This window comes from Alligator mississippiensis, chromosome 12, assembly GCF_030867095.1.
Source record: "Alligator mississippiensis isolate rAllMis1 chromosome 12, rAllMis1, whole genome shotgun sequence".
Lineage (NCBI taxonomy): Eukaryota > Metazoa > Chordata > Crocodylia > Alligatoridae > Alligator > Alligator mississippiensis.
The window spans coordinates 58267200-58378479 of record NC_081835.1 but is presented as its reverse complement, the minus strand read 5'-3'; the positions used below and the strand labels follow the sequence as shown (position 1 = coordinate 58378479).

Here is a 111280-nt window from a genome sequence, read left to right as displayed (position 1 = left end):
TATCACTGATGAGCCCGTGTCAGCATGGGGGGCACTTCCTGGGTGCAAGGCTGCAGTGAAAGCTGTTTCGGTTCCATTTCAGGTTTTTGAACAGAAGAAATAAAAGCACAGACGACATTGTTTTCCTCTCTGTGGCTATAACTCTGGGAGGAGTTTAGGAAATGGTTACTGGGAGCTCTTTAAATCAAGGCACTAACATTTTATAGGGAGGTACAAAATTATGGGCCCCATTGAGCAAGAATAAAAATGTCAACAGCACCTAAGCGACTTAGGAGCCTAAGGTGACATAGGGCCTGGTTTTTAAAGGTATTTAGGTGCCAGAAGTTGCAGATTGGAAACCCTACCAAGTGTCGCTCTGCATCTTTACGGGCCTGAAGACATTTGCAAATCTTGCCCTTAGGCACTCAGGAACCTATGTTTCGCTCAGTCAGAGGAATTTAGGTTGTCGTGAAATTTTCATCCCACATCTGCCTCTCCTGACTATCTATGCCGCACTCACTGACTCTCACAGTGCTTTTTCCAGGATGCCCTGGACTTGGGGAGGAGGTGGGGGTATCTCGATCTATTCTTTCCGCAAGTAAGCTGCACTGGGACAAGGGGAGGAGCTGGCTGCTGCATCCACTGGAACATCTCCCATTTCAAAACCACAACTTAAAAAAAACCCCAAAAAGTAATTTGGAGGCAGGAAAAAGAAATCCCTCCCCTTTCTGCCTGAACGTCCAAAGGATGCTGTTAGATTCTGACCACAGTTTGAGCACAAAGTGCCAGAGCACACAAATACCTTGTGTACGCCCATGTGAAAATGTTGCAGGTGCAGTTTAAGAGGAGCCTCTGGGGAAAAAAATTGATGGCTCTGAAAAGGTTAAAAAGGAGGGGGCAGGAGCAACCTCCCCCTTCTCAGGGCACAACTGTTCTACAGCCCCATTGCCCTTTATTTTCAGAAAACAGACAACTTCTCTCTCCGTGGTTGAAATGCCAGGCTTCAGATGCGACACATGTCTATTTATCAGGAGAAAAGCCGAATATTTCCGCTATCACAAGATTATTGCCGGTGCTGGGATTTTTCCCTAACCTCCAGCTACAATCCTGAGCCAACACTCTGGAAGTGGAACGGCATGCGCAATCTACTCCCCCACTCTCAGGGCAGGGTCTCCCCCTCGCCCCCCACCCCTTCTCCCCATAAACAATTTTGCATGTATTTAAACCACCCTCCTCTGGTTTGCAACCGCTTCTGCCTCCACCGTCCCCGCCAAAGAAATTACGAAAATCCGTCATTTATCTCCTTTTCCTTGCACCTCCATCTATCAGGGTTTCAAAGGCAGTCTTCTCGAATGTAGAGTGGAGCAGGAGATGGGGAGCTTTAATGGGAATCTGCTCCTGACTGTGCAAACCCACACAGAGAGCGAGGACAGGAGAGACTGCATTTGCATACATATTAAACGAGAGCAGTAAAAAATGCAGACGTGCAAACCATTTGGACATGGCTCGCCTCGGCAATGTGCCCTGCCAGGGAATCAATCTTCTGGTTTCTTAAAGGGGAAACCTGCTACTGAACGAAAGGCAAAGCAAGAAAGGCTCCTGATTGAGAACATCTTCGATCTTCCAGGGATGCTCCATCCCCCTGCCTTCGCCCGGGGCCATTCGTGCAAAGGTTGCCTCCTGGGAAGCAGCCAAACCTGGAGCTCCCAGCTCCAAGCTCCTCCTTGTGCCAGGGCAGGACAGCATGTTAGCCCTCTGCATGGCCACCACCCACTCCCAATGAGAGAGGAGGTCATGCAATTAGGAGGAGCCTGTATTCTAGTCCCACTGCTACCACTAGTTTGCCGTATGACTTCAGGCAACTCACCCTGTCTCCACGCACCTTGGTCAAGCTCACAAGGATAAGCAAAGTGGCAGGATTCGTATTTCTCTAGCTGAAGCTTACCGGAGAAATAAATCCCACCCAGACACTTAAGAATCGCAGCTCACTTCATACCCCACCAAAAATAACTTTTCCAGTGTGCACAGAAAGCAAACTTGACTCCCTGCTCTGGCTGAGACTGCAACCTAAGTTACTGGAGAATGCCATAAACTGAGGCATTGAGATATATGATAAGAAGGATCATGAATATGGTCTTTTTCCCAAGCCACCAGGAGCCTTTCAACTGGTTTCAGACATGCAAAGGTTAATTATTCAAAGTGGAAGATAAAGGCAGTCTGAAGACCAGGTCTAGTTAGAACAAAGCATCATGCTGGCCAAAATATAAGGTTGATACATGAGCAGACACTTCAGGGTGTTATCAGCAAGGGCTACTTTTTCATTATTCCCCCAAATCTGAGTTCTTTGTAATCCTCCTCTGGGAACATTTGAGAGACTCCTGTCTATCCCTGAAGGCCCTAACACAATCCTAGGAACATAGGATTGGAAGGACCTCTTGGGTCATTAGGTCTAGTCTCCTCCTATCGTTGGCAAGGTCATCACATCTCATTCAGAAACTGATTTTCAAACTTCTTAGCTTTTCAGCCCCTACTACGGCTTTTGGAAAGCTGTTCTAGAAACTCACTCAGAACTAAAAACCTTCTACCAATTACCAGCCAAAACCCATGGCCAGTTCTAATTTCCAGCTTATTCACATCTGATGTATATCCATTTGTTCTTTTGCCAACATTGTCCTTTATATTTAAGTTTCCTGGTTTCTGTAGAGGGTGCATTGATCAATTAGGAACTGAATGAGACCTCCTCCTTTGTCCTCTCTTGTGCCCAAAGTTCACCAGGTTATCCTATAACAGGAATGTTGGTCCCTCTTCTACCAGATCCTAAGAATCCTCACTGATCTTTCCACTCCAATTTTGATTCCAGCTAGATTCCTCCCCTCTCTGCTGCCCATACCTGGTCACAGCCACGATCCTTCGCTCAAGGAGGAGGTGGGTCTTCTGTCTGAGCCAAACAAAACCATCCTTCTGTTACCTGGCCATGGGGCCAGTAACGGAAAGACCCCACTTCAGCGGGCTGAGCAAGATGTCACCTCCAAAAATGGAACTGAGGTTGTGAGAGACTCAGACTAGGTGCGAAGGAGGACTTGCACGCTTCCCAAGAGCTTGCATATGCATTCAGGTTCTCCTGCCTTGCCTCCCTCAAGCCCATTCAGACTGCTACTGCTAAGGTCAACTCAGCACAATGCTCTGACCCCATCCACTGTCATCTGAGTCCCTCCAGTGCTTCTCCCTCGCCTCCACACCAAACAACAGGTTCTTGTCCTTCCTTTGTAATATAGCTACTTAGCTACCTATCAAAATGCTGAGCACCACATCTCCTTTGCATCAGCCTTTACATCCCAATCAGCCTTTCCCTTAAACTCCTCAGTGCTTTCTCCCATGCTACTCATCACACCTGCCTGATAATATGCAAACAACAACTATCTCATCATCTTCCCACTCGCCTTAGGACTCCTTTCTGCCGTGGTGGAGACTAAACCCAGTCTGCTGGTTGCAGTTAAGCAGGAAAAGCATCATAGCAATTCCGCTTCCCCCTCTTCCTTATCATACTCCTTGTGTTGAACCTTAGCAAAAAACAAAACACACCGCAGTACAGGTAATGAACCAAATTTGGCCAATTCTTCACCAGATTTCCTGGCTTGCAGGTTGGATTCCCCATTCCCCTTTTTCTGTTCATGCTTTGATCCTATAAACACATCTGGGTAGAGATTGTTTCTTTTCTTTGTTTGTATGGTGCCCAGAACAATGAGCCCAAGTCCCCACTGGGAGCGACCATATTTATTATTGTTAATTATGTCCTGATTAACCCTTTATAATGACACTTGTTCAAAGGGCATTTGGTGAGGATTCACAAGAAACAACACACAGAATTACAGGCAGAAACAGAACAGGTCCTGGCCACAAGAAGCACCCAGATGAATGCAGGAGCAGGAGGGAAGAGAAGACAGTTTAACAAGAAAAATACAGAAAACTGCCAGAGGTCAGATTTTTAGCAAGTAAAGTGTAAACACATTAGAGACTGTGTTGATATAAGATCGCACCCAAGGAGATTAATTAGTTAATCATCCATGCATGGGAGCAAAGAAATGTCTAGACTATCACCACTGGGACCAAAACCTCTTTTCTTGGTTAAAAGAGGTTCGTTTTTAACCTAACTTGGACTAACACAACCGTTAAAGCACCAGCACAGTCTAGTTTTTCTCCGCGATTAATCTGATTTCTCCAAGCTTTCAGACTTGACCAAAATAAAAGGTCAACTACTTTATTTGTCAATTTTGTGTAGACAAGAGGCATCAGAAAAATGGAAAGTCTTTTACTGAAACATTCATCTATTAAGTTTCCAAAAGATGCAGCCATAACACAGTCAATAGCAGCAGTCTCCAGGAAGGTAGCCAAAGATTCCTTGATAGCAACTCTACCCTGGTGCTCGAGTCATGGATATCAAACTCGTCCTGCAAAGAGGCCTGAATGGTCTTTTTAAACATGGGTTGTGGGACCTTATGCTGCAAGAAAGGTCCCAATGAGTCGGGGGATGTTAAATCTAAGGCAGAATATGCAGCAACTAAAATTGAGGAGGAATTTGACCATTGGGCTTCAATGGCAATGGAGGTAAAGTGTCATCCCCATGCTGAAAAGTTAACAACCCTTTGAGAGGAACGCAGGTAGTTTGGATTCACTAGTGTGACTGGCGGGGGGACAGCTAGGGCAGAAGCCCCAGGCACCACCTTTGTGCTGGGGGCATGGAGGGCACAAAAATAGACACTGCTGTCGCAGAGGCTCACTGCACCACCACCATCAACGCTGCCTGGTCTGGTGCTGCCCCGTGTGTCATGGATGCCCCAGATGTGGAGCTGTCCTGCTACACTTCTGTTTGGACCTCGCGGGAGCTTCTGCTTCCAAATTTTAGTTCACAATTGCATAGGATTTTTTCTCGTGCAACACAACTATGAGTGCTTATTGTTCCTAAATAGTGAAAGTCTAAATGAATGATTCTCAACCGGAGTCCCAAATCACACTAAGGTGCTGTGAGATCTTTTCAAGAGTGATGGGGGTGAGGTGCCACGCAATATGAGCACTGCTAGGTGTACAAACACCTCCACATGCGTCACAAGAAAAAACACCAAGACTTCAAAGAGGAATCCATAATGTCAAAAACATACTGACCTGTTGGGGGTCCTTCCGAGTTCTTTGCATCAGAAGAATTTCTTTATTATTTTTCTGTAGTCAAACAGTGAGTGAGAGATAAGAGAGGGCATTTCCCACTTCTGTCAGTGAGGGCAGTGGCACTAGCAAATTGCTTATACATGTTCAGACAACCTGTGAAGGACTGGTCGGCTAAGCTCAGGTCTTCTCACGCAGTGCGATATCATGCTGCCATTTTATATTAGCTTTTGAAATGGGGTGCTGTTCCATTCAGAAAGGTTACACAGTGGTGCCTGAAGTCGAAAAAGGTTGAGAACCACTGGTCTAGACTCTGCAGAAGCTGTATCTGTTGAGGAGACTTGACCCTAAAGGCCAAGCCTCCTGCATGAGTCCTGCCAGGTCAGAGGTCTTTCCTGTACTGCAGTCTCAACCACAGAGCTCAGCACCTACTACCTGTGTCTACTCTTGACCAGCAGTTCTCAACCTTTTTTTGTACCAGGACCCATTTGTGAACATCAGAGGCCTCCCCCAACCCAGTGCCCCTCACTCCCAACCCACTGCCCCCAGTGTGTGGGCCATGGGAAGCCCCAAGCAGCCCCTTGCAGGTCGGACCTCTGCCAGTCCGCAAGGGAAAAGCCAGTTTCCCATATTTTTCTCCTTTAAAAGAGAATCCATTTTAAAAGGTTGTTGATCCTTTTTTTAAATTTAAAGTTTGCAACCCTTCCATATATTCTTGCAACCCACTTTTGGGTCATAACCCACAGGTTGAGAAATGCCGCTCTAGACTTTCATGCCACTGGCTCCCACCACTGGGTGCCCTAACGTAGACAGCCATCAGTATTTCAACTACCTCAACATACTGGTCTGCTTATAGGAAAGCAGTCTACTTAGACAACACAGTCGTAAAGACACCCGCAAAGTCCCAGCTAGCTGGACAATCCTCACCCACTGGCAGCATGAGTAAGGGAGAAATGTCTAGTCGAATGGTTTTCAACCTTTTTAGCCTCACTGCACCCCTCTTTTGGCTCAAATGCATCCCTCAGAAAATGCCAGCTCTTATTTTTCACTACAGAAAAATAATAGAGAAATTCTTGTGTGGCAAAGATCTCAGAAAGACCACAGCAGGTCAGGATGTTTTTGACACTATGAATAAATTCCTGTTTGTAATTCCTGGGTTTATTTTGTGAATCATGAGTGCACACCTACCGGTGCTAATGTCATGCGGTACCCCGCAGCAGGGTGTCAGGGCACCCGGGTTGAGAATCACTGGGCTAATTGCAGGCAGGGCACAAAAGGCAAGGTCTAGCAGGGAGTGGAAGGACTTGCCCATGGATGTTGCCAGCTGGGCCAAGGATCCTCCTCACAGTACAGCAGCCACACAAAGCAAGTGAAGCCATGCTGCAGCAACCACTCTACTCAGGGGAAGCAGAGCTCCAGCTCCAGCAGCATTTTAGAGAAATGCTGCATCTCTGCAATCTGACCCTCAAGTGGCGAGTTGGCCCAGCCACTGCCCACCTTCCTTACAATTTGTTTCCCTCCCACTCCAAGTGGGGCATCAGCTCCTAACCCACACTGGGCTTAGGCATTCAGCAGCCAAGCAAGTCCCGCAGCCCGGTAATTTGCATTACAGTGAGAACCTAAGGCTTAAGGAAGAAGACGGGGTTGGGAGGCACCAGAGACGAGGAGTTACGGGAACTCAGGCTGTTCTCGCATCCGACATGGCAATTGCTCAATGTTCGCATCAGGCGAAAGCCGCTCAGCAGCCGGCTGCCCTACCTCCCACAGCCTGTCTCTGCATTACACACATTCCAGGCAAACCTCAGAGCACAGCAGCCCCGGAAAGGGAGAACGGCAAGAGGCTGCAGCACCCAGGCCAATGAACTCAGAAACTGTAACCCCTTCAGAGCCACAGCCTACCTGCTGCATGTGAACACCAGCTGCCACCCTCTGCTAAGAGCAGTGCAGGGGGGTACCCAAAGCCCATGGGACATGTGTACTTTCACGCCTTATGCTAGTGCAGCACACTGGGGACAACTGTTCTGCCTACATTTTTGCAATCCCACTGCCTCCAGCAGAGTGGCACGGGCACAACTGGGGGCAGAATCAGCCGATGGACTCCGCATCTTGCCCTCCTTATCCCAAACCACTGTGGGCACAATCCTCTTCCAAGCAAAGTTACTCCTATAAATGGGGCCTGAGACTTGCCCGCAGAGAGGGGGAGGGCAGAGATGTTGGGTCAGAAGTAGCACATCACCCCTTAGCCTGTTACCGCAAGTTCCTCCAAAAAGCACAGCAGATTAAAGTTGCCCAGAGCTGCCCTATGCAGATACCAGTGGCTGTGGGGAGCCCAGAGGTGGGGCTGTCCAGGTCTGAGAGGAAAAAGGTATCGTCCTCCACACTGGAGATCAGAGGCTCAGAAGATGCCGAGGGCTTGCCTGTGTGGTTGTTCTACCACAAAGCAAACCTTCCCCTCCATGTCTAAGAAAACTTCGCTTTCCCTGGCTCCTTAGCAGGGAGGGGGCAATTGGGCCAGAGGAAAATACCTCCAGATTGATAAAAGATGGGGAAGGTGGTTGGGATGGAAATAAAGTTCATAGTTTCATAGTTGGTAGGGTTGAAAGGGATCTAAACAGATCATCTAGTCTGACCCCCTGCCATGGGCAGGAAAGGATGCTGGGGTCAAATGACCCCAGCTAGGTGGGTGTCCAGCCTCCTTTTGAAGACCCCCAGGGTAGGGGCGAGCACCACTTCCTTGGAAGTTGGTTCCAGCTCCTAGCCGCCCTGACAGTGAAGTAGCGCCTCCTGATATCTAGCCTGAATCTACTCTCAGTCAACTTATGGCTGTTGTTCCTTGTTACCCCCTTGTTCACAGCAGACGAAAGGCCTTCAAGCAAGAACTGTTGGAAGCAACACCCAAATTTGTCATGGTTTAAAAAAAAAAAATCCCTCTTGTAGCTTGTTGCGTCTCAGCTCCTCCTCCTGATCCCTGCACTGCTGAGCTGGGGAACTTTGGAAGGATATTTGCTTTCCACAGATGGGTCCCCCAAGAATCCCAATTATCCTGCAGCAACTGTAGCGGGTGAAATCTGCCACCAGGCAGCTGGGCAGGACAAGAGCCACGTTCCACACAAATGCCCTACGCAAGGTGCTGGATGGGGCTCACATAGGGTATAGCCCACAAAGTAGATCTCTGCACACATCTCTGCCTGCCTTTGAGTGGCTGCTAATTTTATAGCAACATGTTATTACTGTAGACAAGAGAGAGAAAGAGACTCAGTAAAAGTTAGGAATGAGCAAGGAAATACTAAAATAGGCCCCAATTCACACCACAAATCGTAGCTACGTCATGTTTAAACACACAAGTCTCATGGTTTAACTTTTCTTTTTGAAGTGTGAAGCCACTTGTTACTGGTTAAGTAAGCTTGGGAGAGTAGTAGATAGATATACTAGCCGGTAGGGCTAGGATTCAGAGACCTCGACAAATTGGTGGATTGGACCAAAAGAAATATCATGAGGCTCAAAAAGGACAAGCGCAGAGTCCTGCACTTAGGACAGAACAATCCCAAGTACCAGTAGAGGCTGGGGACCCACTGGCTACGCAGCAGCGCTGCAGAAAAGGACCTGAGGGTTACAGGGCACAATAAGCTGAATGTGAGCCAGCAGTGTGCCCTTCTTGCCAAGAAAGCAAACGGCAGACTGGGTTGCATTGGTAGGAGCATTGCCAGCAGATCGAGGGATGCGATTATTCCCCTCTATTTGGCATTAGTGAGGCCACATCTGGAGCAGTGTGTCCAGTTTTAAGCCCCCAACTACACAAAGGATGTGGACAAATTGGACAGAGTCCAGTGGAGGGCAACGAGAATGGTTCAGGGCTGGGGGACAGGACTGAAGAAGACAGACTGAGGGAACTAGAGAAGGGAAGGCTGAGGGGGGATTTGATAGCAGCCTTCAACTCCCTGCAGGGTGGAAACAAAGAGGATGGAGCTGGACTGCTCTCGGTGGTGGCAGATGACAGAACAAGGAGCAATGGGCTCAAGCTGCAGCAAGGGAAGTTTAGGGCAGATATGAGGAGAAACTTTCTCACTAGAAGGACAGTAAAGCACTGGAACAGGTTTCCCAGAGAGGTGGTGGACTCTCCATCCTTGAGGGTTTTTAAGACCCAGCTAGACAAAGATCCAGTTGGGGCTGGTCCTGCTTTGAGCAGGGGGTTGGACTAGGTGTGAGCTCCTGGCGTCCCTTCCAACCCGCATTTTCTATGATTCTAAGTCTATGATTCTAAGTGTGGTTTACTGCAGCTTAGCTTCAATCTGTTCCTAATTAACAAAATAAAATCAGTGAATCAGGTTTACATCAGTTTAAAACCGTCCATCCACACAGCCCTTTGCACTGGTTTAACAAGATCATTTTAAGCCACACCTTTAGTTAAGTCCATGCCACTATCCTTTTACATGCCCTGAAACTCCTTGTTACTTCAATGTTCTTTCCAAGTTTCTAAGGGCTCAAATAGTTCCAACATTTTTCAGGCCTTACTGAGAAGAATTAGGTGGGAAATTTGTCTATAAAATAAGATTGATGATGAGCATCAGGATTTGGACCCTCTGACAATCAGCACCCAATCCTCAAATTTATTCTGTGCGAAACAAATGGGACCGTTATCCTGGTTTCCTCCAACCATGATACACAACCTGAGAACTGAGAATGCATTTTGTAATACGCTTCAGCTGTGAGCAAATCCCTAAGATAAAATTATGATATCAGTGGCACAGGTGTAAATCTAAGTGCAATTCCAGCAATTTAAATGGAATTATTCCAGACTTACACAGAGTTGCACTAACGTGTGATTTTAAATTTAGTTGGTTAAACTGGTATAAAAGGCTACTAGAAAAATCACTACAAACTTGACTTATGGACTTTACTTTGTTAAGGAGGAACCAGTTCAAGCCAAACTGTATAAGCTACTCTAAAAGTGAAATAAGGGTGTCACCACACTCGAAATAAACCTCACTTAAACTGTCTTATCTTAAATTGAATAGCATTACTCTAAACTGAAATGAGGTGCTATTGACACACAGATTCATTTTAATTATTTTGGTTAAACCAGCATAGTTCATCCATTGATTCTCCTATCAGTTTAAGTCAGATTTAAAACAAATTGAGACAACCCACACAAAAAGATATCCAGGCTTAATCAGATCAGTATAAAAATCACACTTCTACCTATGTCTACAGACCAGGCTTGATGAGCCCCTTTTGAAACAGAAACCATTTCCACACAGGGGTTTACAGCAGGTAAAGAAAAGCCATTTAACTAAACTGATGGCAGTCTAGGGTTTTTTCTTATTATATAAGGAATATAGTTATAAAAATGATATAATGTGTGTGTGAATAAAAATTGGTATATGTAACATATGTTATATATAATGTATAGTGATGTATTATAGGGGTGGCCAATCTGTGGCCCAGGTACCACAAGTAGCATGGGCACTTGTGGGCAGCCTCTGTGTGCGGCACGCAGCAGATCAGGGAGGGGACAAGTAGCACAGCAGCAACTTGGGCAGGAAGCAGAAAGCAGAGCAGGCAGGGAGCACAGGGGTGGAAACAGAAAATGGAGCAGCACATCAGGCAGGGTAAGGGGATTGGAGTGGCACCTGGGGAGGGTGCAGGGCTACTTTCTGGCATGCCTGCCAAAAGGTTGGGCTCCACTGATCTAGTATGTATTATATTAATATTCTGCATGTAAAGAAGCTATTTATATATCATTGTTATTATTAACATCTCACATTACTATATAATATAGTATAGATTAATATATATATTAATAAATGTTATTGACATATATTCTTCAAGCATATCTAGAAGTCAAGACTTATTGTGTACATGTGTACTTATTCTTATATTACAAATAATAGCTTTGTAAAGAAGAAACTAAAGAAAATATATATTATCAACATTTATACTGCTGCAGTGCCTAGGGATCAGGATTTCTTTGTGCTAGATGCTGTATATCCAACTACATACAACTTAAAGCCATCCTTCCGGCTGGTATAAGCCAGCATAGTTTTGCAAAGAATCTGGTAGAAAACAGCTGAATGTAAATAGTGACATTTGACAGCTACTACTCCAGATTAAACTTTCCCTCTGGGGCAGCTCCATAAAAGCCACTGGGGACTGCATTCAGGTATAAACTCAAATAGACATACATGACATTATCAGTGTGGGCCCCAGTGAAACATATTCATAACCTAAGACTACAGTCCATATGAAGTCAGCATTTGCACTGGACTTTAAAGCCAGTCAATATAATTGGATACCCTGCAAGAGGCTCAAGCCCAGGTCAGAAAGCTAGCTGCTGGGATTCAAGGTGATACAATGGTAGTACAGTCAGAAGGGACAAACAATTAATTCAGACAGAGAATCAGGTTACTCCAAGAAAACATTTCAAGACAGAGTAAGGAGAAAAGGCAAGGTTGGTGGCCCATGCTGTTCTCCTTTGGCCCTTCACCTGCACCTATACTAGATTTGGTACCCATTTTCCAGTCATCCTGTAGTTGCCTGCCTGCCTGTCTGCCTATTAATCTGTCTATTGGTTACCTCTAAGTCCCCCCTTTACCATAGCCTCTCAGTGCTTCACAGTATCCTCACAACAAGCCCACGTGGTAGGGAAGTGCTGCTACCTCCATGGTGCAGGCGGGCAGCTGTGAGCTGCAGTCACTGTATGTACCTGACCTTAGACCACCTAGGTCAGGTGCTGCCACCAGCATCACTACTGCAACACAGAGCTCAGCATGTGGAGAAGAGCAAATGCTTGGGTAGCTATTCTACTCTGAGCTGATAGCAGTGCTACAGCTAGCTAGCTTAAAGGTAGTGCAGCTATTGCTACGCTTACTAGAATATTAAAAGTATTTTTACAGTGGAAACTTTTCAAGTCAGGTATATCCATGCTGGCTGCAGGCAGTGCCAAAAAGCCAACTTTCCAGTACCTGTCCAAATAGTGAAAGCTTAGATAATCCTATGACAGTGAAATAGAGATATTTAAACTGTGATCAAGAGTGGCATTGTCACAAGCTGTTGGGTCCTTCTATTCATTTTCAGTAATTAAACCCTATTTTAAAATGCTATAAATAAAGAATAGATTCATAAAAGACTGCAAGCATTTGTCCCAGGTATGTTATTACTTGATCATGAATAGGATAGGAGATGCTCTAAGGAACTGTGAATAGGTAGGATAGGATCCAGGAGACACTTTCTATTAACACATGGCCCATCCAATGGAAAAGTTGAAGCAGCTGGCTCAGACATACCACTGCCTACATAACTCATTGCTTGACTATACCACAGCTGGAAAAGGGCCCGAGTACATGATCAGGGTCCGCTTTTCAAAAGAGCTCAGGAGGCTGGATACACATTGGGTGCTAAGTTCTTTTGAAAATCTGGTCTCAAAGCACTTCACCTCTACATTACTTCATCCAGATATATATCCACAAAAGTTGAAGGACTCTTTGAGTGGTGATGAATTCAGCCTACAGAAACACCAATTTCCATTTATGTTAAGGTGCAGACCCTAAAAAAGGCATTTAGGCACTTAAACAATAGTTAGGTGTCTAAATACAAGTATGGACAGAAAAAGATTATACCAGTTTCATTCAGGTTTAAAGTGGCAGAAGTTTAGCTCCACTTTTAACTGCTATAGGAATGGACAGATGAAACTTATCTTGATTCTGTTGATGTGTGCTCCTGAACGTCAAATTTCCCACATGTCCGCTCTTTAAAATACTATATTATTGCATCTGATCATAGATCCAGGTCCTCAAAGGTAGTCTAAGTCCCTCTGCACCGCACTGTCACCAGACAGGTGTTTTAAAGCTGGATATCCTTAAAGGCCTCTTTATACACAGAGCAGTGGAAGAGGGACTTTGCATAAATGAAAATCAGGCCCTGTATGTTTATACTATGTCAGTACAAAGATCTGGAATAGTTATTCCTGGCTACATTTATACATCCTGCTCATTGCAATCAATACAACTAATTCCTTGGACTCCTGATGGCTGCGCTAAGAGGTAATTGCACCAGAAGGCTCCTCTCATTTGGTGAAGGGAGATGTAGCACAACGTGCTGCTGCTGTCATTTGCACTGATCTTGTTAATTTTACACTACACCCTCCTGAACCACTCCTGGCGAGGGGAAGGCTTCCTTAGTGTGACTCAGTCGTCTGTTTGGAGCAGATGGAAATTAAAAGACACAAAACGCTGCAGCTGGGATGAGGGGGAAGCAAGCCAAGGAAAAGGGAGGGTGTTTATACGTAAACAAGACGAACCTGCGAGTTGCACATGGCTTTGACCCTGGGCCACAAAAATAGCCCCAGCTGGCCTCCAAACCGAGCCACACTTTGCAAAAATGGCTGTCTACCCTGAGCTAAGTTGGGGTTGCAATGGAACTTGCCAGGAACGATGCAGTTTTGCAAATACCAGAAAAGTGTCCCTCTCACACAGACACAAACTAGATGCAGAAGGGATTACTCATGAGCCATTCCTCACCCTCAGGGAGCTGGAAGGCCCTGTTGCTGAGGTTCAAACTTAATAGTTACATATCTTTGGGTTTTATACTGCTGCTCATCACTGCAGAACACAAGCATCTTCCAGAGAACATTAAAATTCCTTAGCAGATTTAATGGAGTCTCTGGCACGTCTCTTTTTTGGGGAGGGTCAAGCATCTACTTGGTTTTGTTTTCTAGGTTTGATTAGTTATGTTGGTTGCTTGCTGAAGGTTTCATGGAAGTGTTTGGAGCAACAAACATGCTGGAATGGCTTTGGGAGAGAAAGGGATTGCGGCATCTCCAAAGGACGAGCAGACGTCGGGTCTGCCTGATCCTGCCTGGGAGAGTGCTCCATATTCTGTCTCAAGGCCTGTCTATACTGCAGAGCCCTTCCACTGCAGCTGTGATGGCAGAGCTCTCTTGTGAAGACACCACATGCTGACAGAAGGGTTTTTTGCCCACCAGCATGGCTACAGCACCTCCCCATATTTTGTACCAGCTGGAGCCTGTATGTTGGCTTCACACGTGGGAGGTCCTACTCCTGGAGGAAAGGACAAGATTGCCTAGCAGACTGGAGATGATATAAGGCAGCTTTGAAAAGCAATGCTACCTGGTCATGCAGGCTTCCCGCCCAAACAGGACCGCACAGGTTTCTACTGTTTTGACAGAAGAGAGTTGTGCGCCTGGACTGGAAGGTGAAGACAGCATCCCAGCTTGTTCTCCAAAGCATTTCCATTTTGCATCCCACATCACTTCTGTCTCTCCTGGGTTCAGCTTGAGCCTGGTCTTTCCTGTACTGTGCTACAGTGGTGGTGGTTGCATCAGCTGAAAATGAGGCATAGACTGAGTGTCACCCACATACCATTAGCAACTGAGCCCACTGCAGCTCCCTCTCTCTCCGAGGAGCCTGGCACCCAGCTGCCTCCTACAACTGTGGGACTGCCAACGCCCTGGCCCAGTGAGCAGCCACAGTAGAGTAAAGTGGGCTTTTTCCAATTTGGAGAGTTTTTGAAGCATTAGGGACCTGCTGGGGAGCTCTGAAGAGAGGCCCTGATGCACTTCTTAGCTCCCTTTGTGCTTCTTGGGAAAGAATGCGTTACGGTAGCGCCTAGGGGTATGTCTACACTGTAGCCGCAGGGCTACAAGTCATGCTACCAAGGAAATGAGCCCCTCCGGTCATTCCTGCTCCACTTGTCAACACCAGAAATGGGGGGGAGGGGGTGAGGACAGCCTGGGAGCACCCCCAGAATCGTATGAAAGAGCATGCTCAGGGGCATGGCTTGGGGCGCCCCAAGCCATCCTTATGGCGTCGTTTCCAGGATTGATGCCCATGAAGCAGGAGTGCGTGGGCAGGGCTTATTGCTTCAGCAGCAAGACTGAGTGCTGTGCCAGCAGGGCGTAGACACACTCTTAGAGGTCCCAGCCAAGACTGTGGCTTCACAGTGCTAGACACACGCAGAATAATAAAAGCTACTTCTTGACCTTAAGAAGCGAGAGACTCAATACCTAGTCACACCTACGGTGATGCCAGCTGTTGTTAACAAGGCTTTGCACTTGTGTTGCTCTTTTCACCTGAAGATCTCACAGTGCTTTAGGAAATGTTCAGTCAGTCTTGCTGCGTGCTCTGCCATCCCTCCTTGCAGGAGTCATGAAGTCAAGAAACCTGGATTGAACTCACACTCTGACCACCCAGCAGATCAGGATGGGCCTTTTGCCCATCAAGTTTGCAATCTCGGGGATCTCCAAGAACGCCGTCAGGCCTGCAGCACAAGGAGCTACACTTCATGTCCCCAACCTGGACTCATCCCAGAACACGAGAGGAGATGAAACCGTACCCCACTCCCTCAGCCCCAAAGTTTGCCCCAGTGTCAGGGGACAGCAGGCAGACGCAAGCTTTGTGCAGACGAGTGACATGGATTCAGGTAACATGTGGCACAGTCACAGCTACTCTATTAATTTAAGTTAATTTCCTGCAGTTCTGTCTTAGTTTTCCAACAGATTCAGGACTTAAAGGTTAAAGCGTAACCTTGTCTCAGTGGCTTGCTATTCGCTCCATGCAAATGTCTACCTACAGCCTGGTAATTATATGCATTTCCAAAGAGCCAATCAGCTGTCAGCCTGACAGATACTGATCTTCCCGTTTTATTTTTAGCTCTGTGCTTCCCCCTCTAGATGCAAAAAAAAATTCTGTTTGTTCCATCTTTGCTGCAGCCTCGTTTTTCCCCAGCACACCAGCGAGCTCTTATCTCGCCCAGGCTGAAGCAGGGAGCAGTGCAGAGCGGCAGACTGCAAAGCAGCACTGGGCTCCTGTTGGGAGTCCTTCACGCTCCCCATGCAAGGTGAAAAGCTGTGGCGTCCGGCTCCTCTCATGGAAAAGGGGGGCAATTTTCCATCTCCAGCTGAGGGGCTGTTTAAATGGGAAACTCAAGGTGGGGGGGGGAACCACAGGAGCAACATACTTTCCTCAGGACTTCTGATGCCTTCGGCACACATACTTTCTAAACTCTCTGCAAACCTTACAGAGAACAGGGCCAGATCCTGAGCTCATGTAAATAAGCACAGATCAATGCACTTTGGTGAAGCTACTGTGGTTTGCACCAGCTCAGGTGCCAGCCCAGGATTTTTTCTTGCATAGAGAGATGAGGACAGGATTCTCACCCAAACTACCCAGGAGAAAGAGGTAGAGAATAGAGTCCTGATAGGACTTCAACGATGCACAAATCAGCAACAGCATCTGACAAATGCCTACCAAGGCAACGATCCCTTACTTATGCAGATGAACACCCACCCAGGTGAGTAGCTCCACCAACATCCAGGGGAAAGTGTCTGGGAACCAGTGTTCACCAGTGGGAGAAGGGGTAGTTTAATCAAACCCAGCTGGTGGACACAGTCCTCAGTTGCATCCCCTACATCTAGAAGGTGTGCACAATATCCCTTCCTCTTCCAGACAAGGTTGAACCCATCTACACATGCAAGACATTCAGGAATAAGGCAGTGTGTGAATTAAAAGGGGAATAGCTGTTCCAGAATAACTCCCCGAGTGGACAGTTTTATTAGAGAATAGATGTGAGACTGTGCATTAGTAATCCACAACTCAAGGAGATGACGCTAATTTAAAAGGAGCTTGTGCTATTACAGAATAAGAGAGTACACCATTCCCAAATGGCTCTTCCAGACTAACAGCCACTGCTGAAGCAATGGCAATGGGGCAACACTAAGCTCCTGCATTGGCCACTGGGTGAGGTCCCAAATGAACAGAAATGAAAACTCAAGGCACAAACAGTTATTCCAACAGAAAGGAAGGCGTTGGGTAATTCTAATAGGAACAAAGAGGAGACTTGGGAAGGAGAATGCCAGGTAACGATAATCCTTTGCCCTTTCATTTAAGGCATTTAATTAATTCTCACAACAGCCCCAGGTCATTAAGCACTGTTATCTGCATTCTGCCCCTGGGTAGATGGAGGCATGGGGCAGTAAAATGCCTTATCCAACCCCTACTATGGAGGATGCTGGTTCCCATTCCCCAGCACCAACCCACATGCTCTCCTTACTTAGCTCTGAGGGTTTCCAAGTGACACAAAGATGAAGAGCATGACTCCCAGCCTCATGTGACTAAGCTGGAGAAACCAGCACTCAGCTCTCCAGGCCAGATGGAGTCCCAGTGGGAAGATGAAGAACAAAGTTCCTAGTGACACAAGGGAGCAGGAGCACAGGGTGGTGTAATCCGACAGCAGAAGGAAGGAATGATTTCTGGATCTTGTTAGAAAAGGAAAACAATTTATTCAGACTATAAGCACCTTGGGGCAGGGACCATCTTGTCACTACCTGCATGTACATGACCTAGTACGATAAAGTCCCGATCCTTGACTAGGACCTCCAGGCATGACTATCAGCTACCACCACATTTCTTACCAGTAGACTACAGGAATGTTTTATGGAAAATGGAAGAGACTCTTCACCATACAGTCAACTACTAGCTTCACAGACATGACTGCATGGAGCACAAGATGCTGTTAAATTAATAATATGATGTTTCCTACATATGTCAGGAGTCATCAGTGGAAAACGAACCTGAGACTATTGCTACCAAAAGCACAGACCTATACCACTTGAGCTCAAAGAGAAAAATCTGTTAGCTGGAAGCAGTAGCAATCTCCTAATGCTTATCCAAAGTGGGCAAGCACATTAATTGCACTGTACTTGCAAAGAAGGAAACTAAGGGACAGAGGTGACCAAAGTGACATATAAAGTAAATGACAAAGCCAGAAAGAGAACCCATTTCTCTTAGATTTGAGGCCATGTGCTATGCACCAAACATCAACTCCAGCAAGCCTTTTGTATAAAAAAAGTTCACATATGTTCAGTTCTGCTAACCTGGTTTGGCTCACTACAGACACAGGGGTTACTCACGTTGGTTAGGGTCAAACTCTCTGCTAGAAGAAAGAGATTTAGCTTAACGGAAGCCACTATTGTGCACAAGCAAAGAATTTGATCCTCGGCTTGGATTTAACCCTTGAGTTTAGTTAGAAGTACCAAAATAAGTCTAGACATCTCCAGCTAATTGTCTTCTGGTCTCCACTATCTTTCTGCATGCATCTCTACTTGTCTGTCTGCAATGGATACTTGCAAGAGAGCAGAGTTAAGGTTAAGATTATCATTCAATCCTCAAGTGAAGATTTGCCCTGCATTGGTTTCCATTTTTTTAATAAAGAAAAGCAGCAGCATAGATACTGTGGGAGAACAAAATGTCATTTGTGAGAGTATCCTAAAATGGCCGATCATAATTAGCTCCAACATCTACAAGCAAAGAATTACCCTTCATGCCCTGCATTTATATCGATTATCCTTCCCACATGTGTTACAGGATTTAAGTGAAGGATTTAGCCTTCATCCAGCACTTCCCCATCTTTCTAGGTACATGACACCTCTTCTGGGTTTACAGCATAATTTCTGGTTGGCTTATAACCTCTCCCCCAGTGCAAGCCCAGCTCTTCAAACAGAAACTCCACGGAGCTCATGACTTATCAGTGGAGCTACATGATTTGGGGTCGCAACTCCTAGTTAGGAAACAGTGCTCTAAAGAGTCCCATACATTCATGATGATCTCTGTAACCACCTCATGAAAAACTCCCCTTCCTCATAGTTTGTAATAATCAAATAAAGTGGAATATGCCAATGAAAGGTGTCCAGTAATTTTCAGACATTTTAACAGGTTGTTTTAAACACCCATTAGTAAAAATGGATTTAAAGCAGAGGCTGGAGGCCCCAACTGATTGGAGGTGCCATTTCCCTGGTAACCACATTTACACACCGTAACTCATAAACCCTACCTTGAAGAGCTTTTGATCTAAAAGCCTGCATCAATGCCCCTGAAAAATCAATGGGCATCTTTCCATTAATTCCAGTAGGTACTTGGTGAGGCCTCAGATGGACAGCAAAGTGATTGGGGGGAGGGGGGGGGGGAGAGAGAGAGAGAATTAGCACTGTCCCCATTGTACAAATGGGAAAATTGAGGCACAAAGATTTGGCTAATGGCCCTCGGGGAGCCACAGCGTAACTGGGAATTAAACAGAGAACTCCCAGTGCCAGTCTGGAACCTCCACCAAAAGACCGTTCTCCCTCTCGTCCAAGAGAAACTAGGAAAATCCAAAGGGGAATTACATGAAAAGCAGGAAATTGCAGGATCAAACCCTTAGTATTTGCTTAGTCTGTGAAACTATGCACATGCTTACAGATATATGTTTTTTTTCCACCCGTTTAAAAACAATGCCTGGAGAGCACAAAGGCGACAAGCACTGTCAGATTTCTAATTTTCAAATGGAAGCTGCAAAGACAGCTTCCATTATTGCCAGGCAAATTCAGACAAATGAATCTGAGGTTAGAGATTGGAAAAGGACTAAAAGGTCCAACTACTCCCTCCATTCCCCTGGCTTTTATAGAAGATCTTATATTCTTAAGTGCTTTGTACAGTTCAGTTTTAAATGATTCAAGCAATGGAGTTTCCATCATTTTGCTTGCAGGACTACACCTTGCTGTTTGGATGCTTTGCCCAATATCCTCTCTCTCTCTCTCCCTATGTTCAGGTTTATGTCGTTATTTAAAACTTTTATAACACCCCAACAATTCCTCTCCCTCCCTAGGGCTTACAACCTCCCAATCCTGCACATGGTTATACTGCTCTCCACTAGGCATCATTTAACCAAACTATATACATTTGGACCTGAATGTTGCGATCTGACCCCTTCCATCCATGGGAATCAGATGGCCCCTTATCTCTCTCAACTTTTCTTCCTAAATATATCCCCCCAGAATCTCTCTCATTATGAATCTCTCTATCTCTAAACCCCTTCCCATCAGGTTTATATTTGAAGGTCACTGCAGTGCCCAGTGTGCTGGGTGCTGCAATCTACTATTACCAGCACCATATAGAGTAAGGAGTTCTGTCCCCACTGCTGTGTTATAGGTGGTCCCTATATATATTGCTCCCCCTAGAAGTCAAATGACAGTTCCTGCTCACATCAAATGTAATGAGAATTATTATTGGTTTTATCATCACAGCAGACTTCAAAGGAATTGTAGAGCCAGACCCCAGCAAAGTCACTCAGACCAAGGTGTGAACACCATCAATTCATGTCTATTTTGCCAGCCACTCTAACTCCTGTCTCTTTGGCTACGCTATTTTGCAACTGTGATTTCCCTCTATACCTCGTGGACTGCAGTTCTACATTTTTCCAGGTTACACCTCATGTGGTTATTTCCCTCTCCAGATTCCTCACCTCTCCAAGGCCTTTTGTATTTTTCTGTCCTCCCTGGTGTTTGCAAATCATAGCGTCTTTATGCATTTAATTAACGCATTAGTCACAATCTGGAAAAAAAGGGATAAACAAAGATATTGGGTCAGATCCTCCACTGGCATCGCCTGACTGAACACAATGCAACCATAATGATTGGCACCAGCAGAGGACCTGGCCCATGAAATACAACTGTGCCTACAATCAGTCCCTTTGACAACCTTTTGTCCCCCACCCACAACCCAATACACATGTGCATTTATCGAGACCTTTCATTTAGAGCCAGTTTTCAAGCACATAATTCTCCAGCCTAAGTCTGCTTGCTTCTCTAGTAAGATACCATGACACTGTGTAAATTGCTTCAGTAAAGTTCTGATATACAGTATTATGACCACCATGTTCCCTTTGGCTACTGATTTCATCCAAAAAGCTATCAAGTTTGTCTAGCATGACTTGCTCCTTTTAAACCTGCACTGTTAACTGCTTATGGGCATTTCTCCCTCCAGGGCATCAATTTTAGAAAAGCACTTACACACATGTTTAACTTCAGACGCATACTTGAGGGCCCATGGCCTTACAGATCTCTCTCTCTCTCAATATTTATTCTATTGTTTGACCAAGTACCCAAGTTACAGTACCAGATGGTATCTGCCAGGATTGCATTGTTTCTCTTTCAGGAAGATCAATGCCATATTTCGCTTTTTCCCTCCTCCCTGGACCTCTCATCCCAGCTGCCTACATTTCATGACTTCTTGGGAACAACTACCCAAGGCCCAGTTAGTCACTTGTTAATTCTTTTATGACATGGGTCGCGCATCACACACGCCTGCTGACATTCAGAGTCTGCTATAAGCTGCTTGAATTCAATGGAAGTCTTTCCATCAACTGCAACAGCCACTGGAGCAGGTCCAATATTGCATTTGTCCCCCTTATGAGTTGCTTTTTTTATTTTTGAGTCAGTGATTATATCTGACAAGGTCTCCGAATTGTCTATGCTGGTTTTATTCTTTATTTATTTATCTTTGCTAGAGCCCAATTTAAAATAAAATAAAGCAGCTCAGTAACTTTGCCACTTCACCATCATTGCTGATTTCAGCTCCCTCATTTATTAATGGGCCTATTTTTGCTCTTTTTTCCCCTGATATATTTGCAAAAGCCCTTCTTATTCCTCTTAACCCCTTTGGCTAGCATTAACAAGCAAAAACTCAGTAATATTTGATATTATGTGTGTATAAATAAAAGCAGGAAAGGATCCATTCACTCCTGTAACAGCTACTAAAGTGGGCCCAGGGCTCTGAAACAGCAGCTTTACTGCATATGTTAAATGTCTCCATTACTTTATTAATGCATACAACATTGGGATTTTATTGGATATTTAGAGTTATTTACCTTATAAAGTAACATGGTCTTCACAATGCAAGCCGCCACAGAAAGGAGGCTTTTACAGCTTCCCTAAAAAGGGAAGCTCCGCTAAAAGATGAGCAAATGTGCCACTGGTTAATGATACTGGGCTGAGGGTAAGAGAGGCAGCACAACTGAACATTGCTTCATGGAAGGACACTAGTATGGGCCAAGTCTGCTATGTCCAAGTTGTCCAGGCCAGGATCATCAGAACAGCTCAAGAAAATAGAGCAGCACCCTTCTCATGAGATGCCTCGTGGGCTACAAGCTGCCTTCAGTTGCTCTCTTGCACCCAAAATCCAGAGCTGGCACAGCAGGCCACAGCTCCAGCTCCCCATGCTTGCTGTTTGCACTGAAAGATATGGAAAAAATCGCAAGAGTTTTGCTAATTGTTCCTCATAATTACTGGAGAAAGCTTGCGTTAGGAACCATTTATCTGCCAAAATCCTACCCATAGTTATTTAATTTTTTTTTTAAGGTTTTTAATGTAGCGTTGGTGAATAGCACCTGCTCGCCGGCTCTGAAGGCTGAACCCTTCTTTAGGCAGAAGAATAGTCCCACTGCTCCATTAGATCCTCAGCTGATGTAAACAGGCTCACAATGGATACAGGGGAGGACCCGGGGGGTACACTGAGGCACTTGCACCCCTTTTCTATTCCTGCTCTGCCCAAAGCTTAACACCAACTGCTCCACAGAGGCAGCAGCATTTCTAGCCAAGCAGTGCAGAGAAAGTCCATTGACTTCACGGCCCATTATAATCTAAACTCTTAACTCCACAGGTTTTACCAACCCGCTCCTGTTGAATGGTCTTGATGTTCCACCAATCAAGCTATACTTTGTTCAGCAATTCTGCTCTCTGTTAGCTGTTCCTGGTAATGAAGCTCCTATTTCATAACCCCGTAATTAAGTTATGTTTGTTTTTGCTTCGATCTTAAATGGAACGATACAACCCTAGGCCCCTAGCACATCAGTAAAGCTTCTAGTTTAATTGGAGAAAAATATGAATGGTTTTCTATGCAATGATGCACCTCACCACCTGCAGCCCCTGTTCAAAATTCCAGTTCCACCCCTGAATAAATAGAGGTTGATTTACATCGGCAGAGGATTTTTTTCCCCCATGGCCCCATGCCAACCTGGCAGGACATCCCCCGGAAACAAAAGGATAGCTCAGTTTCTGCAGCCAGTCTGGTCCTTCTCATTCTTTGCCAATGCTGCTTCCAAGTGTAACCCATTGTGAAAGCAATGTCTTGATGGTCTGCTTGTTGAGACCATCAAGACATTGCTTGAGAACAAGACGGAGTCATAGAAAACTTGTTGCTCCCAATCCCCTGATAGTAAACACATCAGAATTGTGAGCAAACTCCAGGTACTAGGAAGTCCAACAACAAGAAGGGAAAGCTTACCCATTCCACATTTAAGTCACACCCTGAAAGAGTCGCCCATCCAGAGAGCCAGCCCTGGTCATCTTCACAGCACATTAATGACCTCTGGGCTGGACAGAGGAGGTCACCAAGGATGGATGCTGGAGGCTCCAGTCTCTAGATCCCCATCTGCTCAGCTCTCCCAGTCCACGCTGGCCTTCACACATCCCTAAGCTTGGCACCACACAGATGGCACTGCTACCTGCCTGAAAAATGCATTCAGCTGAGTCTACTTTGTTTTTAACGTAACAAGAGAAAATTTACTGCGTAGGCTAAGACCTGTCATATTTCAGCCCAGAAGGAGTTGGAGCTTAGAGCATTTGGAAATAGGGATTTAGCTTAAACAACATGTCAGCTGCGGTTTCTATAGCACTGCTACCCCACTTGGGTCATAAAACTATTCTGGACTAAATTCTGCTGCCCAACATGGCTGACATCAGCTCCTGGCAGCGCAGAGCAACTTTCTTCCTCCTCTGCTGAAGAATGCTCTTGTACAATACACGCCCTCGTGCTACCAAGAAGGGCTGGAGAGAAAAAACAGTTTGAGAGAGAATGGCCATTGTTACCTCTGTGTGAGCCTGGATTGGATGTGCATGGCCAAAATCCCCCCTCAGCTTCCTAGGGTCATCGCCCAGGCAGGCCGAGAGCTGGCCCACCCAGGATACACCAGCAAGAGAAGCAAGGGACGCTCAACAGGAAGGCACGAGAGCTCTCGGTGGCCAGGCGCACGGCCCTGCCAAAGCTTCCCCAAGAAGCGTTGGAACCGGGGGGCTGCTGTGTGGGGCCAGGATAGATGCATCGGAGTCAGCGAGCAAGAAAGGCTACTTCAGACACCGCCCTGTCCCTGCGTGCAATGGGCAGGCAGAGAGGAGTATCGTCTAGTGGTTAGACAGCAACAGAGATAGGAGTCGGGGCTCACAGGGTAAAATCCTGCCCTGGTTCTCAGCACCCTCCACTCCAGCCTGAATCCTACTCCCTGCTCTGCCACGTGCATTCCCTCCCCTTCCCCACAACCCCTACATGCACCCTTGGGCGACAGCTTCCCACCTGCAGAATGAGGATGGCACAAACCTGCCTCCTTTGGCTGTGAACTCAGCCCAAGCAAGCTCCTTACATCAGCCTGCCCTTGTGTCAGCACTTGAGCCCCTGCAATCCAAGCGCATGGAGTGCAAACTACTGACTTGCTATGACCCAGAGAGGGGCAGCTGGACCTAGTGAGGCTGGGCAGGTCCAGTCACCAAACAAGCCCAGTGCCGTCAGTCACTTAATGAGCTTCACAGACATGGCAGCTCCTTAGGGTGCTACCTGACATCAAAGGATGCAAGATTTGCCCCCAATTTGGCAGGACCAAATTCTCCCCTGGACCGTGCAGGACTTGCCACTGGGCTGGAAAGGAGGCAGCTTGCATTTCTCCTATTCAGGGGCTGTGGAGGCTGATGAGGCTTCCCACATGAAGGTTGTCTTAACTCACATTGCTGTTAAATGGCTCTTTCCAAGTGTGACGGTCATACTCAATGCCCATTCTCCCCAAGGCACCTGCTCTGCCTCCTCTCACCCATCTTGGCCTGGTCCCTGCTGTGAATGGGTAGAGGTATTGCGCAAGACTGGGAGTGGGGGACCTTCAGTCTCCTGGCCTGTTCTTTTGTACCAGCCAGGCTCTTTATATAAAGAGGCCACAAGACACTTTGGACCTGGGCCCTGGGCCCAGGTACCACTGCCTCTTTGCCTACATTACCTCCCCACGGCAGCTCCCCCTTTTTAAACACGAAACACTATGCCTGGGTGCGGGTTGGGATCCTACACTATTAACAGGGTGCCACGAGCTCAGCGCTTAGGCAACGGCTGGGAAGCAGAAATGACATCTGCTCCCATCCACCCCGTTGCTGTGAGTGAGACTTCTTGCGTGCAGCAGGCAATGACAAATGCAGGAGGAAACAGAGAGCGTGCGAGCAGGCTCCCCTTGTGAAGTCTGTCCTGTGCTGTCTAATAACACAAGGTGTCATTGTACACCCAAATCAGTGCCTAGAGCTTTATTTATAACAACTAAAACACAAGACGCGGCTGGGCAGGGGGGGGCCGAGGGGGAAGAAGATGCATGAGACAGACAGGAGGGGGCAGAGAGGCAGGCTGTCTAAACCTTCCTATTTAGGAGGAGTTGCCCTGAGATTTCTGAGCAGGGCTGAGGAGAGAGATGTGCAGAGAGACAAGAGGGAGAGAAGAGGCGGCAAGAACTCCATTGATCGCTCCCTGTCTGCAGCCCGGATGTTTATTCAGCGCTCCCCCCACACCCCACGACAGAACAACGGAAAAGCTTTCCCTGTAAATCCCCTAAAGCCGGCGAGCTGGGGGGACAGGAAGGTTCAGCTCCCAGTGGGGTTGGCTGGATTTGGCTCCCTTTGTTTTTTTGGCATGTGGCTCTCTTCCTTTCCTCCCATCCGTTGCAGGCAGACCCGTACAGCCCAGCCATCGGCTTCTGCTGGCTGTGTTTTGTGTCACAGATGAAGACGTGTTTTTTAAAAACTGCATTGCAAAAACCCTGGAGCCTGGAGGGATGTGTTCAGGCTAGGTGCAAGACAGCTGGACAAGCCCTGAAGCCTCTCATCAGGCAAAGCTGCCCTGGGATACTCGTACAGCCCAATTCGGGGAGATGCCGAGTGTCTTGCAACTCCTGTTGAACTTTATGGGACTTACTGGTCAGCATTTGTACAGCCAACCCCTTACTTAGTCCTCAGGTAGCACTTAAGCTCCAGGTAGGAATTTCCATGAGTTAAGGCCAAGCAAACCCCTTGGTTTTGAGTCACCAAAAATGTGCAGTAGCCATTTCTAATGATAAATGCTTATTGCCCCTTTTGTACCCAGGGTACGCTTTAGCCTAGCACGCTTTCCTTTTAAGTCAGTGGCAAAACACCCTGGATGTCAAGGGAAGCAGGACCACACTCTTCACAAATAAAACCTTTCTGAAATGCTGAAGTTCATTCGAAATCAGCAAAGCAAAGCACCCCTTTCCATATTCCTTAGATCAGGGGTGTCAAAGATCCAGCCCAGGGACCTCTATGATCCAGCCCATGGTGCTGATCCAGGGCAAGCACTACACATGGCACCCATGTGGGGCAGGTCTGGGACGCAGTCTGCACAAGGCGCCTGCACCAGGCCAGTCCAGGGCAAGCACTACTCCTCGTGCCCATGTGGGGCCAGCCCAGGTTGAGTACTGTATGCAGCATCTGCGTGGGGCTGGTGTAGGACAAGCACTGGATCTGGCATGCAAGGCCAGTCTGTGGGCTCAGTCCAGCCTGTGGACCAGCCCCATGCCATTCCTCTGGCCTGCATGGCCTAAAACATTTGCTCTTTAGGAAAGGAACTGAGTCCTATCTGTTTATACAAGCAACTCCCCCCCCCCGAGCCTGACTGGGGACCCAGCACTCTCCCATAACCTAAATAGGACAAAAAGCTTTGTTTTGCTCCCCAAAAGAGCATACCTGTAGGTTTAAATTTTCAGTGTTGTGCAAGAAATGTGCAACTAAAATCTGTGAAATAAGCATGCAGGGAATCAGACACTCCTGCTGTATTTAAACAACCGTGCATTCAAATCTGCCTGTGCATTTATCCACGCTCTGGTGTACACAGCTACAAAACAAATGCTTTGGTTGTCTTATATCCCATCCTTGTCACCACAACTCTCATTGTGCTTCCATAGACAGAACTAGGTAGGCACTCAGAGCATGGTCTAATGCTCGGGAGCTATGGGTCAGGCCCTGGAGACTGAATGATTTTTCTTCGATCTCTAATAAAAAAAGTTAAGCGTCTGAGAAAGAGCACAGGGTCTCTCTCTTCTAACAGATGTTCCAGGGACAACATGCCTCATTTCTACATATGGAAAAAATGGACTATGACATCAGAGCTCCCCAGCCATTTCTACCACGCTTGCCTTTTACACTATGCAAAGGTATCGAGGATAGTGAGTGGCACAGTAAGGCTGTCCGGCTGTCATAGGCAATGCAACTAAATGTATGCATGGCATGGATCATAGTGAGAATGGGAAGCACCCCTTGCTCACCCATATTCACTGTACACGTCCTAAGCCCTGAAGCAGCTTCTAGGTCTTTACCCAGAATAGAAAAAAAAAGGGTGGTGGAAATCTGTGGCTTATCATCATGCCCTTACCAACAATGAGGGGCTCATCTGCACATCTGTGGCAGAATTGGAAGGGTGCACACCAGCTGCTGTCTCCTGTGGGAAGGCTTTATGGAACCATGATCTGGTGGTGGACAAAGATCTTCCTGTGAACAGATTTCTGTGGGTCAGATCCAAGGCAGTAGGTCAGTGTAGCTCCAGGGAACTCATTGCAGGACTGATTTACAGAGGACCTGCCCCAGCTTTGCTCTTTTAAGGCCCTCCCCTGAAGCCCGTGATGGATCTCCAAGGCTGCAGTCTACCATCTTAGGCCCTGCTTGCTGTTTTATCACTTACACCAGTGACCAGGGCAGACAGAAGAGGATGCTTCTCTCCCAATTTTTATTCATACAGCTACACTAAAGGAGCGGGGCCCCAAATCTTTCATCTTTCTTTCTGCAACAGTCAGAGCTGCCTAAGAGCCATCTCTCACTCCCCCCAAGGACGTGGCGTGAATACCCCACCCCGCTCCACCCTACACTAGTACTAGCTGAGAATTTTTATTGTGGGTGTAATTTTTCATTAGAAAACGCTAATTGATCAAACCCAAAACTTTTTGTAGGAACAGAGAAATTTCAATGATTTTTTTGTTGCAAGGGTCTCCCGAGCTCAGGATGGATCTTCTGAGTTAAGTCATAATAAGAGGGGAACACGCACCCATGGTACTACCCAGAATAACCCAGTCATTGGAGCCCTCATCAGAGAGATGGAAACACACAGATGTAAGTCCCCAAGTTGGGCAAAGAAAGGATTCGTGCTTGGGTCTCCCACGTGCCAGATATCTGCCATAATCACTGGACTACTGGTTGTTCTGGAATTGGGGAAGGAAGGGGAAGAGATTCTTTTCTCATTAAAAGTTTTTAATTTTGAAAGGTTTTATGCTTATGCAGAATGGGAATTTTTATACATACACACACCCCTTACAAGTTTCTTGCAACCATTCCCCACCCAGCTCTATGTTAGGTCCTACTACTGTTTTCTTACAGATTTCACCCAAACCTCTTCCTGTCTGTGACAACTAGTTTTTCCACTCAATTTGCCTTTCTTGAAAGGACTTGGCTGTCACACCTAAGAAGGTGTGGATTTTATGACTGAGAAACACTGGGTTTTCAGCTTTTTATTATGCAACAGAAAGAAGTACTGTACTGCAGCCATCACACTCTTACTAGTTTGAAATGGGGGACTGTTACTAAAATACCAGGGGAGAGGGCAATTGGGTGCCAAGTCCACACACAACTGCTTTCCAGGTTGTGATTTTATAGCGGGGAGGGGGGGAAAAGAAGCACTACCTATGTTCATTAAAGGTCACTGTTTGATCCGTCAGGGCTCTGGAGGCAAGTAGGTTGTGGTAGAGCATGACCTCAAGGAGCTGCATTAATTACCCTGGTGTTAAACACAACTTTGCAATTGGTGAACATAGGGACAAGTCATGTTTAATGCCATGTCACCTGGTCACAGATAGACGTACTACACAGGGTTGTTACAACCTCTTGACCCAAGTTGTTCCTTTCTGTGCTAGGATTTCACTTTTTTGTGTGTGAAACCTTAGCCTCAGACAGACTGGGGCTCTTTTAAACGCTAGGGCTGAAGAAAGAGGTTTGTGTAGAAACCCTGGAGAAGGCAGCCCTTTGCTCAAGACAGCATGTCCAACTGGATGCTAGACCTATACCCATAAGCCAGCATGAAGAATGCAAGGGACTGAATTGCTACACTGCAGATGTCATTTGAAATTAGCATCCTGGCAGTCCTCCTGCAGGACACAGCTGCTATATTCCAGCATGGGCAGAGGCCACAAAAGGGCATGGGGAAGGTTAAGAGATAGGCAGGGCCCTCCGTGCAGAGCAGCAGCTACACCCTGTGTTCTTGATCCATCCACACCCTTATGCACAAGCAGGGAGGTGGCAGATGAGCAGGATGGAGCCCAGTGTAGAAAAGAACATGCATGTGTGGAAGATGACTAGATGCTCTTCTCAGTCTTCACTTCTGCCACATGGTAAGAGCAGTTGGGGCAAGACAGCAGGTCTCAAGCCCCCCTGCACTGCTTACCTGGCTTCAGCTAGTACAAGACACACACACAACAATATTCCACCTCTTCAGGACCATGCCTAACTGGGTCCCCGGTGCTGAACACGTCCAGTAATTGTCCCTGATCCACAGACAGGCCCTACAGTGGTATGGAAGCTTCTCACTGGAAGCACAAGTGTCTCCATGAATGTCTCTTCAAAGTCTTCTTCTGTTAAATCAGCCCAGGGAATCTCGCACTTAAGATGCATCAGTTTCTATCAGGTTCCTTTCTTTGCACCACCTTTTGCTTTAAAGAGCAAAAAATACAAAAAAGCAAATAAGTGTCTGACTTGGAGACCAAAGAGGATTTAAAAGCAGGGGGGAAATCCAAGTTGCATCTCTGGGATACACCCGAGTGTCTTGGAAATGTATGCACACGTTCAGCTTTATACCCTTTGCCTCCAGGAAGCAACATGGGAACAACAGCAGGACATGGAACTGAAGCAAGTAAAAATAGCCCTAAATTTAACTCAAATCACCATAGTCTTCCCTGCAGCTGGAATATTCTCTTACTGGAAGTGACAGCTGCTTGGATTTTTTTATTTTTTTGGGAGAAGGGGAAGCAAATGGGAGAGTTTTTAAATCACAAATTTATTTTCCCCTTCCTCCCCACTGAAAAATGAATACTTAGAAGCTCTTCAACCATGAAAGGAAATTGCAAAAAAAAACAAACAAAAAAAAAAAAACCCCCAAACAAAATTAAAATGCAAAAAAAAGGAAATATATTGGGGAAAGACTTTCATGAAGGCTTTCTTTTCAACACAAAAATAAAATGTCAAGCAAACCAATTTCATGGGAATAATTTTAACTAACTCCAGTCAGAAGCCAGTCCTGTAGCAATGATACATGCACTTAATTCACAATGAAGTTGGTGAGAAGGGCTGGAGAGGGACAGTCAAGTTTATTCATCTGATGGCCCTCCTGATGCAGGTACCTTTCAGCATTAGAGTCCAAGTCAGGGATTGGTCTGGATTTCCAGGCCAGCCCACTGCAAAATCCAGACCTAAATGCAAGTTCCAATTTTGAGCATTTAGCATATGGAAATCAGGAGACACATTGAGATGATGGGAAGCTCACTTGGTTCCTGACAGATGGAAGAGCTGTCCCTATAACCCATGGTCTGCAGTAGTGCATTTATCGTGTGAACGCTGTGGCAAGATACAAGCAGTGGGAGGACTGTAAAGAACAAGCAGCCCGATTCTCTGACACGCTGGGAGCTCGAGTCAGTCGCACCAGTGCTGAGTGAGCATGAAAGCAAATTGCTACTGTTTGTTCCCGATTCTGTGCGGATGTAAACAGCAGCACAAGTTGGTGGGCAACCAAGAATCAGGACCATAGCTTCTACTTCTTTCCTTTGTCTGCCTGTGTCAGAAGTGAGTCAATTTTGAGTTGTCCCACCTGGTCTTTAAGTCCGGAGGGCCCACGTATGGTCAATAGCCAACAGTCCATTTTGGGAATGGCAGAGATGCAACACCTGAAGGCTGAATCAATGAGCAGTGGCTACTTCATAGATCACAGCAACCTTGCTTCCTCTTCTAGAGACATCACCAAAACCCTTACAGTACAATGTGCTCACGGTGAGCTGAAACCACCTGGAAAGCCGCCTGCTCCAGCCAGACCTCTGCCTGGGTGTATGAAAGAGTTAATGCAGCAAGAAGGGAAGGTGGCCCAGGTGTATGAACCAAGCAGCTCCCAACTAACTTGCAGGGACTTGTAAAAGAGGAGCTGCATCCGCCCTTTCCTGTCTTGCTTTAATCTGCCTGGGGAGAAGGCAGAAAAGGGAACAAGGAAGAGTAAACACAGCTTTTCCAGCTAGAAGGCCTGGCAATGAAAGTCCTGATCATGCGACTCAAAAATCTCCTGGCTCAAGGTGCACACAGGAAGGACTAGAAAAGCGACTGGAAACCAGTCGTGATTCCTGCTCACCTGGTGCCTACAGGACAGGCTGGTCTCCACTGCAAGGAATGAGACAGACGGTGGCGCCTGGAATCCCAGGCCCAGAATCCATGCGCTCAGTGATGCCAGAATGAGCAGGCTTCGTTGTCTGCTAGGGAGCTAGGAGTCACCAGGTCCCAGGTGGCGAGCAGTGAAAGAGTCAGAGAACGGGCCTGTGCCCTACCTACCCCATTCCCAGAGGATGGAAAACTTACCTACCTCATGGGGAAGCTGGAGGATTAATGAGAGCTTCTAAAGAACACAGAGCCTCAGGAGAAAGGTGCAAGAACCTCTTATATTGCCAGAGCATCCAGAGGGTCCAAAGCAGATCAGGCCCATGCACACACAGCCCTTGACAAACCTCAGGAAGTGGGAGGGTGTGTAAATGCATGCAGTGTGACTGCTGATGTAGACCCCAGCAGCATGTCTCTCTGGGATGTTCACTGCATATGACTGACCCTAAACTGCCATACTGCATCAAACCAGAGGTCCATCTAGCCCATGATCCCATCTTCAACCATGGCAAGTAACAGATGCTTTCAAGGAAGCACATAAAGAAACAAGGTAGGTGTAAGGCGATCCATCCTCTATCATCCTGTCCCCTGCTACCACTACACAAGGAGTATGCAGCTATATCACTGCTATAGTAACAACTCCCAGTTTATGCCTGGTAGGTCTCCCATTCAGCGTACAAGCTACAAACAGACACTGCATTTGCCCCTAGAGAAAAAGAAAAATGATCCTAGGACACAGTGCAATTATTCAGGCATCCATGTCCATTGTCCCAAGACAAACCCTAAAAAGGCCCATGGGATAAGAAGTGCTAAGAGCTTGTTCCATGATATTGGGAAGTGCACCTGCATGGTTGTCGCAGGATTGCGTCATTGAGTCAATGGCAGAAAAGTGGCAGTGCATTCAGCCACTCACTAAACCCTCATTGGAAGGGTGATATGTGTAGATGCCAATCTTGGGACTTTTCACTTCCAGCACAACCACAAACACAACTTGTCCTGGGACAAATGCCATGTCTATTCCTATCCACAGGGTGACAGTCAGTGCTACGCAGCCTTTCATCAGTCCCTCAGCCTGGTGTGCTAGGACTGCAATGAATTCATTCAAACATGCACATGGTAGCCTCTTCACCTGGAGAGGAGGAGGGAAAGCAGTATAGGCATGCCATCAATTATCCCTGCTTTTGTTTTTACTGGCTTTACCAACAATTCCACTCACTTGGAGAGAATCATTTTTTAATCAAAGAGTAAAAGTCATTCATTTTCCCACTGAAAGGCCAAGCACTTTGTGTTACCTGGGGTGGTGACTCTTCAGGACAGTTATGCAAGGCTGCTGGACTCTTACATTTTGTGCAGTGCTGGACGTGGGTGACGCAAACAGACAGCTCAGTGGAATCAAGACCTCGCCTCCAGATTCTTACCAGGATTTGGGAACAACCAAAGGAGGAGCCACCACTAACCAAGGGGCTTTTTTGTGAATTCCAGTGTCCATTGGCTCAAAACTCTGGGACTTGTGAGAAGTGCTGGGGCTTACCACTACACCTGGATGCAGCCACTATGTATAAAACTCTCTGCAAGCAAAGTCAAAATAGGGTAAAATAAGAAACCTGCCTAAGAACTGGCTCCAGTAACCCTCCCAGCTGGCTAGTCTCCTGAATATTTTGTCAGGGTGGATCAGCCTGGAAGGAAGCCTGAATCTAGGGCAAGAAGCAGGCTGTACATGAAGATGGCAGAGCAAGTGGAGAGAGAAGAAAGATGTAACCAACTCAATGTAGAACATAACACTTGTGTTACTGAAGCCTTGTGACACATTCCCAGGCAATCTATGTATTCAGCCCCCCAACCCAGCTCTGCTTCCCACAAGGTTGCCACTTAGTGTTCTTGGTCTGAATGGAAGAGTATGTGCAAAAGCCTTCATTTTCCTGCACTATCCAGGCAAACCCTAGGCTCAGAAGTGGATAACTATTCATCTCTGCTTCCTTTCAAGAGAACAGGAAGAGCAGGCAAAGCCACACACAGCAAGCATGCTGCATCACCATGCTTCATAAGGGATGCACACACTCTTGGGCATCAGAGAGAGGAACCAAACCTGTCTCTGGAAGCTTTATCCCCACCAGGCTGGAGATAATAGCAATTCCATACCAGACCCAGTACATTACTCCAGCCAGCCCTCAATTCCCACCAAGGTACCATCTATAGTGGGGGCACCTTCAAAGCAGCTCAGAAGATCAGATCTCTGGTTGGCCTTGATATTCTTCACCAGCCTGTTATGAAGTGCTGAGATTTCTATAACAGGCACATATGAGAAAATTGGTAGTCGCCCAACAGCCAAGGCACTGCGCAATCTCCTGATACTACTGGGATTTGTAGCTGTTCCTAAACAATCTGACCAGAAATCCCTTTATCTGTGTCCAGCCAGGCAGCTCTCAAGTTAGGGCTCCCTGCCACCACCCATCCTCAAACAGCCCCCAGGCTGGAAGCTGGGAGATCTGGGTGCCAGCTTTGCCAGATCTCCATCTGCTGGAGACTCCCTATGCCACAGCTTATCCTCATTTGGGGAGTTAAAGGAAGTTTTTCCTTCCTTGGCTCTTACCCCTTGGAGACGTTGGCCCATTTACTAGCACCCTTCTTGTGCCCCAGTCCCTAATCCATCACAGGTGTAACTTATTGTTTGTGCATTTTTGGAGAGCTCACACCAGCACAAATATTTCCTTATCTCCTAGGAGTTTGGGGAGGACTCAAGAAGCTAATGTTTGAAAGGTCTTAAGAAATTCTGGGTACAGTTTTGAAAGGCTGCCGCTCATACCCCTTATTCCAACTGTATTTTGGGGGAGCCACCGCAGCAGGCACAAGTGACAGGTTTTACCATGTAATCATGCAACTATGTCCCCAAATCAACCAGCCAGCTCAGTCCTATCATTCGCACCCAAAAGCTGCTAGTAAAAGCTCATCGGCAACTGGTTAAGGGTGCCAAGCTACCAATGAAACCGGGAGTAGACTGAGACCTGCTTACCAACAGAGCCAATAATGCACCAGACAGAGCTGTGTGCTATCCTAACTTTTTAGTCTGTTGTAAATAAAGGATGTTTAAAGTCATAGTTAAAAAAAAGGAAAAAGAATCCCAGAGAAATGGAAATAGAGAAGACATGGTGGGATAAAGCCAGTGAAGATGGGAATGGTCAGAGTCACGTGATATTTAAATGCCGTTTAGGTCTCAAGATTTCCAGAGGAAGGAAGTCTAACAAGTGTCACCTTCATCCCTGCAATTTTCTCATCTATTTTTTTATATGATTTTTTTTTTTTTTTATAAGCCTGTTCAGAGGATAACCTGTTGGGGGCAACCCTGGTACCCAGTACGCACTGGGTTTTCCTTCTCACGCTCTCTCTCGCTCTCCTCCTTTCTTTGTCTCCTGCTCTGTCACTCAGACGCACACAATCTCCCTGTCAAGTTCCTGGATGATCCAGAGGGACATGTGTCGGAGGCTGCTGATGCTGCCAGCTCCACCATCCAACTGCTCTTCCTGGGCCCCCAGGAGCTGCCGTAACCATAGAAACAAGAGCCAATCAGAACACTCAGCCACAACAGGGGGCGGGGATAGAACATTAAGACACACATGCACACACAGGTAGGGGCAGGCACGAGAACTCCTTGCTCCACCAGAGTAGAGAATTGGGGTGAGGATGGGGATCGAGCCGGGAGGAGAAAGGGGATTGAGATTTTGTAGCTAACTCTGGTGTGCAAGCCCCCGAGCCTGTAGCTGCCAGTTAGGTCAATAGGCAATTCATTTCCAAGCCGATTCCTTGCTTGCCAGTAGCGCAGCTGACAGTGCGTTTTACAGCATGCAAGGAGCTCAGCGAGGTAATTGGAAGGATTGTGTTGCAAAGCTTTGTCTTGCACTGCCCTGAGTTTTATCCGCAGAGTAGATGGGCACTCAGGGCTCCTGTTGTCCTAAGCGGCGATCAGTCGTTAATCCTTCAATTATTGCACAACCTGAACACAACCGTCCAAATCCTATCCCCAGATGTGCTATGGGGTGTGTATGTTGATGCAACTGGAGGCTGCACACAGGGATCCAAAGGCAAAACTTGGGCTGGTACAGTTGATGGTCTCACCCAGATCTTACACTAGTTTTATGCAGCTGCCATCACTTCGGTTACACCTGAAATCAGATCGCTCAAGTAGGAATCAAGCCCTGACCAGAATTTTCAGCTCTGGATGTCTTAAGTTAAATGCCTGCCTCCATGTAGGCTCTTTCATGTAACACACCTGATTTTCAGAGTTAATAGGAACCACAGATGGTTAACGACTATCAAAAGAGACCGTTTCTATTTCAGTTGCTTACTTTAAACATGGATTTAGGGGTCTAACTGTAGGCACCAGGTTTGAAAACGCTATCCCTAATGTGCAAGTGGGAGCACTGGAAGTGTCACAGGAGGCCTGAATTGGGATGGCACATACCACTGGGGTGTCTGCATATCTTCAGATGGAGGCTGGTAGTGGGTATATTGGTTGTCATCTTTATTAGTAGCAAACAGGCCCCTCATTTTAAGGTTCCTGAACTAAGGCTTCTGCCACCCCGAATTTCAAATTGTACATCTTCCTTTTACTCGTTCCAAGCAAACGCTGTCTAGAACGCCAGAGCCCACCCGCAGAGCCATCTTCATGAGACACCATTGCCCCAGAGAGCACCAGGGCTGGAGTCTGATGGGGCGGTTTCTTAGATATACGACAGGGGTTCAGCCCACCTGTGGAAACCCAAAAGAGCTGCCAATGGATCCCCCTTTGAAGAGCCCGAAGGAGATAGCTGTGGACTTCATAAGAAGGCAGGACACCCTTCCCCATATTCTGCGCCTTGAGCACATTCCCCCTCACAAAGGGCAGCAGTGATACGGGCAATCTAGAATCGCTTTTCTGTCCGGTCTTTTCAGGTAGGTCCATGAAAGAAAAAGCTGCAATTGATATTGCCAAGACTTCAAAGCATTTACTGTTATCACTCCCCCCTCCCAATCCCCCTTCCCAGCTTGCCAGGACTATTCCCCGCTCCACCCACAGAATTCAGTTTGGGTCTCCTTACCACCGAGTTTCTAATCTCCTTTCAGTGCAGTAAATATCCCCATACCATCCTTGACTTCTTCCCTCCCCCTTCATGGTAGAGGCTACTCCCTGCCTACCTTTATCGTCTTGAGGATAACTAGGATTTTCAAAGAAGTCCCAGGGAGTTAGGTACCCACCTCAGGGGATTTCAATGGAATTTAGGCCCCTGTTTTCCTAATGCTCCAGGTATTCCTGGAGCTGCATAAGGATTCATTATAAACACCCAATTAACACAGAGATGACAAACACACACCCAACTCTAATCAAACATAAGACAAAGCAGCAACACAGCTGTGGTATGTATGGAAGGGACCCATTTGCACCAGGCTTGTGCACACAGGCAGATAATTCCATATCAGAAGGAGTCGTCTTTCAGGAGGATCTTTTGATGGACCTAGGCAGGCTTAAGAAGTCTTCTCTCGCTCTAGGACAGAGAGGCCAGTCTGCACCCTGGTCCGTGCCAAATCCCAAGTGACAAGACTGGCACCTCAGGCACAGAACGGAGGCTGGAGGACGGGCCCTGGCCAGCTCCCCAGGTAACACCGCAGCACCAGGCTGTTGTCAGGCCAGCAGGACACTCCGTGATCTTCCCTTCTTTCCAAAGTTTATAAATGCAGCAAGTCAGGAAAGGAAAGAGGCAACTGGCAGGACCCCTAACAGTACCATTATGCAGTCACATACCCATGACCAGGACCCCAGCTGGGCTACCCTCAGTTATTCTCTGTAACCCTGTTGAGTCCAAAGGGGCTGTGGAGGTTTAACAGAGTGCACAACACAACCCCCGAGGAAAGTGCAGGTGTCTGTGAAGGCTGAATGTGGCCCTTGGCAGCCGGGGTAGAATTCTACCCCAAATTTCAAGCTATGGATTTCCATGTACTCACATACTCGGACGGACACCTTACATGTGCAAGTAATCATGCTGGACAAGCCAGCGTCCTTGAGTTCCACTACAGCATGAAATATAGTTTCCCCTTCGCATGGAGCTGCTCTGACACCAGTCCAGAGCGTTACAAAGCAGCCTGCAGCTGTTGCCTTCAACACCCACTGAACAGAGAGGAGTCGAGACTAAATGCAAGGCATTGAGAATGCTACGGGTCCTGAAGGGAGGGGGCAGGAAAAGGAAATACCAAGATGGTGGAGCTGTTTGATTCACTCTTGTTGGCTGCTTCATCACTCTATCCAGGAATGCAAGGCTCTCCTTTTGCCAGCACACCAAATATGGCCCTAATGCCCTATGGTTGCTCCAGGGCTCTTTGCCAAGCTCCTGATAAACAGGCAAATGCTGCTAAAGGTTTCCTCTGGCCCAAGTTGCTCAGATTTCAGGGAGCTCACATGAAATAGGGGAGGTTGTTTGGTCCATACATCTCAGTCTCCATCCCATCGATTACAGTAGCGCCTAGGAACAAACAACGAACAGGGCCCCTTGGTGCCAGGTGCTGGGCAAACAGTGCTAGGTGGGCCCTGTCCCAAAGATCTTATGATGGAGTTGACAAGACAGAGTGGGGACAGGCATGATGTAAATCTGCCCCAGAAGTCACTGAAGGGAAAGAACAAAGGATTTCCAGGTTCTCTCCAGTGGGTTTTCCCAATATGATCTGTAATGGTTTTCCCCTCCTTTCCCCCAGCCCATCCTCAGCTGAGTCATCAATGGCAGGTGACACAAGCACAGAGAGCTGCCCAAAGAACACAACCAAACCTCAGCAAGTTTGGAACTTCTTACCAACATTGAGAAATAAGGCTGGAGACCCCAGTAACCATGCCACATAGCCTGCAAGCCAGCAGTCTTCATGCTGCTGAGCTCAGCCAGCATACAGCCTGCTCTCATGCCAAGGAGACAGCCAACCATCCATCCACTATGGCACAGAACTGTAGTCAAGACTTTCAGATGGGCCAGGCAACACCAGGCTTGCCATGAGATACAGGGAGCCTCAGATGAGTGGGCTATGTTACAAGAACCAGAGAACAGCTGCCAACTATGTAGAGGCCTCTGAGACCAGGCCCTGCTATACGTAGGCACTACACCGACTACAGCAGGAGAGTCCTAGCCGCTGGATAAAGAGAAAAATTAGGAGGGAAAACAAAGGGAGGCAGAGAGATGAAGCAATTCATTTGAGATCACCCAGCACAGCCAGGAACAGAACTCAGCTGTCCAGATCACTGGGCAAGTCACTTAATCTCTGGGCCTCAATTTCCTTACCTGTACAACTGCAAGCATAGAGTAACATCACTACCCAAGTCCACAGAGGCCCACAGTGGTACAGAAGTGTGACTTGTTGACCTTGCCTACAGAAGCAGGCACCAAAACCATTGGTTTTTCTCAACTGATGGGTAGGGTGGCCATCATAGAGGACAGTCTGGTTGTCCTTTGTCCTCTCTCGATATGAAACCCAATGACTTTATGTCCTCAATTTTTTTCTTGAGAACAACAGAGGGCATAAAGGCACTGGGTTTCGTATCAATAGAGAACAGAGGAGCAGAAAACCGGAATGTCCTCTATGATGGCCACCCTACTGATGGGACAGAAGTAGGTGTTGAGGCAGAAGAGTTGAAGCATCATCCTCTCCCTGCAACACCTCCCCCCATCACCGCCCACCTCCGTTCAGATCCTGCCCAATGGGACTCCTTTGTTTCTCAGCACTGGAGGCAACTTCTGACCTGTCACCTCTCACTGAGGGACCCAGGGCCAGGTGCACGCTCCCTGCCTACCCCAAGTCCTCAGTGTGAGAAGGGAGCTCACAAAGAAGTTTAAGCCACCTAATTAAGAAAAAAACCCCAAGTCTCTCTCCTCTTCAACGCCAATAAATAAATTCATGCAACTGCTAAGTCCCCCCACCCCCTTCTTAGTTCCATAAATACTCTGAAAAACCCAATGCACAAACAAGACGAGGCCTTCAAATGAAGAGGCGCAGCCTGAGAATCTCCACCACGCTCCTATTTTTGGCTGCAACATGGTTAGGCTAGAACAAGCAGGCTTCAGCTGTTCTCCTCGTCCGCAGCCCACAGCCTGGCCAGTCAGAGTCTAACCCCTGGCTCCAGCCTTCAATGACTTCATTGTTCCAGGCTGGGAGCTCAGCTGCAACAGCCATGGCTGCCCGTCTGGCTCCCTGACATCCGGCTGGGTATGAGGGCTGAGAGCAAACCTGGGGCTGCCGATGTGTCGAGTTATGGGGGTGGGGAACGCAGGGGGCTGCAGAGGGTGAAGGAGCCGACTGGATTAAAGTGCCTGGCAACCCAGACATAAGTCAGCAAGTGAGAGAGGATTGTGTAATGTGGAGGCAGAGCTTGGGTTGTGTTCTCATCCCCACGGCGGGAGCTAGGAGCTTACTCAGAGTGAAGTACACATGGCACAGATTATCTGCCTCGCTTTATTTTTTCCTTAAAAAATAAGATCCTTCTTCCCCCTCTGGGAAAGGCGGGGGCGTGAAATCACCTACTTTTAGATGATTTCTTCTGCTCGCAACCCATCATTCAGGTATCCCAGATCCCTTTGGCTCCCACTTTTCTCTGCCATCTAGAATTCAGGGTGCTAAAGTTGCATTTCTTTCAAACTGGGGGCAATGCAGGAGGAAGAACTACAAGATCAGGACACCCAACGATCATTCAGGCAGATACATGCAGAGCACAGGCTGCGCTGTGTGGCTGAGGAATCATTCAACAACGTGCTGCGACAGCCAGGACACCATTCACTAGAAGCCACATTTTCAAAGGAGACCAGCTCCCATTTAGGCATCACAAATTAGGGCAAGGTTTCAAGTCTCTTGGCACCCCTGGAGTGTGCAGCCTGCTGAGACTTTCGGCTGGGACTGCCCAGAGGGTCTAGCACCTGCTTTGGGGTCTAGATTTTTCAAGAGATCTGCTCAAAATTTAAGCACTTAAATGGCAAACTAGGTTTTTAAAAGGCAATTGGGTGCCAATTTTTTTCTTAATATAGCTGTTCTCTGGCCAGTTTCAGGAGTTCTTCCCAAAAGATACAAATTCTAGTTAAGGGCTAGAAAAAAAAAATCCATCACTTGTGCAGCATAAAAGCAAAGTTTTTGGTAAGCTTCAAATAAAACCCAAGAAAATAATAAAAAGAAAAGGTCCAAATGATGGTCCAAGTTTCTCCTAAGCAGCCCTTCACTATCAGGCAAGAACAGGTGATGAACCATTGGCACCAGTGGCAAGACGCTCCATTTAGCACTTTGCAATGGGCAGGCGGAAGAGTGAGAGGAAGGGGCTGCATCCCCACCGTTTCCAATTTCAGTTCCTGGCAACACAACATCTGTACTCACAAGTAACACAAGTGCACAGCTGCAGAAAGCCCCACCAAGGCCCTACACTAGAAAAGTCTTTCCAGTGAAGCTGTCAGGGGAAGAGATCTTTTACTGATCTCATTGCATCAGTATGGAGTGTATCTTATTTCCCTTTTCTGCATGGCATTTTCAGGCTAGGGTAAAATTGCATCCACATAAGGAGTGGTTTTCTGGTTAACTATACCAAGACAGCTAAAACAACAGGACTTTCTAAAGCACAGAAGCCCTCAAGAACTGATTTAGGGACCACCTTCAGTTTTTAAGTGCATGAACCCCAGGCGATAGGCTGGACTGACTGCTACTCACCCACTGATCGGGATTCCCCAAGGCAACAGTCATTCATTATGCTGCAGGCCGCTCGCAGAACTGAGTGCCAGAAGGCCTGCGCCATATTCCCTTCTTTGCATTAACTCTCTGAAACCTTTGGCAAGTCCTTTCTCTCTCTGAACCTTGGTTTTCCCCTGTCTTTGAAACAGATTGTGATACTTGCCTATCCCCATAAAGCATTTTGCGACCTATGAATGAACAAAGCCAAAAACTACTACTTCGAACCATCCTCCGTTCAGATTCCAGACTTCACCTGCCGCACACAGAGCACCTCATACATGACAGAGTCACCTAGGATTTACTGGAAATAAGCTTTTTTTCTTTTTCCAGCCAGTGGGTGTGGCTCATTAGTGATGTCCTCTCACTTTTGTCTGGGTGGTTTGTTTCCTGTTCCCCAGGGGGTTGGATTTTGCATTTATTAGTGCAGTATTGCCTTAGTCTCTCCGGATTACTTTACAGTTTGCCTTCTACCTTCCTTGACTTGCTTCCTTGTGAACTTTGGTGTTGTTTGCAGGTTTGCTTGCTGCTGCATTTGCACTCAAGTAACCAGCAGCAAAGCCATGAAGAATCCCCTTAGGATGCATAGAGGTGCTTGGGTATTTTCTTGGGTCAAAAAATGCCTCTGAGATGGGCCTAAAACTCTTGGAATTGCCCACATTTCAGGAAACGTTCTGCCACTTGAAACCAATAGCTGCTTTGCCATTTAAAGCCGAGCAGATGGTGTGGATGTACTACATGGACCACCAGGACCCCAAGGTCTCTCCAGGCTACTTCCTCAGACTCTCAGTGCTCTCTGACAAGTTAGCAAATCCTCCTGCCATGAGCTTCAAGAATTTTGCCAATGACTAAAACACAGACCTTAGTTTAACTCCTAAGGCCAAAATTTGGAACAGTAGTCTAAATGTGCAGAGTGCCATCACGTGTACTGTTTTCCAGATAGTTTTAAGGGCAAAGCCTCAAAGTTTTCCTGAATAATTTTGGATGCCTTATGACAGCAAGAATGTTCCTTCCTGAAAAGCCCGTTCTGGCTAACTCCTTCCTGGGCAATTTGGTGAGGGAGTCTTCTGTGAATAAAGCAGGATTGAAGCACTCACCATGGATTTTCTTAAAATGATTAATCCTGCAGTCTGAGACTAGCACTATCTAGGACGGATAGCCCATTCTTCAGAGCAGATCATCCGAAGAGACCCTTGTGCAAATCTCTTGTGTCTGGACAACCAGACCTAAGGCCAGCATCTGGTCTGGTAACTCCACAAGAGGACAAACACCTCTGCATTACTCCCTTTTAAAAAGGACATATGCAGCCTTTCAGCCGTTGTACTTTGCAGCATTGCAGTCTATCTTCAGTGCGTGTAAAGTCTCGATGGTATCCACAGAGAATGTCTGTATTCACTAAGTGTTACATCTTTTCTTTATTCCTTTCCAGGCAGTTTTCAGTGTAAGCTTGCGCTTGGTTTTTAAACTTGTTTCCCTGCAATGGAAGCACAGAAGCTGGAGAAGGAAAACCTATAAAGTATCCAGTCTCCCTTTAGCATCCTGGCCTACACAGATTTATTCCTTAAAGAATGCTTTCCGGTGCTCTGTCCAGCCCAGCGTCCGTTGCTTCTAGCCAAGGGGTTCTGACATTTCCCGCAGTGAAAAAAAGCTATAATTTAAAGATGCTCCCTAAGTTAGAGGAAGTTGGTAATTGGGAGATGATCCCTCAGTTAAGTAATTGTTAGCTAAAGCCAAGCCAAATGTCTGTGGAGGTTGCCTACTGCTCTTCTATTAAAGTTTATTGTTTTATTCTTCCCACTCACATATGCCTGTGCTTACTGAACCCAGCGATCACTACCTTTCCTTTGTGTCCATTAGATCTTCCCTTTGCAAGTCCTTCCAGACTGGCAGTCTAAATCTATCCTCTTTTCTGCATATGGTCATTCCTATATTTAACCTTTGTCACTACTCCTGCCCATTTCTCTCCCTTCTTAGCATTTACGCCCAATAGCAATAGATGGCTAATCTGCATATCAACCTTCAGCCCAGACAGTTGCTGTCATGCTATTCAAAAACCTTTGCTATTAAGACACGAAGGCACCTGCCTTGCTTCAAAAGACTGCCACAACTGTGAGGACTAGCTGTGATATAGGCACCTCCACCTAGAGAGAGGGTGTCCTAGACAAACTACAAAATTATGGGTGGCCACTACTTAAGTCTTCCCTTGAAGTCCCTATTCTTCAGTTTAATACAATCATGTTTTGTTGTTTGTTCAGACGTTACAGATATCCTATTCCCATAAAACCAATGTCCTGAGGCTCACCTAATCCCTAGGTTGATGCAGACACTGTCAGCTGGTTGTCTAATTTACTTGCCCTGTCCTACCCTACACAGGGACTAGAATCAATGTCAGACCATCCTAAAGTTATTATTTGATTAGCCTATTTGATCTTGCAGTGCCTGACTCAATGCCCACTGAAGTCAAAGGAAGTCTTTCCATTGATCTCAACAGGCACTGAACCAAGCCTTCGTTTTGCAAAGCTCTATACAGCCATCCAGTCTTTACCACCGGTGATAACAGCAGAGGCCACCATTAGATAATTAAAGGGCACATTACTTGTTTTAATAGGATATCAGTGTATGCCTTTTGTATCAAATCTGAACTTCCTCTTGCTTTGTATTTCCTCTCTGAGGATGGATAATAAGTTCCTTTAAAAAAAAAACCAACAAAAAACTTTATACTTCTATCACGTCTATCCAAGGATCTCAAAACACTTTACAGACATTAGGTAGAAACGTTTTGCCAGGGCTTTACAAGGGGAGGAAAATGGAGACCCATGGAGATTAAACGTGGTTGTACTCTGAAAAGTCACAGGGCCCAATTTTGATCTTAGACTGGCATAAGTTAGGAGAAACTACACTAAGCCAATAGAGTATGAAAGAAATCAGTGCAAGTGAGAACAAAAGTCTGGGTCATTATGTGCAAGTTGCACCTTATTTCAAGAGATCTGAACCTCAGAGGCTGCTGATTTTAAGTGACAAAATTAGTTGTTGCTTTTTGCTTTCAGGCTCCCAGAGTCAACACAGCTGAGGGAGTGCCAAGATGAATCTGCTCCATTTTGTGCAAGATCAACTGAATTGTTTACTAGGCTCCAGTCCATTTTAGGTATACAAACCCACTGAAGGCAATGGAGATGCACAGCTCTGTCTGAAGACCTAATCTGGCCTCCGTTATTTGCTACCAACCGTGCATACAGAAAAGTGCCTGCTCTGACTCTCCTAGCCTGATTTTGCAAGACTGTCTGTCAGCTCTAAAATAGCAAAAATTAAAACAACTTTCCCATGCAAACTGTGCACATTTGATACAAAAATTCATCAAGAGACAATACAGGTGTGAACTAGCCCCTCATACACAGTGCAGTTCAGACACTATAACTTACCTGTGTGGAATAAGTCTTGGAGCAATTTGCTCCAAGGTTACACAGTGAGTCACTAGAAATGAAAAACAGAATCCAGATCTCCTCGAAGTCCTGTACTTTAAGTACAAACCACCTCCACTTCAACACTCAACCTCCGTGTTTCTCTTTATTAGCTTCAATAGATTCTGCTTTAAGCTATGTACATTGCTGTAGCAATATACAGATGTTCACCTCTAACTCTCCTGGTGGAAAGTGGTGCTGCCTGCTGCAGAAACACCATGAAAAGCAACACTCCAGTGCTCTCAGGGTCCTTTCTCCCTAGCAGAAGCATTGATTCTTCCACTTAGCAGAAAAGAAAAAAAAAATCAAGCTTCTAAGCATGTATCATAATTATGTCCCTTCTGAATGCATGCAAAATCATCAAGGGGGTTTGTTCATGATTTTGGTTAAGAAAGCAATGGAAATGCCTCAAACCTACAATATGTATCTCAAAAAAAATGAAAGAAAAGTTGATTTAAAGGCTTATTTGGTGGGTTTGACTTCAGAATTACTCACTCATCACTTACTTTGAAAAGAAAAACTTAAAATATTTCCACATGCCAACATTCAAAGGAAGCTGCACGCATCTTGCTGAAAGGTAGAAAACAGTTTAGGTTTCTGGCTTTAGCATCTGGGCTCCTAGTCTAATTGGATCCAAAGCAAAATGCGCTCAAATGCAGTGAGTCAAGCTCCCAGTGGATGTTTGCCCGTGTCACAGCATCCCTGCAGAGCTCCCTAGAGTCAGCGGTCTCAACTCAGGTGACATCCAGGTCTGCCCCGAGAATGCTGTAGGTCAGGAAAGAGATTTCTAGCAAATCCTTTGATTTCCCAAGCAAGCCATACAGTGCAGGTGACGGAGAAAGCCCTTGCCCTTGAAAGTCTCCTCAAATGTTTCAATGCCTTCTTCCTCCCATTCGTAACAAATGACAATGCCTGGCTTGGTTTAGCTTGCCATTTCTGCTCTTCAAGTCCTTGGTTTAGCCAATAACCCTGCCGCTGCCCAAAAAGGCAGCTGAATTTTAGCAATGATCCGGTGCACAGATCTTTAGCACTGATTCTCAGGGGCAGCTGCTGAGCAATGAGTACTTTTGAACAGCTCAGCCTCCAGGTTTCCCCAAGGTCACGCAAGGGAGTCTGTTGGAGAGCTCCAAACTGAATCCCAGTCTCCTGACTCCCAGCTCAGTGCCTTCCCCACCTGACCAATTGCTCCACTAGATTTCCATTCAGCGTGTCTTTGCTTAAGAAAACGAGCCTTTGATGCCACTCCTTCCCCACCTGAACCACTGCCGCCCAAAGCATCTCATTCTGCAGTGCACCAAGAGGAATGAATGTATGGGCCACTCTTGATCTGACCATAGATGATGCACACATACATACACGCTTGTGTTTTTATACAATGAAGAGGAGGGTCATCAGCAAGACTGTGGTAGTTCCTTGATCCTATACCTCCCAGCTTTGGTAAAAATTATAGCGCCTGAGGGATGAGTCCACTTAGACCACCGGCAGAATGCCCCTAAGTGAGCTTCTGCTAATGGAGCAACAGCAGAGGAGAGTTCTTGACCCATCATTTTTTCAACACATCCTTTATCCTAGGGATTTGGTGGCAAACACAAGGAGATGGCTTCACCAGTAAAGCTTTCCCTAGTGCTGGGGGAAGTTTCCACCAGCTATTTCTGGCCAGCAGATAATCTAGCACTACAACTAGAAAAAAAAGTGTGGTATCAGTGGGAGGGGGAGAGCCACTGAGCTGTGGGAAGGCAGCAGAAGGATATGGCCTCCTCATTTAAAGCTCTGCCTTCCCGTTTCACCCTAGCAGAGAGTGAAATCCCCTTTCCAAGAAGCAAAACTGAAGCAAAGCTAAACAAACCCAGTACATTTGGCTGAACCTTGTTTCTCTGGAGCGGCAGGAATAGCAAACAGTTGAGTTCACAGCAACAGCACCAGAAGTGGCTGGGCGTGTGGTTTACATCCAGAAAAGAGATTTTATAGAAATGGCTCTTTAAATATTTGCTCCCTACGTGCTCCCGAGGCACATCTGCTGCAGTTGCTCAGCGCTCTGTACAGTCAGCTCCAGAGCCCGTTTACTGGAACAGAGCACGCGGCAGGAGACTGAATCCTCTCCTCCTCCCCAGCGCACCAGGGTGACTTCAGAGAAGGAAGCAGCATGGCCCTGACGTGACTGAGGACAGTTTGGCTTGAAGAATCTGTACAGTTTTGTGCTTCAAAGTCACCAATTAAGCCACATTTCCAGAGACAAGAGATCCACTGAGAAAGCAACTTTCACACTCAAACTGAGCAGCAGAATCCAGTTAACACCCCGCCTTCTCTCCCCCCGACACATACACCTTTACATTCATTTTGTCAGTTGAACAAAGAGGATATAGAAGAAGCATGGAAGCCCAGAGGCCTTCCTGTTTGCCGTCTCTTTCCTGAATCATGTTTTCAAAAGTGTCAAACCCATTCGCCTCCCTGACACTCCTGCTCACTTTAGCTACTTTGTAAAATCCTTTGGATTACAACCCATTACTTGTGGTGACATGGGGGTCAATGGGAGCTGGGCCAGAAGAGAAGGTAAGCCCCAAGCGTTTTTCCTCTGGTCCCCATAAAGCCCATCTTCTCCCTTTCAAAGCTGCAGATGGGCCACTTCACATCCACATTTTTTTTTTTTTGATTGTTGTTGGACCCATTGTACGAAGCACAACACATGTAAAGTAGTCCCTCTCTTGAAGATCTTGTACTTTAAGGAGACAAGAGAGCCAAAGCGCAGAAGAAAGCATCCTGCCCATTTAACAGATGGCCCAGGCAAAGAGACTCTCCTAAAGAAGCCACTAGGAGAATAAGGAATCAAACCCAAATTTCCTGAGTCTGAAGCCTATGTTTTAACCCAAGGTTATCCTGCATCTCACCTGTAGAAGAAATTAATGTGATGTGCAATAAAAGATCAGGTCTCTGTCTTAACTTGTGTAATTCCCTGAGCCCTCTGACTTCAGTGACATTATTGGATTGTTTTGCATTTCCACTAGCATCAGGGTAGGTTGGTCCAGACCCGGGATCTCCCTGCAGCATCAGGAGATGCTTGGTTTAGCAAGAACCCAAACTCAACGGTTATCAATGAGCTCGAAAAGGGAGCTTGGCTAGCTTTGGGAGTCTGTCCCATCAACGTTGAACTATCCAGAATAGACCACAACCTTCATGAGCCAGCAAAGCGAGGAGGAATGGGGAGACAGCCTGGTGTGCTCTGTGCCAAAGGAATTCAGCCATAGGCACCCCAGAAGCACACGCATTTGAGCTCCCCTCCACACCTCAGAGCAGGAGTAAAAATTACCCTTTCTGCTCATAGATGTGGCTTGTCATGGTCCCCAGCCACAGGGCTATATATGCCCCTTGTTCCACAAAACCTACCCTTGCAAGGAGGTAACACGCAGCTCGCCTCACTCACCAGACCTGCCATCCAGCCTCGTCCTTGGGGACCAAACTCTCAATGCACTGGACTCAATGGGAGTCTTTCCTGGGAAAGGCTCCCCAGAGCCATCAAGTCCAGTGTTCTGCACACACTAGGAGTCATTTCCACAAAGCTTCCCCTAAATCATCACTTCGCACACAGTCGCCGCTGCAAAACCTCAGCTGCGATCTAGAAAATAGCCAGGGACACCCTACAACGTGCTATAGATAGAAGTGGTGCCCGGACACTGAAACAACAGCTGGCTAATACATGCTCACAGGATCTTAGGAAGAGGACCACAGCTCCACACTACTGCTGCAAAATCCCCTACAGCGCTTGCCAACTGCAAATTTAACAGTTGGCATGACTCTGCTGAGGAGAACAAGATCTTCTAGCCAGGAGTCTCTGGGTTTTCTAAGACCCAGCAGGAGCATTAGCACATCTCCCCCACACCCCCAGGCCCTGGCTGTGGCTAAGGCGCCAGTGCCTCGGAGGATGGCGAAACCCCCTCTCACACACCACTTCCCCAAGCCTGTAGGATTTGTTGGGGCGGGGGGGAATCCCTACAAGTAACCAGCAAAACCCCCAAAGTGTGTGATCACTACACTGACCAAACAAGCTTTAAATCAGGGTCTATGGGATACCCACTTGGACGGTCAAAGGAAAAAATCAGTCAAACTTTCTTTTCTAGAAAGTCAGGGAGCCGAGGAGAGGAAGAGGGGCTGCGCGCTGCGTGCTGGCCACCTGTTACGTGACACATTTATCCCCGTCCTGTCAACAAACCTAGCTGGACACAGAAACTAAGCATGTTAGTACAGCCCTGCACATATTCGTTCCTAGCTGCATTTCACCCTAACCGCGATGATGAATGGATGCTCATGTCATGCCTACATGAGACTTCACCAGGGGGGCTGGCTAGGAGAGGTGCCAGGAAAAGCCAGAAGGTAAAGCCCTGTTCTAAAGAAAGGCACCCCCAGCCAGCACATGGGAGTGCAGGTGCCAGGCTTTCTCTGCAGACAGGTTTTAAAAGGAAAGCTGATCCCTCGGGGAGACAGAGGCTTAGCTGCCTTTGCCAAGCACAGTCTTTGGTGCCGTGCTTTGGGGCTTGGTCAACGGTGCTCCGCACGGGGCAGCGCTGCCTGCCGCCGGCTCGGCTGTTGCAATCACTCTGGGCGAGGTCAGCCTGTCACCACCACAGCGGCTGTTCAGCTGCAGGCTTTTTCCTGTTGGCCTTGCAGGGGGTGGGGGCAGCTCCCTTCCCTCCAGGCAGCAGAACACCATCTGCAGCATAACTTCCAGCAGCGGTACAGCCGCTCCGGGGGAGCCATCCCGAGGGAAGGGGAGGCAAGGGCAAAGGCTGGCCTAAATGACGAGCACGAGGGAGACATGTGGGAAGTCCACTGTAGGGAAAGCAGGTCAGACTCTGCTTCCTTATACACCAGGGGAAGGCCACCGAGACCCGTGGACTAGCGCTTGAACTAGTGTAGCCAAAAACAGGATTTGGCCAAGTGTTTGCTATGTGCCCTCCTGCTCCCTGCCACCACTACTTCCTAGCAGTCCAGGGAAAGGGACGTCACCCCATGGCTAAAGTAAGGAATCCCTCCACTCCCCTCCATAAAACAGGGATGAGCCCAGCCCATGGAAGGGAGGCAAGGTGCAGTGCAGCGAGAGATGGGTTGAAAAGCGTTGCATGGGAAAGGGCAGGAGCCCAAGAGCAGTCAGACCCCTCGCCTGCATTTGTAGAGCAGGCTGGAGAGGCCGCAGGGCAGACCCAATCCCCCCTTCCCACCCACTCTCCCGGGAAGGATGGCAAAGGGGAAAATGTAAATGTCCCCCCAAGAGCAAGAGCAGAGGCAAACACAGTTAGGAGGAAGCCGATATGCATTATTCTGCCTCTGGTGCGTGGAACTAATTTGTGACATAAGGCTCCAATTAGCCAAACTCTGCTCTGGGCTCCAAGGAGAGTCACATGTTTTCCAATATGGGTAAGAGAGAGGGGGCAGGGGACCCCCCAGACCAAGCAGACCCCCTCTGCCATGGGGCTTCCACCAAGTGTCAGGGTGAACCCCAGACCTGGGAGTAGGTCTACCGATAACACGCCAAAGGATCTGCTCTGCTGTGGGGGCCTGAAGCCAAGCCAGGCCAGGGCATCCATGCTGGTAACCTCACAAGCCCCTTCTCTCCAAAATGTGCTAGCTTCTTCCCAAACACAGAGGGACACAGCTTCCCCCACCCCCAAGCGCTCATATGGGGTCCGGAAACTCAAGGCCCGTGATCCCCGTCTTCAGAAACCCCAATTATACCGAGCCCAAAGCTGGATGCCCTCCCTCGAGAGACCAAAGCCTCCCCCGGAAGTCCATGGGGAAAGCACAAGAGGCCTTTACTCTAGCAAACTTTCTGAAGCTTTGGTTCAGGGGATTTGCCCAAACAAAAGCAAGAGGGACACTGAGAAGTACACCGAGCCAAATTCTCAGCAGGTGCAAATCAGTGCAGCTCAATCTGCCCCACCTGTTTCTTGAACGGGGGCACCCCAACACCCCTACCATCGCTGCTTGGAAGCAGTCGGCCTGATCCCAGTGCTCACGGTGCAAGCAGTGTGTGAAAGCTGTGGTAACCCTAGCCACTAGCAGGTGGGAAGATGGAAACAGTTTTAATAGCCGCCACCAGAACCTGATCCAGCACCTGGCCACGTCAAAGCTCCCTTTGAGTTCAGAGGGCTTCGGATCAGCCCCAGAACAACTCTTTCAAGTTGGCCAGGTTCCCCCCTCGCCCCCTTCCCGGGGCCTCCGTTGTGTAAAGGCACCAACTTGTGAATCTCCAGCGTTCGTCCCCCACGGCTCTTTTGTCCTGGCACCTCTCTAAAGGAGCAGCCGTGTGGGGCTGGAGGGGAAGAGAAGAGGTGGCTGCTTGGTCTTGCTCCTGGAGCTGGCATGGCACAGAGGCAGAGATTTGAGGGAGGGGGGTTCAGATGCTCTGTGCTTTCTATACCCCCTGACCTTGATGCCAGGGGACACCCCCACCCCAACACACATGCACGACGCCTTCCTGTGCAACCCTCCAACTGGGAGGAATCGCACACACGCACGCACACACAACCAAAATATAAAGAGGGGATGATTTGCAACATGCTGCCAGTTTAGAGGCAGGGAGATGCTGCGTCTTCAGAAGCCCGAGCCCGTGTTTACTCCACTCTGCTGTTCATTTCACAGTCTATGTAGGCAGCAGCCTGCGAGCTGCAAATCCAAGAGGAGCTGTGAGTCACACTCTCGCTCTGTGTGGTGTCTCTCTCTGAGTAAATGTCAAGCAACAGTGGCTAGCCAATCTCCCTCTCCCCCTCCCCACTTTTGCCTGCACTCGATCAATTGACATTGGGGAGATATAATAGAAACCCCTTTAGTCCCAACTAATAAGACCGGAGCAGGAGGAAGAGAAAGGCGGGTTGAAAATTTCACTCTCCCTGCTTGACTTTCCACAATGGCTTAAAAAAAAAAAAAGTCAGGATCTGCCGCACGGAAAGGTTTATTATAGCAACGGTGTCTCGTGCTGATGTAGCCCACAGAAACATCAAAATTTCCAACAGGAACACACTCCATTTCCATAGAGTTAAGAAAATTAGACCAAGTAATAATAATAGCAGCAGCTTCAAGGGCTGGAAAAGGGGGAATTCATGCCTTAGCCAGAAAGGGGACGGTTGGGGAATGGGGTGGGGGGAGGTTGCTTATTAAAAGGTAGCTTAAGCTTCAAATGAATTGGCTTTTTTTTCCTCTTTTAATATGTCCCTTCCCTTCATGATATAAGCCAGTCTGTCCTTGTTTGGACCAAAGTTCCTTGGAGCAGGGATTTTCCCCTTTTTTGAAAACATCATGCATGCTATCAGAAACAAAAAAGCAAACCCACATCAAAAGCAGAGCCCTTCCCAGCTCAGGACAGAGTCTAGGTTCAATAGATCAGTTCTGATGTCCCAGGGACACCACCCCCTTTTCCTCTTCAGGATTTTGGGACAATCCAAGACACACACACATGCACATGATTCATGTCAGGTTTTGTAGTGATCTGGCCCCCATAGTGCTGGGACCAGATTTTCAAATCTTTCGGCCTGATCCAAAGCCAAGTGAAGTCATCAGCAAGGATCTGACTTCACTGGGCCAAAGCCCAGCAATCAGGCCTTTGGCAAATCTTGCGTGAGCAATCACACAGAGCAGACACAATCAGCCAAGGATTGTGGCACCATCAGATCTTTGGGCTTTGACTTGGGGCTTACCCAGATCTTAACAAAACTCCTGGACCCACTCTTGTTCCTGCAATTTGACTTCAGGTTGGATCTTGTTCCAGAAGAGTCCTAGTTACTGGGTGCAATTTGGATGCAGCCCTCAACCCAAGATAGATTCAGATGTGCTTTTGCCACCTCACAGCCTCTCCAAATTAAATGGGTTGCTTAAAACCAAGGGGCATGGTTCATAAAGCTCCTTCCTGCCCAAAAGTAGCTGCATCAAGCTGAAGTTTGCAGCCAGCAATTCAGAATGTGCGCTAAAGCCTCTGGTTTCTTCCACTCCCATCTCTGGCCTTTCACACTTCCGAATTAAATCTGGTACCTTTGCTTCCCAATTACCCAGGCAAACCGACTACAGCTTTCCACCCATAAGCTGAGCACAACTGTATTTACTTCCTCTTCAGGAGCTGCATGGGTTTTCCCAGCCTAGTTTTGAAAGAGCTTTCCACGGGCTGGGTACCGCCTAACTCTAGCAGCACAGAGCTCCACCCAGGCTGGATTTACCCTGCTGAGAAGCAGGATGAATAGATGCATGCTGAACTCCATGCTGTCACAGCTAGCCTGTCTCCAGGACCCAAAAGCTAGGTACTTTTTACACAGCTCCACAATCCCCTGCTTAGCCAGACTGCAACATGAGAGCACTTCTCCCTCCATCACTTTCCTTCCTGAATCTCTCAGCCTCTAAGACACAAGAACCTTTTCCCCTGAAGCCGACACTGTCTTGAGCAGCCCTGTTTCCCCAACTCATCGAGTCTCTGCTTCTCTTCAATAGCAGAAAAAGGGGGCGGGGGAAGCTTGTCTGCAGATATTGCTTCATCTTCACTTTGCATTGTATTAACTCTATAGAGCAGCTTGCATGGAAGATACTTGACAAAAAATAAAGTTGGATTGTACTGTATTATTGAAAAAGTGACCTCCAGTGGTCAATAATGCCTTCGCCCATCAGCTTCAGGCATTAGCTCCTGTTGTCCTGCAAGCTGCAGAAGGAACTGACAACAGTTAGTTGTTCTTGATCTCTGTTCTAGTCGATAGATCATTATAACACAATATTTGTACTTATAGAGCACTTTAACTTAAAGCACTTTGCACATGCAAATCAATCAATCACAACTACAATCATGCTGTAGTGTGGATAGAAGTGAAAAGTAATAATCATGTATTTTTCCCCAATTGTTTCTGCCAGTAGCTCATTTGTTTTAATCCAAATGTTTTTGCCTACCAAAATAGGCTAAGCATATAATTTTAGTGCAATGTGTTTTAGGGTTATACCAGGTCTACTGCCACATTGCAAAAAGCCCTGAAAATTCAAGAGACTTGGGTCTCTACAACTGAGAAGCATACTGTGCGTCTATTTAGACAGGAAAAAAAATCTTCCTCTGTAGAGAGCCCCATTTTACAGCCCGAGTAACATTTAAATCCCACCTGAGTATGCCCTTTGCTGGTCCTTTGCCCAGGGCAGATTTGTGGGAGGACATCTCACCCCCTTAGAGCTGGGGCGGAGGTGTCTGTTCTGATGGGGCTCCTGCTCCTTTCACATTTATTTTCTAACAAGTTCACAATCAGCTTTTACAAACTGTTTGTAGAAAGCAGATTTTGAGTCATGAGCACACACATTCACTTCATGAGAAGCAGGAGCTGCCACACACCTTCTCGGAGCAGATTAACCCCCTCACTGGTGTCACGGTAGCAACATTTAACGCCAAGGAGACAACCGCTGGACATAAACACCTCTAGAAAATTGTGGTTTCCTTCTGGAGAAGAGACGTGATAGAGGAGGAGAGTGGAGGATCTCTCTGTACCACTCCGAACACATGAGTTCAACCCTTACCCCAGAGTCAGGTTGAAGGCTCCCCCCATTTACCCAGCTGTAAATGGGAGGCAGATGGGACATGCTGGTCATCTGGGTTAGGGAGTCAGAGGTAGTCAAACATGAACCCTAACCATATCACTCCACTGTGCTATGGAAACTAGTACATCTAAGCCACATTAAGTAGATGGGACATCTAGGCTCTGGAGGGTACGATTACAATCTAAAGCTGACCTAGAAGTCAAGTTTACCATGCCCAGCAGCAGTACCCTCAAATACAGCATCTCCAGACCGGGAAGTAGCACATCCATGCTGGTGCAGCGCTGAAGTCAGGCCTATTAGCACTGCTGAAAGCCAGCACCAAGATGTGGCACGTTTAAGGGCATGGCTGTCAGGCATAATACAGGCAGGTCCCTAATAGAAAGCCTAATCTTCAGTATAAAGGGGCACCCAAAGGATACCCCCTCCTTGGCAGGCCCTTCACAGCTCAAGGGAGACATCAGGGAAGCACTTGATCCCTCCCACTCTAAAAATGGATCTTGCAGGGAAAAGCACCTGCTTGGGGCTATTGCCAAATTTGAAACCTCCTCTGCTCTTTCGGGCATTGCGTGATGCTGTGCAGGTGAGACATGCTTCACCTGCCCTTTACAGGGGCACTTGGTCTCTCCCCCCGCCTCCCTTCGAAAAAAAAACCAGGCCAGCTTCTAAGCTCCCAAACTGTGGCAATTCCTAACAGAGGAGCCAAAGTCTCAGTGTAACCTACTTTCCCGGCTGCTCTCCTTTCTGTCAAAGGCTCCTGCTGTACGCCACGGATAACAAGCTTCACGGGCACACACCAGAGGGGGTCACCAGACAGCAGGGTCTCGGGCTTTGTGGGGGGAGAGAAGGGTCTAATTAACCAGCTTCTCTCCTGAGGGGTTTGGTTGAGACAGCATGGAAGATTAAAGGTCTCTGAACTGGGGGTGGAGGGGCAGCAAAGAAAGGGGGAAGAAATCCCTTCTCATGCTACATATGCCCCGAGACACGTCTGGCCTGGTCTAAGAGGCGTTACAGCCTAGTGGATGGTGTACAGGGCAGGGAGCGAGCAAGTGGACAACAGCTAGCACTCGAACGGGAGCGCTGGCACGTGATGTGCACAGCCCCGCACCCCACCCCACCCCTAACCCCTGGAGTGCGGGGGTGTTTAATCAGGTTCAACTGATAGAAGAGATGGGGGGCAAAGTGGGGAGGCCACCTGTCCAGCTCCAACCTCTTGTTTGCTTACAGCAAGGAAGGTCGGCCCAATACCTGTAACATCTGTAACATCAGTTTAAATTTCTACAAGATTTTGAACACTAAATGCCCAGCATTGCTAGCTTCCGAAAGCAAATCTTCTGGTGTGAGGAGACAGGAGTCCTGGGCATGCCACATTTAACTGCAGCAGGGATGTTTGCAGATAAACCCATTGACATTGGCAGCAGCATCCCGTGGCACGTAAGCTAGAGTGGGTACTTGCCCGACTGTGCATTTCAAAGCTATCGTCATTTGGGTGCTTGGAGCATGCAATGGCAACGTCCACAGAGGATGCATACATGCCCGGAATCTCCTCGTGCTCGTGTTGGATGGCACGAAAGGCAAGAAAGCTGCACCCCCTCCTCCATTCCCTTGTAACTCCTGGGCCTGGTGGCCGCAGACTCCATAAAGCAGGGTGGACAATACATCAGTGAATCCCCACATGTCTTCAAAGGGTTATTGCAGGGAAACCAACAGCTCTTGCCATCATGCATGTTGGTGCGAATCCCACTGCAGGTGCCCAAAGTGCACCTCCTCGTTTCCCCCAACTTGCTCCAGATGGTGGCATCTGATGTGGCCCTTCTTGCTCCAGCACTGGCAAGGGCCTAACAATTTAACAAAGGATCAGTGGGTAACTCCACACCACAGTCTTGCAGATCTCGGCGACTAAATTATCTCTGAAGCAGGCAGCAGATGATGCCTGTGCCCTGGTGAGCCCCGCTTTCACATCCCGAGGGAGGCTTGCACATTTGATGGGCTAGATATGGTCAGATTGATGCATAAAACTATGTGAAGGGCCTGGACCCATTAAGGCATTGAGGCAAGGTTCTGGGCATCTTCCGGGCACATCTGCTTCAGGCTTTTGGAAAGGAAAACAGCAAGGTTTTCCTGACTGGTTCAGGTGGGATTCTGAGCTTACCCCAACAACCAAAAGGTATGACCTGTGTGTCCCTGTGGGAGGGTGTGTAGGACAGTCCGGCCATCAGGGGTAAAGCCCAAATTCTTCTAGTTCAGATGACGATCACCAAAAAATGAACAAAACAAAATAAAAACCCATCCAGATGGCGAGGCTGCACCAATATTGGAGGGTTTGGTTTGTAAAGGAAAGCCCCCAAGTCCAGGAGGACAATTTTGTGGTCCAACATAGGATTTATACTTACTCTTCAGTCAGAGCTAAAGGAAGTCCTTGGGAAACACTGATGCCCTTGGATGACAGAAGAGAGAGTACAACCATGCCAGAGCATGATGTACTAATATTGCAGTGCAAAGCAAGTCTTGAGAAAGTTAAATGTTAGTCCCACATCTCAAAAGCTTCATCCAGTAAAAGGATCTTTGTACTGGGTCTTCCACTGGCTCTGGCAGGGTTTTTGGTTTGGTTTGGGCTTTGGGGGGGTTGTTGTTTGGGGGGAAGATGGGGGTATGGGAAGGCTTTCCACAGGGAAAGGCTCTTTCATTGCAAGTTCCCCGAGTTTTATGAGACTCTCCTGATCTTGTAGGGAGGGAGCAGTCTGTCAGAACTAGTCTAGCTTCCAACACTTAGGCAGTCAGGTGCAAACAACTGCAAGTTGGGATGCAGGATTGGACACGGGTCCCAAGACACATCTGGGCAGATTGGAGGAACTGGGAGCAAGGGGCTGCTCCCTGAATACCTGCAACACATCCAGTAGTCAAAATTAATTGAGAAGGCTGCACCTTCTCCCATCTAATGTTAATTATTACCCTGGAGGAGTGGACAATCAGTGGAAAGGCATATAGAAGTCCTCAAAATGGTTTTACAATGGATTTTCACAGTGGCTACTAATGGCTGGTTAATGATGTCCTGATCGGGAAGTTTGCCAGACTATCCAGGTCCCAGTCTATGGACTTACCCTATGTTCATGCCTCTGCAGATGGTTCAGGTGGGCATGCTAGTCTACCTAAAGCATCTGTGCGGTTTCATCAAAAGGAAAGAGGCAGAGAATACCCCTTCTAATATCTTCACAGCATGTAGCCACCAATCAAGCTCCCACAGGACATAAGGACTGAGTCTCTTGTTCAAGCAATAATCTAGATGAGGCGTACACGGACCTCAACTATAAGGGCCATAGGTGAAGTCTGGAAAGTGGCATGAATTTAAGTGCTGACACCTATCCTAGTCATCCAAGAGGCACACTAAGGTAGCAGCCAACAAGGACTGCCTTCCATGCACTGAAGAGATCAGAATCCATCATCTGGCAAGAAGACCCTTTCTGATCAGAGATTGGTCACAGCACCGATGAACTCACTTGTCTGCGATTCCAAGGGAAATTCTCTCATAATTCATGAGGTGTCCTTCCTGAGGGAACAGGGACAAGATGCCGAAGGCTTTCCTGGCTTCCCTGCCTATTCAAAGCACGCAGCAAGGTGCTTCACAAACACTCCCAGCAGTGCAAATGGCCTGAAAGTTAGACCTCCATAATGACGTTCAGGTGTTGCACATGCACCGGATGGATGGTTATACAGCAGTAAGAACTCTGTGAGCAGAGAACTACAGCCCAGGCTTAAACTTGGCAATGGAGCCAAGGGCTGCCACCCTGAACCCGAGAGGCCATGTGGAGCTGTAGAGTCTCTTTCAGCCCAGGATAACTGATGTTTCTCTGCAAAGGTTTGGTAATCCTCACACAGAGCTCCTGGGAGTACAAAGGCATTCAGTGTCAAGGATGCTGCTTCATCAGCTGACGACGAGTGCCAAGTGCCGAGTGCCAGGCCTGGGCCCTGCTGCTGATCCATGCCTCCGTTTGTTACTTCCTGCATGGGCGATCTGGCTAGAGACACCCACAGGGACAGTGACCTCTTCCTCCTGTGCAGGAGGGTCTAGCTGATGTATGGGATGGGACTCCAGTATACCCAATAGGATGACAGCAACCTGCCACTGGAATGACCAAACCTTGCAGTCTCAACAGGAATGGCTTGAAATCAGCCCTGCAGGGCAGTCAGCAAGTCTCCCCAGGGTGTTAATCACTACCTGCAGGAGGCAGTACTCTGCTCTAAGATCATGTGAGTATTTGCCCCACAGAAAACAAGGCAGGATAGACATCTTCCATCAGCAACCTCGGGAAATACCATGCTTTTCCTGCTACAGCTTGTACTGATACCAGCAGGTGCTTCAGCACCAATTCTAATCCGTCTCTCTCAGAGGAATATCCTCAGCCAGGAATGGTGCCACTAGAACCAGTCTTCTCCCTGCTGCTCTGCTAGACAAGGGTGCAAGTAAGGAGAGGGAACTGAAGGAGGATCATGGCCACGCTGCACTGCATGCTGTCCTAGGTGCAGGGCATGTGCACAGCCCCAGTGGATATTGCTGTTCTGAAGAGACTCAGATCTTGTGTGCAGGAGATGCAGGCTTGCCTTCTTCCAACATCCTGCACTGTAGCACTCACTAAAATTCACCTTGCAATAGAAAAGGGCTAGAGAGGTATTTAAAAAAAAAAAAAGCCACAGACCAAAAGGTTGGTTCCAATTCCAGACTCTTGGAAAGTCTGCAGCCCATGGCCCAGGCCCATTTCTGCTTAAGACAATGGTGTGTGGGTTAGGATTGTAGATCCTCTTTTCAATAGTAGGGGGATCTCTTCAAACTCTGCACAAGAGAAAAACCATCAGTCACCCCGGCTTCCCAGAAAGACTCCTGGACTATCACAAACCTGCCCCAACCACATGGCCTCTGATTACCCACTTTAAAGAATTTGATAAGAGATTTCAGGCAAGTTCCATCTGGGGCTCAACGTGCAACTAAAACGCTAGGCCAACCAGGAACAAAAAAAAGTTCCCCATGATACTTCTATAGAGAGAAGCTTCAGTTCCCCACACCTCCGGTCTATCTCTTGCAGTATTATTTTCCACTGACAGGTAGAACAAAACAGTGTGTTCATGGACTCCATCCTGCTATCCATAACCTGAAGTCCCAATGAAATCACCAGGGGCCAGGCTCTAGTATTTTTATTCATGTTACAAAAGCACTTTACTGTACAATTTGGGACCTTAACATCAGTGGAGATGCCCATGGAGCAAGGCTCCACTCAAAGTATGAGGATAAGAAAATCCAGCCCTAGCAGAGCTGCCTGAGAGCACAATGCAAAACTGTAGAAAAGTCCCTGGTTTGAGATTCAGATCTGGATCTAGGAGCCTCTACCCCAACTTTGGAGCAACTGAAGATTTCACAGCCTTTCAGCCCCTTACAGAGAAGGCTTTCTGCAAAATCCAACTCATACGCCCAGATCCTTCAATGTGCTTTGTTTTGTTTTTTAATTTAGTGTCTCAGGTCAAATTAGCCAAATCAGTTCTGAATTCTGTTGATCGAGCAGAGCTCAGTCATCCAAATCTGTGTGGCACTACCACCAGCAAGTATCCTACCTCCCAGCCTCTTTGGCCTGGGACTTCAGAGACTCCCAAATCCATGGCAGGCATCCTATGAGCAACCTCCAAAGCTGGAAGGCCTTGGGGGTTCAGAAGCCCCCTGGTCAAAAGGCTCATGGAGCAAGCTTGAGGGAAAGCCTGAGAGCAATCCCCCATCACCATAAATTGTGTAACTGAGATCCTCGCATTTGGAGGCAGTTGTACTCTCACGGGGGTGCCTGCCTGCCGGGCAACAGACAGGTCTCCACCCTCAACTACACCAAGTCATTCAAGGCTGGGGAGAAGGGGATCTCCCCTCCCAAGTACAGTAAAACCACCTGAGCCAACACCACCATCATGGTGGCTCCCCTGCCAGGTAAGTAGTTCTGCCCAGATCCTTCAGTGTTCGGATTCAGGGCTTTGGCATCACCAATTAGAGATGAAGGGCGGCTGTAAAGATCCAGATCTAGGTTCTGTAGCATGGGTTCAATGGAAAGCGCATCGCTCTCAAAACCCCAGCACTACCAAGTTTCAGCTCTTTAAGAAGCCTCCTACTAGCTACACGTGTCCGAGATCTTCACTCTGGCTATGTAAACGCCTCCTCCGCCCCCCTTGATAAGGGAAGGAAGAGAAGATCATTCAGAAGCCTGGCTGCAGCCAGCAAAGCAGCGGGCTTTCACCTGCACATGTGCTCATGAGTCAGAACTGGTCCTTCAGATAAAGGCAGCAGCCTTCCCCCTACCCCCAACTACTACTTCCCTACATGTTTCTGCCAGCAGTTTAAAGGGGGATTTTTTTCTTTTTCTTTTTTTTTTTTTAGTCTTCCCAGTGGGTGGGGAAAATCCCTGGTGTCAAACTTCAAAAGGAAATCCTGAGTTCACGTTGCATTCATGTTGAACTCTTAGCACGCTCAGCTCAAACCACAGACTTCTGAGAGTGCCCACGCCCAAAACTCCACTGCGCCTCGGAGCAGCACCAGGCAGCGCGTGTACCGAGACCGAGAGAGAAACGCAGAGCGCTGCGCTCCATGCAGGGGAAGGGAAGTGCGCCGAGGGCCCTGCTGAGTCACACTGGAAGAAGCACACAGACCACGCTGCTGGATGAGAGAGAGACACTCCAACAAACTTGCAAATGCCTCATCTCAGGGAGGGAGGGAGGAATAAAAAAAGATAGGTAAACTGGATTGAGACAGAGTTTCGACATAATTTACCAACCTCTCCTGCCCCCATTGGCCTGGTGCTAATCCCGTCAGTGGGATAAGTGATCCACATCACAACATCCACTCAGACCAAGCTAATCACTGCTAAAAGGGTAGTAACCTTCCAGCATCAAGCTCACCAGCAAGTCAAAGCTCCCACTCCCTCTTACCCTGTCAACCAGTATAGGGCCTTTATCTCCAACAGAGTCTTGTTTAAGACCAGCAGTTTTATTCAGGGGGTTTTCATTGGTACTAAAGCCCCAGAACATGAGACTCTCTCTCTAACTGGAAGTCAGCCTGACCAGAGACAGAGAAGGGCAAATCTGCACATCACTTCCACATGCCAAACCCAGCAATGCAGCTGTGAAGCCACTCCAGGGGCATCGCCCAACAGCTGCTCAAGGCCGCCATCTCCGGCGTGCTTGAGAGCAGTCACGGGGGATACTCCCGAAGTGGTTTTACTGCTGCATTTCCTAGCGTGGCTTGTGCAAGTGGGAGCAGATGGAGCATAGCCACTGTACGAACCCAACGTTGCTCCTGACTAAAGCCAACCAGACCTCATCTAGCAACAGATCCCCACCCTCTGCCATGCCACCTGTCACTGATGCCTTGCTGAACTCAGCACTGCAGGGGACAATGCTTCCATTCTTATAGCACTGCGGTTTCATACTTACTGCCTGATACATCCAGGAAGAGACCTTCTGAAAGCAACTAATGGCTTCCCTAACAATTGGCAGTATTGTCATTTCAAGTGTCTATTTTGGGCCTGTGACTGCAAGGTGGGCCCGTGCGCCAAGAGTTTATTTCTTTGTTGTTGCCCCCAGACCTGCAATCCAAATCTTCCACCAGCCCATCTACCCAGGCCAGGATGTCATGGCACAATGCCCCAATTACCAGGTTCTCTGCTTCTCTATCTACATCTATCTGGATTTCTAGCATAGGGATCTTAACAGTTCAGGGACTTTGTGTCAACCACGACAAGTTAAGAATAAGTCCAGGACAGGACACTCGGTCTTCAGCAGGATACCTACCAAGCACCCCCCAACAGGAAGCACCCCAGGATATGATCTACCAAACAACTCATAGCTAGTGGTTTCTTTGATGCATAGTGAAAACAAGATGGGTTACAGAGTCAGGAGAGTAATCTCTAGAGACCCTACAGGAGAAAAAATGTCCAGCTCCACCATGCTACAAGTGCCCTGCTGGGATTTGAGGCCCATGTACTGTTGGGACATAAAAGGTCCCACCTTGTGGACAGAGCAGAGACAGTCTCTAACCCAATATCCACACAGGAGGGTCAAGTCTACCCGACAAGATAACATGCAGTTATAGATCCACAATGGAAATGTGGATGCCCCATGCACAAAAAAGGAACTTAAATAGCAACCTTCTGTGGGGAGTCCCTATGCAAGAGAGCAAGGAGGAGCTCATAGCAGGATGTCAAGATCCTACGTGCCAGACAGAGTGATCCCAGCTTCATAAGACAGGAAATACAAGGTTTCTTTCTTTAGTGTGGTTACTTCTGGGAGCCCAGGCCAGGGGTTGCTCCATCTACCATGGAGGGGAGCTGTTCTCATCACTAGATCTGCTGTAGTTTCTTGGAATGGGATAAGCAACTGGACAAGATCTGGGATTATAAAAAATGATGCAAATATCCCACTTCACTATGCAGCAGAGGAAGGGATCCAGGCTGAGACTTTCAGAAAAAGTCCTACCTTTGCTTGTCTTAAGAGCAACCACAGATGTCCATAGCTTAGCTGTAGGGGTTATAAAAAAAAAAAAAGCACATAGCCACTGCTGCCCACAGAGCCACGGGGTGTGCTTTCCCTTTCCGTCGCTACGCAGTGATTTTTGATAGATCCACCATTTAAGTTTGTGACTTACTTTGGTTGGCTGACACTTCCGCTCTTGGCTCTGGGCAGGTGTGGGAGGTGGCAGCATTCGTTCCTTGATGCTCCGTTAAGAGCCAGACCTCAGCTGGCTGGAGTCTGCCCAGTTGTATTGGGGTAGCTCCACTGAAGTCAATTTACACCAGCTGAGACTCTAGTTGGCACGCCTGCGCCCTTCCTGCACGTACACATCTGCAGGAATGCAGAGTCAATTCACTCCTGTAAAACAAACCAAGGGGACTAAAGGAGTTGGAAGGTTTCAAACTACATCACATACCAGAGGCAAGGGACCAGTGTCGCCCAAGCAAGGAAGTGCCACCTCCAAAAAGCATGGGAAGCTGCCCATCCCCTAAGCTAGCACATCACCCCCTACCAGGTCCTGCATTTCTGGTCACAACATTTTCTGAAGCTGATGAGCTGACATTCAGACCCAAGACACTAAGATGTGTGGTCCCAAAACGTTAACAGAAGCAAAGAAACTAGCAGAGACATGATGTGGTTAACAGGTACTCAGAGATTGTGATGTGGTTTAAATCCAAAGCGTGGAACCAAAGAGCACTCTTTCGAAGAATTCAGAGAGTAAACAAGTTGATGTTTCTGTCTTTCAAACCAGGTTCTGGATCCGTGCACTTCACTGTTCTCCTTTGCACGGCACTGTCATACACAGAGTTTTCCACCTGTGGCCTAGGACCCACTTCAATGCCGGGCAAGTTCAGTTTGCATTAAAGTGAAGAGGACTGGAGGGTGATCACCTCCTAGGATCATGTGCTTCCGTCTGTGGTTTTACCAGTAAGTGAGGCGGGAGACCCAATACAGTCGCCCAGCATCCTGTCCTCCCATGCACTGAAAAGCACCAAGCCCACTGCGGGCAGGCAGGATGCACTGTGGCCTTGGAGGAGAAAGACTGGGAGTCAATATTTAAGCTTGCCTGCTTAACAAGCCAATGGCAACCATGCTGGGTCTGATGCCCAGTCATAAAACAAGCCCATGCAGTAACAGCTGTAAAAGCACTCCTTGCTTCTCAGAGCATTGGATTTCCACGGCTGTCACTCCTAGTGAATCCCCTTGCCACAGGCCAATGACTCCTCTCTGCAGCCAGGCAGACATTTCCAGTTTAGAAGGTGTATGGCCAACTCCTCTGCTGTACATCCACCAGGCTGCAGCATTTACCACCACACCCCTGCTAAAGAGCTGCTAATCATGGTTGATTGCATCCTTATGAACACACAACTGGGTGCACAAGGGAAATTACCCTTCTGGAAACAGACCCTGGGCAGCTCCAGGAACCAAAAATAGCCCACAACTGCCCAGGAAGAGACTAGTCAAATGGGCACAAATCACAGACACATCAAAGGGGAAACCACCCGCACCCATCTCTCCTCTCACTGCAGAGTGTATTTTGGAAGCATTTGGACAAATAACAGCAAGTTAGCTGGGCCAATCTACCCCAAATTACTGAAGAACAATCCTTCTCGCTGCTTATACCCACCAAGGTTCCTGCTCTTGCATCGTGGGAGGCTCCTTATGCCTTGGTGTGCCCGAGCCAGCTTAGATTGCAGAAGGCCCTGGGCAGGTTCCTCTAAGGGATTCTCAGTCCTCCCATCCTTTTTACTTCACTCCCAACATTGCATATTTTCCCCTTTTCCTCTTCTCCCCTATTCCTGTGTGCCTAAAATAAGGTGTAGCTCCAGCTGGGATGGTAGTGGTCCCACTGAACGGTTTAACCGTTTTACTTCAGTGTGCCGGGTTCCACCCCACAAGTCCAAGAGGGGCCCAATTCCCACCCCAGATCTTGGTGTTAGTAGCCAGTAGGGACTGGCCCAAGTTGGAAGCATCGATCCTAACAGTCCCCAATCCCGGGAGGGTTCAGCTCCAAAATTCATGTCAGAGCTCAGTTACAACCAGGAGGTAAAGACGAACAGGCACAACCCATAGCCAAGGCCTGGCTGGAGATACGTCTCAGTGAAGTAACATAATCAGAGTACCAAAAATGGCCCACGATTCCCCAACCAGTCACAGTGTGGGTGGATTCAGATGCTGCAACGAAGAGAGACAGATGGTAGTTTTAAATACCCTTCATTATTGCAGGGCCCCATTAGGGCCACACTACAATAGGCATTGTACAAACATAAAGCCAGTCCCTGCCTTTAGGGCCATCCTTTAGAACAGCTCATTAACAAGGAGGAATTGCCAGACTGGACTACACTGCATCCAGCCTGCCCACTAGCCTTGCTAGGCCAGCCCCAGCTGCTTCAGGGGAAGCCACTCCGGAAGAGGAGGGATGAGAAAGGGAAGAGCGCTTCCACTCAGACCCCAGCTCCAAGTGAGGCAGGGAGCTAGGCGAAGTCTCAGCAGCAGGCGGCACAGATAAAAAGAAGAAAAGAAACTAGTTATCTGGAAGGGGGACAGGAGAGTGAGTGGATCCTGGTGGATCTCTCTCATGTCATCCTACTGCTCCTGACAGCCTCCACCAGAGCACAGACAATTTTAGCAGCAACAGCTGGTCTTCTGGAACTCGTTTTGAGGAGGACTGAGATAACCCCACAACCTTAGAGAGCACCTCCATGGAGAGGAGAGGGACCCAGAAGTCAGAACAGAGGTTTATGCTGCACGGCTGGCTCCCACCCAAGCCTGTGCTACATGAGCATGTTCACCAAGTTAAAAAAAAATGCTGAGAGTGGGGAATTTCCCAACCAAGCTAAAGATGAAGCAGTTCTATAAACACACAAATGCAGAGGCAGGCAGGCCAATAGCAGCCGGGTCTAACAAATCTTTTAGGACTCAGAGCTAGATATGCTACGAGTGAAGGACAATCAGAAAGGTTCCCTATCATTTGTATATATATTTACTGTCCCCAACCCTTCTACATTTGATCATGTTTAGTTTAATCCTAGAATCGAATAATTCTCCTCCCTCTGTGTCATTTATATCCCATTTGTAGGCTTAAGTCTCTGATTATCCAATCTATACATATTTAGTTCTTTTAATCTTCCCTTGCAATCAATCCCTCTAGCTGGTTATTTCTGCAGCTCTTCTCTGAGCTCTTTCCAAATTGCTTGCGTCTTGCTGGTAATGAAACACCCATAACCTGGAGGCAATATTTCAGAGGCTGTTGCTCCAGGGCCATTTAGAAGCTGATCCAAAACCCACTTAATTAACAGAAAGAGCCCCACAATCTTTCTAAATGTGACTACTGGACTGTCTTGGAAACTAAGTACTAGACTTGATGGACCACTGGTCCAATGCAACGTAGCAACTCTTGGGTACTGCAGTGCATTGCTTCAGAAGTACTGCATGCATCGAACAGCAGTGCAATCTTTATCAAGGCCCCGCTTTCCAAAACCACGTACTGTTCACCACCATACCATACCATACCAGTGCTCTCATAAGTAAAGCAAGGGTCAGAGCTTGCAGTCTCCTCCACCCACAGCCAGTACATCAACATTTCCATTTGCCCTTCCCCATCTTGCTTAGCTCACTTCCCTTTTGTTTCTGCTTATGCCCCTTTCCTACCAGCTCTGTATTGTTTCTGTGTAGGCAATACCTCCCATGCCAGTACCAGCAGCACCCTTCAGAAGTTAGCTTCACCACAATGAACAAAGGCACCCGCATTGTTTGTGACTTAACTATAATTTCAAAAAGAAGGCAGGAAGTTGCTGTCTTAATGATGATGTGATTAAAGGCCCTGGAAATGCACCTCAGCACTGAACTGCAGATTTCCAGAGTAAAAGAATGCATAACTGCTACAGCCAAAGTCATTCATTTAACACAGGGTAAAATTAAGCAGACAAAGTGTAAGGTAACTAGGTATGGTGGATGTCTTGGTTAAACAAAGCAAATTTGGCTGAGAACGCAAACCACCCAGAGCCCATGAGCATGGCATGCCACTCCCCATGGGCTCCCAAAGACTATGAGCACAAGTGAAAAACTATGTGCCTTCTCATTACCTTTCCTGGGCCTGGGTCTCCCAAATCACTACCGTCAGCCAGGACAACAGGACCAACCGCCACAAGAGTCAAGGTCATGCGCTTGAGAGCAACATTTCTTGGCAATTGGCCCACAAGAGTTCAGCACAAGTATGAATCTCTGCACTGACACAAAGAGACTCCTTCAACCAACTCCTCCTGCAACGCAAAGGTCTCAAGAGACTACGGTAAAGAAACCTGGCTCACAAACAGAGCAAACCTCACAAGCCCAAAGGCTGCAGAAGCCTGGCTCTCTGAACAGGATGATGATCACCACAAGGCAGACTAGTTAGAGTCCTAAAGCAGATTTGAAACACAGACCTTGATTTTTAGGTGTGTTCAGAGCGTGCCTAATCCTGACATCTTACACCTAACATCCCAACTCTTCTCACTTCCACCGGGCGAGTCAGGAAGGTCCGTGCAGAAAAATCAGTGATGTTACACCTGTGCAGAACCAATGTCAACAAGTCCCAAGTGGTTTAAACACCAGGCAGATGGCAATGACAGAACAGAGATTGCTGAAATGCACCTGACTGTAGTGAGAAAACACTGAGACAGCATCTAGTGAATGGAGCTGCAGCCTTAGAGCCTGGAATTAGCGCCACCCATTCACTGCAGGGCCTAGGACGAGTCGCTCAGGTGCTCGCCCCTGCCTCAATTCTCCTACCCCATCAAGACAAGAAAACCTCCTCGCTCCCACAAGGGCACAGGGCATACAAGTCCGAATTTGAAAGTGAGCAATGCCAAGTGTGATCCAAGTCTCTTAAGAAGCATCATGTGCAAGGTGATGGAGCCTTCAAGAAACAAGAACTGAAGCAGCCCTACTAAAAGGAGGGAGGGGGAAAGCCCGACCCTCAGCTGCTGTAAACAGGCCTCAGTGGAGCCATGTCCATTTGCATCAATTTTGGATCTGGCTTAAAATAGTTTTAAACTCCAGCTTCGAAACATAAAAGGAAGTGAATAGCCAGGGATCTGAGGGTACGGTGCTGCAGGGTGCTGGATGTTTGCAATTGCATTTAGCTTTGATGCTCATCTCTTTGCAGGATCCTGCATGACCAGTTAGGACCGGCCAAGTCGCAGGCTAGACCCCTTCCCTTGGCAGAAGGAAACAAAGCTTGGAGTTCCTTCCTAGCACTGCGCGTCTCCGCTCCCTAGGGCTCAGAAGCATAGTACGAAGGGAGCCGATACTACACTGCAACACCAAGCAAACGGCTAAAGCTTTCTGCTTCCCATTCGCCTTGGCACTGCAGTGCGTACCAGGAAGGCAGAACCCTCTGCTCCCAGCTCCTTCAGTGTTGCGACATGTTGAGAGGGAGACAGACTGCCTAGAAGCAGCTCTGCTTCCCAGCCCCCAAGCGCTATGGCAGTGTGTTTGATGGAGCAGGGTCCTCCCTGCTTCCCAGCCTCAGGCCACTGCAACAGCTGGAGAGAGACAGGGCTTCTCCCTGCCTCCCAATCCTCTGGGGCTGCAGAAGCTGAATAGAACAAAATCCTCAACTTCCCAGGCTTCTGGACAGCCACACCTGAAGGCAGGACAAGCTACAGAGTGATCCCCAGCAACCACCAATGTCTTATTTCTATCCTGGTTCTCGGCAAAAGTTCAGTGGAAAAGGACAGTCCTCTGCTCACACGCCCACCTGGGAGTCCAAAGACCCGAGTTCTTTCCCTGCTCTACCAGAGATGCCCTGCAGCAACTTGGGCAAGTCACTTTGCCTCTGTGCCTCAGTTCTCCCCATCTGCAAAGTAGAAATGAAGACTGCTTCTGCCATAAGGGAGCTGGGATGATTCATTCCTTAATGGATACCAAGTGCTTGAAGGGTCTCAGAAGGATGGTGCTAGACATTGCATATCATTGCAGATAAGCAATAAAGATTTGGTGTAGATGAAAATAAGGCTGCAAGTCTCCTTTACAGCACTTGCAACATACAGGGGCCTTGGAGTGCAAAGAGTTTACACTTACTCTAAGGCTGCCCATGCAAGGAATCAGGGGAAGCTTTGAAGTGCTAACACACCTCAGATGTCCCATGTCCCACCAGAAAAAGTGATGTGGGGCTCTGTGGGCCTGAGAGCCAGCTGCTGATCCATTAATTCACCAAGCACCCATTCCCCTTATGCATTCGAGGAACCTGCAAAGCTGACATCTAACAGCACAGCACGCAGTTTAGCATTGCTGGCTGAGAGTGGGCTTAGCCTCCACTGGCATCCTTTGCCCTTCATTAAGAGGAGGACATTTCCTTTTAACCTGCGTGCAAGTCATGACACTGAAGCATAGGTTTGGACTGAGCACCCCAAAGTCTGGCCATTTATTCATAGAGCACCACAAGCTTCCCTCCCCTTTGCTGCCTGCTGACATGCCTGGAGATTAGGCCTAGAGGATCAGTTTCTACAGCCAGATAGTCTTAGGTTTCTCTGCCAAGACTGCAGACAGAGACTGGGATTTTCAAAGGATGTTAAGGAAATCAGGTGTCCAAATCATATTTAAGCTCCCTTGGGCGCCTTTGGAAATCCCACCAAAGGATTCCCAGTAGATCTAGCACAGTTGCTAGGGCACTGACTGCCCAGGGTGTGAACAGACACCCGCCAAAGCACTTCACTCAGGCTGCTGAACAAGATGGCAGATCTTCTGGGATTAATTCAGATGGATACAAAAGATGCATTTTGAAAGCCACCAAACTGTTTCCTTTCACCAGAGTTCAAATTACATTCTGACTCTTGTGGGGGTCTGTGGTGGTGGCAGCCAGAAGCTGGAAAGAGCTGCCACGCCTGAGGTGTGGGGCAGGCTGGGGGGGCTCTTGTCTCTTATGAAGGGCTTAGCCCCCCTAAGCTCCCCCGTAATTCAAACTCTGCCGATCACTTGTGCCACAAAACCCCTGCCCCGGCTAAGTATACCGTGAGCTGGTGTGGAGACAAGTGACCAGGACCAGCAATCATGGCGCACCGCCTCCCGGCCCACTCTGCCATTACCCCTGATCTTTTGTGGAAACCCTGATAATCTATCACAGAGCCCCAGGTTGCATGGACCATGGTCTGAAAAACATTGCTACATCCCATCACCAGCCCCACTTACCTCCTTCCCCGAGTCATCTGTGCATCTACCCCTCAATTGTGGGAAGGGCTAAAAGCTAAACTGGTTCCAAAAAAAAGTGCAATTGGTTTGAGAGCACAGATTCTTCCCTGACGTTTCTGTGATGCTTTCTAGATAAAAGTTCTAAAAAACCAGGCTCTATTTGCTATACCCAAATCTAAGGTCTTTAAGTGCTAAGAAAATACCTGACTCTGCCCTCCAGACCAAGGTGGGTTACTACTGATCACATAAGGCCAACCGCAGCATGCAGGGCCATTACAGCAGAGCCTCAAGGTCCCGCTGACCCACATATGGGAGGAAAACCAAGCCTATCCCAAAGAACTTACAGACCAAATATATAAGACAGACAAGAGAAGGAATGCAACCATTTTACAAATAAGAAACCCAGGGGGGAAAGCCCATTTTTGTGAAGTATTTCAGCACTTGACTCCAATGGATTTCAACTGGAAGAAGTGATGCCGAGCTCTGAAATTGGCTTCCAGTTGGAATTAGGCACCAAAGTACCATTGAAAACCCAGCCCTAAAAAGAGATTGAGCTAAGGGTTTGTTTGAGTGCAACTGCCAGAAGTTGGATGCATTCACGGCAAGTGGCTAGATTAGAACAGAAAGAGTTTGACAGGCAATCAGGGAGTCCACCTACATATCCTGTTGTTCCAGGGGAAAGCAAGAGTTGAGACTTGTTGTTTTTGCTGGGTAGAGAGGTTATCAACAGTGCTTCCACTGGAGTAATCCTCCCTCCCTCCCTCGAAGTTTATTCTCAGTTCTTTGGTTGGGAAGGGGATGTCTGTTCAGATGTTTCTGCAACTTTCCAAAAGCGTTAAGCATTTGCACGTGTTCAAGGAAGACTCGCAGCCTCATAGCCGAAAAAGAACACAACACATAGCTGAACTGCTTTGTGAATACAGCTTAACCTTCAAGGTTTCTGAATGCATTCTCCCTCTCCTCTTCTCCCATAGCTTGATGTCAACGTTGAGTACTTTGGCATTTTAAAAGCCAGAGCAAACGGAAACAGTCTGGGTTCTAATCGGAAGCAGAATACGTGTGCGAGAGAGCAGGGAGTTTGTCAGAAGCAATCAGACCGGGGGAGTTTGAGCAGAGCGCACCTCAGCAAGCCCTCCATGCCGCGCTCCTCCGAGGCTCCTGCTGCAGCACAACTATCACATTGCATTAGGCAGCCACAGTAGTGCCTGCTGGTGCGATCTGCTTCTGAATGCGCTACGGCAGAATCGAGCGTGCGGGAAGGAAAGGCAGGGAGGGACAGAGAGGATAGCATGAAAGCAAGTGGCAAGGAGCAACAAGCCCAGAGGCAAAGACCTTGCAGGGGGCCCTGCTAGCCCCTGCACTGCACTCCCCCAGGAGGCTGGGGACCCCTCCCAGAAGCAGGGTGGGAAATCTCCAAATTGTCATCCATTGGGAAGCTTCAGAGGACAGGTTGAATTGCAAAGAGCGCTGGATGGTTCAGAGGGTGGGGAGCTCCTGGCCAAAGACACTGTAGGCAAGTGCCCATTTCAAACCTCTCTGCTGGATGCACCCTGATGAGATCTGGGAGGGCTACAAAGAGCTAAGAGGATCTTGCAAAAGCAACTACAAGCAATAAGCTGCATGGGACTCATTTATCTGCTTTTAGAGAACAAAAGGCTAAGTCCTCCCAGATTGGGATTTTTTTGGGGTCCAGGGAGTCTAGTATTTCAACTCGATGCTTATCAGCTCACCGTGTTCTCTGCCAGGAGAAGGGGACTTCTCCTTCCCTTCCCCCAAAGGCTCAGAGACAAGCTGGCCCTTAGATACTGCATTACACTCTCCTGCCAGTGTCTGGAGCTCTTCTTTTACTGATACACGTCTGATCCAGTCCCCTGGCCTGTCTACTGAATGCAGTTTACAGCATCGCAAGCCTCGTCTGTGCCTAGACACCCTGCCTCTTCTGGGGAAAGCAAATCTCAATGAGGCAAAGTCTCAGCAAACGCCTTCCTTACTTCTTTGCTTGGACTCATGACTGCATATCTAAAGATTGGGTTCTGAGGTCACAAGGCAGTCCCAGCTCAACTTTGCCAAGTGCTTGCCTAAAGCAAGTCTCCTTCACATGGCATGAAAGATGAACAATAGGATAGCAGCAGGATGCCGAGTTGATTTCTACTGACCAACAAGGAAGTTCACCCTGCTTGTTTTTCCCCTACGGGTCATGCGCAAAGCTGGGATGATAACGTTGTTAGTCCCCAACCATCTAAAAGAAGGGCAAAGGGCTCTAGAGACAGACTTTTGATCTTCAGGGAGAGGGGAGGTCTCAGGGAAGAGGTCTGTCCCACTCACTTGTGGACCAAGTCCACTGGCAAACCAAGCTGTTCAATTCCTTGTCCACATATGAAATGCATCTTTTTCATATTGCTGTGGTCTTTAGAGAACTCAGATCAAACCCAAGTTGTGCTCAGTGCTGTACATATGTCTAGTGAAAAAGTTCCTGTGGTTAAGGCTTTACAGTTTAACTAGAAGAAAAAGCAGATCTTTGCCATATTTTACAGATGGGGAACCAAAACAGAGAATATTCTCTATTGCTCTCATTCCCCAAACTGGATCAAAGTGCTGCTGAAGTCACAGAGAATCTTTCCATCGAGTTCAATGAGCTTCAAAGCAAACACTAAGCTCCAGCACTTTAAGGGCATGACTCCAGCTTGTGCACATCTCAGAAAGGGAAGAAGCCTGCCAAGGAGCCCCACATGTCTATACGAAGAACTCCCAACCCATGGTACACAAAACAGTACTTCAGGCTTTGATAACTATTTTTTTTCCTACTTTATGACCAACTCCTGATGGACCCCAGCCATCCTGCTGCCCATTAGCCTTTCAGTTAGGTCTATGTCATCCATCATGAAACCCAAGTATCTTCTTTGACCAAGAGAACAGAGTTGTGTGCAGCAAGGACAAATGAACTCTGCAACAGCTGACACTAACACTGAGGCGTCCCGGTAGGTTCATTACAAGCATGACCTGCACTGACTGCATGCATTTGTGTCACTTCAATTCCTCCCTGCAGTGTGGCTACCATCCAGAAGCAGGCCCTTGAGAACAGAAGACCCCCGCGTGAAGCTGTGCTAAACGTCCCCAGGACCGTACACTCACTGTAACAAGGCAGTCCCATGCCTAGTCATCCCGGATCCTACCTAATCAGCACACCAGAATACAAACATCTGTGCCCCCCAAAATCCCTTATGCCACCCTGCAATCTGTGTGCTATTTTCCAAATTGTAACATAGGGACCAGAGACTGATGCTCTTCTTGCACGTCACAGCACTTTCTTCCATGTGCAAGCCCATGGACTTTAATGGTACTGCTTGGGGAGTAGGCTGCTGCCCACCTGAGCAAGGGGGGAAGTGGGGAATTTGCTCTCTGCTCTTTAAGGGTCCTATTGTGCTGCCCCCAGCTATCATCAGAAACATTTTACCCCACACGATCTCCCAAGAAAATAGGTTGGAGATGCTGCAACTTAAATCAGGCTAGGAGAATCCGATCCAAAGTTTATTTGAATGGCCAGGGATGTGTTTTATTTTAAAACCATTAGCAGGATTGGTTTTGGGGGCCTGTTGTCCACTCCTAGAAGACAAGTTAGGTCTCCACCCACTTCTGTGCAGCAAGTCACTCTTGCTCCCTCATCAACAAGCCAAATCTACGCACTATGTTTAGTGGACAAACAGCCAGAACAAGGACCAGATTCCAAGCTGCTCGGTGCCCAGAAATGGGATGCATCCCTCACTGGTAAAAGCAAAGTAACTGGCTTGGTCCCTGCAGAGGCAGGGATTGTTCAGCCACATTATACATCCAGGTATACATGCTTGGGTTCCTCTAACATGGGAGTCAAGCCAGTCACATGCCAAGAGTTCACTTGGCTCCTGCACTGGGGTGCTGGCTGGTCACATGTGCCAGGAGCCACTGCTTTGACATGCCCATTTGCCCTGTCACACACCAGTGGCCCACACCCGAGTGCATCAGCTTGGGCATTACCAGCCAAGAGCTGGGTGCTTGGATGCCGACATTTCCACAGGTTCACGTGAGCATCTTCGACATGGGCACTGGCTGGACACAGGCCAGGCAATCCCCGGTGCTTGGATGTGGGTGTCTAGCTGAACACATGCTAGGGCCCAGACATCCTAGGCGTTTCGCTGTAGGCACGCAGCCTGCTGGGTCAGACCAAATTATACCAGAGGCAGAACCTGCAGCTCCCGACAGTAGCCAAGCAGCTCGGGAGAGCTGCAGTGCTGCAGGGGCCGCTCCATTCATCAGCAGAGACATTTATTCCGCAGCACTAGCAAGCCCGCGCTTCCCGCAAGGAAACAGCGGCTGCACTTTTTTCCCCCCGAAGGAAGCCTGAAAGCTTGCACATGCTTTTCAGCCACAGTCCTCCCCCGCCACGCACGCACACACTCCAGGTGCCAAAAGGATGCAGCAGACGGGGTCTCTGGAGGGGGACGTGACGGGATAGGGGCTCCCCTGATCTGCACCCCAGGGAGCTCTGCTGCAGCCCTGCAGCATGTGTCCGGTGGGATCCCAGCAGTGAGGCTGGGTGGGCCGAGGCACCGAAATAGTTACTGCAAGTATCACAGAGCTGGTTACCAACAAAAGGGCAGGACTAGTGATTTTTATCTTTAAAAAGCCCACATCCCGGGTTACGTGGCTGCGATAGGGAGCTGGCTTGGGCACAGCTGCTGTTCCTTTAAGGTATTTAACAACAAAGTGGTTGCACACCCTGGCTCCTCCCCGTGTCTGTACATTCCCTCAGGGTCCCCCCGCCCCAGCGCAGTGACAGCAGGGACCCCAGTTCAGGGGATGGACTACTGCTCCCAGGATTCCCTCCTCGCCCAGCTGCAGGGGCCGGGGGACTCGTCCTCCCTGCTGGGTAGTGTAGTCTTTAAGTGACACCCCTGCCAAGGGGCGCTGGAGGGACACGGCCTCCCCAGCTCCCGCAGAGCAGGGGGGACAAAAATCCTGCACTTTCCATCCTGCCGGCAGCACACATCCCGCACTTAACCCTTTCTTGGCCTCCCCTTCTCTAACAAGGGAGTGGGAAAATCTTTCCTTGTTCCAGTGCAAGCAGGGAGGGACCGAGTGCCCCCACCTCCCAAGGGTCAGAGGAGTTTTGAAATTCATAACTACCCTGACCCTGAAATACAGCTGCAGCTTGCCAGCTCCGTGGGTGTCCCCACCTTGGAGCACGCACCATCCCCGCTGCCCACCAAGCATTTAGGAGAGAGTGCTGGGGGACGCTGGAATACTTTTCTGGCTAAATGTTGGGAGCCGGTAGTAAATTGCTGTGTGGTCCCCAGCAAAAGGCTTTGCCTTGACTCGTCATTTTTGCTGCAGTACAAGGCACTATGCATGCATGCATGTGCACCTCCCACCCCCTAAAGAAATTACAACCTAAGGCAAGACAAGGGACAGGAGGGAAAGAGATAGGAGACAGGTTGTCCAAGGTCACATAACTGGTCTGACTGGAAACCTAGCATCTACTTCCAGAGTCTTACCCCATTCACCCTCCCATGCCAGTATAAGCAGAATAATGCAGACCAGACTGGGACAAGCCTTAACTCGGTCTTTGTAGAGCACATTGATCTCCTTCGGTACAAGGCCTTGTATTCAGGTCAGAGACCAATTACTGCAGTTTTTTGGGTTACCACTCCTTGTGACATGATATCTCATTGTGAATTCCAGCCTTGCACCCAGTAACCACTGCAGTTGGAGTATTACCTACAAAACATTTTCATGCTATTATTTTGAGCTAATATGTAGGAAGAAGATAAAGCTAGTTGTTTGCAGCTACATCGCAGGTTCAGATCCACTAGTGTTTTTTAGCCAGCATCTCCTCCCTATTGCCAGAAGTAGGGTAAAAGCCACCAGACTCCATCGCCCAGATCACAGCATTGAGGCCAAAGAAATGAATGGACATGCAGCCGCTCATCTCCATGTGGAATACTGCAATTATTCCAGAGCCCAATCTGCACCCTGCATGTCATGTACACTAATCTCCAGGAAAAGACTAAATCCTAGTCACAGGGCAGCACAGGGGAAGTTTGCTCCACCAGCCACAACACTGCAGCCATCAGGCAGATAAGCAGCCTCCAAGATCAGTCCATGATTCCTTGTAAGTATTAGGATCATTTTTAAGTTTGGGTTGATGGACAAAAGATGCCCCCATTATGAATAGTCATGGTGCTTCTGCCAAGTGTTGAGACCCGCTTCACTCAGACCGTCAGCACAGACAAACTGGAGGGCGTGAGGCTGTGCAGCAAACTTTCCTGTGGGAGATAAGACTACATAGTCCTGTTCAGCCTCATGCATCACAGCACTTGGCCAAGTTTTGACTCCAGAATCCAGGGCAGTGTCTGAAGCAGAGATGGCAGCTTTATTAGTTACCTCACTGCAGCACTGCAGATGCAAATTCATTACCATTAGTAAAAGACTGAGGTTTTCAAAGGGAAGGGAGAGTTTATGGAAGGGAATGGTGTTCATATTACTAGCTGTATGTGTGGCACTAGGATCCTGAAGCTGGAGGTGCGCAGACCCCTAGGCAGAGACATGGAATGACATCTCATTTGGTTCCCCAGGACCTCAGAAATACTAAGGCACTCCATTAGCTAGTATAAGCATTTATTTGCAACACATGCTACTCTCTCTCTCTCTCTCTCTCTCTCTTATAGGGGCAGAAGTCCTGTAACTGGCTTTCTGGAGGGCAGACATACCAATGTCTCTACCTAAAAGTTTTCCTGAGGGTACAAAGGGGGAAAGGGCAGAACGCAGCAACACTCGGGGACAGCACATGCTGCTTGGGTTCCTACTGCTTCTTAAGTATAGAGTTAGTTTGCTGCAAGCAAGGGAGCACAGGCAGATTTTGAATATTGTTGGCTTGACAACACTGGTGGCTGAGGTCCCACCGTTAGCCAAAGAACAGACATGGCCCAAGTAGCAACAGTGAAAGCATCCCCTGCACTGCCCTGCTACCCTGGGCATGAAAAAAGGCATTCAAGACTCAATATTCAATCAACCTCTGCTGAGACTCGTCAGGGAAGGAATCAAATCCACGCTAATTTCAGTGGTGTTTTTGTTCCCAAGACAGGCCACACCTGTGTTCGAAAGGCCGCCGCTAAATACTGAAGTCTTCATACAATGAAGACAGGAAGACCATCTTGTCCAGGGGTTAGCACACTGGAATCAGACTCAGAGGAAAGAGAAGCCTGCTTTATTTTGGAAACACGGCTGCTGAGCCATTTGCACCCATTCACTTCTGGGAAAGTATTAGAGCTGCCCATTTTAAGTCAGGACCAACCTCTACAGCCTGCTCCACCTGCATATCTCATTACAGGCTCAGGCTATGGACAAATTTACCTTTTAATCATTTTTTTAAAAGGGACAGCACAACCACTGTTACAATGCAACTGTTACACTTGGGTGCCCCTATAGCGATACATCTTCACTAAAAAAATAAATAAATAAATAAATAAATAAATAAATAAATAATCACCATTTTTTTTATCCTGAGGGTTAAAAAGGGTTAAAGTTGCATTGTATCCTACTCCTGTCACTACCTAAGTGTGCAGATGTAGCAGTTGCATCATAACAGCTTGTGTCAGTATACTTCACTAGTGATACAATTGGTACATCTGTCTATGCTCTCAATTGCAAAAGCCAAAGGAGTGCAGAAGTGGTTAGTCAAGCCACAAGACATCATTAGATTGTGTGACCAGGTTTATGGAAAGGAGGGGGAAAGACGCTTTCCTGCGAGAGACATGCTCCAGCATCCAACTCCTCTGATCTGTGGCAGTTATACCACTTCCCGGTTTGAAAAGCCCATCTGTACAGACAGGAAGGCAAGAGTATCCTGGAGTTGCTGGGGTGAAAGAATTAGCCCAAGTAAACTCCATGCTGATGAGAAGTACCAGCTCAGCACTCTCCATTTATCTTCAGAGACTCTCCCCCTACATCTAACCCTGCTTTCTCCAATGGAACTGGAAAAAACTTTCTAGAGGCAAAAGGATTGCAGTCCTCAGCTTATCCGCCGAGACACCCAACAAAGAGCCCTGCACACTCATCCTCCAAATATTAGCATCCCCGAGCTGTTTCCTTTAGGGTGAGAATTTCAGAATTACCTAAGAGTTGAGCTTTCCCCGACAGCTGAGTGCCAGAGGTCCAGAAAGACTACAGAGGGGATGGGGGAAAAACACGCCCTTTTAGCTTTCAGGTCACCATCTCCAAACTTTACTTGGAGCCAACGCACCTTAAAAAAAAAACCAAAAAAACACACACACACAAAAAAACCCAACAGGGCTCTGCAGAGCTGGGTGCAATCCATGCAAGCAATGCTCGTGGAACCTGGCTCTTAACACCCAGCCAAACAAAGCCCCAGGGCTAAGGAAGAGTGTGATCCTCCCACATTGTGGTATGATGTACAGTTATAGATCTGTGTTTGACACCCAGGTACATGCAGCAACTTTTCAAATCTGATGGGAGTTTTACAACAACACTTGGAAGTAGTACAGAGCCTTTCAGAGGCAGGGCAAAGCCCTTGGAGCATTTAACTAGTGTGCAGTCAGAAAAGGATGTGCTGCTACTATCCTCACTACACAGCTGGAGAATGGGGCAGGTTCTTGGATGCCCAGCTTGACCCTGGTTGGGTCTGATTTTCAGAGCCGTGCGCATTCAGCACTTCTGACCAGTGGAAGTGATTAGCAAACAGACCCTTCAAAAGCAAGACCCGTGCAGTCTCCACCCAGTCAACTAGAAACAAAAGCTCCCCACCTCAGTGATCACTTCTGAAAGTGTGGCTGTATTCATCAGGCTAAAGATCATAACAGCTGCTTAGCCAGAAAGAGAAGTCAGCAATCCTAGCTCCTTGTCTTGCTCTACTAAAACACTCCCAACAATAATCTTGCCTTAAATATTTGTTGAACTATGTTGCCCTTTAGTATGCACTTAATTTACAAATCGGTCCCCAGTGCTGGTCACATCCTGGGCTTACACCACGATAACTCACTGACACTGCTCTGTGGACATAGACGTCCATTCTGCTTTTCTTTGCATTCTCCAGTCAGTTGCCCACTTTTGGTTGCTCAAATTTTTGCTTGCTCTATGAATCCTGCAGAACTCAACTACCAGTTAACAGGGACTTAAAGTTCATTTAACCATTTGTGAAATGACTCTTCAAACAGATGCCGAGGGCCCTGACCCAAGTATCACTACAGACAAGTCTTTGGTGTTCCAAGGAGAAAAGAAAATCTGGAGACTCTGCAAACACTGGTGTCATCCAGATGGACTGCACCGCCATCTTAAAAAGCAGTTCAAAGACTCCTGTCTCCTAGTTTACCACGGCTTGAATCCAACTGCTTTATTAAAATGAAACCCTTTCCAGAGACAAGCTGCAAGGAGCCTTACAATTAATTTTCAGTGACATCAAACTTATGTATATCCGATCCAGCCAACATGAATCTTTGAAAGGATAGTTGTTGCCTTTAAGAGAAATGTTTTCCTGCTGCCATAGCAGCAGGTAGAAGAACCAAACAGAAGAGGAAGGCCACGGGTCCAAAGCTACGCCTGGAGTAACCCCTAACAAGCACAAGAGTTCCCTTCTACATTTAAAAAGAAAAAAAAAAAAAACTTTGCTAAAAGAAAAAAAAACTGCATCCACATGATACAAGTCTCAATGGTTTCTTGCAGCTACGCTCACTGCTTTACATCCCTTTGATGTGGGCATTGCTACAGGATGATTGATGCCAGGTTCTGCTACCTGCCTGTGGCTTTGACATATGGGAAAGCAAGTTTCAAACAACGGCACAGTGGGCAAGACAAGCAGCATGCAAACACCCATTCCAGGTGTTTGCATGGCACATGCTGATAGCATCAGGAATTTAGATACAGTCAGCATGTGCACTTGTGGGGGCAGGTCCCTGTGAAGGTTTTTCAAAGTGCTTCACAAATAATGCACTGGGCCTCACTACGCTTGGTGGGACAATGAAGCATTATGCCCATTTCACAGACAAGAAGACTCAGCAGTTGCCCCTAGCTGGTCTCTGAACCCTCAGTTTAGGACCCTGTGTCCTAAAAACCAGCTCCAATTTGAGTTGCAGATACTTGACAATGCAAAGAGAGCATCAGGGAAGCCCACAGTAACTTGCATGCACTTCCTGGCAGAGGAATCATCCAAACACAATGGCCAGTTTGAAGCGTGCAGCCAAGTGTGGTAACTAGCAAAGTCAGTGCCCTCCAAGGGTGAAGGGAAAAGGGACATGATCCTCAAGACTGAAACCAGCCCCAAGATTGTGAGCAGGATCCACTGAGCAGTACATGACCACTAGATCAATGCAGATACCTCCATTTCCTTAGGCTAACAACAAGGTCCACACCAGGCAAGCTGCAGCTACTAAACCTTCATGATTACATTAATGCAGTGCCTCTTCTTTGGTGGTTCCCTCCCTCTGTCCTAACTGGGTCGCACCAGCATCCACCTGGAGAAGACAGACCCCAGTTCTACAAGTTTAAAACAATGCTGGTGATGACCATAGAGCCACCAACTTGATAGTTTACAGGAGCTTGTGATGTGGGCCCAGCCCAAGTCACTGTTGCAATTGGAATTGCAATCACACTTCATAGTGGTTTTCCAAGGATCACAGCAGATCATTGGCAGAGCTTGGACTATATCCAGGTCTCCACACATTAGTCCAAGGCACCCTATCCATTATGCCACAATGCCTGATGAATGGTTCAGCCAGTCCCTTCCTCCCTCTGGCCAGTGTAAGCAGGGCTGCAAGGGGCAGAGGGCCCCCAAGGTGTAAGAGATTAAAAAACCAAAAACCCTTTCTTCCCCTGGGGAACCTCATCCTCATGCCATTCCCACAGGCTTTGCCAAAAGAAAGGAGTAACACCAAGGAATAATCACTCTATGTCCATTCCAGAGATAAGGGCAACTTTCCAGAAGCTCAAATGTTTTTCAAAAGTTGTCGTGCCGATAATTATCCCAGCTTCGCCATCTGCCCTGTCTCAGGTCAGGGGATAGAGAGCATTAAGGGGCCAGGTTCAGCATGCCATATAAGACAGGACAGGTAACTTTGCCCAGGGCTCTTAAGTCCTATTCTCAGCCCAGTTATTACTACTTAACGCTCATTCAGATTTCTCCAGCCAAACATTCACTAATTTTAAGCACCGTCTTGCAACAATCCAAGTCTAATTTTCAGAGGTAACAATAACCCACAGGTTTCAGCGCCTGCTGAAAGCTGTCCCAATTGAAGCACCAGGTCTACAGTGGCCAGATTGCCTCCACACACACACAGAATTGCAAACTTTAACACCTGTACCTCAGTTTCCTCCGCTGTTAAGTAACTGGGTGTTTACCAAGCCTGGGGCATTTTGAGGCTTAAAGAGAAACTGCAGTTTAACATAAACTAATCCTTGCTTGTAATTACAGAAAGATTAGGGGACAGCATTCCTCCCTGGTGCAAGTCCGTCAATGAGCGGCGCTACGTCAGAAATAAGGTTGCTCCAAAGAACAGGTCAGTTTCTCAGACCACGGTTCTCAAAACTGTGAAAGAGGTAACTGGATTTTAGTGTTTAGAGTTAAGAAAGATATTGCCAATTCAATTCTGGCTGGACAAGTTTTCCCTGCTGCTCAGACAAACCTGTTTCTGCTCCTCCAGTGCATTTGCCATCAGCTGCACACGGTGCTTTGTGCAGAGCCTGCAATGCTGTTGGGCCGAAGTGCAGGATCAGTCTATGGCACCGGACTCCTGCTCTCACGAGGTCATCGGGGCTGCACATGCCTACAGCAAGTCACCTGCACGTGCCGGCAGGCCTGGCTCTACTGCTGTTGCTCATGCAGGTCTTTCACACAGCAGCAGGGAATGAAACATTTAAACAAGTAGAGAGATGCTACTGGAGCCCCATGAGAGGTGGGTGGTAAATTCGGGAGGCAGGGATAGGACCAAATATGACTTTTAACCCTTTTAAAGCTGGCAAGTAAAGGGATGCCACCATTAGCAACACTTCGAGCTTGGCTAAAATGTATCCAAAAAGAAATGGTTTAAATGAATAGGCTGACTGCTGCCAGAGCCTCCACAAAAATGCAGAAAGCGGCATTCTGGGTCCAATCCTGTAGCTTAAGTGTCACGCTGGCTCCGGGGAGAGCAGAAGGTTACTCAAGTAAGAGGCTGCCTCCCCCAAACACGGGAAATGACACACAGGCACATGAAGCATCCTGGCACTATTTGCAGTTGTTGTGAAGACACAAAGGATAGCACTTCAAAACGAAATTACTACAACAACATTTATAATGGGTTAGACAGATTCCCACCTCTCTGAAACAGGTTTATAGCTTTCATGGGTGTTAACTAAAATATTGCAGTTCCTCCCTGCCCCTCCCTCCCAGTGTAACCTTTATACTGGAGGATTAAAGTTCTGAATTACTATGCCCAAGCAAAAATGATTTGTATCCTACAGGGAATAAACACCACAGACCAGGGACTAGGAGAAGAATCCACCCTGCAGCCAGTATAAGCCCTGCTCTTTCCAAACTCCAACAGGACAGCCACATGTGGAGCTAGTATATTAATTATTATATTAGTTACCCGGAGTGTAAACAAGATCAAGGAGATGCTGACTGTGCTCTTGTGGTTAACAATGCCACTGCAACCTCTCCGTTAGCCACGGCAGGGGGCACGTTCCTTATGTGACAGAGTGGTGCAATCCAGCACCTCTTCCTTTTCACCATCATTGCCTGACCTCTTGCACTTCTGAACTGCTTCAGACAATGGAAGTCTCCTTGCATTTGGAGATCCAGGCTGTCTCCAGCATCTCTCACCTGAGGATCTTTGAAGTCCTGGATCCTGCACTGAGTTCTGTAGAGGTGGGCTTCTACATCCAAAGAGCAATTCAATAAGTCCAGGGAGCCTTATTATGTGTATACCCAAATAAGCTTGGACTATTTGAGAGTTAAACCTAAAGGAAGTCAAGTTCGGTTCACTCTAGAGACATGAACCAGAGGCACGGGGTTGGGAGACCATCCCAAAAATCATGCAGCAAGACAGTGGCAGCATCAAAAATGGCAGCCAGAGTCCAGCCCCTATTTTAAAGCAATATGTGCACTAAAAAAAGAGAATTAGCCACTTTGTGGCTAGTGTTACATTTCCCGTTAAGCCCCTAAGTTCAGACATCCAGAAAATGACCAAGGTTTATAAGCCTTAAAAATTCTTAGCTCAGCAGCCTCTTTCACCCAACAATCTCAAAGCACTTTGAGGAGAAGGGCAAACATCATCTCTGTTTTTTGGGGTAGAGACTGAGCAGCACAGGTAAGTAATGTTCCCAATGACAGCCTGAGCTAAAGCAGATCTCCAAATCCACCATCCCCCCAGATTGAATCATGGGGCCAAAGCACATCCTGGCTGCTGTGAAATCCCTTCCCTTGGACTTAGTGCAGTGCTTGAGGGCCAGTTCCATTTGGTGCATTGTTTACACAGCTGGTTTCACCCACTCAAACAAACTGAAGTCATTTTGTGCTTTGGGAGGAAAAAAAATCTGCATGGGAGCTGTCATGGTGTGGGACAAACTGCAAGGAGCACCAGCAGTCCAAGCAAAAATAAAAGGATCCTATTCTTCCCCACATTATGAAACCAAAACTTGGGCTGTAGCTACGCTGCCAGGTAGCTCTGCCAGTATGGCACCAGTAGACAGATCTGTCAGCTTGACTTATGATGGGCAGCTGATATCCATGCCCTGAATGCCCAGGGTCCTGAGCAGCCTCGTACAGCCTGCACTGAAGCCAGTGTTACTGCTCTGTTTGATTTTATTCATTAGACTTACACACTGCCTTCTGGTGAGGTAGGGGGGTTGGCTTACAATGAAAATTAAGACAACCTCCAGGATATGAGGCAGGAGATGCCCTGAACAACTCCCCAGAACTTGAAAACATCACCCACCCCTTCCCACTCCCCTGCCTGTCACCCAGGAAAGCAAAGCCTCCCACCTATCCAAACTGTGCTTCCCAGCCCCTGTTCATTTGACTGCACTATTATCCAAAAATTAAATTAAAACATTTACCCACGTGGCAATCATACCTTCAGTGACAGTGAGCCTCTCAGCCACAGAGCAGTGGAAAGACAAGGACAGCCTAGTCTTTATGCTGGTCTCCCAGCGATGGATGCACTCCAGATCAGTAGAAACTTCAGGATTTGGCCCACTCATGCTTTCCTGGCTGGTCACCTGCAAGCAATGTTACTGCAGTCAGCAGAAGAGGGAGAGAATAGATGGAGTCGCGCAGAGCCTGGAAACCCAGAGCCAAAGAGCAGGGTAATGCAGTATTCCCACCCAGATAAGCTGGACCTGTGAGAAGGCTCAGGATTTGCTCAGCTGACTCCTGGACCCCGGTAGCCTTTAGATTACATTTTACATACTCAAGTAAATGCACCCATTAACTGTGGGCCAACATAGGACATTATGACAGATACTGTCTCCCATCTCTGAGATAGCAATATAGACAGGTGATAAGTTGAGAAAGCCTCTCCTCTCAAGCACTCCAGAGGAACATCGTAACACCACACTGCTTGAATGTCACATGCCCCCACAGAAAGGCTGGAGCGAGCAGTGCCTTCCACTCAAGGATCTAGTGCTCCCTTATAAACATTAAGCCCCCAAAATATTCCTATTAGGTAGGTAAAGGGGGAGAACAGGGCTTACTTTGCCCATCACTGACACTCAGCTGCCTCTGGGCTTGGTCACGGATGTGAAGCAACCTCCACAAGGGAGTGGTATGCGGAGGTAGGGCAATCTTCCCTGCCAGATCACCAGCTCTCTTCCCTGCACCAGAGCGAACAACACCTTTCTACAGAGTGCTTCTCTTGTTTTCCTGGACTTGGCGCCTGAGGAAGGCAAGCAGAGCAAGGTTCAGTGAAGTAAATGAGCGAGAGGAGCAGATGCAGGCAACCCGGGGTCAGCAGAAAGGTCGAAAGAATTGAGCAGCTTCATGTTATCCAAGAGGATTTGTCCATACCAAGATCTCCCTTGCACACCAAGCAGTTCCAAGCATGCACTGCTAGCCAGAATCATCTTGACTCTATGCTCTTTAGAAGACAGAGAAAGTCTTGTCCCCATCCCTCATTTCCTTGGGCGAATTTCACCCTTCACGGTGGAGGCTTTGGAAGGCAGGCTGTTCAGCTGAGCCAGCACAGTCCTGCTGTGCAAGGCCAGGGAGTGGACACGCAAAGGAAAAGAAAAGGCACCCCTTGCGTGCAGTGAAACAGGGGTCTGCAGAGCTCCATTTTAAATTAGCATAAATACAAGGCCTGGGGAAATGGTCTTTAACTATATGAACCCAGTGCCCCAAACCCTAAGGTACAACTGCATTCAGGCTTTATAGCCCTAATGCTGCAGGATGCCCTGCCCAGAGGATCATGCGGAATTTTATCCCCAAGCCCCCACAAAGCCTGACTATACAGTAATTAAAGACTTCCAGCTACTAGCAACATCTCCACCTCCTTCCCACTCCCAATTTCAGGCACGGGAACAAGCCTTCCACCAAGCTCTGCAGATCAACACACCCAGGTTGTCAGCCTAGCCAGAGAAAGCAACCCCTGTAGTCAAACAACCCCCCCACTGGGAAAGCCCACTTGCCGGCACCCAGACATCCTCTCTGTGCCTCGAGACATTTAATGAGCATGCCTCAGCAGACCTCACCTGCCTCTGCAGCCCATGGGGAAAGGGAACGGGAAGCTTAACTAGCCTTTCGGCTCCTTTGATTTGGAAGTCTGTCTGTGCAGGTGGCGAGTGACAATTAGCAGCTTTTGTGCAGTCTGACTAGCAACTGAGTGCAGCGCAAGGCTTGTTTTACCTACAGTTACCAAACACAAAATAAAACCAAAGGTGCTTCCAAAACACAAGTGTTTCCCCAAAGCCACACACGCGCATTTTTAGCTGTCACACTCCACTGAGCTGGAGGCACAATCCCCTTCTCTCTCACATTAAACCATGAGTAACAGGAGCAAAAAAAAAAAAAAAAAAGAAACCAAACAAACAAGATGCTGCCGTTGTTCCAGTTACAGGTTCGTTTTCCTACGGTGCGGGTGAATTCAGAGGGAGCTGCCCCTTCCAGTTAAGCATGCAATGCACAAATCTAGAAGGCTACACACAGCCAAGTTACCCTCCTGCTCTCTCCGTCCCCTGCAAGAGATTGAAGCTTTCACAGCAGTGGTATGTGTTGATAATGAGGCAAGTCCCAGATAGGAAGTTGATAGGAAGCAAAACACTGTTCGTTTCCTAGCGTCGCATCACTCGCTAGGGGAACCTGACCCTGCATTCTCCCAAGAAGATACCAGTGTGCAATGAATGCAGGATTGAGCCCATGGGTCCAGGTCATACTTGGATGCATGAAGCTTAGTTCCTGGGGTTCTGCATAGGGAATGCCCTAGGGATTGGAGAGGGTGCAGAACCCACTGCCCCTCCACTACCTACCCAAAGCAGCAATGCCGCAGGACAGAAACATGGCCCCCTCCTACCCTTATTTGTGATCTGGACAAGTCTGGCTGAGGGGTTCCACCACCATGCTGCCCACCAGTCATCCCCAGTTGGGCACAAGGGAGACAGCGGCACTTGGAAGGGCCTTCTACAGGCTAACGAACATCACCCAGCTGTCACTGCATAGCCATATGAACAGGACTTTCCCCCACAGACTATGCCAAATGCCTTGTTCTCCTTCGAGCTCCCTGTGGGAGGCCTCTCTTCCCCCACCAGGCTACAGAAGAACCCAAATGCCAACCTCCCAACCCCCAGACTTTGCCAAACATTTCGTATGGGTCTAGTGAAAAACCCTTGCAGGGCTGCACCAGGATAGGGCTAAGGCCCAACACAAGTGCTATAATCCCTCAGAAAGACAGATGCTCCCTGAGGAACACCCCAGTAACAGCAAGTGTGCCGAACTAATGCATTTCAACCCTGGCACCATGAGCACACGTGTGAGTAACTCCATGCAAATAGCAGTGCACATGGGTAGCACGAGGTGCTGGCCTCCTTGCTCAAACACAGAGCTGACTCTTACCTCTCTGGCATCACCCATTCCCTCCCAGCTATCCAACATCTGATGAGTTCGAGCCCAGCAACGATTTGGCCAAAGGAGGAGGGGTGAGAACATGGGGTCCAAAGAGGCCATGGAGTCCTTCATGCTTCCTCGGGAACAGGGAGCTTCCTCAGGTCTCCCACCTTCTGCCAGCTCCTAGGCTTTTCTTGGTAGCTGGCCCCGAAGGAAACCCCAGCACCAGACCCCCAAGCAACAGTCGGCCCTGGAGTCAAGCCCGTCTTGGTCTGCTCATTCCCAGGAGCTTTTCCTGGTGGCCCAACTCTGCTCCAGCCCCTCTTCAACCAAGTCGCCTTAGTGCCTGCTCTGGAGAGGCGATTCAGACACCTAGTCCCTTCTATTCACACCACCCCTCCGAACCGCTGAAATGCCCAGGAGCTCACACGGCAGTGGCGGTTATCTCCAGGTGCTGTCAGTAAAGGGCCAACACTTGCAGCACTTTGCTGAAAGGGGGATGAACTCCCGCTGGTATTGGAAAGTTAAACACCTTCTCAAGTGCTTTGGGGCCACAATTATTCCAGAGGGTAACAGCTTGGAGAACTGGAGCTTTAGAGCCTCTCAGGACAGAGACACCTGGCTCTAATTTAGCTGCTGAAAAAAATACCCGACTAACTAATATCAGAATAAATGGGCCGTATTCACGATTGCACATGTCCAACCAGTTTTCTTACCTTAAAAGCTAAGGCCACACTCCTGCAAACTGTAAGCACAGACTTAACTTTAAGCACTTGAACAGCATTCACACGCTTAAAAGACAAACCTGTGCCTACGTGTTTGCCAGGCTGAGGCCAAAGAGCACTGAAACGGAAAGAGCGGTAACCACTTTTCCTCTTTGGCCTATTTGTTTTCAAAGCGCTGAAAAAAAAAAGACCAGTCTACTTCATTTTCAGGGCTTCTTGAACTAGACCAATGCTTGGGTTAAGACTCTACCGGAAAGGGTAACATCCAAACAAAAGGGGGATAAAAATACCTTTTTGTTAAAATTTTTCATACCAAAAAAAAGTTCACAACAATATCTTGGACAGTTGCACACATTTTTTTTCTATCAAGTTCTGTCCTTTAACCTACCTCCTCAGAGTCTGTTCAATCCCATTTTAGCTCTTTACAGAAAATCAGGGGCATCCAGCAAAATGTAAATAAGAGAAACACATGCTCTCATTCTCTGAGAAGTAATGCAGCCTTGATAATTCAATACATTTTCAGTTGACTAAAAAGAGCATTTTAAAATTGAAATGCCACTTAAACGTCAAAATGGGTTCTGCTGTCTTAGATTTTTGGCCCTGAGTAATGGACAGCTGCAAAATTAGCAATAAGGAAGAAATACCACAAGGCCTGTGGGCTTTGGGGAATTTTTATGGTAGGGAAGTATCCATACCCTGCACCCATGTGAAGAAATTCAAATTAGGTTAAGTCGCATTACAAAAACAAGAGGTTGCTTTGTTGTAGCCATCTTGGTGGAGATACCATCAGGATCCAGAGGAAGGACCTGTCACAGAAATCTAAAGGGCCTCAGGGAGTTTACAAGTGTCAACTATTAAGCATCATTTGGAGAAGGGACCATTAAACAATCCACACCACCAAAGGGAGGCAAAACACTGGGTGTTTCATTTCTATGCAAGTGAATTCCTATAAGGAACTCCAGGGCAAACCCCTTCCCCAACTAACAATGATGCTAACAGAAGAAATCCAGGCATGGACAAATCTATGTATAGTTTTTCTTTTTTTGTGTGATAAAATAGTAACACCACAGCTGGCAGCCAGATACGAAACCCAGAAAGACTAACTAGGAGGACCGGAGTCCGCTTCACCTTCTGTGTCACAAATCTCCCAACACGTTTTCCAAGCAGAATGAACCTTGTGTGCCTACCTTTAAAAAAATCAAATAAAAACTTTTGCACACCTGGCTGTGAAAATTAAAAAGAACAGCGCTGAACAGATTGTATGGGATGTTTCCGTAACGCATCCTACAAACTACTCCTGATTACTGTTTATTGCACATGTAAGTAATGTTTGTTCTTGTATTGTAGCAGAAATCACTTTGCTGTGCGTGGATTGGATTAGATCTGCTATTATTGCATTTTGAGGCACTGCTACTGTTTTTGCACTGGGAGTCTCTGTTTGTCTCCTGTACTGATTCTGTAGGAGTTCATTCACGCTCCCTCCACATCCCTACCTTTCCTTTTGCTCTTCCACAGTCTGATCCAAAGCTCACCAATGTCTGTGGGTTTTGCATCAGCCTCCTCTCTTTCTCCCCTTCCTTTCACAAGAGCGATCCCAAATAAGAGCCCTCACATTCCCAATAATTTGTGGGTATTTGAACAGGATAAGGAGCAGGCCCATATTCTTCAGATTCTGGGGCTTGGGTTCCTACTCAAACCAATATGAAAGCACAAAAAAGCAGCCCTCTCCCTTGTTCTGTAACTCCCAGACTCAGCAAAGCTCTTAAGCCCACACCTCATTTTCAACACCTGGGAGGACCCTTGGAAATCACTGGAAACAGATGAAGCTGCTTGAATCGCAGCCTGAATCAAGGTCTATGGTCCCACGTTCGCTGACTGAGCTATACAAATTTGCTGTTCTTTGGTGCAAGAGCCTTCTTTGAAGCACTTGCCCTCTAGACCAGCTTTCTTTTATCTCTTCACCGCATCAACTCCCCATCTATTTTCTAATCTCAGATGAAAGGCTATGTATGCTCCCCCCACTGCCTGCCTCTCAACTTCTTTCTCCCTCTGCTATGGTTTCTTTTTAATTGTATTATTTACCTCCATAATGCAGCGTGGGCTTTAACTTTTATGAAATTCCCCCTCCAAAATAATACCTAGAGTCTTTTCTATGGAGTGTCTGAGTGTCTCACAAAAAAAAACAAACCCCACACGCTAATGAGTTTATCCCCACAACATCCCTATGAGGCAGGGATATATTAGCATCCCCATTTTGCAGTTGTGTAACTGAAGCAGAGAGAAATTAAGGCTGAAAGCTCCACTCCAGCAAACACTTATGCACATGCTCATTCTTGCTGCTGCAGTTAGCCCCAGTAAAATCAAAGGGACAGCTCACAGGAGTAAAGTTAAGCACACGTGTTAACCTTCCAGTGGTGTCTGCTATCAGAGGATTTGGTTTAGGATACTCAAGCCCAATTTTCAGAACTGCTGCATCCCCAAAATGTCAAGCAACAAGAGCAGGAGGTGCTCGGCCCTCTCCAAAATCAGAAGTCTCAGGTCAGCCATCCAAAAATGAGGCACCCAAAACTAGATGTCACTGTTGAAAATGCTGCCTCAAGTGACTTGCCCAAGGTCATGCAGGAAGCATGCATCAAAATAAAGATAACACCTAGGTCTTCTCCATCTCTGACCAGTGCCTTGACCACTAATTCACCCTCCCACCCCTTCCTTTGTAAGTAAATCCTTATATGTCCCAGTAGTCAAATTCAAGTTAACAGGGCTACTAGCCTGCTAAGGCTTGCTAGAATGAACAAGAAATCACAGAATTGGGCCCTCCAACTCTATCGTTTTGTATCCATCACAGCAGCATCCAGATAAGTATGACAGCCTCTTCAACCCAGCCTGCCCACTTTTTAAAAACCCCCAAATGTGAGCTGGTGGAAAATTTTAATCTGATTATTTTCTTCATCGGAAACTGGCTTCTTCATCAAAACAGAAATTTCTGCCAGGGAAGCCCAACATTTACAAAAGTTTGGGAGTTTGCATGTTAAAAAGAAATGAAGTTGGGGGGTGGGGGGGTTTGCACAACTGAAAACCTAAAACCTCAGTCCAAAAAAAGTCCAGCCCAACCTTTGCAGCTGTCTAGCTGAAACCCCCAGAACTGTCAACCGAGGGGTTTGATGAGAAAAATAAAGTCTGGGTTTGGGAGAAACTCTGGCAGAAACACAGAACATTTCCAGACCAGCTCTATGCAAGGCTGCATTATCCGTCAGCTTGTGAGGAGATATCCCTGTTACCCTGTAGGTGGGAGCACTGTCTCCTGCCCTGGGTCCCGCATCCATCTGCTCCTCCTCTTCTCATGAAGTCACGGTTGCACTTGGCCTGTCCGCGTCTCACCCGGGTTTCTGTGATGTTTGTAAACATGCCTTGAAGGGGTGGCATGAGCCTGCTTGTCCAATGCCCCGAGCAGACCAGCAGGTCGGTGGCCGCTCTTGGCCGGGGAACAGATTGCACGCCCCTAGGAGCTGCTAGGTGTTTTATTATTAATACTCCTGCTGGGGGGGGGGGGTTATTACTGCCATTCTTATTTTTGTATCAATACTACTGCCATTCTTATTGCCATTACTACTATTATCCATATTAGCATCGTGATCGTGGTGGCCGCTATTATTGCTGCTCCTGTCATCGTGCCTGCCATTATTATTGTTCTGGCTATTGTCATTGTTCCAGTTCCCATCATTATTATTACTGCCCTGCCCAGGGTTCTGCTTACTGCTGTCACCACGGCTGCTGCGATTATTATCCTGACCATCGCGATGGGGCTCCGGTGCTTCTCGCAGGCATCCTTGCCCCGGCCGCCGCTATCCTGAGGAAGGTTACTATTCCTTGTAACAACTCTTGGTGCGGGTGCGATTCATGGTAACAACTATCCCTTGTTGCTACTGTTGCTATTCGCTCCGCGGGAACTTACTGCTCTTGCTCCGGGGCTCCCCGCGGGGCAGGTGGGACCGGACAAGCGGGGCGCATGCAGGTAGCAGGGGCTGCCCGGGCGATGCCAGCAGCACCCGGGGGTGCCCCGCTGGGTGGGGACAGCAGTAGCAGCAGCAGCAGGCGGTGCCCGGGCCGGCAGCCCCTGGCCCAGGTGCACCGGGGGGCACCTGCGGGGGCCGCGGGCAGGGCAGACCCGCCCCCGCCGGCTGCAGCGGCCCGGGCTGGCGGCGCCGCGGTCTCATGAGAACATTCCAGGCAGCGGCAGCCCCGACTCTGTTCGGTATTTGAATAGCACAAAGGAACCGCCTTCCCCGGATTGGCCGACCGGGCCTCGACGGGGCGGGCGGCGGCAGTCCGTCAGGCCGGCCGGCGGGCGCGCATTGGCTGCCGGCGGCCGGGGCGGGGCGGCCGGGGCGGTATAAGTAGCGGGGGCCGGGTGGGCGAAGGCTCATTGCCGTGCACTCGAGGTGGAGGCGGGCGGGCCGGGGGGGGGGAGCTGGCGGGGATCCCCCCTGCTCTCCGCGCGGATGCAGCTGAGGAGCCGATGCTGAGGGGCCGGCGGAGGATGGAGGGCGCCCTGGATGCCCAGAGCCTCATCAGCATCTCCCTGCGCAAGATCCACAGCTCGCGCACGCAGCGCGGGGGCATCAAGCTGCACAAGAACCTGCTGGTGTCCTATGTGCTCCGCAACGCGCGGCAGCTCTACCTCAGCGAGCGCTACGCCGAGCTGTACCGCCGCCCGCCGCCCCCGCACGCGCCCTACCCGCCGCCCGCCGCCCCGCTCGCCGGCCCGCCCGAGCTCGGCCCGCTGCCGCCCGGCGCGGAGGAGCAGCCGCCCGGCCCCATGCCGCGGGGCTGCGGGCTGCCGGAGCCGCCCGTGCTGCTGCCGCCGCCCCACGACCCCGCGCCGCTGGAGCTGCCCGGCGCCCCGCCGCAGCCGCCCTCCCCGTGCAGGGACTCGGCCCCCGGCTTCTACCGGAGCGGCGGCTGCGCCTACCCCGCGCTGCCCGGCCACTGCAGCGGCCGCACCACGGTGCTGGACCTGGACACGCATGTGGTGACCACGGTGGAGAACGGCTACTTGGCCCCGGACTGCTGCTCGCAGTGCCCCTGCTGCTGCCCGCCCGCCCCGGGCACCAAGCGCAAGTACTACCCGGGGCCGGGCGAGGAGGACGACGAGGACGAGGACGAGCCGGCGGCGGGCGGCGGGGCGGCGGCGGGCGTGGGGGTCGCCCCCTGCCCCAAGCGCGCCCGCTTCGAGGAGCTCAGCCCCGAGCCGCCCCCGGACGCCTCCAACATCTCCAACTTGATCTCCATCTTCGGCTCCGGCTTCACGGGGCTGGTGAGCCGGCAGCAAGCGGACTCGGAGCACGGGCAGCTGTGCAGCAAGCAGGCGCTGGCCAGCCTGGGCGCCTGGACTCGAGCCATCGTGGCTTTCTAGGGGGGGCGGCGGGGCGCGATGGCCGGGACACGGGCCGGGCAGCGGCCCCTGGAACAAAGGCGGGGGGCGGGCGGGGGGGGCGAGGGGCGCCCCGCTCCTCTTTTCTAGCTGGGACCATACAGACACCTCGGAGCTCGGGGCTTTATTTTTGCAGAGAGGAGGAGAAGACGGAAAAAGAAACACAAAAACAAAAAGCGGAGGGAAGGAGCGGCCGCGCGGCCCCGGCTCCGTGCCCTTTGTGTCCGCGCTCCGGGGAGTTGGCGGGGGCGCGGGGAGCCGGGGCGGCCGCCACGTGAGGCGCCTGGTGCTGCCCGGCGGAGCCGCTGGACGGGTCGGCGGGGCCGGGGAGGTGGGAGAGCTGCACCCGTCTCCCCTCCCCTTCCCTCCCTCTCCCGGAGTTGGGGAACGGGAAACTCTGCAGCCGGGGCCGGGAGGCAAGGGGAGCTGCGCTTGCCGCCGGCCGGGCAGGAAGGGAGGCAGCCTGCGAGCAGGCTGCTCCGTCCGGGTGCTGGCCCCTTTCCCCCTGCAGGAGAGCCCGGTCCCGGGGCTCCCCGCGCTCCCCTCCCTGGAGGGAGCGGGCTCCGACCAGGCAGAAGCGACAGCCTTTCCCCTTTGCCCCTTCCCGCCCCGTCCGGAGCAGGGTGGGCGGCGGGGAGGGGGCGCTGCTCGCTGCTCCCTGGGACCCGCAGCGCCCGGCCCCGCGGCGCGGCACGGGGGGACTACATCTCCCGTCATGCACAGCGCTGCACCCCCCCTCCCCCCGCTGTGTCCCATCCCCTAGGTGTGCGCGGCCGCCCCAGGTAAAGCTCCGTCTCGCGTCTCCCTGGGGCGCCGCCGGCCTCTCCCTCCGCCGCCGCGCGGCTGCTTTGCTCTTTTCTTTCCCCTTTTCTCTCCTTTTCTTTCTTTCTTTTTTTTTTTTTTCTTTTCTTTTTCTTTTTAAAAGTTGGGCTGTTCTGGCTCCCGCCCCCGCGCTGCTCCAGCCAGCATTGTCCGCTCTTGTGCAGAGATCCGTGTCCTGTGGTGTCTCCTGCCCGCCGGGGCGGGTCGGTCCGTTTGTTTGTTTGGTTCTCTTTTTTTTTTTTTTTTAATTATTTTCCTTTTTGATATTTGGACTTCAAAAAGAAAGAAAAAACGAAACACACAAAAAAACACAAAAAACAAAACCTTTTGTTGTAAAAAGGTGGTTTTTTTGCAGCCCCCCCTCGCCCCCACGGTATAAGCACTATGTGTATTAAGGACGCGTTTCCCAACGCTGTGTCTTTCTCTCTCTCTCTCTCTCTCTCTCTCTCCCCCCTTTTCTTTGTTTGTAACCCTGTATTTTTGTGCATATGGACTTGTATATCACCGGGTAAAACTGTTCAGATTTGTTTAAATTTATAATCTTAATAAAAAGTCAATTATAAAAGTTTGCCTGTTGTCTCCCTCCCTTCCCCCCCCCCCCCCCCGCGGGTGCCACAGCCCCTTGGGGCAGCCTCGGCAGCGGGCGGGGGGCGCCCCGCTCCCCTGCGCCCTGGGTCTTCCCCGGGGCACCTGGAGGTCCCAGCCTCCCCTGCAGGGAGGACACGGCACAAGGCTTCTGCCGCGGGCGGTGCGCGGTCCCCCCGCGTGCAGCAGGGGGGCCTGGCCCCGAGGGGGTCTCGCCTCCCTGCCGGGCTGCCAAGGGGCAGCCGGGGGATCTCTGCCCCTCCGCTCCCCAGCTAGCCCGGGCAGGGGGCTGCGGCTCCCGAGCCTTGCTGGCAATGCAGAAGCGGGCTCCTCCGGCCCCGGCCCCGCTGTACGCGGGAAGTTCGGCGTTTCCCCCGTTTGTTATCCCTGCTCTGGGCACTTGGTGGTGCGTGTGTCTCTCCCTCCGCCGAGCCAAGGCAGGCAACCACGGCCGCCCGCCGGCCCCGGGACCCGAGCCGGCTCCCCTGGGGGCTGTGCTCGCAGCCCCGCGGGCGGGAAAGGAGAAGAACCCCAAGCCCGCTGCAGCCCCCCCACCGCCCCGGCTCGTGTCCGGGGTCCGCGCCTGCTCGCCTCCCCTGCCGTGCCCCGCGGGCGTGTGTCCCGCTGCCGGCAGCAAACTCCCAGCAGTAACTTTCCGGCTGGTGCCAGGGCAGAGCCTCCTGCTCCGTGGGGCGGGGGGAGGGTCCTGCCTGCCTTTCCCAAGCCCGCGACCGCGGGGATTCTTCGCATTTGCCTCCGCGAAAGCCGGCCCGGGTAGCGCGGGCCAAGGCAGCTGCCGGAGCTCCTCCTAGCGTCCGCTCGGCCCGCTGCGCCCGCCGCCGCCTGCCCGGAGCAGCGGAGGAGAGGGGGACGCGGGGCTGGGGCGAGCGGAGCCAGGGGCAGCGGGATCTCCCCGGGTTGCGACCGGGGGCGAGCTCAGCTTTGGAGTCTGTTACCAGCAATGAAAGGGGGGGAAATATCCAGGCACGAGCCCGGCGACCCCTCGGCAGCTCCCTAGGGGCTGCTGAGCTGGCACCAGCGGTGCAGGGACCAGGAGAGCGCTCTGCTCGTGCAGCTGCAGGGCGAGTCAGTGAGGATGGACCAGGGCTGGCCCCTCCCAGAGCCCTGGAGCTCCCCTGGCCCCAGCAAACACCTGGGGAGACTCAGACCCACAGGCTGGGAGGCACCCGCAGGGCACAGGGGTGGGGGACTGATGCCCATCCAGCCAAGGACAGAGCTGCCACAGCTTCCCCAAGCTATTTATCCCACCATAGCAAGGAACCAGGGATCTCCACCCCACAAGGGAGTGCTGGGCTTTGTCAGCTCTGAACAGGCACAGGTTTCCAAAGGGGCCAAATTCATTTCTGAAGGCAGGGGGCCTTGCACCATAACCAGCCAGTCCTGGCTGCAGGGCAGAGCCCTGGCGCCAAGCCATACCCCCTGCATGCACCAAGTCTCCTGGAGTGCCCATGGTGGCAGTCAAAGGCTCTTTCTCCTACAAGGATGACAGTTCATGCTTCTCTGTCTGCTCAAGTTGACTGAGGCCTTGGGGATGGGCAAAGCTGGTACAAAGGGCTCTGGCTGCTGGGCAGGAGCATAGGCACATCTGGAAAGTTGGCCTTTTACCCCAAAGCAAAGGCTTCTCATGGCAAAAAATCTCCGCAAGTCATCGCACTGGTCACCCCTTGAGGACATGTCCTCCACCCCTTGTAAGGGTGGGTGGGGGGAGGGATGCTGGTCTGCGGTGTGTGTCTGAAACCCTGCTGCAGACAGTCCCAAGGCAGATCTTCCTAAACCAGTGTTTTGACTCCTTATCCCCTGTTAAGCGTGTTAGGTGAATGCTTCCTCCTATGATTCCACATTACCCAAAGCAACAACCACCCAAGCCAGCTAACCTTCATGTCACTACAGCCACCCTGTCGCCTCTCCAACCACCCGAGAGAGATTGCAGAGACATCCGCTTTTCTCTCTGTCTTCCTTTTCCTCCATTTCCACTTCCCCTTCCCCACTCCTGCTTTCACAGCCCTTCCTCTCACGTATCCTCCCCACATGCTCCAGGCCAGGCTGCTGGGAACCAAACACCTGCATTCACAGGAAAGCACAGCAAGCTAGAGGTGCCCGAGCCACTTCTCTTCAGAGACCCAGGCCTTGAGCACAGTGCCAGGCTGCCCCTCACCACATCATTCCTGGGTCGACACACCCTGCGTGGGAGTTGGTGGCACAGCTTCTTTCTGCTGCCACCATGCAGATGTACCCTCAGTGACCAGTGAATGACACTCCCCTTCCAGGCTTGCAGACACACTCATAACAGGCACTCAGACAAGTGAGGTGGGCTCCCAGAGGATCCCTCCACCTGCCCATTATTTTTTTTATTACCAAAGAAGAAGCTGATGCCAGTCAGCAAACAGGCACTCAGGGCCATGGGCTGGACCTGTCCATGCTGGCAGTGGACTGCACAGCACCGCACCCAAGCTGAGATGCTGGGCAGCTGAGACCTTGAGCTTTTGAACACTTTGTTATGAGCCTCTGGGCTCAGCCATCACTGCAAGGAGCAGCTTAGAAGCCCCCAGAGAGGCGATGACTCTGTCAGTCAGGGAAATCCTTCCAACCCACTAGTGGGGCTGCTGGCAGTCTTTGAATAAGACTAGTCCAGAATGTCACTGCCCTCATGGCTGTTGCCACCAAGTCTTGCCCAGCTGCGAATAGAAACGGTCACTGAGCAAGAATGAAAGATGTGCTGGGCAGCACCCCACTGGGTGGTTTTGTGACCCGTCTCAGCTGCTGTTGCACCCAGAGCTCCAGCCCCTTTGCTCTTCCAGATGCCCATGGCTCTGGGTAGGTAGGGCACCCATCCTCCCAGCTGCTCTCCTCTACAGAAGCAGCAGGTTCTACTCGGGCATCTCTGAGCCTCACCGTGAATGCTCTCAGCATCAGCACCTCATCTTTCCTTTGCAGACAAATGTTTTCCACTTCAGTGGAAGCCTAGAGCTGCGGCTCCTCGGCCTCGGTGGATGCCGTTGGGCTTTAGGGAAGTTACAAGCTACTCAGGGTGGGGGTTCTTCCACACCAAACTCTGTCCACTCCAGTCTCCAGGTGCACGGAGGAAGCAACAGTGTTGTTCCATTTGGGGAGGAACTGCATCCTTCTTCAGAGCCTCCCATCCGAGGGGCTCCACATCCTTTAGAAACACAGCAGCCCTGCTGCTTGCAGTAGGAAATGTTTAGTTCCTCTAGTCCACAATGGTCACACAACTGGGCAGCAGCAACAGAGGCAGGAGCCAAACCCTGATCTCACTCCCTGTTCTCCAAGCTCAAGACCATGCATGTTCCCCTGACACACACCAAACCTCACGGTGACAGGACACAAGGCCCCATGACCCCCTGGCTCACCCATATGGGCCTCATTCTGCCTTTTGCACCCCTCCCTGCAACCACGCCAGGTACCAGCACTCCCCAGGCCCCCATCTTCACTCTCCTCTGCACTTCTGGTGCTGCTGCTGCACTGGGACAGGGGCCGTCAGCCCCAGAGCCTGCATCGGGACCTCGCTCTAAGCACCACACCAGCTCCCCTCATCAGGGCCCTCAGTACAAACAGATGGCCTGCACAACCGGTTCCTCTGGCTTTCTGGGCTGGAGCTCCAAGGAGAAGGAGCAGCTGATGGAGACGGGTGAATGCCGTGTCCCTGGGCTCCAGCCCTACCCACCCCATTGCCAAAAGCACCCTCTCTCCTACAGGCAAATGAAACCTTTCCACTTTTCAGCAGGGGGGTGGAAAGGTGGGGAGGAAGAAGGGGGCTGAAAGTTTCTTTGGCTTGCCAGAGATCACGGGTGATTGCAACAGATAAAGGTTTCTCTCCCCTAAACATAATCAACTTTGGTGGGGGGGGGGAAGAAGAACGTGCGCATAGCACAAAGGAGCCCCAGATCCCCGGGGAGATGAGGAGCTCCCTCGGCCCAGGTGGAGCAGCAGAGATCCTGACTTCTTCAGCAGTTAATTTATTTATTTATTTCATACCCCGCTACATGACATTTCTCTTCTTAAGGCAGCCGCAGCAACCCCATCACACAGCCTCTCTCCTGAAAGCAGAGCCTGGAAACTGGAGCCTCATCTGCATATTCATAAGCACCTGATAAATTAATCATGATGTCAGTAGCATTCATGCTGGAAGGGAGGTGACAGTGTAAGGTTGCTCTCCCCCAGCTCGCGCTCTCTCTCTCTCTCGCATGCACCCTGTCTCTCTCTTCCCCCAGATAAAAAACATGTGTGTCCCTTCATTAATAAGCCTTGAGCCTACAGGCTTTTCAAGACGGTGTCCTCCTTATAGGACAGAGCGTAGCTGCCTTCTCCTGTGCTACCGCCTCCTGGCTCCATCAGAGAGAGGCTGTGAAAAAGGCTGAAACAGATGGGCTGGAGTGAAGTGAAGGACCCAGGGTCCAGTTGAGCTCATCTGCTACTAAAGGAAACCCATACCTCAAACAACCCTGACCAAGAGCTATTAGCACACCCGCAGGCCTCTCCTTTGTCAGGGATGGAAGTGGGGAGCGTGTCTCATCTCAGTCAAAAACCCACCTTTGTCCTGCAACGCCCTGGTGGTTTCTCTCCTGTTTCCATGACTGTAAGCTGCCCGACCATTGCCCGATGGAGCAGAGACTACGGGCAGTGCTATTTGCAGACAAAATCTTCTTCCCTTCACTATGGGGCTCCTTTTTCTTTTTCTTAGCTTCCCTCTTTTAGGTTCTAGCCCTCCTTTGACCACTCGAGAGCTGGGGCCATCAGCAAAGGGCACTGGAGGTGTATGCAAGCAACACCAGCCTGCCCACATGGCAGAGGAGGGAGGGAAATCTAACTTCTCAGGAGGATCACATGCATTTCCCCAGGGCCTTTCCTACAGGCTTAAGCTGCCGTGAGACCTGCTGATGTGGCATTCTGCTCTTGAGGAAGAGCACATGGACCTTGGCAGGAGGAGGGGTCCTACCAGTTTAGGCTTGGAGCAGAACTGGAAAGCTCATTAGAGGGAATTCTGGGGGAAAGCAAGAGGAGCTGAAGAGGAGGCAGTTTTCTTTGCTGCAAAAGGAGCAACAGCTGCTCCACGCCAGAGCAAACCAACAGCCCTGGCCTAAGAGCAGCAGAGAAGGGATGGCTTGTGTATAAACACCTCTTTCCCTGGAGCTGCTGCTGTCTGTCCTTGGGAAACAGCAAGAAGCAAACAGCCCCTAGAACAGAGCTTGCAATTGTGAAGCAGCAGCAGGCATCCCCCTCTCCATTCAGATGCTCTCTACTGGTCACATCAAATGCACAAGTCTCTTTTGAACCTCTTTAATGTCTCCATTTGGTTTCTGGTATGAGTCACCTTGCTCTGCCGGGGAGCAGAGAGGGAGCTCCTTCTATAACAAAGGGGGGGAGAGCCCTGGCATACAGGCTGGCCCCTTTAAGAGGCAGGTGTAGCCCTTTCCAGGGCTGCACCCCCCAAGACAGGTGCTTTTCAAGCTGTGGGGCTCCACATCTTTTTTTTTTTTCTTCACCCTGTCACACTTCTGTATTGGCTGGAAATAAACCCAGTCAATGCTCAGAGCCCAGCTGCTCTGGGTCTGGCCCCTGGGATGCCTAGTGTCCTGAACTGCTCCCAACCCCTGTCAAAGGATGCAAATATTGTTCCTCCTCTGAGAATAAAGCTGCCCTTACATCACCTACATCACGGTAGGACCAGGAGAACCCAGCAGAGTTCAGGGTCTCATCATGCTGGGTGCTGCACATACACACTGCAAGGGACTGTCCCAAAGCATTTCCTGTCAATGCAGATAAGACACCAGCACGTGGGTTTTAGCAAGCCCTTTGTACAGCTGGGGAGCTGGCATGCAGGAAACCTAAGGCCACACAATTCTGTAGCTGAGTTGAAAATTGAACCCAAATCTCAAGAGGCCAACGCAGAGCCTTGACCAAGGCCAACCTTCCTCATCAAGGAAGCAACTCTGAGCAGCCCCAGGCAGGTAGACAGAGCTGGGATCTCTTAGCGTAAAAACACAGCAGGCAAAGCTCAAGGAAGCATCTGACTTTCCCCTCTTGATTTAAGCATCTTTGATCTACTGATGAGGGGGCTCTGCTAGCCAGAGGGCAGGGCTCACTGTGTCCTCCCATTTTCCCCAGAATCAATAGGCTTCCACCCCTTGAGGCTTAGAGCATTCCCTGGGATTTGGGAACCGAGTGGCTACGGCCTTTGAAAGGAGCGTTACATCCAGAGACGCAGCGTCAAATGGAGGTATCCGGTGCAACATGGATCAAGTAGTCGTATGGTGGCAGCACCCACAACCAGCGGTCACAGATCAGGCCTCCAGGAAACTAGGTGCTGTACATAATGCACAGAGCCCTGGAGTAAAACGCTGCTACACGAGCATCCTCCCTCCACTCCCTCGGCCCTTGTTCCACTTGCCCGGTTCGCAGAGGAAGCAATGTCCCAAAGAACCGAGTGGTAACGAACCAGCCCCTTCCTGTCTCCCAGGCCGTCCATTCACCACCTTTACCAACATCAATGGCAAATATATGCTGCTTATGTATATCAGTGGCAATTTTCCCATTGACTTCTGTGAGGGCTGGATCATGCCATTAGTAAAAAAAAGGCAAAGCCCAGGGAATTTGTTCTTCAGTCAAAGAAGGCAGAAAGGGCCAATTCTCTGGGTGGAAACAAAGGAGCTCACACTTATACCCCCAGGTCAGGGCAACACAAGCAAAGCCTTAAGAGAGAAACAAGCATTTTTTCGGTCTGACGGCCCCAAGTCGGGCTCTTTGCAGAATTTGCCCTTCCTTAAACCCTTGCTGGGGCCAAGTTCCAGATCCTTCCCCTTTCTCTCCCCGCTCTGCTGCAATCTCCCCGGTTTATGTGCAGGTTAGCAGAAATATATTTTGGGATATGCCGGTGCTAGCAGATGTTGGAACGACTCCCATGCAGAGATAACAGTACGATAGCTATGGGGAAGACAGCAATCTGGTCCAGAGGCCATTCGTACTGGCAACGTGTGTGATACGTTAGGTTTGTCTAGAGCTGGGTAATTAGCATCTGAGCACTAATTATTCACATTGCCCTCTTCATAGTCTCCTTATATTTTTGATGATTAACACTTTTCTTTGATTTCTACCTTTTGCCTGTTTTAAAGGCATATGAAGCTACAGGAAACCTGCCATGTACTAGAAAGTATTTTCTAACACGATATAAAAGGATAAAAAACCCCACAATCAAAAACATTCTCTGCACCCTGGTTGTGGGGTCTGAAAGCACGACATTGCCAGGCAAGCCTCAAAATGTGCCAGTGAAGTAGATAAATATGACTATCCTCAGCTTATGTGTGGGACATGGAGGCACAGGCAGGTGAAAGGATTTGTCCAAGGTCATACACTGGGAGAAACAGCAGAACTCAGGTCCTCCAAATCTGTCTGAGCTACCGCTGCCTCCATTACTTCCACAGGAAAAATACACAGGTGTTTCCACACCAAAGACAAAGTCTGGAGTTCTCAGACAAAGTCCTCTGGACCCAGAGTCCCACCTCCTTTCACCCAGGAAGCCTGTTAATCTGGCTGGTATTAATCATTAACCCATAGCGACAGGAGATAACCAAACCATAAATACTCCAGAACAGAATTTACCTCACTAAAACCCCCCGCGGGCAGTTCTGGCTTCGATGGACTGTCCCTCCACGAGGACTCGGGTGCCCCCCTCGGGCTGGCCTTGCAGTCTGGACATGCAGCTCGCACGAAGAAACACCATCACCTCCGTCCTGCTAGTCTTGATGTTGTGGATGGGTTTGAGGGCAAGCTAGTCAGGATTATCGAGGCTTTATATTCATAGGGCATCCCTGAGAGGCTTAAGGTATATTTTCTGTACACCGTGGGGGACAAAACAGAGTAACAGCACAGGATGTGATGGCAGTGGACAATCGCCTGCGTGGGGAAGAGGTATCTGATGCGAGAGAGCCCCTTTCTTTCAGCAGACAGAGGCAAAACAAGAGCTGCAGGTTACCGGCCTCGCTGCAGGCCTCAACTCTCTGGGCTTCTTCCCTTGGACCGAAAGATCACAGGGGGTCACAGTCCGTGGGGCTCAGACCAGAGCCCAGGCTTATCCTTGATGAAGATTAAGGACTGTTAGGGAAACCCCTTTTTCTTCCATTTTTTGGGGGTCCTAAATATCCCTGGAGGTTGAAGCAGTGGTGGTTCAGCACTGGGAGAGGCAGGAAGCCCCGCTCCCCTTCCAAAGGGAGGCCCACAAGCCTTACAGCAGCTCTCTTCCAGCCTCAACTTCGGGCTGTTTAAACAGTCTTTGCCCTTCCACAACCTCTTGCAGCTGAACAGTTCAGCAGTACTCCCAGCAACAAGCTTCCTATGGGCAGAGAGGCCAAGGCACCTGTCCCTACTTTGGGCTCTGATGGACCCAGTCCTGGCTTCTTACTTCCCCATCTACACCTGTGTCTGAGCTGGGCAGAAAGTTAACTCCCTGCTTGCTGGAAACAAGAAAGGGCCTGCCAGTGCCGTAGCAAGGGGGAAGTGAGCAGGGTGTCCGCCTCGGGTGCCAAAGCGAAGGGGCACCAACAGGGGCTGCCCAGCCGGGGTGCGAGTGGCTCATTTGGGGGGGCGCGGGGATGTGTGGGGGGGGGCGGCTCCTGCCGCTGCGTGTGCTCCCAGGCAAGCATGGCGGGGTGTATGCCCCGCAGAGCTGTGCACGGGGTGAGGGTGGGCCGCTGCTGAGGGCTTTGCCCCAGGCGCCAAACTTCATTGCTATGGCACTGGGGCCTGCACGTGGAGGGAGGAAAGAATTTCTTCCAGTGGAAAGTTTCCACACCTTTTGATGGCTGTCCTGGCTGGCCCCTGCAGTAGGAGCTTTCCCTTCGACAGAAAAGGTTGAGCGTCGTTCTTGACAGAGGGAGACTAGCGAGTGTCACAAGACGCCTTTCAGCCCAGCAGCAGCTGACCCCCACCGGAGGGTCGGGGTATCAACCCCGGACCCCTGAACACAGTGACAATGGTCCTGTCGACTTCAATGGAGCGAGGATTTAACTTCTAATCTCCAGGCTCAATTGCCTGACCAGTGTGCTGTGCTGTCATTAGACTAGCAAGCGAGCCCTTGTACAGGATTTAGACAGTCAGTGCTGTAGGTGAAGGAGACCCCCATCGTTATCACAGCAAAGGAGAGATTAGGAGAAAGTGCTTTCTCCTCTCTCTGAGCAGTTCCAGACTGTGTAGGCTCATATGTATGCAAGCAGAGTCAGAGTGCAGCGACTGTACAGTGCCCCCTGCTCCAAGTCTTATGATGTAGGGAATCAGGATGAGGGTTGTAGAGGGAACAGAGAGGCACTTTTGAAGTAGATCCCAACCAAATCTGCTTTTAATTCTTCATAAGTGGGGTAAAGTCAAAGTCACATCCTTTAAAGATTGAGTTAGAATTTTAATGGCCCTCATAATGGACAATCTCTGGGTCTGTTCCTGCAGCCCTGCTTAAGCAGCGGCAGAGAACCAGGCAAAACTGCTGCTTCACTCATGAAATGTTTTCATAATTTCATTTGTGGGTATTTTAACCACCTAAAAATGCAGCTTTTCCCTCTCAAAAATGAGGCTTTTGCATTGAAAGGTGTGACTATTTCTTTGCGTTTTATAATGGGAAAGTCGATGATGATCGAAATAGGACATTGGTCATTTGAAGTGGTAAAGATTCTCCTATTTGTGAGAGTGCAGGCGTGCACACCACACAGACCTTCAACAAATGGAAAAGGTTTTAGTTTTCCTCCTCGCAAAACCATCCCATTATGCTTTCCATGTTTTTGCCACAATGCTCTCATTGTGCACTGGCCAGTATGATCACGAGGTGAACAAATACCTGTGTGGTTTCCTTACTCACTTCTCTTCCTCTCTGCCACGGACTGATGACTCTGCTGTGTATGTAATGACATCATTTTTTTCATTATCGTTATACGTATAGCTTCAGCAGCGATAAACCCTGGTCGTTGTGACTCAGGACTGATTGTGCGAGATGCCGTACGTGCACAAAACGCAAAGCCAGCCCCTGCCCCAAACCTGCGTTTTCAGAGGCTGAGTCGGAATCGAAAGAACCAAAGCCCCTAACAAGGAACTGGAGCAGGCACAGCACATGGCAGCCAGCAGGTTACATCTGCTTCGCTGCCTTTGTGGCAGGCTGCTGGAGACAACCGTCGTGAACCGCGCACCTTTTCCCTTCGCCACAGACTCATGGGGATGATGTTTTCCAAGCAGTTGGCCTGGCCTCCTTGAGGGGACTCCATACCCCTCCCAAGGGAAATGGAAGCCGAGCAAGGGAAGATACTTGTATTTAAAGGAATATTGTTTCAATTGCTTCAGATCTGGAGAATGGGATCCAGCCCCAAATGTGCATTTCAATTAACAGCTTCTGCATAGCCAGACCTTTATTAGTGGCTGAAGTCAGTGGAAAGAATATGCCTGACTTCCCTGGGAGTTGGATCAGTCCTTTGCTGAAACCAAACTGGGAGGAAACTTAAGAAAAAAAAGGGTGATTCTGCTCCCACCCAGCTCCTTCCTAAATTCTTAATTATGAAGAATTAAAAGCAGTTTTGGTTGGGATCTACTTCAACAGTTCCTCTCTGTTCCCTCTACAACCATCATCCTGATTCACATTAGGGGAGTCCTTTGCTTGGGCCCTTGGGATGAGGTCAATGCTTGGGATAAAGCTTTGGACACCCTAATCTAGGAAGCAATAACCAGATTATAGAGATGCCCCTTGGAAAGGGTTTCTCAGACCACCAGGACCCTCGGGCCTGGAAAAAGGCATTTGTCAGAGGTAACATGGGCTGAGCACAGTCTATTATGCATGCAAGCTTGGAGGACTTTCATCCAGAAGAGGACACCCTTCCAGCCTGGAAAGGGCCCTGCTTGGGTGTCTGCTGTTAAAGGGTAACGACTGAATCTTCAGCTCTCTCACAAAGCAGGAAGAAAAGGTGGTGGTAAAGAGGGACAGAAACCAGGAAGTGAATAGCCAAGGTTTTTGGTCTGCTCCAGTGGCAATAGGAGCACAGGGGAAGGATTCGGCTTGCAGCATGAAGCTCTGGGTTGCAGCTGGAGTAGCACAGCCAGACATCCATTAAGGAGCATTTACATGAAGAGTGTTTTCATGGATGGTATCTCAGTGAGCTGATAATCAAGACAACGCCTCGGTCAGATCTCCGCTCTGGGTCTTGTGACTGGAAAACCCCTCGGTTTTGAAACACTCCTTTTAAAACAAACCATCCCGTGGTCCTCAGCATTGTTCCTTTGCCAGCCGCACATCCCTCACATCACCTCCTCTGTGTAAACCACAGAGAACAATGGAACCAGCCACCAGCTGGGCTGGACTAGTCTCCCTGGGAGCAATTCTTCTAAAGGGACTCAGTCTTGAGAGTCTCTCTGATATTTTTACAGATACCTTCAAGCATCCCAGAAGCGGTGACCGGATCATCCCAGAGCTGATTAGAAGCCGAACCCTCTGCTCTGCACATTTGGGTCACACAGAACAAAGGCCAAAAAATGAAGGATGACAACTACAGAGAGAACAACAGGGCTTTAAATGCTACAGGACTGATGTAATTTTTCCTCTGACCCTAATTTTGAGCCTTGTCATCTTTGATATCACTAGTTTGCAGCAAGAAGAGAAATTCTACGAGGTTGGCATGAGACGGGGTTAACTCCGAGTAGGTGACAGATCCTGTGAGCAGGTACAAGCGAGCAGAGCAATTTGCAGAGTGACTGGCAGGAGAGTTAAGATTGTACTAGAGTATTATCACACCCACTTCCTCGCTTGTATGCCATTTATTTTAGGTACTTCCACAGCCCCTCTGAACACACATTTATCCTCACAATACCCATAGCAAAGAGCTATTATCCCCACGTTGCAGATGGGGACCAGAGGCACAGAACGACCAAGTGACTTGGTCAAGGTTATACAGGACATCTGTGATAGAGCAGGATATTGTACCCAGGTGTCCAGCCTTCCTCCCCTGGGTCAGTAGTGTTGGCCCTGTCCCTAGGAAAGCATCTATTTACCTCCCCAAAATAGAAACATTCAGGGAAGGGGTATGAAGTTATTTTTTAAAGTGCTTTTCCTGTGTTGATGTGAAAGGACCATGACTGACAGTTCTAGCCCCCAGACTCTAATTTGACAGAGATATTCCAATAGTTATAAAAGTTGGTGTTTCCAAGCTTTCTCCATCCCTGTTGCTGTTCCCATTCATCTGAGTTAACATTTTGTTGGCGTTATAGTCTGAAAGATCTGGTCTTGCAGCTCCAGTGAGCTTGGGGATTTCTAGCATCCTGCAAGATGTATCCATGCAGAGGAAATTAAAATGTGACTGCTTCAGCAAGATGCAGTTTGAATGCTCTACAGAAATTTGGAGAAGACTGAACTCTGGTGCTAGTGGCACGCATTCCAAGCAGTGGGAGAAAGCTGATGATTTCTGTTACAACTCCTTGGTAAGTTTTGTTTTGGGCTATCAGGGATCTTTTTTTTCCAAGGGATATTTTATACATAAATTGATTTTTTTTTAATTGAGACATAGACTTAAGTCCAAAATTCAACTAAAAGGAAGCATCTAAGGAGAAAGTTCACTTTCAGTGCCTCAAGTCTGACTAGTGTCCAGAGGTGGAATACATTCCAATGTCTTAAATCTAGGTAGATCTACTTCAGAAGCACCGCATTACCCGGGGCACATCTATACGTGCTTTTATGTGCACCTAAACTTAATGCATATTTGCCTAATGCGCATTAAGGCAATTCAGGCGCATGTCTACATGTGCACGCAGTAAGGCGCATTAACGCGGTGTGCGTACCAACTTGGGACTATAGTCCTACATCAGTCAACATACATAGTGTTAATGCACCTTAGTGAATCTACATGTGCATTAAGGCGCTTTAATTATTTGCACCTAAATTTGATACCTGCTTTTGCAGGTATCAAATTTAGGCACAAATAGCCTAAAATTGCCATTTTTAAGGCACATTAAGGCTGCACATGTGTAGACCTGTGCCCTTAACATGCCTTAAAAATGGCTAATGCATCTTCAATTAGCACATGTAGACATGCCCCCAGTTCTAGATAGCTCGTGGACAGGATAGGGCCCGTTGACCCCAAGAGATTTAACAGGTTTGTCTGCTGTTGTTAGTGCACAGCCCTTTGCCCATAGCCATATCCAATCTAGCTGAAAACTGAGGCATTTCTTTTGTCCATATTAAAGCCTAGACCAAATGAATGTTGAAGCGTATTCTTAAATTTATGCACCTCAGTAGTGTCAATGATGTGTGTTTACATGTTCACACCCCACTTTTGTCATCATTGGTCACCACTGTTAGGGTTGAAAGCATTATTTCCAGTATTATCTTCATGTTAAAATGCAGTTTGTTTAATTCTAATTGAGTACCTGAAATTTTGGAATATGTTACAATTACTTCCCCAGGGATCCTAGAAAGATGTCAGCCAATCAAAGGGATAATTTGCAGCCTTCTCCAATTCCTGGACTTATTGATTCAACAAACCACTTGGGCATGTGATTGGGGCCATCTTACAAAAAACACTTAAACAGCTGCTTATTGGGACTTCAGTTCCTACTTAGGTGCACTGCTGAATCAGGGCCACATGTTGCAGATGCTTCAGGGCAGATCCCTATGTGTTTGCAAAGTATCTAGCACAAAAGAGGCCTTAATTCTGCCTGGAGTTTTTGAGTGAAACTGTAAATACAATGATGTAACAACTAGATGCTTGAGGGAGCAATTCTGCTTTTATTTTAGCAATATACTTATTTATTTACTGGTTTGAGCTAATTGAGCAAGCATTTCTGGATCTAGAAGCCCTCGATCCACCTCCTCAAAGGCATTTTTTTTTTTTGTAGCTAACCATGTAAAACTGCTTTCCTTAGGGTTGTAGCATCAGGAATCATCAATTGATTTCTAAGGAGCAGTGCTGAAAAGCCACCTCTTGCTAAACCCTACCTGAACTGGATGTATTTATTTACTGAGGATCTTTCCCAACCTAACTATGGCAATTTGGGTCCTATTTTTATGATCTTGGTTTGAGAAAGCAGCGTTTGGGCAACTTGCACTGCTCTCTGTGAGTGTTTTACCTAGATAAAACCCACAAGGAGGGCTCAGATCTACTTGATCTCTCTCCTTTGATACAGTTATTGACCGCTCGGAATGGGAAATATGGGATAATAGCCTTTGAAATGCCCCACTAGAATTCCAGGAGAAAGCCTTTCTGGGATGGGGCTGTCCTAAAGCAGAGATGAGAGAGTGTTTGGTGAGCTGGGTGAGAAACCTAAGGTCTAGCCACAGTGGGAATACTGAAGTCAATTTAATCCATGGACCTTTAATGGCAGTAGCTGAGGTTTTGGATGGATAAAGTTTTGATCAAAGCTAAGTAGTTCCCCTCCTGCCCTAATATTTTTTTGGTCTCTCTTCTCTTTCCCTGGGTGAAATCCTGTCTGTGGAAAAGCCAGAGTAATCACTGTCATTACAGAACTGCAATGCTCCCTTTTCTGTTTCACTGAACCTCTTTAGCCACATGTGTAACCTGTGCAACAGGTGCATCTTGCAAGTCCTATGTTCTCTCTCTGGTTGGTTTTTTGCTTTCAGCAGTGCCCAAGTCTTCAGAGGGGAAAATCACATCCAGTTTCTGCTTACCCATGAAAGGTCCTCTTTTGCCACATTCAACGGGATCATAAGGTATAATGGTAAGTTTGTTTGGACATAGATCATGCCTTTATGGTCCTGAACAATAATGAATAGGCTTGTTGGTACACAACAAATAATACGGACCTGATCCTTTAAATATGTACATGTCCTGCCACAACAACAGGTTGGGCTTTTCTTTGGGGGTGGGGGGAGGAACACAATACCCTATAATGGCATTCACCCTGCACAAAAGGAACAAGCTTGTAACAGTATGGTTACAATGGAACGAAAAGGTCTGGAGTTTCTTCTTCCCCATTATACCTCCATTCAGCTGTGGAAGTGGGCTGGTTCATTTCCGAATGTATATTTTTTCACCATTTGACTTGGGACTAACTGTAGTAAAAACAACCAGTTATGAGTAGGGACTCGGAAGAAAGGGAAGGGAGGCTGATAGTGACTTGTAAAATACATACAATGCCAAGAAACACAGCAGCTACTGCATTAATGGCATAACATTAAAAACTGGCAATGGAAATTTTCAACTCTTAAAAATCCATTTCTGAATACCTAGTTTTAAAAAAAATTGACAGAGGGGTGAGAGGGGAAGATGATGGGAAGCCCAATCATGGTGGTGGGTTTGTTTTTCAACAACACATTCTCCAGGGGAGACATTCTAGACTAATTTCCATACTGCTGAAGATTATAGATCTATAAAATGATACCTGCCCTGCAGAAGTGTTCTTGTGATCCACTTGATGAGCTTGTAGGCGGAGCCTTTGGCCCGGCTGTATTCGTGGTCATCTGGCCAGGTGCCGGGGGATTGGAAACTGGCTAATGTGGTCCCTATTTTTAAGAAGGGGAGGAAGGAGGACCCAAGTAATTATAGGCCTGTAAGCCTCACCTCGGTGCTCGGGAAGCTCTTGGAGAGGATCATCAAGGAGCATATCTGTGGGGGGCCTGCAGGGGAGATCATGCTCAGGGGCAATCAGCATGGCTTCACCAAAGGCAGGTCCTGCCAGACCAACCTGATTGCCTTTTACGACTAAGTAACTAAATCCTTGGATGCTGGTGTCGCTGTGGACATAGTCTTTCTAGACTTTAAGGCGGCCTTTGACACTGTCTCTCACCCCATCCTCATCAACAAATTAAGTGACTGTGGCATTGATGCCTACACAGTTGGATGGGTAAAAAATTGGCTGATGGGGCACACCCAGAGAGTAGTGGTAGATGGGATGTACTCAACCTGGTGAGATGTGAGCAGTGGGGTACCCCAGGGCTCGGTCCTCGGGCCCGCGCTGTTTAACATCTTCATCAGTGACTTGGACAAGGGGGTTGAAAGCATGCTGTCCAAATTTGCTGATGACACTAAGATGTGGGGCAAGGTGGACACACTTGAAGGGAGAGAGAGGCTGCAACTAGATTTAGACAGACTACAAAAGTAGGCAGGCGAGAATAGGATGGGGTTTAACGTGGACAAATGCAAGGTGCTGCACCTTGGGAGAAGGGATCCACAGCACACATACAGGCTGGGGAGTTCCCTTCTTGAAAGCACAGAGGTGGAAAGGGATCTTGGAGTCATTATTGACTCCAAGATGAACATGAGCTGCCAATGCCAGACCACAGCCAGCAAGGCCAGCCATACCTTGTCATGCATCCAAAGGTGCATCTCAAGCTGGTCCAGAGAGATGATACTCCCCCTCTATGCGACTTTGGTCAGGCCGCAGTTGGAGTACTGCGTCCAATACTGGGCGCCGCACTTCAAAAGGGATGTGGCCAGCCTGGAGAGGGTTCAGAGGAGGGCCACCCGCTTGGTGAGAGGGCAGCAGGGCAGGCCCTACGAGGAGAGACTGAAGGACCTGAACCTGTTCAGCCTCAGCAAGAGGAGGCTGAGGGGGGACCTGGTGGCTGCCTACAAGCTCATCAGGGGGGATCAACAGCAAATAGGCAGAGCTCTTTTCTCCCCAGCACCACCTGGGGTGACAAGGAACAATGGTAATAAGCTGATGGAGAATAGGTTTAGGTTAGAGATCAGAAGGCAATATTTTACAGTTAGGGTGGCCGAAATCTGGAACCAACTTCCCAGGGAAGTGGTCCTTGCCCCTACCTTGGACAAATTCAAGAGGAGGTTGGATGATCAC

The 111280-nt window shown here is 48.8% G+C and overlaps 1 protein-coding gene and 2 long non-coding RNA genes across 3 annotated transcripts; 1 reads left to right on the top strand and 2 right to left on the bottom strand.

Annotated features, from left to right (window-relative positions):
- Nucleotides 1-27735: 27735 nt before the first annotated feature.
- LOC106738057 (uncharacterized) lies at nucleotides 27736-91848 on the bottom strand. The gene is made up of 4 exons (XR_009455924.1): nucleotides 88025-91848; nucleotides 84568-84749; nucleotides 83949-84093; nucleotides 27736-29745 (listed from the first exon to the last, which is right to left on the bottom strand). It is a non-coding gene; the product is annotated as an uncharacterized LOC106738057 (long non-coding RNA).
- Nucleotides 91849-92066: 218 nt separating this feature from the next.
- Nucleotides 92067-94454, top strand: IER5L (immediate early response 5 like). The gene has a single exon (XM_059715610.1). It carries the CDS (start codon nucleotides 92153-92155, stop codon nucleotides 93047-93049), a length of 897 nt encoding a protein of 298 aa, XP_059571593.1. The 5' UTR covers nucleotides 92067-92152; the 3' UTR covers nucleotides 93050-94454.
- Nucleotides 94455-96798: 2344 nt separating this feature from the next.
- LOC109286544 (uncharacterized) lies at nucleotides 96799-102103 on the bottom strand. Its single transcript, XR_002094615.2, has 2 exons — nucleotides 99044-102103; nucleotides 96799-98600 (listed from the first exon to the last, which is right to left on the bottom strand). It is a non-coding gene; the product is annotated as an uncharacterized LOC109286544 (long non-coding RNA).
- Nucleotides 102104-111280: the final 9177 nt, after the last annotated feature.

What these genes read in the sequence shown, in the direction of transcription:
- IER5L (XM_059715610.1), top strand. Translation starts at nt 92,153, where the DNA reads ATGCTGAGGGGCCGGCGGAGGATGGAGGGCGCCCTGGATGCCCAGAGC.